Source organism: Diospyros lotus, chromosome 9 (genome assembly GCF_014633365.1).
Source record: "Diospyros lotus cultivar Yz01 chromosome 9, ASM1463336v1, whole genome shotgun sequence".
NCBI lineage: Eukaryota > Viridiplantae > Streptophyta > Magnoliopsida > Ericales > Ebenaceae > Diospyros > Diospyros lotus.
In genome coordinates, this window is record NC_068346.1 from 31,124,934 (window position 1) to 31,269,112 (window position 144,179).

Below are 144,179 nucleotides of genomic sequence, written 5' to 3' on the forward strand. Positions count from 1 at the left end.
AAAATATCACCCTGGTAAGGAATCAACACTTCGGGTCACGTTGCCTCAATTGCATAATTTTCTACACCAGGAACAACCCAATTTCCATGTAAAGGGTTGTCCTCAAATTGAGAACCTGAAAATCTTACTTCTGGATAATCCGGACTGGCTCCTCCTTCACCACCACCTCCACTGTCATCACCACTGTTATCATCACCATTATCATCTGTTTCATTATCACCATCATCATCTGTGTGTGAAGCATCATCTGAAAAACCAACCGTACCATATATACCAAAATCATCGTTCCGCAGTGGACTACGTGCTGATGTAAGTGGAACGTCAACACCTGAATCCTGATTACCACCACTATTTGAAGGAAATTGGTATTGCGGCTCACTATGTATGTTACAAACTCCAGCATCTCTACGAATCATATCAACATAGATCACCTTATATTTACTTCCTTCGTACATAACAAACTCAACACCATAATCGTCCTTGATAGGGAGCTTAGTGGCTGGAAGACTGCATGATGGTTCCATTAAAAAATGAATGTTGATGTCGTACCTTGTTTTATCAATTCCCGTTACTATGTAAACAATATCAGTTAATTGAGTAAAAGTCGCATTCTTATTGGCCATCATACACGTTTTATTACCCCCGGTGTACTTATCATCGTTCCATTCTCCGTTCCACATAATTACCAACGGCACTTTATCCATTGCTACAAGATTCAAAGTAAGAAGTTAGACTATTTAATGGGACGAATTCATAAAGAGAATTTATACAACATAAATACATGATTTTTTTTACTTACAAAATAAAATTTTTATTATTACTATAATCTTCTCTAATTATAACTAAAATAAAGTTTATGAAAATTTTTTAAAAAAATTATAAAAATATTGGAGGATTTTAACATAATTTTTAAAAAATTATTTTATCACATTTTTGCACACATGAGAGTTCTGTCTGAGGGCTTCTTATCAGGTTTCATTGGCCAATTAAGCCTGATAAAAAGTCCTATCGGGCTTTATTGCCAACCCATCAAGTCTCGTGGGGCAGAGGCCAATAGGAAGCCTATCGGGCTTAGTTGGTCCTATCGGGCTTCATCTCCTGACAAAGCCCGATGGGGTCCCATCGGGCTTTGTATGCTATGAAGCCCGATGGGATATACGGACTATCGGGCTTCATTGCTCTACGAAAGCCCGATGGGACTTGTCCCATCGGGCTTCGTCGGCGATGAAGCCCGATGGTAATCGGGCTTTGGGTCAAAGCCCGATGAATACGAAGCCCGATGGGGATCTCATCGGGCTTTGTGCCCCCAACTAAGCCCGATGACTGTGTCTCATTTCTGAAAATTTCGATGGCTGTGTGCCTTTTTTGAAATTCTTTTTTTTCACATAGATCTAGAATGAATATCTACCAAAAATATTTTATTCACAACCACAACTATTCTACACAACTTAAATAAGCAATATCAACACAAAAAGTACTTTTGAAAAACAAAACAAATATAAATCAAAATCAATACCTTGAATGCTTCTTGGAAAGGAAAACTTCTCGTGAATGTGGCTTCAATGAGGTCTTTGCGATGATTGATGAAGAAGTTAAATGACCCAACAAGCAAAAGATTGAATGTAGGAAGAATGGTTAAGTTTGATGGTTTCGCCAATGGAGAAGAAAGTCGACAAAATGAAAAGAATGTAGGAGCGTGAATATTGGAAGAGAGGAGAAAGGTAAGTGAAAGAGACAAGGGTATTTTGGTAAATGGGGCTAAGGGTAATGTGGCCTTTCCATTTTAAAATCTCATTAAGGATATTTTAGGTATTGTACATAAAAGTGGCTAGATAGTGCAATTAGTTTGTTTAAGACTTCAGAAACGTTTTTTTCCTGTGAAGTGACTAAAAACAAATCTGTTATATTCATTTATATTAATTATGAATTCGTCCCTTATTTTATCAAGGTGACAATGAAATTAAACCTACCCTAAACTACTAATTAGTAATTTCACAAATAATATATTGTATCATGGTGACAATGAAATAATAGAGGCTTCAGGCCGAGAGGCGAAGTGGGTGGGCGCTATTTATCATGGTGACAATGAAAATGACATGATTTCTAGCCAAACCAATACTCTCGAAAAAAAACGATTGCATGCTTAAGGATCTAGATGATAAAGATATCTTTATTAAACTTTTTTTAAATTTAAAATATTTTGTTAATTGGTAATATGGGTGAAAATAAAGTGAATTTATTATCAACCAATAAAAATGTTTTGATAGTGAAAATAAATTTTAATAAATATAGTTTATCCAAAGATAATTGTGCATTTGACAATTCATATTATACTTTGACAATCCATATTTTATATGGACCCTAACATCTCAAGCCCCTAATATTATTTAACATTATATATATATATATATATAATGAGATGGGCTCATGCCTACAAGGCCACCTGGGCCCATGACAACAAGGCCAGGACCGGCCTTGGTTGCCTACCCTCAGGGCCAGCCCTGATAGGAAAGCGTTTCTCAGGACCTCTGGAGTTTGGACTTAAAATGTGCAGGAGTCAACTCGACTCGGGACCGACGCTCCTGAGTCGCAGTATAAAATGATAGGTGGAGGTGGGGAAACTGGAGCAAGCCCTAGCAACCACCTTCGCCCGTTCTTCTTTCCTTCTCGTCTGCATCTCCGTCTTTTCTTTTTCTCGAATCAGTAGTTGTCGTCCGCCAGCTCGCACTCTTTTTTCTTGTCTAGAAGTCCCTTCTCTATTCTCCAGCCAACTGACTGTCATCCTAGACATCGACAACTGGAGTTCTCATATTTAAAGTAAGTATTTAAAGTTGTTTAGCAAAAAAATGATTTTCAGATCTAGTGAGATTCAACCGTCGGAACGTTTTTGTTTTTGGTTATGTGGGTCACAAGATCAAGGTGATTCCAATCGTCAGTTCCAACATGGCCGGCGACTAGAGACAGAAACGACCAGCTTTTTTTCTCGAACTTAATATGTCAACTGAAAATCCATCTCCAGTCTAGAAAAATGACATTACTCTACATTATTAGGGTTGGGTAGCATTACTCTACATCAAAAATTCTCTATAGGCGAAATGGGTGGACTCTATTTTTTTAAGATTAAAATTATTATAGCAACACGGAAACGAACACGACACTAACACAGACGTAGCAAAAATCCAAAAATGAGGACGTGAAAATACAGCAATATATATATATACGTTACATATTTATCTATATATTAGAATTATCCTATATCTTATCCTATAATCCTATCTTAATCTCAATCTTAATCTTAATATGTTAATATATATATATATAAAAGAAGGATAGCCATCAGGGAAAAGTCAATAACTTTTTTCTCTAAAAACGTCATCTACATATACACATTAGGCATTTATTACGGCAATTTAATTCCCTAACTCTAGCTGATGAAAAGTCATATTTCCATTGAATAAAAATGTAGCGAAAAAGGGTAATGAGTAATCAAAATTTCAATAAAAATTAATGTACCGTCTGGATGTGTTTTCCCATGTTTCTTTTTTCTATGTTTCTCGAGAAAAAGAATAATTTTAAGAATTAACAATTCCCAAAAAAAAAATACACACTTTCCAGAATAAAATGAATCCATTTCAAATCCATTTCCTACATCCTTTATAAATTAAGATGTCGTATAAATTGCCTCATTTGTTCTCTGGCTTTTCCTGCACTGAAAAAAAAATATGCATCCAGCTTATTGTAAATCAATTATGTACTCGAAAATGGCCAAACCATGTAATTTCCTCAGTGAAGTAGACTCTACAAAGACCTAATGGAGGTTGAAGGTTCGGGTTGTAAGGATTTGGGAGGTTCCTTGCTTCAAGAATAAGGTAGAAACATACAGAATTAAGATAGTCTTCGCAGATGCAGAGGTTTTATTGTTTACGCACTACTTTATTTTAAATGTTGTATATATTTATTTATTTTTCATCCGTTCTATAGAATAGTCAAATTTCAAATGTGTTAACATGCACTACATGATTCTTCATGTTGTATTTTTTTTTTTTTTAAGATTCGTAATGCAGAACATGCACTTTTCTGAGCCTTTATATAAATTTTAGGATATGTTGTTATCTGTTCTTTTTTAAAAAAAAAATACAATGATTGAAAAAAAAAAAAAAGAACACTTAATAATATCAAAAATATAATTTGTACAATAAAAGCTATTGGTTAGGGCAAAAAAACACATACATATCAACACGCAAAAACAAGATGAAAAAAACAAGGGATTCACAGCTATATGATAAGTACAATAAAAAGTGTTTTATTTAACTATAGATATACTTTTAAGACAATAAAAAATGAGAAAACAACGTAAAGACAATTGGAAAAAAAATTGACGGTTAGGATTACTAATAATCCCATTCATATCGTGATTTAACGAAAGATAAAAATATATTTATTTCTTCATTATATATATCCGTTCTTTTCTGGCCAAAGAATGTGATCAGAGGTGGGCCTACAATGGCAAGGGACGGACTTCGACGATCGATCCATTAGGGGATGGGACGGCTAGCACCTTGCAAGCACTCTAAATCTCAAGTGAGTAAGAGAGTAAAAATGACAGAGTATCAGTGGATCAAAGAAAAGAATATACCTTGGCTCTGAAAATAGTTGATTTATATAGAAGGAGAAGAGATTCTCTTGCATGCATGTGTTGTGTGTTTGTAAGGTGATGGAACTAAGTATCCAGCATTGGTGAAGGCTCCCAAATGATAGCATGGCGTCGGTAGAACCTTCATTAATGTGGACAGGATCTGCCATTAATGAGGATGGGATCTACCATAAATGAGGATGGGATCTTGAGCGGGCGTGTGAGTATCCAATATACGGCTGCACTGATGTTGTTGTAGGCTAGGATCGAGTTAGGGGCCAAGATTGAGTCGAGGGCCATGGGCCGATGATAAGGCCAAAGACCGAGATTGGGTCGTAGGCCAAAAGTCGAGATTGGGCTAGTACGGTCTAATATTAAATTAATAGAAATAGGTAAATATATTATTAGGGCACACAAGAAAAATGAAGTATACAGACCTCCGGAAAACAGATTAATGATTCAATGGAAGAACTAATCAAAATATTTAATTTGGGTGGAAATTATTCAATTGACATAATAATAATCCCAATTTTACCGTGATTTCATTAAGGATAAAAAAACATTTAATTCTTCATGAAATATATAAAATTGACAAAAAAAAGATAAATATATTATTAAGGTACACAAAAAAAAAAGGATGGAGGCAGAGCTCAAGAAAACAGATTTATGATTCAATGAAGGAATTTACAAAAACATTTAATTTGGGAAAAAATTATTGAATAGATAGAATAATAATCCCATTCATACTGTGAATTAATGAATGATAAAAAAACATTTAATTATGGAGTTTTATTTTTAAATAAATAGACAAAAAAGGTAAATATATTTATAAAAAAACAGATTTATCATTCAATGACAAAATTAAAAAAAAAACATTTAATTTGGTTTTCAATCCTTAAATTGATAGAATAATAATTCCAAAAATTTAGTGAGACTTGGATGGAAAGGAGAAAATATATAATCAACAGAATAATAATCCCAACAATTTCTTGAGATTTGGATGGAAAGGAGAAAATATATAATCTAGAAAATGATAGATTTTCAAGTGTTATTCAATAAAGTCTTACCTTAAAAATAATAGGGTGGTAGAATTCATGCAACAATCAAACGTTCAGATGTTCAAAATATTGATATGTGAGGGTAAGCTATACATTGCGTGCAACTTCATAGTCAAATATAACAACATGAAGTTCAAGACTACAAGACACAAGTACAAATTAGATTTTATGCCAAAGACGACTGTTATGGAAGCTATTGACAAAAATTTTCCATCAAGCAATTATGTGTCCAGGCATTTGGTGAAATTTTGGGTGCAGCAAAACGAATTATTTGGTATGCATAATATTTTAATATTATGATTTTTTTAATTTAATTATAATTAACATCTTGACCCAATTTAATGCAAACATTTTTGGGGAGGTTGTTGGCAAAGATAATACTAAATTTCAAGAATCGTGTGGAAGAACAAATATATACCCTTAAATTTTATTGAGCACCTTGAGTATGTATATACCCTTAAATTTTACTATTAAATAACAAATATATTTAGTTTTATCTATATAAACTTATGTAAAACATCGTGATTTGTTTTCAGAAAAAATAAATATTCATGCACTCTGTGATGAGACTATGTTAACAAGGTTAATAGTGTAACAACCCGTTAGTAGGTGTAGAGTATTTATTAAAATTTTATTTCGTATGTCACATTTTGGGGCATCATTGGAATTAATTATTTTTATATGAGGATATTAATCATGGAATTTAATATTTGAAATATTAGAATTAAGAGGCCATTAGCGAAAAAGTTACATTAGTGGAAATATTATTTTTGGAATCAATGTATGGTGAATAATTAAAGAATGATTGTGTGGATAATGGGTTTGGTCCAAGGGTTAAAAGGCCCAATAGAATTGAAGAGTTAAAATTCATTTATAAATTGGGTTGAGGCCATTGGGCTTAAAATGAATTAAATATATCTGTGTGTGTTATTTTATTTGGGGCCTAAGATAGAAGTGGGTCATTTTATTTAATTGGGCTTTGATTTGGGCTTGGGCCAATGTGAATAAAAGGTGGCATTATAATTAAATGAAAATGAAAAATGTGGCAAATGACCAAAAGGGGCATGCTTTATGAAAAATGTAAGAGCAAAAAGGATAATTTCATAATTGGTTTGATAAAATAAATTAGAAATAAATAAGAATATTGTGAAATGTCCAAGAGGGGTATTGATAGAGCGCATATTTTCATATTATTTAACCCTCATATTTAGTCTTTTTGCACGTTAGTTGTGTCATTTTATTCATCTTGATTTTTTTTTTTTTATAGGAATTGGGCTTCACACTATTTTATCTTATTTTGGACAGATTAGGGCTTCCTGGGTCATGAGGAATTTTGATGGCAAGAAGGGAATCAAGGAGATTGGAGACAAAGAAGCAAAAGTGTGTTGACAGATTTGACCTTCTATGCTTCTTTCAAGTTTTTGGCCAAGTTACAATCCCAGAATGTGAATGATGTCTTCAGAGATATTGTAGAATACTTCTTGGGATTTCTGGAATGGTATGGTTTTTCCAAATCCAAGTTCGTTTGGACCTCTAAACTGCGCTTCAAAGTCGGGACCAGAAAGTTGGGTCAAATTAGGAAAGCTGCACAGATGCTGAATCTTTAAAAGGCCATAACTTGGGCGTCCGATATCCAAATCAAGTGATTTAAAAGTCAAAATTCATCTAATCTTCCTGATATACAATTTTGATGAAGGCGCCTAAGCCCAAAACGTACGTTATCCTATTCGAAATTGGCTGTGAAATTGCGGTAACTTAGGATTTCCTCCCTAAGCTCTATTTAAGCACATTAAGTGGCCGATTTTGGGAGGATTATCACGATTTCAACCAAGAAGATGGAAGGCTAATTTGCTTGTGATTCGCTACATTCTCGTACCCCTTGCCCGGTTTGAGTCTCGGTCATATTGTTGAATTCGGTTTAGAACTCGATTTTCATGTTTTTATGGATGATTTTGTTTCTTTTCCTTCTCTAAGTTTATGTATGTTTCTTTTATGTGATTGTGTGAATGCATGCATGATCTTTGGATGGGTTTAATTGATGTACTCGGTTGAGGCTTTGATTAGAAAGAAACGAAACGGTATATTTGTATGAGCGATTGCTCGATTTGATTTAATCTTTTACGGTTGTAGAAGAGTTTTTCAAATCAAAAGAAAATCAAACCAAACAGATTGTTTTTATAAGTGAGATAAGGATTACCGTGGTAAGAAGGTAGGGTTTGTAGCGGGTTACGTTTTAGTTCATCTTTGTTTCATTCTTGAACGTTTTTAATTCCGGTTTTCATCACAACCCCCCCTCGTTTAATCTTGTTTTGACAGATCCGTTTGAGGTTCGTTGGGAGACGACTTTGGGTTGCACCCTTATTGCAAATCCGAATCATTATTCATCTAATCTATCGGTGTTCGACAGCACTGATCAGATTTTGGCGCCGTTGCCGGGGAACCGTCAAACAGTTCTGCCATAACAAGATTTGTTTTCTGTTTTTCTTTTTCTTTTTAGTTCTCTTTCATTCTTTGTTGATTTCTTTTATCGCTTCTTCGTATCTTGCTCTTTGGTTTCTCTTTTATTTTATTTCCTTGTTGATTCTTTGTGTTTTCTTTGTTCATTCTTTGTGTTTTTCTTTTCGGTTTGCTTGTTTTCTGTTTTTTTTTTTTTTGTCATAAACAGCACTGTTCACTGTCGACGACTATCTCAGAATGCCCTGATTTTTGGTGTCCAAAGGAATGGGGGTGTGGGGAGAAATAGTCACTCCTATGCAGTACGGAGGGCGTATTTTGGCCAAAATCCAACGTTTAGACCATTTTTTGGGCCATTTTGTGTTTTCTTGGTGTGTTTATGTGATTTTTCCTTGTGTGTTTTGTTTTGTTTTTGTTCTTGTTGATACTTAATGCATGACTTGAGGAATTGAGGTTAGAGGCATATGAGAACTCCAGGATCTACAAGGAAAAGACCAAAGCTGCACACGACAAATTGATTGCCAAGAAGGAGTTCAACGTTGGCAATAAAGTCCTCCTCTACAATTAACACATAAAGCTGATGCCTGGTAAGTTGCGTTCTAGATGGGTTGGTCCTTTTGTGGTTACTCATGTTTTTCTCTATGGTGCAGTTGAGATCATGGACGGGTCGACTACGAAGAAATTCACAGTTAATGGGCAGAGGCTTAAACATTTCTACGAGGGCTTTACAGAACACACAGTGGAGGAGCTATCTCTCTTGGACCTTCCTCCGACTTGATACCACCAGGCTGTTTCTCTCTCTTTACTTTTCTTACTCGTCCTATACCTGATTCTTGTTGCATGCTTACATTGAGGACAATGTAATGTTTGAGTGTGGGGGGGGGAGTTTTAGAATAGAAGTTTATTTTCAAAAAAAAAAAAAGATTTTTGGCAAAATGAGGCAAATTGAGTTTGAAAGAATTTGGCATGATTAGAAAGTTGATCTTATCTTTTTGGGCTCTCAAGTAAATTGGCAATGAGTTTGGCTTAGTGGGTTGATTAAGGTAGTATTTGTGAGGATATTTGTGCTTGTTCTTTCTTATGATATGCGTGCATTCACTAATTATGGGTATTACTCCATAGCTTGTTTTGAATCTTTATTAAAGCTATCAGTGCTCGTGCATGTGAAAAGATGATTAAGGCACTCTTTCATTTTACAAAATAAAACAAAAAAACAAAAAAAAAAAATCTTTCCCCTTCTTTAGGTTGAAGAACATTCATTGCATCCTTTGATTATGGCAACATATTAAGTAAGTCCTTCGGAATCAAAAAGAAAAATAGATAGAAAGGCCAAAGGCCAAGGTGAGATGGAGCGTAAAACGCACTCGTCAAGGTGAGATGGAGGGTAAAACGCACTCACAAAGGTTGGGATGGAGCGTAAAACGCACCCACCTTTAAAAAAAAAAAAAAATGTGTCTATTTTCTGCTTGCTTAATAGTTCTTCATTGATCTTGGATTGTCTTGAATGTTTTCTTCCTAAGGTTTACTTTACTTTTCATTGTTTTCTTCCTATCCTTTTCAGAGCCATGAATAAAAGTCCTTTTGATTTGCATGCAAAAAGCATTGAGAGTGGAGATTTAGAAGATGAGCATATCTGGTAGTGGAATTGTGATTGAGTGGAGTGAGGCATAGCATTTGAGGAACTTGAGAGCATATTCTTATTCTATGAGGGTCTGCTTATTTTGACTTGTCTTGCCAAGTAAAATTGCCATGCTACTTGTTTGTCTGGGAAGTGTAAGAAAGATGATCTTTGAGTGTTGAATTCCTATAAAACTTGCTGTGTCTCTCATTTTGCATTTTTTACATCCATTTTGTTATTGAATGTTAGTGTCTAGTGTTTTTCCCAGGAGTGCAAAAGTCTAAGTGTGGGGGAATTTGATAGAGCGCATATTTTCATATTATTTAGCCCTCATATTTAGTCTTTTTGCACGTTAGTTGTGTCATTTTATTCATCTTGATTTTGTTTTATTTTATTTTATAGGAATTGGGCTTCACGCTATTTTATCTTATTTTGGACAGATTAGGGCTTCCTGGGTCATGAGGAATTTTGATGGCAAGAAAGGAATCAAGGAGATTGGAGACAAAGAAGCAAAAGTGTGTTGACAGATTTGACTTTCTATGCTTCTTTCAAGTTTTTGGCCAAGTTACAATCCCAGAACGTGAATGATGTCTTCAGAGATATTATAGAGGACTTCTTGGGCTTTCTGGAATGGTATGGTTTGTCCAAATCCAAGTTCGTTTGGGCCTCTAAAAAGCGCTTCAAAGTTGGGACCAGAAAGTTGGGTCAAATTAGGAAAGCTGCACAGATGCTGAATCTTTAAAAGGCCATAACTTGGGCGTCCGATATCCAAATCAAGTGATTTAAAAGCCAAAATTCATCTAATCTTCCTGATATACAATTTTTATGAAGGCGCTGAATCCCAAAATGCACGTTATCCTATTCGAAATCGGCTGTGAAATTGCGGTAACTTAGGATTTCCTCCCTAAGCTCTATTTAAGCACATTAAGTGGCCGATTTTGGGGGTGGCCGATTTTGGGAGGATTCTCACGATTTCAACCAAGAAGATGGAAGGCTAATTTGCTTGTGATTCGCTACATTCTCATACCCCTTGCCCGATTTGAGTCTCGGTCATATTGTTGAATCCGGTTTAGAACTCGATTTTCATGTTTTTATGGATGATTTTGTTTCTTTTCCTTCTCTAAGTTTCTGTATGTTTCTTTTATGCGATTGTGTGAATGCATGCATGATCTTTGGATGGGTTTAATTGATGTACTCGGTTGAGGCTTTGATTAGAAAGAAACGAAACGGTATATTTGTATGAGCGATTGCTCGATTTGATTTAATCTTTTACGGTTGTAGAAGAGTTTTTCAAATCAAAAGAAAATCAAACCAAACAAATTGTTTTTATAAGTAAGACAAGGATTACCGTGGTAAGAAGGTAGGGTTTGTAGCGGGTTAAGTTTTAGTTCATCTTTGTTTCATTCTTGAACGTTTTTAATTCCGGTTTTCATCACAACCCCCCCTCGTTTAATCTTGTTTTGACAGATCCGTTTGAGGTTCGTTGGGAGACGACTTTGGGTTGCACCCTTATTGCAAATCCGAATCATTATTCATCTAATCTATCGGTGTTCGATAGCACCGATCAGGTATCATTTAAATAATTGTGTGTTTTATGTGGAAGGACAAAATGGTAAATTTTCAAGAGGGTGGTTATCTCTTTGTTCTCTATTTCTTCCCTTCTCTCCCATTGGTTTCTTCTCCCTGCTCCTTCTTCTTTTTCCATCTTCTTCTTCTTTTTATTCTTCTTTTTCTTCTTTCATTATTCTTGGTTGAATTAAAGCTTCAAAGGTGTGGGGATTTGTAGCTTTGAAGAGGATTCTTCTTCTTCCCTTCAGTTCAAGCTTCAAAGACAAGTTCCTCTTGCACCTTTTTTTATATTATAGAAGTTTCTCCTTCTTTTGGATGGAATGTCAAAATGTCTTTGTTCTTCATATCCTTGTAGTTAAAACTATTTTTGCATTGGTTGTGTGACTATCTTCATTTTTTCTTTAAATCTTGTGGCTTGTTTAAATCTTTTGTTGGGACTTGTTTTGGTCTCTATGGGGCTTGGTTTTGGCATTATTTATTCAAGAAATGGCAACTTGGGGGTTAGGGTTGTGTTCATGGGTGTTTTGGGAGTTTTTCGTTCATGGATTTTTGGTTTCATATGCGTTTAGTCGACTTTTCGAGCTGAAGATTTCGAAACCTACCTCCTATATTTCCAAACTTGATCAAGCAAAAACTTTGATTTTGAAACGTAATCTTTGTATTTTGAAACATGCCCAAATAGAAACTTATATTTCAAAACATGCACTCTATATTTCAAAACTTAGTCAAACAAAAACTTAGGTTGCGTTCTCTTTGCTGTTTTTAAGTCATTTTTAGTTTTCAGTTTTCTAAAATAATGAAAACGCGTTCTCTTTGCTGTTTTTAAAAATACATTTTTGAAAACAAAAAAAAAAATTGTAAAGAAAACTCAAAACAACAAAATGTTGTTTTGAGTGTTTTCATCCAAAACAAACTCTAAACTCAAAATACATCTATTTATTTATTTTTTCATATTTTATTATTGTAATGGAAAAAAATATTACAAAATTCATTAACTTTAAAATGTATATATTTTTTTAATAATATATTAATATTAAATATTTATAATTTACTTAATAATCAAATTTATTGAATAAAATATCATTAAAAAAATATTTTCAAAATTTCAAAGAGAACGCGTTTTCTAATTTTCTGTTTTGAAAAATAGTTTTTCAAAATGACAAAGAGAACGCGTTTTCAATTTTCTAAAAATATATTATCAAAACAGAAAACTGAAAATGAATTCAAAACTCAAAACTGAAAATTGAAAAGTAAAGAGAACGCAGCCTTATATTTCGAAACATGCCCTCTATGTTTCGAAATTTGCCCAAACAGAAACTTACACTACACATCTTATACTCTTTAGAGCATAACTTTTTGTCCTGATATCGGAATTGAGATCCATTTTTTTTTGTTGCGACCCTAAATCGATAATATTCAATTTGGTATAGGATTTGAACTATTTGGGCAACTATTGGTCCTATGGGTTCCCTTGAAATATATGATTGATTCGTAGCTTTCTCCTTCCTTAAAATTTGTTCAATTTGAAATTCTGGAAACAAATGCTTCCTCATTGATCTGGTTATCAATATTATCAAATAATTGTAATTAATTGATGTGGTGGAACCTATTTAAATGTTGAATTATGTGAAATAGTCAAGAATCTTAATGGATAAAAATTGAGGATGTGTGAAGGTCACTTGTTATAACATTGCTTGTGACTGTGTGCATTGCATTGTGTTACTATATTACTTCACATTATGATATTGGGTCATGGGTTGCATTCATTGGAGGGTCATTCTTTGTAGGTGTTGGGAGCGTGAACATTGGCATAACACAGGTAGCTTGTGAGTGCTAACTTGTGTATGTTAGGCGAGCATATGCATTAAAGCATTCGTGTGTGTGAATTCCTACGTGGGCCTAGCATAGCCTGATGTTTGGCTTATGGGGGCCTTGCCATCATATTAATGTTGCAAGAGCCATTGAATTCTTAATATGTTGCATTGCATGGTAGTAATGGTAATGGAAATCAGCTTATGATTGTGATGCGTAAGACTGTTGGTGGAGGCCCACAATAGTTAGATCATGTGATGCATAAGACTATGGGTAGAGGCCCACAGCAGTTAGATCTTGCGATGCGTAAACCTGAGGGTTTTGATACCCACAATAACTTGTGACTTTGATGAGATTGTCAGTGTTGTGGCATATGACGGCGACAGTGATGGATATGATATCTATGGATGTGGTATGGGAGTCTTGGGCTCATGTGGTTGATTTGGTAGCTTGTCCTTGGCTGCTGACAGGTTTGTATATCGGTTCTTGGGTGCCAGTGTCTGCATTTTATGTGGGCCCCAATGACCTTGTGTGTCCATCTATGCATTTATGTTATGGTTGGATATCGTGTTATATAACCACATAGCATGGATTGTGTGTCATTTATGTATATGAGATTGGCATGTATTTCTATATACAGCATGATATGCATGATATTTAGGGAAAGTCCAATCGTATCCATTTCCCGTTATTTCTATACATTTGTCAAGCCTTATGGCTCACCTTGAAAAATGTGTTTTGATAAAATATAAAAAAATTATATTTCTTTAAGATGTTGTTGTCAAGTGTAGAAGGCATGAATCCAATTGATATCTAGATGTCGGGTAATGATTTTGCTTTGTCTCTGAGTTGTTCATGCTTTCATATATCGTTCTATTGATGTTTCCCTTTATTATATACTTGCTGAGACTTGTAGCTCACACTTGCTTCTTTTGTCATTCTAGGAAAGGAAAAGATAGTTATTTGGGTCGAGTCTCAGTTAAATGTGTACAGAGATGTCCTGGTCTCAAGATCCATGGGTGTAATTTTAAGAGCATGAGTAAAGGGTTTCATTTTGTATTTAAAGTCATAGTTCATTTTTATTTTGAAAATGTATGGGTGGTAAGCCTAAGATGATGATATAAAAAATATTGTAATATTTATTTTGGGTCCTATTGATAGTAAGCAAATAGAGAAATGAAAAGAATTTTTTGATAATTTTGAGTGATTTTTGTATCTATATCCATTTTGAATGGATCTTCTCTCGAACTTCCTATACTAGCGAAAAAATTCGAGGACGGGCCTAACAAGAATACCTTTAAGTGATATCACAAATGGTATGTTCACTTTTTTTATTGTCGTGTGTAGTGGGAATTTATAATTCCATATTTATTCGTAAATAAGTTTTTAATAGATGTTAATATGAATTCTAAATTTTTTGTCAGTTTCACGAAGGCTAGGAACAAGTTCTTCAACTGTCATTAATTCTGATATTTCTTACAACATACATACACAATATTCGGGCAATAAACCATATAGAGCAATGAATATTTTGGGTTCTGGGAGGCATAGATTGGATAATGGATTCATAACAAGAAGTTCCAGTCTAACTTCCAATGATGTTTTTGATGACCATTCATCAAGAGATTTGAAGGAACAAAACGACACTTTAAACAACAGTAAGTATCCGATATCACATGTAAGATCTGATTTACATTTTTTTAATAAGATGTGTCCAATTTCTGTTTGTTGAATATATGATCGACTCAAGTTATTTTTAAGTCTTTTATGATTTATATAATATGATGAAAAGAAAACAGATTTCAACTGGAATAATTTTGCTAAAATAGATTAACTTTTTGCAACTTTCATTTTATCAATATTGTTGTTGAGATAATATAAATAAACGTTTATAATCTATTTGTCAAAATAATTGGACACATATTTCCAAATTTAGAAAAAAATAGAGATCATTCATCATACATGTATGGATTAATATTTTTTTTCTCTGTTTTTCTTTTGTTGATTGTGCTTTTTTTTTAATTCCTTTATGATTTATAGAATATGATGTAAAGAAAACAGATTAAAGTCAAATGCAAAAATTTTGCTAGAATAGATTAACTTTTTGCAATTTTTATTTAATCATTGTTGTTGAGATAATATAAAGAATCATGCTAGATGTACATTATTTTTGTACATTTTTTGCTACATAAAGGGATATTATGACAAAAATATCCCTCGTCTCTATGCGTTTCACGCACTTCTACGAGCCTCATGAGAGATATTTTTGTCATTGACACACCTTTGTGTAGCTCAAGATGTATACAAAGGTGTATCAATAGCATTATTCTAATATAAATAAACGTTTATAATCTATTTGTCAAGATAATTTGCCACATGTTTCCAAATTTAGAAAAAATTACTGATCAAGTGTATCATATTTATTCACAACAGAATAAGTGCAACAGATTTCATCTTCTTAGTAATCACAAACTAAAGATCCCTATAGACTCCCTTCGTAGTATTCTAAAGGAACCAAAGGCCACCTCAATAGGGCTCTAGACAAAGGATAAGCTTAAATCAAGAATAAACCACATAGGGAGAGATATACCTCAAGTCTACTAAAAAAAATTAACTTATGAAGAAATACATAATGCTGGTCGAACAACTATAATACCCCAAGAACCAAAAAAATGGTAGTATATATCGAGAATAAGTAAGGAATAAAATAATACCACCTGAATATTTTTTGGGTTAAATGTAGGCAAAGAACTATCGGGTTAAACGTGTTTGAGCTGGAAAAGCCTAAGGATAGGTGATTTCCTGGGAAATTCACGTAGGCCCATCAGGATAAGTTGTTCTGATCTTTTATATCGTTCGATACGGAATGTTACAAACTAATAACTCAAATATTCATTAAGCAATCAGGGTAAACGAAGCTCATGGCAACCAGATTATATGAACTAATAAGACACGCTTGAATAGAATTCAGGAGCCCATCAAAGAAATGTCCAAATTAACTATAACTGTAAAATTAAGTAAAAACTGAATTCTTGCAAATATCAATCACCTTGAACTATAAGCGAAAATATTTGAAATCAAGAAATGTTTGAACATAAGTAAAAACAAAAACAGAAATTTCAAATATTGTGCGGGTTCATCTTGTGATTTGAAAAAATATTATAAATTTAAAACAAATAAAAAAAGCATTTTTTTTCCTTCAAATATAATCTTAAGTTCAAGGTAGAAATTTTTAAGATTATATTCTCAAAGTATTCAGAAAATAAATTGAAAAAAAAAAAACATAAAGCATTTATTATGTACACAATGTTTTTTTTCTTCGAATACAATCTTAAGATTAATTATACTAAATAAATATAAATGAAATAACACAATTAAAAAACTAAGGTTGCGTTCTCTTTATTTTTTAATTTTTAATTTTGAATTTTAAACTCATTTTTAGTTTTTTGTTTTTAGAAAATTAAAAACGCGTTCTCTTTGTTATTTTAAAAAACTATTTCTCAAAACAAAAAATTAAAAAACGCGTTCTCTTTGAAATTTGAAAAATCATTTCTTAATAATATTTTATTCAATAAATTTGATTATTCAATAAATTAGAAATATTTAATGTTAATATATTATTAAAAAAATATATACATTTTAAAATTAATAAATTTTGTAATATTTTTCCATTACAATAATAAAATATGAATAAATAAATATATATATATATATTGAGTTTAGAGTTTGTTTTGAATGAAAATACTTGAAACAACTTTTTGTTCTTTTGAGTTTTTTTTACAATTTTTTTTATTTTAAAAGATGTATTTTTTAAAACAATAAAGAAAACGTGTTTTCATTATTTTAAAAAATTAAAAATTAAAAATAATTTGAAAATAACAAAGAAAACGTAACCTAAATAGTTAAATTAACTCCACGATAGAAATTTTTAAGATTATATTAACAAAGTTTTCAGAAAATAAACTGAAAAAATAAACATAAAGCATTTATTACGTACACATAGTATCACATCAAAATTCGTGAGTAAAAAAAATATTCTCAAAAGTAGAAAACTCATCTGGTTAAAAAAAAAATTAAAAAAAAAAAAACTGTATTATAACATATTACAGATGTAAATTCGGGAAAACATAAAAATCATATATGGATTTTATTTCTATAATTTTTCAGAAATATACCCAAAGTATTTTTGTCCTTCTCCGGCAGATCTGAATGCACAGCCAATGGATCTGGTCAAACCATTGCAATTTTTGGAATTTTTTGTAAATCCAAATATATTTTGGGTTTATTAACTTTGTTTCCATCATATTTGGAAAAGGGTTACGGATAAACACCAACGTAGAAGATCTATTATTTTCAAACTGAAAAAACAGAAAGAGTGTGGAAGGATTACGTCTCAAAACTTATAATTTCTAGGGTTTTTTAGAGAATAACATATGTTGTTCAGGAAATCACATGGAATAGAGATGTTTTCCATTGATTTCATCAGAACATCTATGTGATTCTAGGGTTTTATGAGCCAAAAAATTAGAGGGAGTTTGACACGGCGGCGGGTTTAGGGTAGAAAGGGAATGAGAAAAATTTTAGGTTAAGTGTAACTTTTTATATAAAACCCTAGCCTGACCCGCCTTAAATGGATCCCCAACCCATTATTTTTGTACCCTGCAATCCAGCCCAATAGAAAACCCGGTATAGGAACAAATTAGCCCAATCTGTAAATTTCCCATTAAAATTTTGTGCCTTGAATAATAATAAAAAAATTTTTGTCATTTTTCTTCCAATAATTTATTGAAAATAAATTTCCATCTTTACAAAATTTTTACAAAAAAAGTTGTATCCAAATTAATAAAAAAATATTTCTTTTTTTTTACAATATTGTGCTATACAAATGTTGTCAACTAAACAAAAAAAATTGTAATATTTTGAAGTTATTTATCCAATAATTTAATGTGTTTAAATATTTTTTTTCTTCACAATTTTTTTACAAAATATGTTGCTCTCTACATAATATAAAATATTTTTTATTTAAGGTATTGTGTTATGAAAACGTTATTGATAATAATACAGATACTCAAAATTTTCAAAAAAAATATTTCCATTTCCATATTTGTTCGCTATCAATAGACCAAAATAAATATTACAACATTCTTTACACCATCATCTTGGGCTTACCACCCATTCATTTTCGAAATAAAAGGCACTAAGATTTTAGATACATAATGAAGTACTCTACTCTTGCCTCAAAACTATACTTATAGATCTTGAAGTTGGGACATCTCTGTACACATCTAACCGGGACTTGCCCCAAATAACTATCTTCCTCTTTCTTGGAATGACAAAAGAAACAAATGTGAGCCACAAGGCTTAGCAAATATATAGCAAAGGCAGGCATCAATAGATTGATATATGAAAGCATGAATAAATTAGAGTCAAGAAAAAATCACTACCCGATATCTAGACATCAATTGGATTCATGTTTTCTACACTTGACAACAACATCCTCAAAGAAATACAATTTCTTACATTTTATCAAAATACATTTTCAATCCCATAAGGTAACCATTTACATTTTATTGATTTGGACAGGTTATCAAATTAATAACATGAGTTTAAAGCTCTCATATCACATCCATCAGTATCATATCCACCTCCATCATCATTATGTGCCAAAACACTCACAATCATATCAAGGTCACAAGCTGTTGTGGAACTCAAACCCCAGTCTTACGCATCACAAGATACAACTGTTGTAACGCCCCGTTTTTCGAGCGCGTTATAAATTAGGATAATTCTGAAATAATAAATTTTTTCTTTCAAACTAATGTTAAACCATATCATTCCTCATATCTATCCCAAAATTTTCAAATATTTTCTCGAAAGAGAATTATTATACACATCAAATGCGGAAATAAGGATCGAATCTGACATCTTAACATTAACCATAAATCAGTTCTTATATCCTCATTAACCATAAGGTTATACATCATTATTCCTTAAAACTTTCAAATTTCAAAGTAGTAGAATTTAAATACATGGGCTACATAACATACATTTCATTCATCATGCACTCTGCAAAATGCCATTTCATGCCTCATTCATCTTCGTATATGCTACAATCTCCATCTGAAAATTTTGAATATTCTAGGGGTAAAGCCCAAATTAGATGATGAATCATCTAAGTAAGGGAACAATAAACATATTTCATGCATGAATGCAAAATATAAAATGTCATTTCTATATCATTTCGATTTGAGTCGACCGCACCCAATTGCTGCTCTCCATTTTTACAGCCTCCTTATCAGGCCGAGGTGTATGGGTGCACCCTTAGCAGAGCAGCGGTGCCAGTCCATAATCCAAAACTTTATGCGATGCATGATCAATAATATCATCGTGAACATATGCACATTTCATCATTAATACATGTAAATGCAATCTATATAATATATTCACATTAAAACATGACAACATGATAAAATCATTTACTTAAAATTGGGTTTTGGGTTGAACCACTTACAAACCAAGCATTTTTCATAAAACTAAATCTAGTTGGGAGGTACCACTTACCTTCTCAATCTTATTGAGCTACCTTGATATTCGTGCTTTGTCTCGAAACACGCATATCATCTCGATTTGCATGACAATTTCAAAATTTGCACAAGTCACTTCAACTTTAAGCCTCAAAGCATCCTAATCACCATATTTGATTAAATAAGTATTAAAACCTATTTTTTCATAATTTCTTGCATTTTCTTTATTTTTCTCTCTATTTCTTCCTATTTTTTCTCAATAAATCCAAACTAAATATTTATTAAATATTTTCTCAAATATTTCACTATGAAAATTCATAAAATAATATTCCAAAATTTTTAAAATTTTATAGAGAATTTTACTTACCTTAACTTAGCCTCTCAGACTTCATCGGTATGCGTGTCATATCCTCGAAAGGTGTGCCTGAACCATTTTCTCGTCCAAAATCTCTGAAATATTAATAAATATCCATTTCTTATTTTTTTCAGGAATTTTCTAGGATTTTTCGACATTTTTCTCCATTTTCTTTTCTTTTCTTTTCTTTTTTTTTTCTTTTTTTTTCCTTTCTTCCTCCTCCTTCTTCTTCCTCCCGCCTGCAACTCACTCATGCGCCTTGCACACCAGCCATCGCACACCACCCATCGCCGTGGCTGCCCCAACGGCCACTTTCGACTGCCCAGCTCCGCTGCGACTTGCTACTCGCAGCTCCCACTCCACTGCCTCTATTCATTGGCCATGGCAACCATGATTGTGCGGCCAACTTCGGCCTCCCCTTGCCAGCCTCCTCCGCGTCACTCGCCTCGTGGGCTATCGCACGACCATCGCCAGCCACCGCAACTGGCCTCCCCACTATTGCCCTGCTCGCTGCACACTGGCCTTGGCTACCAAACAACAGCTATGCTGCTGCTACCATGGCCAATTTTGTCCATTCTAGGCCCCTTCCTCTCTCTCTCTCTCGATCTAACGAGCTTTCTCTGCCTCTCTCTCGACCATAGCTTGCTGTCGTGGCTGCCTTCTTCCTTTGCTTCCATTTCATTGCCATTTCCTTCTTGCTTCCATTTACTCACAACCTATCCCCTTTTATAGCTATTTCCAACCCTATTGCCCATCCCTCTTAACATCTAAAATACTCCACTTGCTGCCATACCTCTCTGCAACTTGGCCACCACTCTTTTACTCGGCCATGAAGCTTTCAGAAGCTTCGCAAAGCCAGCCACACACAAGCGTGTACATATATATATATAGCTATATATATATATATATATATTACACTATAATCTAAAGAAAATTGCACAATAAACCCCAATTTCCATCTTAATATCACTTGGGCAATTTCTTTATTGCAACCATGCTCTCAAACCTCAAATTAATTTACATTTTAATACAAAAAATGCAAAATTAATAATTTTAAAATTACTCGATAATAACGATTCTACCCCAGTGTCCTCACCGGGCTATTGTTTCATCCTAAAACCATTGAAGGGTTGCTCATTACGAAAAATTGAAGCCCCCTCAACCTTTCGTTGACTCCCCAAAAGTCCCCTACGATAATTCGATTTTGTAGCCTAAATCGCAACTGCATTTTAGTTGTACCAAAAACCCCCTCAATTCTAATTTCTTTTATTACCATAAATCTTATCTCGGAACGCTCATCTAGACCATATTATTTTTCTTAGACAATTTCACTCCGAGGCATTCTTTGCAATCGATTCGGTACTTATAACTACTATCAAGCCAATTTTTCAGTATTCTAAACTTCTTTAAATTACGTGGCAATCTCACAAAAATATGGGTTCTTACAACTATTGTGGGACTCAAACCCCCATCTTACACATCATAATCACAAGCCAATTTCCACCACACTGCCACTATGGGGTATAATTATGCGGACACACCGCCATGCAATGCATCACATAAGGAATGCAATGGCTCTTGTAGCATTAACGTGATGACAAAGCCCCCATAAGCCAAGCATCAGGCCATGCTATGCCCACGTAAGAATTCACACAAATGTATGCTCTAATGCATATGCTCGCTTAACATATACATGTCAGCACTCAACAGGCCAACTGTGTCATGACAATGCTCACACTCCTAACACACACAAAGCATGACCCCTTGATAAATACAACCCATGGCCCAACATCATAATGCGTAACATTATAGTAATATAATGCAATGCAACGCAGCCACAAGCAAAGTTATAACAATTAACATTCCACACAATTCAACATTTAAAAAGATTCCACCACATCAATTAAGTGCAATTATTTGATAATATTAATAACCAAGTCAAGGTGGAAGTATTCGTTTCCAGAATTTAACATTGAATTTTAAGAAAAGAGAAGCTACGAATCAAGTATATATTTCAAAGGAATCCCACAGACTTAATAGTTGTCCAAATAGTTCAAATCCTATATCAAATTAAAGCTTATCGAGTCAGAGTCGCAACAAAAAAAAAAAAAAAAATCTTAATTCCAATATCGAAACAAAAATTTATGGTCTAAAGAGTATGAGATGGGCAATTTGAATTGGAAAGTCGACTTTTGAAATTTGAAAGTCGATTTTTGGAAGGAAAAGTCGACTTCTACATTAACGTAGTCAACCCAACTGAGAGCTTAACATACAAAATAAACTTTTACACAAAATAGTCGACTCTTACCCTCACAAAGTCGACTTACTTTGAAGAACCCAGAAACGAGAAATACAAGCAACAACACACAAAATACCCTATGGATGACTTCCTAACCCTCAAGTTTCTATTCCTTGAAGAAAATATGGAATGAACAACCCCAACGAGACCAACAACAAGACCCGACAAGGGATTTATGATAGAAAATAAGTACTAAGGCACACACCAAGGGGGGTCAATTGGTAATTTTAAGAATTAATGTTGTTCTTCAATATTATTTTTTTGCAATACAAATGAGTGTTTTAAGAAATAAGTGAGGAATGGAGGAAATCTAAAAAGAAATTAAATCAAACAAATACACAAGAATATAAGGATATATAGTGGTTCGGCTTATTCAAGCCTAGTCTACTACCTTAGCTCTTCACTAATGATTTTTTAACTCAATCCACTAACACCCCCTACTTAAACAAAGTAGGTCCTCTAGTCTAAAGACTAGGAAATAATATAGCCTTATATCACCTAGATAAGCCCTCAAAATCTACAAGCTTAGAACAAATGAATACAACAGTAAAATGAGAGTTCTAAGAGCTTGACCTCTTAGTTACAAGTTCTCTCAATGAAAATACAAGGCTAGACAATAGATAGATACAAGAAAAGCACTACCTTCACACTGAATACGAGAAAACACAAGAATATTAAACCTCTATCTCTTCTTGGACACTTGGTAGTTGAGTATTGATTTTTCTAAAGGCTTTGAATGATGTTTCAACCATCTATTTATAATTGATGGAGAGATGAGACAAGAATTAGACCGTTGGTGGTAGTCGGGAGCATTAAACGCGTTCACAAAATCAGCCGTTATGAGAACCTGTGAAACAAACTGTCAACAAAATAAGAAGATTAGCCGACATTTACAACATAAAAGAAAAGACTTAGTCGACAGATGTCTTTGCAAGTATTCTGTCTGTCGACAATTTCTTGCCAAACTGTCGACAATTTCACAAAAAAGACATAACATGCTCTCTGTCTGTCGGTGCCGACAGTTCCCTAGAGGACTGTCGACAGTCTCAAGCCATTTTCTTTAAAACTGTCGACTAATATCCTAAAACACTTCTCAAAATAATTTCTATAAACAACAAATGATTATTTCTTGTAAATTCAATGTCCAAAATCAATAGTCTCAACTAACCACATTTACTTTGGAATTTATCTAGATATTAATAAACTAAGAGATTTAATCCCAAAAGCATTTGTTAGATTTGTACCTATACATATATACTTTGATAAATGATTTTGATACTTTTAGAATAGCTTGCTTGGAATGTTTTCATCATCAAAACCATAATCAATCACAAGAGTAAAAATATTAATCTATCAATTTAGACAAACCACAAGATTTGAGGGGAAAATGAAAATAATCACACAACCAATACAAAAATAGTTTTAACAACAAGGATATGAAGAACAAAGACATATTTTGACATTCTAACAAAAAGAAAGGGAAACTTGCACAATATAAAAGAAGTGCAAGAGGAACTTGCCTTTAATGATTCTTGGAAGAAGAAGAAGAAGGAACTTTCCCTTCCCAAAATTTGGAAATCCTCCCTCTTGAAGCCTTAATTTAAGAAGATGAAGAAAAGAAAAGAAGAAAGAGAAGAAGAAGAATAAGAGGGAACTGTTGGGGAAACCAAAAAGAGAAGAAGAATATGAATGAAGAAGAGACAAGAGAGCATGGAGAGGAAAATAGGGAGGAATGGGCTGCCAACCACCCCATTGGGAATTTACCATTTTGCCTTTCCACATAAAACACACACAATTATTTAAATGATACCTCTCTTGGACATTTCACATTTTCTTATTCTTTCTCATTTTCTTTATTAAATCAATTATGAAATTCCCTTTTTTGACCTCACATTTTTCATAAAGCGTGCCCCTTTTTGTCATTTGCCACATTTCTCATTTTCATTTAATTATAATGCCACCTTTTATGTACATGGGCCCAAGCCCAAATCAATGGCCCAATGGGTTAGCTTTACAACTTTCACTTAATTAAATACGCAAAATTTACACTTGGGCTTAACCCAATTTTAGTAGCCCAATCCATTACATATGGGCTTATTTTAGCTTCCCATTATCCATTACATTAGATCTTTCAACTCTTAACCCAAATCTAATTTAGCCCACTAAGTTGGACTTTTCAACCATTTTCCATTTCCTTTCTTCATTTCCTTTATTCCATTTCTTTTCAAAAAAATATGATAGTAACATTTATAATTTATCCACATAATTTACTTACATAATTTTTTCCACATTAAAAATATTTTCCAACATTAATTTAATTAGGGAAAAATTTCCAGTAACTAAAAATAAAATATTAATGAACGCCTAGACCCACTAACGGGTCGTTACAATTTCTCCCCCCCTTAAAAGAATTTGATCCTCCAAATTCGGATCTAGTCATATGCACAACTAGGAAGGAGATGTCTCATATCAACCTTGAATTCCCAGGTAGCCTCGCCCGAATGGGGACGCTGCCACCAAGCTAATACATACGGAATCAACCGACTCCTCAAAACCTTCCCTTTATAATGCTCAATGGCATTTCCTCATATGACACACCATTCCCGACCTCTATAGTCTAATAGTTGAACATATGCTAAGGGCCCAGCACATACTTCCTTAATGTTAATACATGCAACACTTCATGCACACCTTCCAAACAAGGCTAACTCATATGTCAAATATCCAATTCACTCTAAAATCTCAAAGAATCAATGTAGCGGGGACTAAACTTCCCCTAAATCACAATTCGACATGCACGATATTGCCCTTTATCGTGCCTTTAATGACAACTTTGAGTCACGTCATCTCATATTTGTGTATTTCCTTTGCCTATCTTGGGCCTTCTTTATATGGGCTCTAATGGTTCAAATCTTCTCCAATGTTTTCTCAATAGCTTCGGGTCCTACCAATGCCCGATATCCGACTTCCTCTCAACACACTGGTGACCTACAAGGCTTGCTATAAAAACAAATGCTTCATAAGGTGGCTTATCCAATGTTGGAGTGATAATTATTATTGTAGGCAACTTCCACCAATTGCAATCGATCATCCCAACTGCCATGAAACTTCCTTACGCACAATCCCAGGGAATGTAGGTGATTTTTCCTTCTTCATTCACTAATGGAGCTTGATACATGATCCAAAACTATCAAGATGCAATGGCGATATGTAAGTGGGTCGGATATCTTGACCTTTTCATTACATTTACCTGTAATCCGAAATGACCAAAGAGGTTGTGCATTTTGTTGAGAAAAGAGGTTTAAAACCCGAAGATCGACCAGACATTCTTTGTAGGGTATTCAAGATCAAGCTAGATCATTTGATAAAAGATCTTAGACAAAATAAGATATTTGGCCGAGTAAAGACAAGTAACATTTTCATATGTTATATGTTTTTTTTAAAGTGACTTAAGTTTATTTAACATGTATAATAGCTTATAATTCTAATCCTAATGTTTATTGTTACAGTTATGTATACTATTGAGTTTTAAAAGCGTGGGTTGTCACATGTCCAGAGGATAAGTATCCTACAGGTGAAGATATTGACAAAATCATTTCAGCTGAAATTGCTGATGACGCGAGTGATCCAAATTTTTACAATGCTATCAAAAATTTGATGATCCATGGCCTATGCGGCAGTTTAAGAAAAAATTCTCCATGTATGTTGGATGGAAGATGTACAAAATATTTTCTCAAAAAGTACACAGATTGCACTACGATCGATGAAGATGGATATCCGATTTATAGAAGAAGGGATGATGGAAGAATAATTAAAAAAATGGGATTGAGTTGGATAACAGATATGTAGTTCCACACAATCGTTACTTGCTCATATAAATGTACACAGATTGCACATATAAATGTTGAGTGGTGCAATCAATCTAGGTCAATTAAGTATCTTTTCAAATATATCAATAAGGGTCATGATCGCGTCACTGCGAGCTTTTATCGAAGTACTAATGATGATGATTCTCATAGCCATGTGGATGAAATAAATATGTACTATGATTGCAGATATATTTCACCATGTGAGGCAGCTTGGAAGATATTTGGTTTTGATATTCATTATAGAGACCGTCTATTGAGCGATTGAATTTTCATCTCTTCAATGAGAAAAATATCATATTTTCATATAATAATCCAATTGATGTTGTCGTGAGTTGACCTTCCATGAACCAGTCAATGTTTTCAGCATGGATTGAAGCTAATTAGAAATATCCCGAAGCAACAGATCTAACTTATGTAGAGTTTCCTACATGATTTGTTTGGAAGCAATCAATAAGATAGTGGCAATCAAGAAAACGTGGGTTTTTAATTGGATGAATGTTTTTCGTCCCTCCGGGATGTGGAGAAAAGTATTATTTGAGAATGCTTCTTAACATAGTCCGAGGACTAAGAAGCTATGAAGAAATAAAGACTATAAATGGCGTTCAATATAATTCATTTAGGGATGCTTGCTATGCACTTGGTTTGTTGGATGAGGATAAAGAATATGTCGATGGGATAATTGAAGCAAGTCATTGGGGATCTGGTAGTTGTTTGAGAAATCTATTTGCAACATTGCTATTGTCAGACTCTCTATCGAGACTTGAATTTGTTTGGGAAGAATGTTGGTGGTATCGAACAAATGACATACTTTATAGACAACGCAACATGTTGCGTTATGAAGGTATTACATTTTATTCAATGTTTTTATTACATAATAATTATTATTATTACTTTGTCTTTTAAATTAATTATAATTGTTTGTTTGTTTCGATTTACATATTTAGAATTGAGTGTCGAAGAAATAAAAAATTATACTATTGCAGAGATTGAAAAATATATTACAGAGTAGTGGAAAGAGTCTTCGTGACTTTCAAACAATGCCCTTCCCTAAGATTGTAGATGTTTCAATTCACAATAATAGATTTATACAGGATTAATTGCATTATGATAAAAACGCTTTGGCTGAAGACCACAAAAAAATTGTTTCTAATCTCACAATAGAGCAAAAGAATGCTTATGAAACAATAATGCATGCAGTTGAAGGTGATTGAGGTGAGGTATTTTTCTTTATGGGTACAGAGGTACAAGGAAGACTTTTGTGTGGAAAATTTTGTTAGTAGCTTTGAGATCAAAGGGGGAAATTGTTTTGACTGTAGCGTTAAGTGGTATAACATCTCTACTTCTTCCAGGAAGTAGAACAGCTCATTCTAGATATGCCATTATTATTACCCCGAACGAAGATTCTACCTGCAATATTAAATAAGGGAGTCCACTTACTGAGTTAATTGTAAAAACTAAGCTTATCATTTGGGATAAGGTACCTATGATGAACAGATATTGCTTTAAAGCTTTGGACAAGACTATGAGAGATATTATGAGGTTCAGCAATCTATTGAGTTTGAAACAACATTTTGGCGGTAAAACAATTGTTTTTGGAGGAGATTTTAAACAAATTTTACATGTTATTCTGAAAGGAAGTAGGCAAGATATTATGCTTGCAACAATCAACTCCTCATATTTGTGGAGACACTGTAAATTTTGAAGTTGACAAAAAACATAAGGCTTCAGGGTCTTGGATAAGATATATATTCATTCCATTGAATTAAAGGCTTTTTCATATTGGATATCTAGCATTGGAGATGGAACAATTGGCAGTCCAAATGATGGTCATCTAACCATTGAAATACCCGATGATCTTTTGGTAAAAGATTCAGAAGATTCAATTGCGACAATTATAAATAACACATATCCTTCTTTTTCAGATAATGTTAGTGACCCATTATATTTGTAAGGAAGGGCCATTCTTGCCCCAACTCTTGATGTTGTTGAATTAGTCAATGAATACATGATCTCTCTTAATCAAACTGAGGGAAAGACGTACTTAAGTTCTGATGCAACTTATAGATCAGATTCCAATATTGATCTATTATCAGATATTCATACTCTAGAATTTTTGAATAGTATCAGATGTTCTGGGGTGTCTAATCATCAGCTAAAGTTGAAAGTTGGTATTTCTGTTATCTTATGTCACAATGCAAGAAATAAAGTTTTCATTACAAGAATGACTTTAACTTCGTCAGATCCAAGATAGCCTTTGAAGTTCCAACGAACACAATATCTGTTAATTGTCTCATACACTATGACTATCAATAAGAGTCAGGGTCAATCTCTCTCCCACATGGGATTATATCTGAAAAAACCAATTTTTAGTCATGGACAACTTTATGTTGCAGTGTCTAGAATTACAAATCGTATGGGATTGAAGAAGATGATTTGTGATAGGGATGGAGTGCCAACCAATTCGATTAGAAACATGGTCTTCAAAAAAGTGTTTCAAAATTTGGATTAGCTATGTTATTTTTTTTTTTCAATATCAAAGAGTAATAAAATTTTATTTATATAATACTTTTTTATTTGAATATTATAAATAATATACTCTTAAAACAATTTCAAATCACTGTCATGGAAAAAAATTGATGTGTGTCGCACGGGTAATATACTAGTTAATATATTAAAATAGGATAGTCTGTCAAAATATTTTTCCATGTGGCAATCAATGGTGATATGTTTTTCCTCCAAAACTTGCATTAAATTAAATATAGTGATTAATTAATTATTAAAGTAATATTATTTATTATATTATATTTATTTATAAATATATTAGGATTGGAAAACTCATGCATTAGTTTTGAAAATATATAAACAAATTGTGCCAAAGCATCCACAACCAAAGGCCAAGGCATACCTCGAATCAAGAGAAAACAGTCAGATAAAAACACAAGCACTTGAATACAAATGCCCTCTGATTTAGCCCAACCTAAAATATATACAAAATAAAACACCAACCAAAATTCATTCGAAGGCAACAAAACGACATTAGAAACAACAAGACACAAAGAAAACTACTAAGAGAATAACACCAGCTCCAGGAGCTGAAAAAACAGAGCAAAGAAACGAAAGGATCAATGAAAAATAGAGGACTAGTAAATTAGGAGCCGTAAAAAATGACGCAGAGCACTACTCTAAAGAGACGTCTGGAATCAAATAGTGGCCAGTCATACAACACACTAGATCTGATGCTCCAATTATGACGCAGACCTCTCTTGATCACTGCAGGATCTGTTGTTGCGCTCTCTCCAAATGAAGTACACCAATACATGAAGAGTTAGCCAGTTAGCCACTTGCCAATGACCCTTCCCTCTCCATCTGGTCGCCACCCAAGACACCCTAATCTCCCAGTGACGCCAGGGCCATTTGAATTTCTTTGATCTACGAAAGCGCTACAACACCTTATGGGAAAAAGGGCAATTGAAAAATAAGTGCCTGAGATTCTTTGCCTTCGCCTTACAAAGGAAACATCTATTCGAAAAAGACAAGTACATGTTAATACAATCAAGATTAGATAACTTTTCCCGAACCGTTAACCAAAAAATGAGCATATGGGCTAGAATACCATAATGGGACCAGACTAGAAAATGCCATGGAATGCGGGGACGTTGCACCAGAACAGCTTGATAAGCAAAACAAATAGAGAAAACCCCATTCAAGGTAAGCAGCCAACAAAGCTCATCGCGTCGCCTGATCCTAAACAGGGTAGGCATCTTGTCTCGAATAAGGTCTAAAGGGGGGGAGTGACCCATCTCAAGGCAGACCCCATGAACCATCTGAGATTATATCTGAAACTCTAGCCAAACTAAAAATCCCTAATTAACGAGCAATTGGCAAGAGAAACAATATGTGAGCACTCCAAGAGAATGCCACTGATCATGCCATAGGAATACACTTTGACCATTCCAAATCCGCTATCCAAAACAGGATCTAACCAAACACCGAAGAGAAAGCAACTTTCTCTTGTACCAAGGGCACGTATACAGTATTGGAAGCAACCAAAAAATGTAATATATCTTAATTAGCATTGATGAGCCTACCAGAAACCCATACATTGCATGGTAGTAATCCTGTGGGAAAACTTGCATAGTTAAATGAATTAGTAACTATGCATAATTTTCTTTCATAATCTTTCCATTTTCAAGACTAATGCATGAGTTTTCCAATGCTAATTAAAATTTAAGATATCACATTTTTAAGACTAATGCATGCATTTTTCAATACTAATTAAGATTTAAAAAATCACATTTTCAAGAATATGGAAGAAAATTAATGCATAGTGAAAGAAAAATAAGTCAAAATTCATATTTTAAAATTTTGCTATCATTGCATAAATTAAATTTCAAGATCAGAAATTAAAAATTTCAATAGAATTTTTAGTTAGCATTGAAAAACCCATGCTTCCACACGTTTAGGAGTTTTAATTTATATTTATATTTATAATTCAAAATTTATAATTTTAAAGTTTTGTTATTATTGTAGAAATTTAATTTCAATATCAAAAATTAAAAATTTCAAGAGAGGTTTTAATTAGTATTGGAAAACTCATGCTTCCCCACATTTATGAGTTTTAATTTATATTATATTTATAATTTTTAATTAAATATATAATATAATAAATAGTTTAGTTTGATAATTAATTAATCACTACCTCTAATTTAATGCAAGGCTAATGCATAGATTTTTCAATACTAATTAAGATTTAAGATATCACATTTTCAAGACTAATGCATGAATTTTTCGATACTAATTAGGATTCAAGATATCACATTTTCAAAATCATGGAAGAAAAGTAATGTAGAGTGAAAGAAAAATAAGTCAAAATTCATATTTTTAAAATTTTGTTATCATTACAAAGAGCAAATTTAAAGATCAGAAACTAAAAATTTCCAAAGAATTTTTAATTAGTATTAGAAAGCCCATGCTTTCCTGCATTTATGAGTTTTAATTTATATTTATATTTATAATTTATAAATAAATATATAATATAATACATGATCTTACTTTAATAATTAATTAATCACTACCTTTAATTTAATGCAAAACTAATGTATAAGTTTTTCAATACTAATTAAGATTTAAGATATCACATTTTCAAGACTAATGCATGGGTTTTTCAATGCTAATTAAGATTTAATATATCATATTTCAAAACCATGGAAGAAAATTAATGTAATGTGAAAGAAAAATAAGTCAAAATCCATATTTTCAATGTTTTGTTATCATTGCATAAATTAACTTTCAAGAGCCAAAATAAAAATTTCAAGAAAATTTTTAATTAGCATTGGAAAAACTCATGTTTCCTTGTTTAGGAGTTTTAATTTATATTTATAATTTATAAATAAATATATAATATAATAAATAATTTTATTTTAATAATTATTTAATCATTACCTTTAATTTAATGTAAATATTTAATGATTTATTGTTCCAATGTAATAACTTTTGTATATAAATAAAAAGTTCATGTCAAGATTTTTCATTTTATATAACGTTGTACAATTTAATAAAAGTCTTTTTAAAACAACTTTTCAAAATATAGATGAAATAGTTGATTTTATTAATTAAATCAAACACTAGCAAAATGCAATGGATGTTGAAAGTTCGAGTCATGAGACTTTGGGAGATTCCATGTAACGTCTCGCTTTTCCCAAGTGTTAAATAACTTAGGAATTTTGGGAATATATATTTTTGTTAACATAAACTCAATATAAATCATTTCCAGACAATTCTATTCTACTTTCTTAGCATACCAAAATAAGAATCAATAAGCTAAGACAAGTAATCATCACAAATGCAGAAGTTAAAATTGAAACCTGATATGGTATATAACTGAATTCACTTAATCATAACATAAGAATATGTACCATTATATCATCAAATACTTAAATACATTGATGTTGCACCTTTTTTCATATCAGTTTTGATGATGAAAAATATCTATTGGTTTAATCCCTAAGTCATGAGTTAAGGCTGTGGTTTTCAACATATATCAATTTCAATATCAAATATTACTTTGTGAAAATGAAAACCAAATGAATTCCAAGTATCGAGATTTGCAAAACCTTATTTTTTTCTAAATTTGGAAGGTTAGCACCTTATAAGGAGATATATAAGAAAATGTTTTCTTTTTAGAAAACTATTTTTCTGTATTTCGATAGCTGATATCTATTGGTGTTAAAACGATTTTTAATTAATTTTTCAAAAAATAGAAAGTATGTATTTTGGAAGTGGTAATATTGCCAAATCCTAAATTTGTACTAAAACTCAAATTCTACTTTTTTATTGTTATGGATTTTGATTTTTTAAATATTTTTATTGAATTTAAATAGCTTCTTATTTACATTTATGTATTAAAGTAAATGGTTATAAAATATAAATAAAAGAAAATGTGGATAATTACATGCTATGGATTGTGTGCTATGGATTATGCTATGGAGGGTAAAACCTAAATAAAGAATATGTTGTAATATATATATGCTATGGATTATGCTTTCAAGCAAATGCTTCTGAAAATCTATCATGTTTCTATGCATGTTTCGAAACCCCTTCTAAAAAGATTTTCAATAATTTTCTATGTATGCTATTTCGAAACATTTATGTAATGCATATTTTTCAAATCAAGTTTTGAACTATGTTTCGAAACCCTGTATATCATATTTAGAAACCTCTAAAGTATATTTTGAAACCTTCATTTTATGTAATACCCTTAGATATCGTAAATAATAAATCGAAATTTTAGTGTTTTAAGACCCTAAAGAAATTATTAAAATTTTAAGTGGTTATCAGTGGGGTAAGTATAAATTTATTTGTATAAATCATAGTATATAGTTTAAATCATAGTATAAAGTATATAATATACTTATGTACCAGAAAATTTTAAATAGTATGTATTAGGATTCTTTTACTGTTATATGTATATTATAAATAGGTATGTATAAGTACATGTATAAGTATGTAAATAGGTATAAGTGTATATGCATATATATGTATATGTAAAAAAAAAAAATCGCTGAAAATCCAGAATAGACGCGCGGCCATGCTCTAGCCGCACCTGCAATCGGCAATCAGAGGTAAAGGGGGGCATTAACGCCCCAATGGTGATCGAAATGGCCTCCAGGACGCGTGGCCGTCCATGATAGGGCAAGTCACGTCAAGTTTGGGCTATAAATAGCCATGTTCGAGTGAGGCTATTCATCAAAAATCTTTATTTCAAAGATCGGGTATTTGGGTAGCGTTTGAAAGTTTTCGTGAGTAGGGTTTTAATCCTCGATGTGTGGGTAAGCTTTTTGGTGATTTTGGTGGCCAACGGAGCAGAGGAGGTGGTGAAACGAAGCTTCGCCGGAAAACACGCAAGTCGCTAGAGCCGCGCCTTCGATCGACAAATCAAGGTACTTCGTATTGTTTTTTCAAAAATCTAAGCCTATATTCGGGTTTGGGAGGTCGGAAATGGGGGGAGAAGAAGCTTCTTTTGAAGCTTAGAGGGTCAGCATCGTCGCAGGCGGCGAGAGGGCCACCAGAGAAGACGAACCAGGCAGGCGCATAGCCGCACACGCCCGCGAGTGGGAAGAAGGCGCGTGCCTTCCACGCTCCCGCAAGAAAAGAAGAAATAAAAAGAAAAGAAAAGAAAAGAAAATAAAGAAAAAATAAAATAAAATAAATAAAAATTTGCAATTTTTTTTATTAAATTTGGAATTTTGTTTATGTCTTGTTTTGTGAAAAATATTCTGGAAAATGCTAAATTAGTCATTTATTTGAATAGTTTTATTATTATGGAAATAAGGAAAAAATAGGAATTTAATTTAGAAAATTCCAAAAAAATTCCAGAAGGCTAGAAATATTATTTAAGGAATATTAGTAAAGAGAAATTGGATTATATGAAAGTTTAGATAATTATTATGTAATTTTGAAGAAATAAGGCTTAGAAATAAAGAGAAATTGTAGAAATTATGAAAAAAAAATAGTAAAGTAATATTCTGAAAATAAATTTAATGTTCTAGGGACCCTTGAGGCAAGAGGATTGGGAAATAGCCCGCTCGACACAATTTTCGAGGTTGATATGTTTTTCGAGGTAACTTAGAAGTAAGTGTACTGTTTCAAGATTAGTACGGTTATAAATGTTTATTTTCGATAATGTTTTCATTATATTAACATACTCTGACATGTATCCATCACGTAGACTGCATACATGACATGATTATGAAATGCATAAATACACGTTAATATCATTGATCACTCGCATTGAGGCCGTAGGGAGTACGAACTGGCACCGCTGCTTTACCAAGGGTGCACCCATACACCCCAACTTCGAAAGAGGTGGCCGCAAAAATGGTAGGTAGTATGAGGGGTGTAGTTGACACCTACGAGGAAAGACATTGCATACACACATGATATAACATTATGTACATTTACTTAGATGTTTCATCATCTAACTTGGGTTCGCCCCTGGAACATTCGACGTTCCAGTCGGGATTTGCAATGATGATACAGAGGTTGAAGATGTGTAGTGACGCGAGACGTCAAGAAATGAGTAAATGTACCATGTTATGTTGTAATATGAATAGTTCAAGAATTATGTACGTTTTAATTTATTTTCAGAAGCTTATCAACTTCGTAATAAATGTCATGTTCAGTTATTTATGTAATGAGTAGGTTCGATTCAGATTCCGCTTTATAAGATTGTATTTACCTCTAGTGTATAAATTAAGCACTATATAGGTCTTAGGGAATTTCGGGAATAATGTAATTTAGAAAAAAAAAAATAAGACCAAATTTCCTAAGGCATAACACGCCCAGGGTAAGTGGGGTGTTATATTTTATGTTTCGAAACCTCTGACATTTCTGTCAACAGATCATTTAAAAAATCGAGATGCATGTGTGCTATAATTTTGTATTTATCAATCGTTTGATTAATGCATTCTCCATGCTATGAGATTCAAATTTGAATTTGAATATGAGTGCTTCTAAAATATTCAAAGTGGGAATAGATTGTGTCTCCCACTCATTGTTGTCTCTACGTGCAAATCTAGCTGGAAAGGCTATATGTTTTGAAACATAAACAGTATATTTCGAAACCTTAGTGTAAAATTGTGATGTTTCGAAATCTACTTTTCTGTCTTGTCTCTAATGGCTATAAAACGGCTAGATTTCTATCTCTTGATATAAATAGCACGTGTTTGAAGACAAGAACAAGAGAGCACCCACTAGAGACATATACACAAGCACAAGTGGTGATCAAATCATTTATTCAAGCTATCATAAAAGATCCTCTACAAATCCTATTCTTGTGCATTGTGAGTGAAAAGGATAAACAAGCTGAAACCCGAAGTCTCATCTTTCTAGCTTTCCTCACCTCAAACCAAGAGATTTGTACAGCCATTTGGTAAGACATTCTATTGCATTACATTTATTAGGCTGTAAAGATAAAATTCTACTTATCTTGTTAATGTTGTAAGGTTTGAGTTGAGCCCGTAAAAACTCATTATACAAGGTTTTGGGGTGAACAGTGGTAAAACTCTTGTTGTGGTTGATCGCTAGTAAAAGTGATTGAGATTGAAAAATCCTTCAAGTGAGTAAGCTTGAAGGTAGTGGACTAGGCGGGGTGCCGAACCACTATATATCTTGTGTGCAGTTACTCTTTCATTTTTGCTTATCCATTATTGCTTGAGATTTCAAAAGAATTGTTTTCAAAGACTAAAACATATTTTCCTTGAGCATAAGCCTATACTCACATATAAATATAAATACCTATCTTTAATCTCAAACACTTTTGGTATACTCTTATTTATGTAAATCATATTTACCTAAGATCATTATTTTGAAATATAAGCTAAAAGATTTCGAATCAAACAAAACATAAAAGTATATTTCAAAACATACAATCTATATTTTGAAACTAGCAAAATAGTGAGGTATATTTCAAAACATATACCCTATATTTTGAAACATAGTATTCTGTCATCAATCATTGTTTTAATTATCGAAAAATTTATACGAATCCTAATTCACCCCTCATCTTGGGATATATTTACCATCATTAGGACTAACAATGGAGACTTATCATCAAGAGATAACAACTGAGCACCTCAGATACAATTTGACGATTCCTAAAAAATACATTAAATCATAACAATTATACATGATCATCAGTATAATAAAAACTTATAAAAATGACTAAAAACATTTCTTGAATCCTCATGAAGAAACCAAATACCAGAAACAATTCATCAAACCCATCGGCCACGTCATCACGTGCCGTTACACCTCAATCATCCTCTTGGCATAGTTGCAAATCCTAACTGGAATGTTTGAATATTCCAGGGGTATAACCCAATTAGAAGATGAATCTTCTAGTGATGGTTTAATAATATAATACATGAATGCATGATGCAATAACATGAACAATCATGTGCCTTAGTGTAACTTTCCTGACCCACAAGTCTGGCACAAAACCCTAGGTAGAATCCCAACCTACTTTCAGAATAATCCTAATGTTGTTCCATCAATTGCCTTTGGGGAATTACGATTACACTATCAGTGAGACATCCCAATCCCATGCACAAGTATCAATATGCCAATAATATCGTGCCAAACAAAAATCATAATCCATCGATATAACAATACATGTATAAATATGACAGGATACTTATATAATACACATAACTTAGCCACTTTCGTGACTATCATGCTCAACATAGGCAAAATATAACATCTATAAGCTTTTGGAGAAAACCACTCACCTTTAGCACGGAGTTTGAAATATTTTAAAAAATGTGCGTCACCTCGATTCGTGTGCACGACCTCGATTTTCGTGCCAAACCTTAAAAATTGTATAAATCATTTATCCTCAAGCACAACAATCCTATAAATCATATCTATTCACAAAATATATCAATACTTCAACTTCTTCACATTTTCCTTCATTTTTCTCCTATTTTCTTTTCTAAAATTCCAAATAAATACTTTCTTAACTATTTTCTCAAATCTGTTTCCACAACAATTTATAATATTCTAAGGGCTTTAAAAGAAAATTTCAGAATTTATCCCGAACCTTCGTTTGCACACAAAATTAGGCTAGTCATTGCAGAAATCAAGAAACAAGAAAGGCCAACACCAAAACTTTTTGCACAAACCTCGAGATATCAATTTTCTAGATTTTTTTTGCATTTTTCCCCAAAATTTTCCAAGTTTGCATGCGCCTTCACACGCTAGAAAGTGGTCTGTGCGTGATGACCAGCGCGTACAGGCCACGCACCGGTTATCTTCTCCGACACCAGTACATCGGCAAAGCTGAATCTCCATGCCACCTTATTCTCCTTTTCCAGTTGATCAGCATGGTGCATCTTGATGCTCAAAAGGATGACTGGAAGGCCTCTGATTTGTCAGCCAAAGTGTCGGCCAGACCGCCCGCCTCTTTTCTCCAGCTAGCTTCGAAACCCCCTCTAACCTTTACGAAAACACCTCAAAATCTCCAGATTTGATCTACCACTTATAGGTAACAAAAGCCCCTTAATTTGGTGCCTTAATTTATTAAAAAACGGGGTCAATTTGAAGTTCGCATTTTTCAAAACTCTCGGCCAAACTATTGCTATTTATAGCCAAAATTGGTCCACAAAACAACCAATCTCGCTTCATCTAAAGCCACTAAGGCCTTCTCGTGCCTTAGATCTGTCCAAACCCACTGAAAAATTGGCCCAAAAATTGATTTAAACAGCCAATTTTTCGGCCACTTTCGACCATGCAAAGGCCGATTGTCGGCTAAGATCGGTCCTAGGGCCTTGCCCCGAGGTACCTTACCACTTTGTCGAGCATCCCATGGCCGAATTCGGTGATAGGATGGAGCTTAGTCTGCCATGGCTTCCAAGCTCTTTTGAAAATTACACTATCACCTCATTTCATTTTTGAATTGCATTCTTGGCCCTTTTCACAAGGCCCCTAGGTTTTCCAACATTACAATTGAGACCCTTACGTTCTAAATTTCTTGTTTGACTCCCGAGATTCTAGGAAATACGTCATTTCGACCTTTCTCGTGTAATTTCAAAAATTACACTTTGGACTGGATTTATATTTTGCTTGCAAAACCTCATTGCTTCACCCTAAAACCACTTAAGGGTTGTTTATCAAGCCCAATTTGACTCTTTTAAGGGTTTCGTTAACTTTTTGGAAGTCTTTTAGGATAATTAGATTTTTCAGCCTGATCCAAACCTGTATTTTAGCTGTACCAAAAATCATTTCTGATCTGATTTTTTTTGATGTTATAAATCATACCTCGGGATGCTTGTCAATACTGTACCATTTTTCTTTGATATCTCGACTCCAGGGCACTCCCTGTAGTTGATTCAATCAATTTTTTTTGGCTATTTAGATACCAATTTTTCTCGAAATTTCATTTTTCTAATAAATACTTATTCTCAAATAATCTAAATTTCTTGGGTATTACATTTCATGCTTTGAAAATAAGTCAAAAACTTATAATATTGCTATTGAGATGATTTTCATGGATGAACATGTTTTTTTTTCTGTAATAAATTTATTGTTAATTATTTTTTTAGATTTTTTCATTAAATTTATAGAGTGGAAGGATTCATGCAACAATCAAATGTTAGTTGGTTTCGTCTTTTAAAATATTGATTTATGAATGACAAATGTATTTTATGCCCAATTTTATACTTAAATACAATAATATGAAATATAAAACTACAAGTCACATGTACAAGTTAAACTTAATGTCAAAGACTACTGTTATAGATGCTATGGATGAAAGTTTTTCAATATAAAATTTTATCTTTAGATCATTTGCTAATATTTTGAGAGTAGTGGAACTTGACAAAAAGGAATTATTTGATAAGTATAAAGTTGATTATGTAATTATTTATGCCCTTATAACAGATATTTTTTTTCAATTTTATTAAAGATATAATTAGAGAGATTGTTGGTAAAGACAAAGTGCCAAAAATCTTATAGAATGACAAGCGAAAAAATATGACAACTTACTTAATGTGTTAATTATTCTTTACCACATTGAATAATAGTACATGAATTAAGGGTGTTTTCTTGTAACGGCCCATCTCTCGAAGCCCCTACTAGTATACAGGATTTGTGAGAAGGTCGCTAATAGTATGATATAAAAGCCATAAAAACCCAAACCATCATAAAAAAAAAAAAAAATCAAGCATATACAAGTAACCGGGTCAAAAGATGCATCCTCTGAATATGATACAACAAGTCATAGCTACAAACATAATACATCCTTATGACCCTTCTTCTGGTGAGCTCTGTATACATTTATAGACATAAAATTAGCCCCTGTTAGACTCGTTCTTAACCCTATCTTTGCCTTTATCTGGAATGATGCAAAGCAAATGAATGAGTCACAAGGCTCAATAAGTGTAACAATGAGTAAAGAAAGCATGATTCAAGAACAAAGAAATATCAATAACTCATCAATAGCAACCCAAATCAGAACAAGAGTATAAGCTAATGAATCATGCAATGCCATGCACACCAAACAACCCATGAGTTTGTATATAACCCAAGTAGTATAATGACATCTCATCCTACATCCACAACCACCACTGACGCTTGGGGAAAGCTCACTCCTTGAGATGGGCTCTGTCACCACATAACCCTTGAGGACATTCAGCTTCTACCCAAGGTCATAACCACAACACAAACCACAAGGTCATTGGGGCCAGAAAAGCTCACTCGTAGGGTGATGCTCATGAGTACATACACCCTTGAGGACATTACGCTCTCACCCGATGCCTTTGTCCACCCTTATAGCATGCACGTTAACTACATATGTATAAGTAAAACATACTCATGTAGTGTTTTCTAACTCTTTTCAATGCACACAAATGAGTTCAATGCCATGCCAATGAATGCATAACCACTCAAAACATGCAAGTTAAACACAAACACGTACACTAGCTACATCCTAACAAGGAACACATCATTCCTAAAGGTTTATAGGTTGAAACGAACCTTATTTCAAAATTCAAAGATGACCAGCAAGATTAAACAAGAGACTAGGGAAATTTATAATCATTTTGACATAGGCATCAACCAAATCCAAGCTTTTGGAAAATCTGATTTTTAGACTCATATTTCCAATACCTCAAAGTCCAAATGTTTAGGGGGAGAATGAGAGAAGAAGAACTTGCACGAAGAAAATGACTTACAAATATGATTAGAGACTTACCTCAAAAATAAAGTAAAAAGGAAAGAGAACTTGCCTTTATAAAGAATAACCAAATGGAAAAGTTTGCCCAAATATTGAAAAATCTACCCTAACTTGCAACTCCAATCCAAATAGAAGAAAAGAACTCGTGGAGAATATGGAAGAAAGAAGAATATAAATATATATAGCCATGAGATTTGAAATTCAAAACTAAATTGGAATAAAATTTAAAATCCAAAATTATATTAAAATAAGATTTGAAATCCAGAACTATCTAAAACTATATTGAAGTGGGAAGTGAGATTTGAAATTCAAAACTATCCAAAATTATATTGAAGTGAGATTTGAAATCTAAAACTATATTGAAGTGAGATTTGAAATTTAAAACTATATTGAAATGAGATTTGAAATCCAAAATTATCTAAAACTATATTGAAGTGAGATTTGAAATCCCTCCAAAAACTAAATTGAAATGAAGACTCACATTCACAACCTTTAAATCCCACATTTGCCATTTTTTCAACTTACATTTAAATTCAATAAATTCTCCTAACTCTCAATTATTCATTTCATCCACAAAGATAAAAATTTTAATATTTTTTAATTAATTCCTTCAGGCCACGGATTATCTTAAATACATATATTATTTACTATATTATTTTCTCAAAAATTCAGATTATTATATTTTCTATTAACACATTGAATGAAAAATAATTAATTAAACTTAAATTTTAATAAAAGTCTGAATATTAAAAAAAAACTGTGATTATCGATCTCGCTACTTATTTAAAACAACGAATTTAATTTTTTTCTTAAAATTTATAAATCTATTTTAATTACATATCTTCCGTGCATCGCACGGTTTAACACTAATATTTGTATGTATATATATATATATATATATACATAGATATCTATATGAAAGGGTTTAACAGCACCTCTGGAGTCTGGGCTTAAAATGTCCAGGACATCGGGTCAACCCGACCTGGTACCGACCCTCCCGGGTCGGGGTATAAAATGACAGGTGGAGGCGGGGAAACCGGAGCAAACCCTAGCAGCCGCCTTCGCCCGTTCTTCTCTCCCTCTCGTCTGCGTCTCCGTCTCCTCTTTTTTTCCGGCCAGCAGCTGCTGTCCGCCGGCTTGCGCTCTCTTTCTCTCGTCTGGAAGTCCCTTCTCTGTTCTCCGGCCTACTGACTACCGTCTCAGACGCCGGCGACCGGAGTTCTCCGAATTAAAGTAAGCACTTAAAGTTTTTTAGCAAAAAATTAATTTTCAGATCTAGTGAGATCCAACCGTCGGAACGTTTTTGTTTTTGGTTATGTGGGTCACAAGACCAACGCGATTCCGATCGTCGGTTTCGACGTGGCCGGCGACTGGCGACAGAAACGGCCAGCCTTTTTGCCTAGAACTTAATTTTCAGATCTGGTAAGATCCAGCCGTCGGATCGTGTTGATTTTGGGTAGGTAGGTCACAAGACCAAGACCAAGGCGATTCCGATGGTCTGTTCCGGTCGAGTACTAGTTTAATGAAAAATTGTTGTACTGAATTTTTGGTTACATAAGAATTTTATTACATTAACTTTTTAAATTTCAGCCCCCCCAACCTAAATTCCTGGATCCGCCCCTGTATATAAAGATATATATGGGATGCGTATCTGTTTGTATTTTTGATATTTTGAAATCTTTTTAACTAAAATGCAGTGTGGGCCGTCACTGCACGGACAATGCATTCGGCTCCTTGCCGACGTGTCCGTGCTTCCTTGCTAGTTGGTTGCCCTATAGTAGTTTGTCAAATGTAACACATTTGCATCAGTCAACTTTGCAACACAATGATTACTATTGCAAACTTAATAGGAAACCAGCCTTCCAGTGGTTATCAATTTCAATTAGACAAATAAATAACAATCATCACATTTTTAGAGCATGTTGAAAATCCTATTGTTTGGTTTATAAAGGTGAATTTAATTTTGGACTAAGACCATTCATTAAAAAATTCTAGCAACAACTGCATGTTTCTTTCTCAATATCTAAAATAAGTTTCACGAGCTGTTGGATACCAAAATCAATTGACGAAACTAAAGAAGCAAAACTACTTTAATGGTCAGTGGCTCTGAAATTTTTTTACTCAGAGCCATAATTCTCTCCAAAAATGAAACGCAAAACAATTTGACAGCAAGTAATCTATGTTCAATTCTTCTGCAATCATAAAATTTATTAAAAAAACCAAAGAGATAAGAGGGAAACAACTATGCTTTATTCAAAAACCTAAAATCTACCCATAGAATTTCTGTAATCATAAAATTGTTTCTTCTTAGTCCATAAGTAACACTTACGAAAAAGCGATGGCCTGTATCATATATACAGCACCATAAAACATTCCCTTCCGATATAGACAAAATCAAGTAACCAAACATGAATTACAGAGAGATTGAAGTTGCTCCAATACGTACCTGAAAATCTTTCAAGAATTGGGAAGTTGCCAAGAGGGAGATGAGTGAGGCTTGGATCCAATAGCCCTAAGATGAACTGAACTTGTAATTGAAAGCTGCTTGAGATTCTCTCACTCGCTGTTCTCTTATGTGTTTGTCACTAGATGTGCTTAATAGTCTTTCATTTATTTTCCCTGTTAACAGGTAAGTACTTGCTATCACCACTAGGAAAGATGGATCACCCAGAGGATGATTGTCGTGTTGAAGGTGAACATCATGGTAAACAAGACGATGAGGTGAGCATTGGGTATTTAACACGAGAGCTTATGATAATTTCCTGAAAGCTCCAAAAAATTTTTGATTTTTGCAGCTCATTTTGATCTGTCTTTCTAATTTCTTAAAGTTCACTTATGAGAGACTTCAAGGGGCAGTTAGATTCCTTATCAAGTTGGCCTAATGAATTGATTGGAAATCTAGATTGAACTCTAAGAAGCATGGATGCTTCTATTACAGTGTTGAATCATGTGAGACATTCATGTCAGACATCAGCACTCATTAGCCACTTGCAAATGTGTGTTTGACACTCATCCATACGTGTATTATTGTTTTTGAAATATATATATATATATATATGTTTGATTTTTACTCCAAATACTTTATGGACACTTGTGTCCATTGGATCTTCTTATGCATCCTTTGGTTAAAATTCATTTCTAAAATAAATATGATATATAATTACTCTTGTTGGTCCTCTGTGCCTAAGACATCTTACATTTCAAAATTATTCGTGATAAGAGTTGTCAAGGGGGTATATATTAGGAGGATCTAGTTGCACTTGTGACTTGTTTGCAAGGTTGTTAAAATCGTGATTTTAAGTGGGATCGACAAAGGGTCCATAAAATCGGATCGTAAAATCGAATTGTAAAATCGTAAGATTTTAGAGATAATTAAAAATACCCTTTAATTTTTGTAAATATATGTTTATAATAATATAATTTTGTAGAAAATGAATTAATATTATTTAATAACTTGATTATTCCTTATTATAATTCAAAAAATGATACTTCCCAAATATAGCTAAAAAACTAGCAGGTTGGTATAGGCAATTTAGAGGCAAAATATAGGTAATTTAGAGGTAAAATATAGTTTAAAATTCTTTAGAGGATGCTTCCAATGTCTTCCATTAGATTTAGATTGCAATTTTTTTTTTATTTAACATTGATTAAATCAAGTAATATCCCAATTTGGGGTTGGGTGGTCCATTAATTAATTACTTGTTTGTCTTGATTTACTTATGCAATCAATGTTAAATCAAGTAAAAATTATAATTTAAATCAAGTAAATTGGAACTTATGCAATTAATGTTTGATGCTATGTGACATTGGAATTTATGTAATCAATGTTAAATCAAATTCCAATTTAGAGGCAAAATATAACAATTCATTGCATAAGTTCCAATGTCAGATGCTATGTGACATTGAGACGTTGGAAGCATCCTCTAAATTACAACTTAAATCAATAGAGGTCTTTGAATCGTAAAATCGTTTGGGGATCTCTGAAGCGTAAAATCGTACATGTAAAATCGAGATTTTATAGGATTTTATCCCAAATTGGATTTTATATGGGATTTGAATCGTTTGGGGGTCTTCAAATCGTAAAATCGTAAAATCGTACGCGTAAAATCCGGATTTTAACAACAATGCTTGTTTGTAAAATAAATATGATATATAATTACTCTTGTTGGTCCTCTATGACTAAGATGTCTTAAATTTCAAAATTATTCACAGTAAGAGTTGTCAAGGGTATATATTAGGAGGATCTAATTTCACTTTTGACTTGTTTCTTATTATCAATATACATGGTTAGTATACATATATATACATATAAAGTAATGATTTTGTTATCTGGCATGTTCTTTCTATGTTACATCCTAATTTTTTTTTTAAATTGCCTTGTTTGTGTGTGTGCAACCATTCTTCTTAGTTTGCATTTGTTGAGAGGCAATGATGGCTAGACTTTTGGGTTTTATGGTTTAGTGATACCATATATTCAGTCTGATAATGCATAATGATAAAATCTTGAACATGTTACATTGACTCTGACCTTTTTGAAAAAATGAAACAGATATCAGCATTATGCAGTTCTATGCTCTAAATTTTAATGTTTCTGCTTGCAAGATGCATAAGTATGTTAATTGTGGATTCCAGGAGGCTGTTGCACGTCATGAGGAACTTAAAAAGTCAGTGGAGGCTAAAATGGCTCTTCGTCAGAGTAACCTGAACCCCGAAAGACCTGGTTAGTAATTGTTTCAAATTTTTGTGCTGGATTTAAATGTTGAATGTCAGTCCATATATCCAAATAAGCTGTTTATACCTTTGCTAATGATCTTCAGTGATTCTTATAGCTGTGTGGATTAGCAAGAGAGTAGGATGTAGAAGGCTTTGTATGCCTGATTTCTTGAGCTAATTTATTTTTGAGCTTCCCTATTTCATACCATGGATCAGGATTTGTGAGATTTTGGTATTACTGCCTTCTGTTTGATTGGACACTACTGAAATTTCTTCACTAGAAAAAGATGATATTATGTTCTGTTAAAAATTGAATAGGTGCTACTCTATGAATTCTGAGATAACTTTTATGACCCAAGGATTTAAGAGGACGAAAAGCTGAGATGCAGCCAGTTGATTCCGATTTCAGTACATTAGATATGCATAGAGACAGAACTAATTGACCTGAGGTGCCAAATGATCCTCTTGAAATTGAATAAACATATCCAAAACAATGTTTTTTTTTCTTTTTTGTGTGTGTAGAATTAATGCCAGATTGAGAAAAATATGAAAGAACTTTACATGTTCTGCACAACAACCTCCCATATGTCTGCACGGGTATGCAGCCTAACCAAAAAAAAAAAAAAAAAAAAAAGTCTTAACAGGGTCATGCGATTTGAGATCCTTAGGCCATTGGTTTTCTATGGAATGCAGGAATTTCTTTTGATTGTGTTTGAACCCAAGGAATTTCATGTTTATTTAAATAGATAGATGCAATAGGATAAGACAATGCAAGATAAGAAGAATTTGGTTTATAGCTTGAGAAAGGACGTAATTGGTCTGCATTTTGTTTAAGGATCTCATTGGACTAGGCTTACCAAAGACTACTGAAGCCATATAGTTGATCCCAAGTAGTTAAGTATTCAAGGGCGTTGAGCTGAACAGTAGATTAGAAGCAAAGAGTTGCTCATGGTATAGTAATAATTGGTTCATCTCGCTGTTTGTCTTCACACTAGGAGATGAAAAACAAGAGGAATCAATTGCTATCATGAATGTGTTATATGAGAATGGAACTCCTTTTTGGTGCTTGTCAATATAATTTTGTCAGAAAAGAAAATCAAATGCAAATTTATTGGCAAATTTTTTTCTGTAGAACTTTTGCCCAGAGTCATACAGGCTTTCACTTCTGTGTCATCTCAAGTATCATCCTGCCATTTTATTTTTCATTGCTGTGTCCCTTGTATTATAACACTGTCCTTGTTAACATATGAAGGGAACTGATATTAGGAAGTTGAATTTCATAAAGCAGATATGGCTTGATTTCAGCAGGGTCTATAAGCTTCAGAATTTTTTCATCACTTACCTTTTCTGTAATTTTGTTTGGTTGGGAAAGGGGTTGGGCTTAGTCTTGGCCCTGTCGTGGTGGTGCTCTTTGACATGAAGCAATTATTGTTCTAAGCTTGTGTGTGCGTGTATGTGTGAATGTGCACCTATGCCTACATGGGACCTGAACGACATCTTTGCATCCTCTGAGGGACAAGATATACAATTCAAGCAAATACTGAGTTTCTTTCTGTTTTCCTTTTCATGTTATAATTTTTGAGCTATGCCTTTGCCTCGGTTTTCTAACTTTTGTTTCATCCCCTTTAAAGAGATTTAGACTTACAAGTTAAGAAGTAAATTACTTTTACTAATTACATTACCCTTGCTAATGCTAGTGTTCTACATGTACTTAAAGATGTGGCTTAGTGTCTATTTGGCTGCCTAGGGGACCAATGTTTTCGAAAGTGCTGAGCGCACTTAAGGGTATAAACTTTTATAAGCATAAAAAATATGAACTATTAAAACGCAATCATTAAAAAAGAAAAGATGTTAGGTCTAAACTCTTCATCTTCCATCAGAATTCTGTGCATTTCTAGGGATCTAGAGTGGTACAGAACCATGAACAAAAAACCCAAGAATAAACGCAAACTCAATTAGAAAATTTGCAATCAATTCAATAATCAATATCAATAATCAAGATTACTTCAACTACATCCTAACGAACTATATAACACTAAAGGTTTAGCATGTGCCATGCACATGTAAGTAAAAAAATTGCATTTTGATAGTTGACATTTAGCTTTTTATTTTTTAAGACAAAATTTAAGTTAAGATGGGTTTGGGTGTAGTGGTAACATTGCTGAATTAATTCTATGTTTGATGCTAGAGATTATGAGTTCAAAAGTTGTTGACATAATTTTTGTTTTTTGAAGTAAAATATGCAAAGGATATTTTGGGAAATCACTTTCTTTGAACTCAAGCCACCACCACCTTCTCTAGAATTCATGATGCAACAACAAGAACAAGAACAAAAACAAAACAAGAATGATGACAACAACAATCAGATTACTGCATTACTACCTTAGTCAATTGTTGCTTGTCTCCAGTTGTGGGTCAACTGTTGCTTGCCTCCTATTGATGATCCAGACATTCAGTCAAGGATGGCCGACTGTCACACGTCCAGAGTCATTGTTATAGCATCCACCAACACATCAGTTGATTCTTGTTATAGCATCCACCAACACATCCGTTGATTCCCACAGCCTCTGCCTCCCATAGTTGACTCAATAGTTGACTATCGCTTGCAATCAATCCAACAACCCCTCAAACACCAACATTGTCTTTACTCAACTCTTTCAATTGACCTAATAGTTGGCTTGGCCTTGACCGCCAATCATCCAGGCTCTTTGAGCAACATTGTTGACCTTGTAGTTGATTGATCTGGTCAACTATCCAACTCTGCCATTGTTCTGGTATTGTCCCTTAGTTGGTGCTTACCTCTCATGATTTCTTTTTGTCCTTATTTACACATTGAGGTTAATTTATTGTCCTTAGGCTTATTAGTGCTCATTTCTAGATGGTTTCTTAGTTCATTTTTGTCAGAATCTGATTCTGACAAGGGGGAATTTCTAGATGGTTTCTTAGTTCATTTTTGTCAGAATCTGATTCTGACAAGGGGGAATTCTCCCTTATCAATGGATAATTGAGAATTATTGAAGAGAAGAGCAGAAATAAAGAGGGAAGAATTGAGAGAGAGAGAGAGAGAGAGAGGCGGGAATGATTCAATGGTATTCATTGATGCCTCAATTAGTTGAGGGGTTCGGCTTATATACCGATCTTGAAAGGATTGGCGCCCAAAATTCATATCATACACCTTCTACACACTACTACTAACTGTCTCTTTTTCCCTTATTACAATAGGCCCTCCTGATTCAATCCATATTACCCCTTCCCGCCTTTTATCTGGTGACATGACAATTCCCCCCCGCTTGAAACCTTGCTTGTCTCCAAGAAGGTTAGAGTAAGCCTGTTGCCTTAGGAAACTGTTTTAGGAGATTAGGTAAGTATTCCCATGTATTATTTTTCGGGTGTAGATTAGACCAACGGAGCACTTGTGTGATTGGTGCTCCCTCTTTGTATATGACTCGTGTGCCCATAATGGCTATAGGCTCAGCTTCTTGTTGAACTCCTTGGGATGCTAGGGGTAGAGTAGAGCTCATCGGGTTGTTTCCGGTACAGTGCTTGAGTAGGGATCCATGAAACACTGGATGGATATTGAATCCTTCTAGAAGTTGTAGTCTGTAGGCAACCTTCCCTACTTGAGCTGTCACTTCATAGGGACCATAGAATTTGGGGCTGAGCTTAGTAACTTGTGTTGGGGATAGAGTCTTCAATTGAGCTTGCCTTAACTTTAGATACACCCTGTCTCCCACTGAGAATGCCCTTTCACTTCTCTTTTTTTCTGTAAATTGTTTCATCCAGTTCTGTGCGTTGGCTAACTTCTTCTTTAAAGTAAGCATCATCTATTGCCTCCGATGCAAGTAGGTATCCACGATAGCCACAGATGTTGTTTCCCTTCCTATTGGTAATAATGGGGGCTTGTACCCATATAGGGCCTTAAATGGGGTCATCTTTAGGGTAGTATGGTGGTTGGAATTGCACCACCATTGGGCCAAGGGTAGCCATTTGTGCCACCCGGTTGGATGCACAAGACACAAACACCTCAAATACGTTTCCAAGCATTGATTCACTCACTTAGTCTGCCCATCTATCTCCAGATGGTAGGTTGAGGACATGTGCAAGTGTGTTCCCAGGGACTTCATTAACTCCTTCCACAATAAACCCGTAAAAATTTTGTCCCTGTCTGAGACAATCATCTGGGGCATCCGATGTAACTTTCCCACTTAGTCTAAAAATACTCTAGCCACCTCTTGGGCTGTGAAAGTGTGGGTTAAGCTAAGAAAATGGGCATACTTTGTCAGTCTATCAACCGCCGCTAGGATATAGTCCCTTCCCTCGGAGGTAGGGGGTTTACGTGCTAAAATGAGCAGTTTATGTGATGAAGTTGGGAATCAAATTTGGGAGCAAATATAGAATTTCATGGTCATGTTTGCGGGGCAGAATTGTGTCAGGATATCACCGGACTTTCCTCCTAGGGAAAGGTCCGATCCAATCCTTCCTACCTTCGGACCACCCCCTAGAGCAACAGAGTCTCTGGATTTTGAGGTAAAGCCTACTGCCAATGGAGAGATCATTGAGGAGCGAGCTACGAGAAGAAGACCAAGGATACATGCTACGTCAACTCAGCCTCAATTCCTTATGCCTAAGCTCGATCTTCTGATGTTCGAAGGCTAGAATCCCTAGTGGTGGATAAGGCATTGTGAGAGGCTGTTTTCATTGTATCATGTACCAGAGCAGCAAAAGGTGGTGCTAGCTTCGGCATATTTGAACGATGTAGCAGTCTTGGTTTCAAGGCTGGGGTAGATTACAAACAGACAACAATTGGACGGATTTTGTGGAAGGATTTTGTGTTAGATTTGGTGACTGAAATTTGGTCGATGTAGTGGAGGAATTTAATAAGTTGAGACAAGAGGGCATTGTTCAGTAATATCAAGTAAAATTTGAGGAACTCAAGTCCTTAATGATCAATATAAATCTGGGATTAAGTGAGGCTTACTTTGTTTCAAGCTTCATCAGCGGCTTGAATGAAGAATTATGACCAACCATCAAAATGTTACATCCAAGATCGGTCCAACAGGCTGCAGAAAGTGTGAGGTTGCAGGAGATGACTCTGGTTGCTATTATGAGGAAACAAAAATTTCCCATGAGGGGCAGCAGCCGGGGATGAATAGAGGAGTTGGGAAGGAAATGGTGAAGATGGGCCAAAACTATAGAGTACCTACCGTCCATGGTAAACTCGAACCAGCCCATAGGAGGAAAATCTGGAATTATGGAGCAGAGGAGACAGGTGGGCCAAAGTTTCAAGTGCAGAGAGAAGTATGCACTGGGACATCAGTGCCAAGCAGTTGTTAATGTTGGAAGGGGATGAAGAAACAAAGGAAATAGAAGAAACTCAAGAAGAAGAGGTGGATGGGTTGGGTAATGGTGTGATTTCGTTGCATGCCTTGCGAGGCTTGGTTAACAATAAGACCATAAAAGTGGAAGGGAAGGTCCGAAGTCATAGACTTATGGTGTTAATTGACAGTGGAAGCACCCACAGTTTTTTAGATGAGAAGCTGGCCAAAAGGTTGGGGGTGCAAGGTGATCAGCACACAGCCATTGACTGTGACTGTTGCAAATGGGGAGAAGATGATTAGCAGGTCTGCTTGTGAAAATTTTTGGTGGGAGATGCAGGGAGAAATGTTTGTGACTGATTTGAGATTGCTTAAGTTGGGAGGATGTGATGTTGTGTTGGGAGTTGATTGGATGCAAACTATTAGTCCAATCAGCTTCGATTTCAACAAGCTAGAGGTTACCATTACCAAGGATGGGAAGTCAATAATGCTGGTTGGAAGCCTAGAAGCAGGCTCTTGCAAGATGATTATGGGAGAAAGGCTGCAGAGGTTGCTGAAAACTAAACTGGAGCAAGCGGCACATCTTTTCTTGATGCAGGCCACTGATGACAGGGGAGATATGCAGCAGTTTTTGGAGAAGATGATAGTGACTGAAGGCAGCCAAGATCTACCTATTTGGCAGGTCACGAGATTGACTCTTTGCATAACCCACATCTCTACCTCCCCAACGATTATATGACCATGCCATACCATTAAAACCCAATTCAGATCCAGTCAACCTTTGATCTTATAGATATCCACCTAAACTAAGGAATTAAATTGAAACCTTAGTGAAGGACATGCTGCAACAATCAATCATACGACCTAGCCATAGTCCCTTCGCATCTCCAGTCAGTCTTGTCAAAAAAAAAATAAAAAAAAGATGGGTCATGGCGATCTTGTGTTGACTATCGTCAACTAAATGTCATAATTGTCAAGGACAAGTTTCCCATTCCCGTAATTGAAAACCTACTTGACGAACTTAAGTATGCTACCATTTTTTCTAAACTAGACCTAAGAGTCGGTAACCATCAGATTCGAATGAAACTAGAGGATACTCACAAAACAGCCTTCCGGACGCATCAAGGGCATTATGAATTTAAGGTCATGCCCTTTGGCCTCACAAATGCCCCAGCCACCTTCCAATTCTTGATGAACCACATCTTTGAACCTTACCTAAGGAAATTTTTCCTTGTTTTCTTTGATGACATCCTTATTTACAATCCTACCTTTGTTGAACACCTCAATTATTTAGATTCTGCATTTGAGATTGACGCAGCGTGTAGCGCGTGTGTGAAGAAAACACACCAAAATATACCTTTGGAAGAACAAACTTCAATGGCCGAAGCTTGGATTTCAAGAAGACGCAAAACAAGATTGTTTTGCTAAGGAAACCCAAATAGATTGCTGAAATTTGATTGAGAAAAATTTAATTACAAACTCTAGATTCTAGGCATATTTATAGTGTTTGGCTAATCCAAATTCATTTAATATTTGTAAACAAAATCCAACTAAAATCCTAATAGAAATAAATCCCAAGTAAAAGTCAACTAGAATTCTAATAAAAATAAAACCCTAATCAAACATGAAGTAGAATCCTAAATCAAGTAGAAACATGAAGTAGAATCCTAAATCAAATAGAAACATAAATTAGAATCCTAAATCAAGTAAAATCCTAAAACATATGAAGTATTAAAATACTATTATGGCGCTACTATTTTGGTGATATTGTTTCGGTTTAATTGGGTAGGCCTTGGGTCAGGTCTTGATTGGTGACCGCATCATTTACCTCCACTTGAGAAAAAACTCGACCTCGAATTTTGATTCGAGTAGGACAAATCCATGTTTGGCAAATACAAAGAGAGATTAACCACATTGAATGTTTAGAAATACCCATATAATTAGTCAAATCCACAACATACGCATTATCAGTGGTCTTCTTTGGAATCTTGTAAGGACCATACTTCTTTAGCTTGAACTTGTTCTGCTTTCCTGCTAGAATCTGTTCCTTCTTTAAGAATATCATAACTTTATCTCCAACCTCAAATACCTTGTGCTTTTTATGCTTGTCAGCTATTGCCTTGTATTTCTTATTTGTGCAACTTTTGCTTGAGATCTTTTTGAACCGCTTGAACTTTTATGCTAAGGGAACATGAGCAAAGACATTCCTCCCCTTCTTAGCCATATCTGCGTAAGCATGGGTCCAGCCATTGCCATGTTTGTTGCCCTCTACCTCCACTATATTATTACTGTTAGATTGAGGATGTTGAACATTCCATCTTGAGCGCTTCTTTAATTTGGTAGATCTTATCACAGGTCCTTCTCATCTCATTAGCTTTCTTGATTTTGACTCATCAGTTTCTGAATTCATTCGTAGATTTTTCTTGCCTGACGAAGCATTCTTTTGCAACTGTTTTGAATAAAGGCTTATTCCATGACTACTAGCAGTCTCTTCATCACTTAAAATATTGATGCTTGAATTCTCCTCTGGTCTAAGCACTTGATTATCTATAGTAGCAGCTGTTACAACATTCTTAGTTTCGGAATCTAATTTTAGATTAATATCAAAAGTAGTTGCACTACTCGAGTTAACTAGCTCGGGAGATCCAACACCCCCATCCACAAAGAGACCCATGTGACTATCTTGCTTTTGCAATTGCGAAGATGAATATGTTCCCATTGCCTTCGATTCAACCATGCCAAAGCTTGAATAAACTGTAGAAGGATTTGCTACCATGACCTCCATCTCCTTTACAGTCGCAAGCCGATTAGAAAAAATGCCACCATCATTGGGTTGCGAAGTAATGCCTGAGTCCTCGGGACTAGAAAAAACTCCAATATAAGTCAACAACCTTGGATTTTCTGTCATGTTAGCAGCATAAACTAGATTTGAGTTTGCAAACGTTGAGATTGTTGGGACAACATAATGTTCGAGATCAAGCTCCAAACTCAACGAAAAATCATTCTTTAGTTTATACTCATCGTTTCCCCAATGGTTGTGTTGCTGCGCATTCCTCCTAACCCCTTTACCGCTAGGGTTGGCTATCATACGACCAAGATCATCCTCATCGTCGCTATCATCCATCATTGGTCTTCTAGGATTAATGAGGACATGATTAATGACTGGTCTTCTCGATTTAACATAGCCAGCTTGATTCACGCCATTAGTTCGATTCCGATTATCCTTAACTCGTTGTAAAACGCCTAATTGGTTGTGGATTCGCTCCAATTGTTGCTCCATTATACGAGTTATTTCCCGTTGTTTTTTGATTGCTCTTTAAACCGCGGGTAGTCCCTGATCACTGTCACGAGGCTGGTTGCTACCGTTACCTTCAAGATTGACCATCTAATTGGTTGATGAACCGCTTTGATACCACTTGACACAGCGTGTAGTACGTGTGTGAAGAAAACACACCAAAATAAACCCTTGAAAGAACAAACTTCAATGGCCGAAGCTTGGCTTTCAAGAAGATGCAAAACAAGACTGTTTTGCTAAGGAAACCCAAATAGGTTGTTGAAATTTGATTGAGAAAAATTTAATTACAAACTCTAGATCCTAGGCATATTTATAGTGTTTGGCTAATCCAAATTCATCTAATATTTATAAACAAAATCCAACTAAAATCCTAATAGAAATAAATCCCAAGTAAAAGTCAACTAGAATTCTAATAAAAATAAAACCTTAATCAAACATGAAGTAGAATCTTAAATCAAGTAGAAACATGAAGTAGAATCCTAAATCAAATAGAAACATAAAGTAGAATCCTAAATCATTTAAAATCCTAAAACATATGAAGTATTAAAATACTATTATGGCGCTACTATTTTGGTGATATTGTTCCGGTTTGGTTGGGTCGGCCTTGGCCCGGGTCTTGTTTGGTGACCGCATCAGAGATCCTTAAGCTCAATCACTTGTATGTGAATAAATCGAAATGTACTCTTGCTCAAAGACAGGTTGAGTACTTAGGGCACATTATTTCAGCCGAGGGAGTTAGTATTGATCCAAAAAAAGTGATTGCTATGCTGGGATGGCCAAGGTCTGGTAATGTGAAGGCTGTGAGGGGATTTTTAGGGCTGATTGGGTATTATCGAAGGCTTATACGGGGATGTGGAGTCATTAGTAAGCCCTTGACAGAGCTGTTGAAGAAAGACAGCTTTCAATGGGACCCACGGGCAGAGGAAGCCTTTGTAAACTTAAAGAAGGCAATGAGCAAGGCACCTGTCCTGGCCTTGCCAGACTTTAATCAACCCTTTTATCTTAGACACAGATGCGAGTAATGTTGGGGTGGGAGCTGTCCTCATGAAGGGGGGCTGCCCAATAGCCTTCCTTAGCTCCCAAACATGTGGGACTAAGTGTATATGATAAGGAGTTATTGGCAGTGCTGATAGCCGTTGCTAAATGGAGGCATTACTTGGAAGGTGGTTCCTTTGTTTTCTGCACTGACCATGAGAGTTGAAGTTCTTATTACAACAAAAGTTGTAGACACAATTACAAAGAAAGGGGATGAGTAAACTGATGGGTATGGACTATACTATTCAGTATAGAAAAGGGTAAGAGAATGTGGTTGCAGATGCTCTCTCTGGGTGTTTTGAAGAAGGAATGGTGGCAGCTATCACTTCAGTCATACCTGATTGGTTACAAGAGGTGACAACTAGTTATACACTAGCTGAATGGTCTAAAGAGTTGCTGGGGCAACTACTCATTGACCCTTTAAGTAGATCAGGATACACAATGACTAATGGGTTGATCCAGTTTCATGGCAGGATAGTAATAGGGGATTGTGAACATCTGAAGTCCAAAATTATGCAAGCTTTGCATGAGTCACCAGTGGGTGGGCACTCAGGCATACAAAATACCTATCAAAAGGTAAAGCAATTGTTTTATTGGCCAAACTTAAAAGAGGAGTGTGATGGAGTATGTGCTGTCCTTTGAGGTGTGCCAGTGCTGTAAACATGAAACAGTGGCAACACTAGGGTTATTATAGCCTTTGGAAAGACTGGCATAGGCCTGGGTATGCCTATCCATGGATTTCATAGAAGGACTACCAAAATCAGAAGGCAAGAACTGTATCCTTGTGGTGGTAGACCAATTCACCAAGTTTGCCCATTTTATAGGCCTATCTCACCCTTTTCAGCACAGGAGGTGGCAAGAGTATTTTTGGATTCGGTGATTAGTTTGCATGGGGTGCCTCAGACCATAGTCTCTAATAGAGACAAGGTCTTCACCAGTTTGCTATGGCAAGAATTGATCCTTGGGTGTCAAACGCCATGTGTCTACCGCGTATCATCTGGAAACTGACGGCCAAGCAGAATGGGTAAATCAGTGTCTAGAAATGTACATATGATGCTTTTGTTTTATACAGCCTCAGGCATGGCACAAGTAGTTATCCTTTGCACAATGGTGGTATAATTCATGTTACCACAACTCCATCAAAATGTCCCCCTTTCTGGCCTCGTATGGTTATAATTTATAAACCACCACTGCTGCCAGCCACCTTAGAATCCACATCTGTAGCTTCTGTAGATGACTATTTACAGCAACAACAGGAGGTTTTACAGGTGTTTTGCAGGGAGTTGGCCACGGCTCAAAACCGGATGGAACAATTTGCTGGTTGCAGGCGAAGTGAAAGGGAGTTCTCAGTGGGTGATCAAGTTTATTTGAAGTTAAGACATCCCCACCAAAGGGCTATTACTCACAGACTGGTTTCTAAACTACGTCCTAAGTTTTTTGGTCCCTTTCCCATTGTGGCCAAATTCGGGACTGCAGCTTATAAGCTCCAACTGCCTGCCAATTCTCACATACATCCTGTATTTCATGTCTCCTTGCTCAAGAAATCATTGGGTACCCAACCAGTTGATCCTACTTTACCTGCCTATGTATTCGATGCTTCTGCACCAGTGGAACCAGCCCTCATCCTGGATAAGTGGGTAATTCACAAACAAGGGGCCCCTATCACTCAAGTGTTGGTCCAATGGGCTCACCTCCATCCGGACAACACCACCTGGGAATGCCTCCCTGATTTGCTCCAGCAATTTCCTCAAGCAGTTCAGCTCCTTTCCATTTCTTGAGGATGAGAAATTTAGGGGGGGGGGGGGGGGGGGGTAATTGTCAGGACCCTAGGGTTATGATCAGGGTAATTCTGTCTTTTGCTTATACAATGTAAGGTTGTTATGCTAGTGCCTTGGCGGTTATTTTGTGCCAAGGAGTACCTATAAAAGCTATCCTAACATAATGAGAATGGTACAGAAAAAGCATATTCTCTGAAACAGAATTCTCTCTCTTTATCTCAAATTCTCTCTCTCAATCCTTCTCTTTCTCCTGAATCCCTCTGTTCTTCTCTCCCTCTTTGCATCCTTTTCTCCCAAAGTTCCTAAAATCTACTCAAAATTACCTGTCAAGCCCAGAGGGCCTGAGACACACTTAGGCACATTAAACCCAAACTAAATCTGCCAGGCAGCTTCATTTTCTATTAATTAATTTGATTACTAAATCCATCAAAATAAGCACCAATCATCATTATACACCCTCCATGACGTGGCCAACAACATTCAAAATTGGGTGCCTGATTCCATTCATTAATAATATCAAATAGACCTCCAAATTCTGTTTCAGGACTATTTCTGAAAATCTGCCTCCTAGCTATAACAGTTGAGTTGACCTGATAGTCGGTTCTTGATCAGTTGCTCCCATTCTAGCCCTACAGAGCCTCCACAGTTGATTTGACTGCCAGTTATGCCTAGTCTTAGTCAACCCTATAGGCAACTTTCAATCAGCTGTTCACTCTCACAGCCTTATTTAGCTTAATTTCATTCATTCATACATAATCATGCCATGTCAAGATGCTAATAATTATTGCCACATGTTGACATGTATAATTTGGGGAAAATAATATTGGTTGTTAAATGGAGTTTTCCTTGCAATTGAGCAATCAATAAAAATTTGAATTTTGGCCCTTCTCCCATGCCAAGAAGTCATGTTTCTGTTCTTATCTCATCCAATGCAAGATGTCACAAATTCAAGTCCTATAGTCAATGCCTAGCCATTTGTTTTATTTTTCTAAGTAGATATTTACTTTCTCTGCCTCCTCTTCGTTCTCTTTATAAGTCTTGCACTATTTTTCTTTTTTAAGATTGTTTCTCATAAAATCAAGGGAAGGTGATAAAGGTATAGAAGTGCATCCAGTATTTTTGTGATAGTAGCATCTCGTTAAAGTTAAAAGGAAGTTTACTGAATGGCTATAAAGCCATTTTGTTGTATGGCTCAAAGATTTGGTAGTTAAGTATCCAACATGGGCAAAATATAAGTGAAGCTGAGATGAGGATGTTATAGTGGATGTACTAACAGACAAGGAAGGACAGAACTAAAATGAGATTATACATGATAAGGTTGGATTGACACTTATTAAAGATACGATGTGTAAGATGCAATTAAAGATGGTTTGACATCTGAATAAAACAGATGCACTGGAGAGTGGATGTAGTGGAAGAAATCTTTAGACATAGCACAGGGTATAATGGCCTTGGAAATGATGTAGCTTGGTGGTTGGACACCTAGAATTTATGTAGGGGAAGAAGTAGGGAGGGAGAGGGAGATCCGAGATCCAAAAGAGAATTTTACAGAGAGACAATCAATCAAATTTGTATCCCAAAATCAATTAACTGTTCTGTCGACTTTCCTATATTTATTTGAGCTGTAAAATCTCCACTGGCAAAATTGATCTCTTGAAGTCCTGTTTATCATAAACAAACATGTAGTTTGCTGAATGAAGATGCCATAAACAGGGTCTGCCCCCCTACTCTTGTATTTAATAGGACTTGTTATATTTTAAAGAACAGCTGATTGCATAGCACTTAAATAGTTGTACAAATTTCCATATAATTTTTCATATAATAATTCAAGATCAAGAAATACACTACTCAAACTAACCTATATATTGATGCTATGATATTTGGGGCATGGGCCCCATTGCATGTATATTGATACTATGTTTATTGGCACCAGACTCTGGTTTCCTCAGGACATTAGATTCCAGCATTAAGCGCAACACTGCAGTTATTAAAAAACTTAAGCAGATTAATGAAGAGCAGCGGGAAAGTTTGATGGATGAGTTGCGAGGTGTCAACTTAAGCAAATTTGTTAGTGAAGCAGTGACAGCTATTTGTGATGCCAAGCTTAGATCTTCAGACATACAAGCTGCTGTTCAGGTACTGTAGATTTCAATGGATGTATTTTTGAAACTATGTTGTACGAGTCCCTGTTAGTTACTACATGTATAATGCACTTATGGTTCTCCTTTTTACTAAATCTATTCATAAATTTATATTGTTCACTTTTTGCTCCACTAGGCTTTAACTTGAGTTATTTCCTGTTAAGTTTTTTTTTTTTTTAAATTAGAAATCATTCCTTGAAGTTTCATTCAAGCACTTAACCACCAAACTTTGGTTTATTTTGAAAAGACAGGAAGAAGAAATTTCCAGAAATTGGTCCGTATATGTTTGAGTTCTGTAGTCATACTGAAATGGGTTTTAGAAACGTGGCGACTCCCAGTTAATCAAACATTATTTCCTCCTATGTGCCATTATTTTTCTCCCTATCTTTGGAAATCCAACTTTATGGTGTTTATGTTTAATGCATTTGATGTTTGCATTAAACAGTAACATTTTCCAGAACCATCCATTACAATTTGAATGCATACACTGTGACGGAGAGAAGGATGATTTGTAAAATCAGAAGATATATGTTAAATTTTAAAATGAGTAACCCTTTTGGGACTGTAAGATGGGATTGGCAAGTGAAACTTTTTCTAAGAAGTATGTTATGCGAACCAAGATTCCAGGATTTCCAATTCTGTGGTTGGTTTTTGCTTTGTCTGGAAGGTAGATCCTTCATTTCTGTCAAATGTTGTAAATGACTGCACAACTCATTCTTTTGATCTTACATATGATGCCCCTGCTACAAGAAATCATTTAGAATTTTGTTTTTAAATGTGTAAACTCATTTTGCTTACACATATAAAATCATTCTATTGCAGCAATGCCCAATCGTTGTGTAACCATTCTAAGATGAATGACCCAAGCTGTATGCGCTCAAGATTGTAAGAGTAATGCATTAGAATTACATTGATACAAATTTATTTTCCAAAAAAAAAAAAAAAAAAAAAACTTGATATAAAAACAAACATATAATTTTCTTTGTCCACATTTTCAAAAATAAGATTCCAAAGTTACCTGTAAATTGTTGTCATGTTTCAATTTAGCACACCTGTAACAATCTACTATGCCTATGCATTTATTGTCATTGGGTTGCTGTTTAGTATGCCCATTTGGACATAAATGTATACTTTCTTTAAATATTATGTTATATTATCTGTGTGTATGTACATATGATATTGTTCTTTTGCTAGCACTTACAAATTTGCCATTTTGGCATAGTTTAAATCCTCAGATGTCGAAACTAACAATAATTTGCCATTTTTACAAGATATTCAGGCATCTAATTTTTATCTTGTAATACAATATTTAATCTTTTTTCCATGTTTGTGAGTTTCATTAATGGGCTGCAATGTTTAAAAACTTGATTGACTCATTCAGAGTTGATCGGATTAACTTGGCTCTACAGAAAATTACTTGATGGGAAACGTGCATATTTTTAGTTCCTGTGTGCCTTGCCTAGCCTTATTTCACCATCCAAAAATTTGTTCATGTCTGGTTGCTGGGAAAGTAGAGGATTCAATATATTTTTGAGGCTCAAAACTGGCAATGTTCTCATCTTCTATACAATATTCGTTTAGCATAATTTTAAGCTATTCATGAAACTAGAAGGAAAACTCTTACTGAATTTTGATATTTAAAACTGCCAAATTTATTTGGGTCTTCGAGTTTACTGAACTCAATGATATTAGTGGAGATGGAGTTTCAGGTTTTCAAATTATTAACTGCTATTGAATGCATATGATTACCTTGAGCCATAATTGATTAATGTTACCTAATGCTTCATCATTACAAGGTGTTTGTTGCTTGTATAAACAAATCTAGATGCCTTTATCAATTTTGAAAGATGTATGGAACCTATGGTAAGTGCTATGATAGAGTAGATGGTATAGGAAAATGGTGCATAATCCATATGAGAATTTGACAGCTGAGTGTCAAGGCCCTAGGGTTATAACAGTAATTGCAGCTTGTTGCAATTACTGTATTGTACTTTGTGTGCTGCTGCTAAAATTGTACCTTTCAGTTAACATTTACAACTGACTGAAAGCAACTTGTATCTTTCAGTTAGTTGTTACAACTGAAAGCTAGAAGGCCTATAAATAGGCTGCTACTTGGAGAATGGGGGACTATGATGTGAAATAACAGAATTCATACTCTCTAATTCTGTCTGTATTCTCTCTCTCACTCTCTGTTCTTTCTGATCTCTCTCTCTCTCTTTCTCGATTCTCTCTCCCGATTTCTTCCTAAAACCTTAAGAAACCCTAGGTCAGGTCCAGGAACCTGACATTTGGTATCGGAGCAGCTGATCCTCAATTGCTGAGTTCAGATCCAGGCAATTCTTGGGGACTGTTTTAGATGCAAAATTTTTGAAGAATTGAAGTATTGAACTGTGGAGATGGTAGAAGGAACTCGCATGAAGTAGTTGGAGGCGAGATTGGATACAGTGGAATTAGGCTTAAGGCAGACTCAGGAGGAGGTGATTTGCTGCTGAGAAGAAAATGCTTCAACAAGAGAAATTGTGTGGATGTTAGAGAGAGGAGTTAAGGAAGAATTTTCTAGTTTCAGCCAAAGGTTGGATAGCTTCCTGAAAATGAAAATGCCTCAGGCCAGCCTACCAGTGGATTTCCTCCAATATCCACTGCAGAACGTATTCTTACAGGAGCTAGAAGCCTTCCTCATACTTCTACCTTACAGGAAGAGGAGGAATGACCTAAATCAGATTAGGTAGTTCAGGTAAGAGGATCCTATCAAACTCACCAAAACAGACTTATGCCAAGGCTAGAAATTCCTATTTTTGAAGGTGTTAAACCGAGGTGGTGGATTAGGAGGTGTGAAAGATTTTTCCAGTTTTATAATGTGATTGAGTGCCAGAAAGTTAACCTAGCAGCAGCCTATCTTAATGATATAGCTGATTCTTGGTATCAAGGATGGAGCAAAATGAGAGTTGAGACAAACTGGACTGAATTTGTGGAGGATTTGTGTGTTTGGTTTGGTGAAAGGTCTATGGCCAATGTAATTGAGGAGTTTAATAAATTGAAACAGGATGGATGGGTGATGGAATATCAGATCTGATTTGAAGAATTGAGGTCCTTATTGCTTAATTCACATCCTACTTTAACTGAACCTTGCTTTGTATCAAGTTTTATCGGTGGCCTAAATAAAGAATTGAGGCCAACTTCTTTAGGCCAACGGTGAAGATAATGCAGCCTGCAACTGTCAAGCAGGCTGCCGAGAAGGCTAAATTGCAGGAGTTGGCGTTGGAAGTGCTCTTTAGGAAACATACAGTTCAATCTGAAAACTATCCTTTGATCGGCCAACAGCCTGGGGGAAATTTAAACTTGACTGCAAATCTGGTTAAGCTGCTCGCTATGGAGCAAAGATGGCAGCTAGGACTGATATTCCAGGCCATCAGTGCAATAGACAATTATTGCAAATGGAAGGACTGGATGAAGAAATAGTAGAAGAGGAGGACATTGCAGGGATTAGATGAAGAAATAATGGCTCAGTTACTTTGATTTCTTGGGGACAAGAAATCTTTTAAGGAGGTGGGATTGTTGAGGCCCTAGGGTTATAACAGTAATTGCAGCTTGTTGCAATTACTGTATTGTACTTTGTGTGCTGCAGCTAAAATTGTACCTTTCAGTTAACAGTTACAACTGACTGAAAGCAACTTGTATCTTTCAGTTAGTTTTTACAACTGAAAGCTAGAAGGCCTATAAATAGGCTACTACTTGGAGAATGGGGGGTTATGATGTGAAATAACAGAATTCATTCTCTCTGTTCTTTCTGATCTCTCTCTCTTTCTCAATTCTCTCTCTCCTGATTTCTTCTAAAAACTTAAGAAACCCTAGGTCAGGTCCAAGAACCTGACACTGAGTTGTTGGTATTTGCCCAAAAATTACAGGCCAAGCCAGCTGTGGCACGCTGGGCCTATTTTTATAAGGTTTGGCTTGGTGCTTGAATGTTAGTTATTCAGTTTTGATTTTTAGCAAGAAACTCTGAACTTAGCACTGATTTGTCTTAGCTCAGTTACCAACTTTTGCAGATTATGCTGCTTGAATGAGCAAGAGATCATTGGCAGACCTTGTTTAGTTGTATAGTAAACTCATATTGGAGTGTTAATGCATGCCTAAAATTTTTGCCCTTAAAAAACATAATAGGTGTTTAGTCAAGCCAATATTATAGGACTACTGCGTTTTTAAGAATCATAAGTTAGCAGTTGTGGTTAAATTGTTGTCCTCACACATGCCATGCCCATAGTCAGCTTCCATGTTGAACAGGTTGGTTTCACAATATCAAGTATGTGATGGAACATGGCTATATCAAGTATCTTCATTCATTGTGATTTCATGAAACTTTCTTTTTTTTTTTTTTTTATCAAAGGGTAAATATGTATAAATGATCAAAGGAATGTTCAAGTACTCTCGGCATACCCAGGGGACATGGAACCAAACAATTACAAAAGACCCATTGCTAGAGACTCATATTGGAGTAAAACATTAGGATACAAAGTAAACATTGCCTTGTATACAAAGGTTTTAATCCTCATGATGCACTCTATCGTGGGCTTTGAATCCTCAAAAATCGATCTGTTACGGGCCTCCCATAAGAAATATACCGTTATTTCATTAAACTTTTCCATTTGAAGATGGTGTTGGAACTTTGTCTCATCATTCCCTCGCTAGAGTGTTGTGTCAGGACCATCCTGTGTAAAATTTTGCCAGATTTTTATTTTGCATAGATTTGTACTGTTGACTTTTAGAAGTCAATTGGCATAATGCCATCAACTGACCTAACTTGGTTGGGATAAGTTGTAGTTGATAATGACACATGCCATGCCTCTTCTAGAAAGAAAAATGTGTTTTTGCATGGCTGCTGTCCCTACCGTTCCATTTTGTTTTCTTTCTTTCTAATGGTTGTACATATGCTTCTGCTACCATGACATAATAGAATTTTATAGTCTTAAAGTTAATATTTGTTTCTTCCAGATAGTTTCCAACTTCCTTGATGTCTAGAACACTCACATACATGGTCTTTACATACTTACCCTTTGTGACTGTAGGAAGTGGAAAGATACATATTTTCTTATCATTGTTATACTGCATTTGTTTATATTTCTTCTTATGCTCTATCTAACATGTTTTCTTTTTTGCTCTTTCCATGGCAGATCTGTTCTTTGCTTCATCAAAGGTACAAAGACTTCTCACCAAGTTTGATTCAAGGCCTCTTAAAAGTCTTTTTCCCTGGGAAGTCTGGGGATGACTTGGAGATAGACCGAAATTTACGAGCCATGAAAAAGCGCAGCACTTTAAAGCTCCTTTTGGAAATTTACTTTGTCGGAGTTGTTGAAGACAGTAGTATTTTTGTTAATATCATTAAGGATCTTACTAGCATGGAGCACTTAAAGGATCGAGAAGCAACTCAGACAAACCTGTCTTTGCTTGCCAGTTTTGCACGGCAAGGAAGGACTTTCATCGGACTTCCACAATCTGGAGAAGAAATCCTTGAAGAGGTGCATTATTTAATTATAATTATGAACCAGCATCTAGAATTAGTTAGTTGTCCCCTACCCCTACCAAAAAAATAAAATAAATATATAAAAATAAAAAAACCAAACAAAAATTTCAGGAACAATGAAGCTAATTGACATTATCAACTATGTGATAGAACTTGACCATGTCAGTTATCTTCATTCATTGACATCTCATTTTACTTTTTACGTATGAAGATGGTGTTGGAACTAGTGTTAAAATTTTGCCTCATTATTTTTTCTCATGGATTTATATTGTTACTAGAAATCAACTAACATTGTGAATGCTATGCCATCAACCCTAACTCAATTAGGATAAGGTGCAATTGATGATAGACAATCCCCTTTTAGGCATCATGTTTGCTAAACTAGAACTGTATGGACTGTTAACAATAAAACATATATAATCCACTGTACTTTTGTAAGTCAATTATGGTATCTGTTGGAACTGTATCTCTGAACTTTAATAATTTCGAATGCTATGTTTTATGTTAAATAAGATGAGAAGTATTAGTGTAATTAACTTAAAATACTCATGTATATATTCTCTTGTATTATACATTTTGGTTTATGCACATTATTTTATTCACATGGTGTTAGAGCCCTAACCCTAATCCTAGAAGTTGTCATTTGTCTGCTGTCGTCGTCGGTCTTCTTACGTGTCTATTGGTCTTCTTGCGTATTCGTCGGTCATTCGTGGTTGTTCGTCTTCTGTTGGCCACGCCTTCTTCCGCCAGCATTGCGATCATCGTCTTCGCTCATGCTTTCGTTGAGTGCTGCTTTTGACGTCATCAGCCTTCCACGACTGTTGCTATGTAGTTGCCGTTGACGCCACCGATGGATCGCCTCTTGGTCAACCATCTTAGATTGGTTGATTAGATTTGCTTCTAGCCATCTTCCTCTTCGTTTGGGTCTTCCGTCATCCGCCTTTGTTCTTTGGATGACTGCAATCATCGACCCACCAGATCCGGTTAGCTGAAACAATGGGCTGTTCTTTCCATATCATGTCTTCACCCACAAGCCTCTCCACCAAGTCCACGTCCACAACTGTAACCATTCCCCATTTTTCGAACGCACCAGCTTGTGTCCTTTTAATTTACTTTTTGTTAGTCAATTCACTCGTAGTCTTAATTGCTCTATAACCTTTTTGTCCAATTCTGTTCTTGTTTAGGATCAAAGGATAGGACAGACGATTGGCACGGGGCTTGAGTCACAAGGACTTTATTATTTGTCTCACCCTGCTTCATTTGTGGCGTGCATGACGACTACTTCCCCACTACAGGTCCATTGTCAGTTAGGGCACTCGTCTCTACCCAATCTTAAGAAGATGGTTCCCAGTCTCTCTAGTCTTTCTTTCTTAGAGTGCAAGTCTTGTCAATTTGGGAAACATAGTTGTAGTTCTTTCCGAGTTAATAAACGTGTTTGTTTTCCTTTTTTTTGCGGTCCATTTTGATGTATGGGGTCCTAGTCGTGTCAGTTCAAAACAAGGTTTTCGTTATTTTGTAACCTTTATTGATGATTTTTCTCGAACTACATAACTATATTTAATGAAAACTTGTTCAAAATTGTTTTCTGTCTTCACTAAATTTTGTGCTAAAATTAGAACTCAGTTTAATGTATCTATTTGTGTTCTCTGTAGTGATAATGCCCTTGAATATTTTTCCTCACCATTTAAATCCTATATGGCATCCAATGAGATTCTTCACTAAACTTCGTGTCCTGGAACCATACTTTTATTTGAAACCATACTTTTTGTTCTTCACAACCAATGTAAGTAAAATATTAGATTTTACTATTTACAACCACATTTATTATTTTCTACAACCATTTCTATTCCAAACATACCCTCCAAACACCATCCCCCAAAAAAGACACCCCACGCGCATCAAATGCTCTTCTTCTTCTTCTTCTTGTTAGAATTATTTGTTGTTATTTGTTGTATTATTATAATTATAACTTTTCAACGTACATTAAGTTATTTGTAATAATATTTTATTTTAGTATTTGCTGTTAGATTTTATTTAATTTATGACAAAATATCATAAATTTAAAGAAATAAAAATAAACATAATTTTATTACGATTTGCATTTAACTCAAAAAAATTAAAATTAAAGCAATATTAATTCAAGAAAAAATAAATATAATATTAATCCAAAGATTCGCGACACGAAGTTTCGGAATAATTTATATACATTTGAAATAATTTATATATAAAATCATTATATATATGTATATAGTTATAATATATATGTATATAATATATTATATACTATTATATGTATATTATACTATTATATCATATAATAGTATAATATACATATAATAGTATATAATATATTATATACATTTTGGGAAAATGCAATTCTCCCAAACCCTGAGGTTCGGGGGAATGGATAGTATAACATTATATTAATTATATAATATGTTAACATTATATTAATTATATAATATGTTATATAATTGAATTCGGGAGAATTGCTTTCTCCCGAATTCATAGTTTCGGGAAAAATGGTTTTTCCCGAACTCATGACTTCGGGAGAATTGATTTTTCCTAAATCCATGGATTCGGGGTGCTTATCGAACCCTGAGATTCAGGGTTCCCCGAACATCTAGAACCCCGGGGTTCGGGGCATCCCCTAGCCCCCGAATCTCGGGGTTCGGGGGCATTCCCCAGCCCCGAACCCTGAGGTTCGGGGGCATCTCCCAGCCCCGGGGTTCGGGGTTTCAAGGCATATTTTTTATTTTTTAATTAATCTTATTTTTTTAATTCATCCCTCGTGTATGTATATGTAAATTATGTGATCGAACTAGTGATAAATGTTGTAAATTGTGTTGTTTCTCGCTGGAATACTCGTTATCTTCTTCGTCAAACTCTACGTAAATAATAGTGGATAATAATCTTCCATCGCTGATAGTAATTGCTGATAGTAACTAGTAATTGGTTATGGTGAGGAGAACTGGCCTGAGCAATGTTTGGTGTTGAATAATAGTGGTTGTGTAATGCTCGGTGTTGAATAATAGTGATTGTGCCATGTTCAGTTATAGTTGTGGGTGAGTAATGGCTGTGGCAATCGTGATCAAGAAAGTAAGTGAACGCGCTTGAAGAGTAATGATGGATGGTTGAGCGTCTAAGATTTAAATGAAGGGCAAATACGAGTTTTCATCTTAGGGTATTTTAGAAATATTAAAAGTGGGTTACGCAGAGCAAAAAGTATGGTTGTAAATAGAATTTCCCCTCAGTTTAATATATCTATTTGTGTTCTCTGTAGTGATAATGCCCTTGAATATTTTTCCTCACCATTTAAATCCTATATGGCATCGAATGAGATTCTTCACTAAACTTCGTGTCCTGGAACCCCAAAACAAAATAGGGTGGCTGAACGAAAGAATCGTTATTTAATTGAGACCGCTCGCATGCTTCTTCTTCATATGCATGTTTCGCTTCAATACTAAGATGACACTGTCTTAACTACACAATGTTCTAAAAGGTGCTAGGCGCTAGTCGGACGCCAGACTGGGGCCTAGCACCTAGGGGGCCTAGGAAAACTGTTGTTTTCAACACATAAACCTACATTATTTTGTAACATTTGTTGCTTCCTTGCATTATTTTGTGTTTTCATCTAATAGTAAATCACACACAAATTAAATTATATATTAACAATAATTTAACCCATGAAATGTACTTTTTTTGACTTTTTTTCCCACAAATTTCTCCCAAATTTCCTAGCCCCATTCAACATGTGCTTTTTGACCACTGCTTTGGTTTACTTTGGTGTTTGGTCTCTCTCTCTCTCCCCGCCCCTTCCTAAATCTCTAGTCTCCCAAACGAGTTCCATTCTACTTTGCTCCCTCTGTTCAATAACTACTACTACTACAAGAGGTAAAGAGCCCGCCTTCTCCTCTTCCGCTTCTCGAAGCAACGCCAGTTATGGCGTTTTCTTGAGCTTTAGAGGCAAGGACACTTCGTCTACCTTCGTTCACCATCTCTACACAAGTCTTACAAATCGCAGCGGCTAGGCCGCGTGCGACCTAGGTAGGTAGGCACCTTTGTCTCCCATCTCTACACGACTCTTACAAATCGCAGCGGCCAGGTCGCGCGCGACCCAGGTAGGTAGGCACCTTCGTCCACCATCTCTACATGGCTCTTACAAATCGCAACGGCCAGACCGTGCGTGACCTAGGTAGGTAGGCACCTTTGTCCACCATCTTTACACGGCTCTTACAAATCATAGTGGCCAGGTCGTGCCCGACCTAGGCAGCTAGGTGCTGCCTGGGCCACCTAGGCGCCGATCGGGCCAGATTAATTGGCCCGCCGCCTAGGGTGCTGGTTAGGGCTTAATTGCGACGACCGCCTTGACCGCGTTTAGAACAATGTAACTGCATGTTACTTAATTAACTGAATGCTATCCTCTTAATGATCTGATTCCTCTTTATGTTCTTTTTCTTTGGTTTGACTTATATTCTCTTCCTCGTATCTTTGGGAGTACCTGGTTTGTTCACCATCTTGCCCTAGGTCATGATAAGCTATCCACTCGTTCTGTCAAATGTGTTTTTCTTGGTTATTCACGTCTTCAGAAGGGGTATCGTTGCTACTCTCCTCAATTAGATCTCTATTTTGGATGTTACCTTCTTGGAGTCATCTCCTTATGTTAGAATGTTGTCTCGAGTAATTTGATGATTGACAGTAAGAATGAATTGGAATTTAGAGGGTATAGATAGGCGGTTACCAACTTGTATTTATAATTAAGTTGGGGGGTCAAAATTGGTAATGTCTATACCGGTTATAAGGTTCATAGAAATTAACGTCCTATTTTCTATAAATAGGACAGTGGTCTAGGCATAGACGATGTATCATTCTCATGAGAAAGTGAAAGAGAAAAGATTGTGTAATAGAATAGTTCTTTGTAATCTTGAAGGCTTGTAATCGTGAGGGATTGTACTGATCGCATTCTGGTAATCAAAGGAAGGCTGCTCTCGGGAGGTTTTAGAGGCTGGATGTAGGGTTGTCCTAAGGGGCAATTTGAACCAGGATAAAGGCTTTGTGTTCTTCTGTGGTTTGATTTAATTTCTGTCAATTTTCATTTTGTTTTTCTTTCATATCGATTTAATCTTTGTAATCGTTCAAATTGTGAGTTGTGTGCACTTGTGAGGCAGTGAATTCTGTCTAAATAATCTAATTCTAAGTGTTCCCAAGATAACACCTTATTTTCTCCCTTCGTTTGAGTTCTCCGAGTCCATGTCTATTGGCTTATCTTTACCTGTTCCTTTTTGTGACCTTTCCTCTTCTCCTTCTCCACCGCCCTTTGCATCTCGCCTTGATTGCCTTGATCTTTAGGTCTATCAGCGACATCCTTAGCCTGTGGCCCCACCAGCAGCCTGTCGTCACTAGGTCAATGGAGCCGTCCGTTAACTCATCCTCTGTGCCAATTGGTTCTTCTTCCTCTAGTTCATCTCCCTTGGTTTCTGATCTTGACTTATCTATTGCTTTTCGTAAAGGTACTTGTTATTGCACTACTCTCCATCCCATTTCATATTTTGTTAGTTATAATTCTTTGTCCCCTGGATATTCTGCTTTTGTTTCTTATTTATCTTCTGCTTCTCTTCCTCAATCTGTTCTAGAAGCTCTTTCTCATCCAGGGTGGCGAGATGTTATGTTTGAAGAAATATCTGTCTTACAATCCACTGGGACTTGGTACCTCTTCCCAAGGGTAAGTCTCCTGGTGGTTGTCGCTAGCATAGTTATTAAAGGTGCGCCTAGGCGCTAGTTTGGCGCCTCGCATGGGCCGAGGCGAGGCGATTTCAGTTAGGCCCTCGCCTTGCATGGTGAGGCGCCGAGGCGAGGGGTGCGCCTCATGAAACCTAGGTTTTAATTAAAACTTGGGTAGTCCAATTCGCTCCTCACTCCATCTTCCTCCCGACTCTAGCCGTGCCTGCATCCTGTCTTCCTCTCCTCTCCAGCCTCCCATCTTCCCAGTTCCAGCATGTATACATTACAACATATTTACATTTCTTTAGTTTAAGTAAATGTCCATTTACTTTAATACATAAATGTAAATAAGAAATTACCCCCATTTGGATTCAATAAAAATATCTAAAAATCAAAATACATAACAATGAAAAAATAGAATTTTGGTTTTAGTACAAACTCGTGATTTAATGATTTTACCACCCCCAAAATACATACCTACTATTTCTTGAAAAATTCATTAAAAATCATTTTAACAACAATGAATATTAACTATTAAAATACCAGGAGATAGTTTTTCAAAATGAAACATTTTCTTATATGTCTTCTTATAACGTGCTATTCTTCCAGACTTAGAAAAATAGTATTTTTCAAAATGAAAACATTTTCTTGATTGTGGACTTGTAGTGTTTATTGATTGTCGAGAGTACTAAAATTTGTCCAAAATGTCCTCCATCAGTAAAATAAGAGATTGGAGAGTACATGCAAAAGAAGAAGAATAACAGGGATGAGCGAAATATGGCATCGTTAGATGATGATTTTCAATTTGGTGAAGGATATGATGATGATGATGAGGAGTTGCCTTAAAGTAGAAAAAGACCCAAATCTACCCAATGTATTAAACAAACTCGATCACAATCGGGTTTAACTTCGGCTTCGACTTCAAAGCGGCGAGTAACTTAGATGATTGAAGAGGAGAAGGAAAGTGAGACAAAGATCGAAGATGATGAAGACTTGGAAGAGGGAGAAGATTTGGGACAAGAAGAAGAAGATGAATGGATGATTGAAGGGGATGATGAAGATATTAACCTTGATGTTGATTATCTCCTTGATGATGATTGATTAAAACTTCTTTATTGATTGTGGACTTGTAGTGTTTATATATTTGTTTAGAACTTTGCGTGATGATTGGTACTTGTTTGACTTTGAGACTTTAAGTTTGAACTTTGATGATGTTTCTAATTTAGAATTTGCATGATGAATGAATCAACTTTGATGTTGTTAGTTTAGAATTTGAAAATAATGAATCATTAATGATATGCATGTGTTATCATTGATAATTTGATAGTTTTTTATGATTTTACAAGATTTTTAGTTTTTTTTCTAAAAGGTGCGCCTCGCTTCACAAAGGTGCGCCTCAGGCTTTAGGACCCTTTGCGCCTTTTAGAACTATGGTCGCTGGGTTTACACTGTTAAAGTTGGTCTTAATGGCCGGATTGATCGCTTTATGTCTTGCCTTGTTGCCAAAGGATACACTCAAGTTTTTGGCTTGGATTATGGCGAAACTTTTTTTCCTGTTGCTAAGATCTCATATGTTTGCCTTTTCTTGTCCTTTGTTACTATGTTTCACTGGCCTCTTTATTAGTTGGATATCAAGAATGCCTTCCTTTATGGCGATTTATAGGAAGAGGTGTATATAGAGCAACCTCTTGGCTTTGTTTCTTAGGGGGAGTATGGGCTGGTGTGCTGTCTTCGAAAATTCTTATATGGCCTAAAACAGTCTGCTTGAGTTTGGTTTGGTCGATTTAGTTTAGCTGTTCTTGAGTTTGGGTTAACTCATAGTGGAGCTGATCATTTTATTTTTTATCGCTCTTAGTTTAGTCGTCACATTTTTCTAGTGGTATATGTTGATGATATAGTTCTTATAGGGGATGCTAATGTTGGCATCACTGAATTAAAGGCACATCTTCCAATAGTTTCAGACTAAAGAATTGTGTCCCTTGAAATATTTTTTGGGTATTGAGGTTGCTCGGTCAAAGCAAGGCATCTATATTTCTCAAAGAAAGTATGCCTTAGATATGCTAGAGGAGACATGGTTGCTTGGATGTAAGCCAACAGATACTGCTATGGATTCGAATATTGGATTGTTATCGGGATAGGGGGAGCCTCTTTTTGACCTTGGGCGTTATTGTCGACTAGTTGGAAAGCTTAATTACCTCACATTCACACGTTTTGATATTTCATTTGCTGTTAGTGTGGTAAGTTAGTTTTTGGATTTACCTTATGACAGTTACTGAGATGCAGTGATTCATATTCTTCGGTATATTAAAGTTGCCCCCGATCAATGTGTATTGTATCAGAATCATAGACACAATCATATTGTGGGATATACGGATGCTGATTGGGTAGGATTGCCTAGTGAATGGTGATTCTCTTCTGGATATTGTGTATTTGATGGTGGAAACCTAGTCTCTTGGAAAAGTAAGAAATAAACTGTTATCAGTAAGTCTAGTGCAAAAGTTGAATATAGGGCAATGGCCATAACAACATGTGAGCTAATATAGTTGAAACAATTAATTGAGGAGTTAGGAGTTACTCAGGTCAAGTCTATGCAATTGATTTGTGACAATCAGGCTACAATGCATGTTGCTTTTAATCCTATTTTTCATGAGAGAACCAAACACATTGAAATTGATTGCCACTTTGTTAGAGAAAAAGTTTTATTTGGGGATGTAGTTACAACATATATGGGTTCCAATGATCAGTTGACTGATTTACTCACCAAGACACTTAGAGGTTATCGTGTGAATTACATTTGTACCAAGCTGGGCATGTTCAATATATATGTTTCAGGTTGAGGGGGGAGTGTTAAATAAAATAAGTAAGAGGTATTAGTGTAATTAACTTAAAATACTTGTATATATATATATTCTCTTGTATTATATATTTTGGTATATTCACATTATTTTATTCACATTTTACTTTTAATATCCATGTACATAATGCCAAAGAGGGAGATTGAATCAGTATAACATGGCTTTCAAATAACAAACCTTTTTGACTCCCTTTCTATTTCAATCTCAACATGAGTGAATATGCATGCAATTCTATGCATTATATCTACCAAATGCTTCTTGGACACAATGAAATAAATTTATAGTTCTACCATTTGCCTGTATCATTATAATTTTACTATTTTTTGCATTGGGTTCATGTTATAAAAGACCAGTTTTTTTTCGCAGTTTGGATGTGGGCTGCCATATTTGCACACTGCTTGATCCTCTAATATTTCCTTGTCCCACTCCTCATACCCATCTACCTTTCCTTAAAGCTGAAATTGTCATGTGACAATATTTATTCCCCCCCCCCCCCCCCCCCCCCCCCCCCCCAAAACCACACACACATGTGCCAGCCCGCCTCCTGCTCTGGAAACTTTTGTGGAAAAAAAGACTTGTGAAAATGTAAAACAATTTGTTCAATGGAAAGCCATGGCTACCTTTTGTTCTATTCTATGATCTTTCGACTTTGGCATTATTGTGCCTGGTGTTTTCTCTTTTGTGCAATATTCCTGACATATTTTTGCAGTTTTTTAAGGGTCTTAATATTCAAGCGGATCAGAAGAAATTTTTCCGGAAGGCAATGCATTCCTATTATGATGCAGTTGCAGAACTACTTTTATCAGAGCACAATGTAAGACCTTGATTCTGTTTTGGAACTCAGTAGTGTAGTCTTGGTGCTGATAAGTTCAACTTATGTTGTTCTCTCTCTCTCTTCTTTTTGTTTTTATTTTTTTTTTAATTTTTTATACCTTGTGCATTTCACTCTTATTGGCATGGAGAATCGTTTCTCTCTGTATGCATGTTTATTCAAGTGGTAGTAGCTGATGGAATTTTTCCTTTCCTTTCCTTTCATGCATGGCAACTGCAGTCACTTCGCCAAATGGAGCATGAAAATGCAAAGATCCTTAATGCAAAAGGTGAGCTGAGTGATGAAAATGCCTCTTCGTATGAAAAGCTGCGAAAATCTTATGACCATCTGTATCGCGGTGTTTCAGCGTAAGTTGGTTCCCATTTTGTTGATTTAAATAATATCATTCTTCCTTTTCCTTATTAGCAGGCTATATTTATTCTTCTAGTTGCCATTTTTCACTGGTTGCAGTTCCTGCTTTTTGGTGGAGTTGAGGGGTGAGTCTATAGTTCTTTCATAGTCACTTACTTGAACATGGACTGATCAATTCTAAATGAGTTGGAACCAACCACCTTGACTAGTATTTTGTGCATTATTGCTTTCATGAAAATAGTTATTCTTGTTTGCATGGGTATTCAACATTTTGCCTTTGAAGTTCTCCTAATGTTTTCATGAGGTGTTTGGCATTTTAGATGCATTAGATTATGGGTTGTTTGATAAAACTTTCTGTTTTCTGCTTTCAGTTCTCATTTTGGTTTTTATTCTTATTTCTTTTGGTTTGTTTTCCATTTTCTGTAAAGAAAAAATGAAAATTCAACATGAGATGATTAACAAACCTGCTCTCTTCAATGCTGTTTTCTGTTTTCTGCTTTTTTTTGGCCTACTCTCTTCAATTGTGGTGGGAGTTGCTGGACTCCGATGACTTCCACAGAACAGAGGCGAATGTACCTGGTGTGTAGGGGAGGGTAGGGCAGGGGAAGAAAATGAAACAAAAATTGTGGAACACGAAAATGCCCATAGATCAAGTTTATTAACAAGCTAGAATCCATGTAGGCCCACTTGATGGGATAAGGCTTGATATATTGTTGTTGTTGAACTAAGATGGCATTTTATTTATTCTTTTTAAGTTTTCAAAAATTTTCAAGATTTTTGAAACAAATAAAATTCTAACCAAATGCCATTTCCTATTCTCATTTTCAAATTTTTGAAAATGAAAACTAAAAATTCAAATGGAAGCGCAACCAAATAGGCTCATAATAGTTGTCTCTCAATGTTTCTTGGTTTTATACAACATTTCATCCAGAGAAATTCTTGATGACCATAGTAATTGGTTTTATACATTTTATCTGTGTAAATTTTCCACTCTTCTATCTTCCTTTTATTATCATCTTCTTCTCCTTCTTCTTCTTCTCTTCTCCATATTTTTTATGTTGTGTAAGAGAACCAAGAGCCTATGCATAAGGTATGCATGACAGCATGGAGGTTCTTTATGTGTTATGTAATTTAAATTTATCCAGTGTTTAATTTTTATATTCTGTTATTATCAGTGTTTTGGTTTAATTGTTTTGTATATATAACTGAGTAGTGTGATTATAAATAATTTCAACATTGCTAGATTTGTATCATTTGAGCTGTATATTTTGTTGGATTATTTCTTTGATGTGTACACTTGAACCCCATGACATTTCGATGACAAAGAAAGTTGTATTGCTGGACCTAAGTACTAGAAGTGTCAAGACCTCGGGTGCATTGGGCTTACAGGAGAGCTGATTGTAGCAGATTAATTGAGTAGTTAGCAGTTGTTCTTTCTGCTATTAGCAGCTGTTATTTCTGTTATTTAAGTTTATTAGTTGCTGGACAGTTGTTCATTTTCAGTTACAACATGTAACTGAAAATGAATATAGAGTAGCTATATAAAGCTCCTCAAGACTGTATTGAAGAGTTGAGAAATAAGAAATCTGAAATTCTTCTCTCTCTCTCTCTTCAATTCTTTCTCTATTCTCTATGTTTCTCCCTAATTTGTCTCTGTTTTCTCCCTCTTCTTTCTCTTTCCCTCTCTCGTTCTACATTCTGTTCTTCATCAACCCTGTGTCAATCCTGACAGGAAGTTGTAATTTTGGATTATATAAGTTTGTGAATGCTATTTACAATTAATTGGAAGTTGTAATAAAATACTTATTGAAAACCATATTTTTAGCATTGATATAGTTAATATATTTTTTATTATAACATTTTTAATAATAAAAATGATATAATTATTTACGTGATGGCAACGTAATCTTATTTTTGGTATTTAATCTCTTAATTAATTTTTTTCTATAATACAAGAGTATTTAACTCACTGTTATTGATATAGTGGAGAAAAATTAAAAATTAAAAATTAAAATCAATTATTTAATGTTATATATTAACTTTTTATGTTGATTTAGTTGTTAAGGGTAAATGGTCAAACTATCCATTTAATTTCATGTCCGTGTTGGTTCTAAACATAAGAATTGGAATTCAATTCTAAATTATTTGCATTTTATTCCAAAAAAAAATAATTAGAATTCCAGTTCTTTCAAATCATTAAAACTATGGAATTAGAATTCTGATTCCGTTTGGAATTGATTTCAATTTCCAAATGGGTTATAATTCTTATGTTTGGAATAAAAAAAATCTAGGAATGGGAATCCTATAAACATTCAAACTTTGGAATTAGAATTCCAATGAAAGTAGGTTGGATTGTTAATTAAAAGAATTAGGATCTCAGGCCACACTTATTCCTTTATTTTATTTCCATAAATTCCCTCCAATATTTTATTTATATTCCTAAGGTTTTCACAGTGCCCCTTCTCCATCTTACTGATACTAATTTTCTCATCAAAAGATAATGAAAAGCTGTATCTAAGGTAAGCTTGAGGACAATAATATTTTCCATCTGTCATGCTATTTAAGTCTGTCTAGTGTTTGATTTTTATACTCTATTTTTGTTATTGTTTTGGCTTTGATTAGTTCATATAACTAAGTAATGTAGTTTGTTAGGCTATCAATAACTTTAGCTATTATCGATTTGTATTGTTGGGCCTTTGTGGTTTGTTAGATTATTCATCTTCATTAATAAGGGCGATTGGCCAGCCACAGCCACCATTACATGCAAGAGCAGTGAATATTTAATAGATAATGTATGGGATAATGAGTGAAACTAGGTCTCATCAAAATTTCCTCGTGGCTACCCCTGCAATTTATTGTTGTTGAATTGTTAACCCCATTTGATGTAAAAGCTGAGGCTGCTAGATAATGTCGGATATCATTGCATAATTGGTCCAAACACCTGTAACGATTTAAATATTGGGTCAATAGTGAGGTTTGAACTCAGGGATTTTACTTATTTTGATACCATGTTGAATTATTAACCATCATCTAATTTAAAAGCTTAAGATGGTTAATAGAGCGTTAACTTTATTTTTTGTATTATTATTTTTGCTCTCAACAATTGTCTTTGTGAAATTTTTCGAGGAATTGGTCTTTCTAGAGACAATCAATATTGCTGTCAAGTTGTTAAGGGTAATATGGTCAAGCATTAATTGCATTTTCTTCTTGGTTCCTAAGATAAGAATTAGAATTTAATTTTAATTTTTAATGTTTTCTTCCTAACAGAAATAATCATAATTCTAATTTTATTGGAATCATTAACCCTATGGAATTAGAATTCTAAGTCCGTAATAATCGGTTCAAACAAGCATTTTGGGAAAGCTAAGAAAATTCTAAACACTTCCTACTACTTGCTTCTTGGTGAGTAGAAAATGGCTTAAAAAAATGGTCCTAGGAACTGTCACGTTCCTAGGGCAGTAATTGTAATTTTCTTTTCCTTTTTGTTATAGATATTTGTCCTTAGCTATAGGTCGTTGTGGTTACCGTACTGCACATGGGGTGTATGTGGGAGGTTGTTAGGCTATATATTAGCCACAACTAGAGGATGGGAAGGCATGTTGTTGAATGAATTGAATTCTAATTTTCCCTCTCAAATTCTCTCTAATTTCCCTTCCAATTCTCTGTTCCCTCTCTCGATCTCCTCTGTTCTCCTTCTATTCTTGTTGTCTCCCTCCATTTCTATCTAATTCTTCCCCATAATTTACTCGATTTTCCGTCCAAATCTTAAGAAAACCATAGGTCGTGGCATTTGATATTAGAGTGAGGCCATCCTCGGAAGCTGATTGCAAGCGAATTTAACAGAGGCAAACAATTTTATAATTTGGTTGTGATTGTGGTTACTTCTCAACTGATACCATAGCAGTCCTAGCGAAGCAACATTCAACCAATTCTCAAGAAGTTGCAACTGAGAAAGCGGATTCATAACATCTGCTCGTCGGCAATTGCAGTGGACTTAGGCAGGAGAGTTTAACAGGAAGCGGAGCTTGACATGATTCTATCAATTCTGATTGGACAGAGTCACAAAGCAAATCCAGGCAAATTTTGACTATTGTTCTCTAGCAGCTGGATCTAAGTCGCTGCATGTGATAAAGGCGAGTCAGCGAAACTGAGAATAGGTGATTCATAGGAGTTGCAACGAGAGCCAATCAAACTCTCGAGATGCTGATACTTCCATCGCGGTGAATTCTGAAATCAACAATGAGCCAGCTAATTTCAGCGAACTTCGGCATTGAGTTGTGAAGCAGATCCCATCGAATTTCAGTGATGATTTCTGATGCTCCTCGACTATTAATTTCCAACAGTACTCAGTCGTTGCTTCCCGACACTTTTGGGCGGTTAATTTCTAATTGCTCCTTGGCTGTGAGTCATGCGATCTGCAGGTGACCTTCAGGCTTAGGACAGATTCAGGTGGAGTTGAGTTACTATTGAGAAGAATGGGCCACAATCAGAAAAGGACTCGAGGAAGAATGCGCTACAACAAGAAAAGAAATCCAGGAAGGACGCAATCAACTCGTTGACCTCAAATACAAGATGGATGACTTACTGATTCTGTTTTCATAGAAGTTCCAAGTTAGTATTCCAGCTGAATGTTTTTCCAAGGAACATTTTGAGTCCTTAAAAAGAAAAGTTTCAAAGGCAGTTTGTCTGTTCAGAATTCTTCTACTACAGTTGAGGAAAGACCTGAATTGGAGTAGACAATCCAAGATGAGAAAGAAGGAATGGCAGCTACCAGAGACGTTATCTGGGCTCCACTGGGAAAGAAATTTGTTGAAGTGAATTTGGTTACAGTAGTCAATAGACCTGAAGAAGGGCGGATAAAGCAAGATGTGCCTATTGACAAATTGTTCTGCTATCAACCTGTTAATGAGGAATTATTCAATGGACCGACAGAGGAAGCAAAGTCCATTGAACTACCCCTGGTGCCTAGTCCAATATCTGAAGAATCGGCTATAGTACAAGAATGGAACCTTGAGAGGCCTGTTCTTGAGAACGAAGATCCTAGGCAGATTGCTCACTTGCTCTTTGCTTTGGTTAAATCAAACGTCAAGATGATGATGAAAATTCCAGTAGGAAATTTTCTCTTGGCTGTTATGAATATGTTTAATTCATAGCAATATGACAGTCTTTGCTGTCATTTCGGCTGAAGCAGATGACCTGTCTTTGGTGCTGGTCCTAGCAGAGGAAGAGCAAGAGAACAGGAACATAAAACAAAAGAGGAAAAAACCTAAAAGGAGAAAGAAAGAAAGAAAGAAGAATAAAACAGATAGAGAAAGCTGGGATTGAATGCATAACAGTGGCTCAATGGTAATAAGTTTCTTGGGGACAAGAAACATTTCCCCGGGGGGGGGGGGGGGGGGGGGGATTTGTCACTTTCCTGGGGCAGTAATTGTAATTTTCTTTTCTTTTTTGTTATAGATATTTGCCCTTAGCTATGGGCAGTTATGCTTACTGTTTGTACTGCACATGGGTGCATGTGGGAAGCTGTTAGGCTATATATAAGCCACAGCTAGAGGATGGGAAGGCTTGTCGTTGAATGAATTGAATTCTAATTTTCCCTCTCAAATTCTCTCTAATTTTCCTCCCAATTCTGTTCCCCCTTTTGATCTCCTTTGTTCTCCTTCTATTCTTGCAGTCTCCCTCCATTTCTGTCTAATTCTTCCCCATACTCTTCTCAATTTTCCATCCAAACCCTAGGAAAACCCTAGGTCGTGACAGCAACTTGACCTTCAGAGTAGATTTTATTATTACTTCCCAATAATTCCAGTTTCTTTGACTCCACTAATTTTTATTATTGTATTGTGCAGTTTAGCTGAGGCTCTTGACATGCAGCCTCCAGTGATGCCAGAGGATGGTCACACAACTAGGGTCACAACAGGGGAGGACACATCATCTCCTGGTTCTGGGAAAGATTCTTCTGTTCTTGAAGCAATATGGGATGATGAAGATACTAGAGCTTTTTATGAATGCTTACCAGATCTAAGGTTTGTCTTGGTTGTTTAAGTAATATCAATGGTAAATTGCACGTTAAACAGAATGAACTGTGTCCTGTTGGACAGTGATTGTCTCCTAGATGGTGGTTCTTAAAGTGAGGTTCTCCAACTAGAGGGTTATTGAGACACATTATGTACTTGTTCTTTCCAGAGCATTTGTTCCTGCAGTATTATTGGGTGAAGCAGAGCCCAAGGCAGATCAGGCTTCAAAGACACAGGAGCAACCATCTGTAAGGAACTAGTGTCTGCTTCATTTACTAGCCTAAATGTTCCTATTCTTTCCTGACAGTGTTCAAGAACAAAGTCTGTGTTGAAATAATGTCAATAATTTGGATTTATCCATTAGGACACATTTTTAAACGAATTTATTTACTATTTCTAACAATTTCTTGTAGTTTATGCATTGCTCCCAATTAGTTGGGAACTATATTTTTGCTTTATTTTTCTCCCTATTTGCTTTCTGTAATTTTTCTGTCTTCAGCATGCCATTTGATCCTCTGGTAGTTACCTTTTTGTCGCCGCATATGAGCAGGTCAATGTCTGGGAGAATCATGTTGGCTATGTTAGATTCTCTACTGTAAAGACTTTCCCACCTGAGCCTTTCAACATGACTCTTGTAAGGCATGACATCATATAGATGGTATTTGTAGTCTGCCTTCAGTTACTGTCATTTCCCAGGAGTATGCCCAAATGCCTTCTTATAGGGCACTGGTGGAGCAGTTGAAGTTTTATTTTCCTGGGATGTCTGAAACATAAGAGTTTTGTTCTCTAATTTCTATCGCTAAACAATCTGTTTCTCTCATTGGAGTTGTATTCTCATTAAATTTGTTTTGCCTCCCTATCTCTTTTCGCTTGTTTCATTCGTGTGAAGATTTTTCCACTTTTATCCAATTTTGTTGATTAACATCATTTTCAAACTTTATTGCTGCTGTGCATTTCAGCTGTTACTGCCATATTTGTTTTCTAACTTCTATTGCTGATGTACAATAGTTGATATCTTATATCCTGACATGTTCACTTAGCATGGAATCTTTTGTGCAAAGGACTTGGCACCTGATTCAGACCAAGGTCAGATGGCTAGCTCAGATTATGTGGAGATTTCTTTGGATTCTGGAACTTTGCAGGAGGGCAAAAATGAGAAAGGGAAAGATAAAGATGAAAAAGACAAAGAAAAGACAAAAGATCCTGACAAAGAGAAAGGAAAAGACAAGGATTCTGAGAAAAAAGGAGAAATTGAGAAGGAAAAAATTAAAGGTCTTGAGGGAACAAATTTGGATGGTCTACTGCAGAGGCTTCCTGGTTGTGTGAGCCGTGACCTGATTGATCAGTTATCTGTAATGCCTCATGCTTGCTTAAAATTTTTGAGTTGATGTACTTTTGCTGCATCTATTTCAGAAACTTATGTGTTTATTTATTGTACAATAAGCTCTTATTGTTAGATAACATTCTCTGTTTTCTTTTTCTTTATCAGGTGGAATTTTGTTATTTAAATTCGAAATCACACCGAAAAAAGCTTGTCAGGGCTTTGTTTAATGTGCCCCGGACATCTCTGGAATTGCTGCCATACTACTCACGCATGGTTGCTACGCTGTCAACTTGTATGAAGGATGTCTCTTCCATGCTCTTGCAGTTATTGGAGGAGGAGTTTAACTTTTTGATAAATAAGAAGGTCTATCATTGTTTGAATACATTTTTTTTTTTGGATAGAAGTGGCTGTTTTTTAATTGTTTCACATATATATTTATTGCGGTTTGGATACTGAGTTTTTTGGTGAACTGCAATTTCCTTTTTAGGATCAAATGAACATTGAAACAAAGATCAGGAATATTCGGTTCATTGGAGAACTTTGCAAGTTCAGGATTGCTCCAGCTGGCCTTCTTTTTAGTTGTTTGAAGGTAGGACTACAGTTCATAATTGATTATTGGTTGTCTCCTCTATCTTCCCTCCCCAACACACACACACACCACCAAGCAGTAAGATCCACCAATTATTGGATCTGTATCCACCCTTTTGTTATTATTTTTCTTTTATTTGTTTTTGTTTCTTTCTTTTTGAGAGGGAGCTGTTGAGCAATTAAATGCATTTTTTTCTGTTAAAACCACTACTGCATGTTAGTTTTCTCCGAATTTTTATTACTTCAATTGTGATTACGTGTGTTTTTTATTTATGCTTACCTTGTGATGGACTGAATCTAGTTGGAAAGCAAACATGAAGTTTATGCTGTCAATTGGTACTTTAATAATACATTTACATCAGTTTGAAACAACTTATTATTGTCGCATCATACTTACAGAAGGCTACTTTCTCTTTCACCAGGCTTGTTTAGATGATTTTACTCATCATAATATTGATGTTGCTTGCAATCTTCTTGAGACATGTGGTCGGTTTCTTTACCGGTCTCCTGAAACTACTGTACGGATGGCTAACATGTTGGAGATATTGATGCGTTTAAAAAATGTCAAAAATTTGGATCCTCGTCACAGCACACTAGTGGAAAATGCTTATTACCTTTGTAAACCACCAGAACGATCTGCACGGGTCTCTAAAGTCCGTCCAGCATTGCATCAGGTATCAAAATCCTATTTTTTTCTTTTTTAAGATTTGTGTCTTTTATTGTAGGATATCCCTGGTTGCTGACTTCTTTCTGTGGCGAACCTTGTAGTACATCCGAAAACTACTTTTCTCAGATCTCGACAAGTCTTCAATTGAGCATGTTCTGAGACAACTCCGCAAATTACCTTGGAGTGAATGTGAATTATACCTTCTTAAATGCTTTATGAAGGTTCACAAAGGAAAGTATGGTCAGATTCACTTGATTGCATCACTTACTGCTGGCTTGAGTCGGTATCATGATGAATTTGCAGTTTCTGTTGTCGACGAGGTTGGTTTTTTCAGTATGGAAATCTAATTTATTGAATAATTGGTCCATTTCTCCTCATAAACATTTTAATTTTTGCACAATTAAGTGATGTTTCCTTGATCCCTTTGCACATCTCTTATTTTGGACTAAGAAGGTGATTCTCCTTGAATGTATGAAATTCAAAAAATGCATCAGACTTTTCAAAGAAGGGGTTGATCAGCTTTGCTGAGAAAATGAACTTCTGTTGGGTTCTTTGGATGAAGGTCAACACATTCATGAAATGAAAATAATAGAGAAATATATTGTGAAGAAAAGGTTCTCAAAATAAGAGAAAATTTGAGCATTTACTTATAAGTAAATTAAGTTGTAAAAACATAGATAATATGATATGTGATCTCACATTTACTGTCTGTACAAAGGATGAGCTTTAGGGATATAAGAATAATATGCTCAGATGGGGGGACAACGGGTACAAAACTAATTAGGGTTATCAAAAAAGGAGAATTTCTCTAGATATGTGAAGTCCCAAGGTCTCAAAATTAGAGATAGGTTACTTTTCTGAGGGATGTCTGGTTACATGCCTAACCATATAGGGAAAGTATACCTTCTGAGTTATTTTGTTCAAGATCAGGTATATATCATGAGAATATAGTTCAATAATGTATAAGACCTATGAACAAGAGATGATTATTATGCACAAAGTGGAATAAGATGGATGAGACATTTTAAGTTTCTTGACAAGTTCAATTGACTTAGCTCATAGCTTAGGTCGATTGAAGTTAATGATCAACTGATCTAGATCTTTCTAGATGGCTTCAATTGATTGAAATCTCAACTTTCATGGACTGAAGAGGTCCAGCGAGCAGACCTAATATTTTGTCTCACTTAGGTGGACCGAAATGGTATCTTAGGTTGACCGAACTTGGTTAGAAGACAACCTGAGCATTCTGTTTTAACTTAGGTCAACCAAAGTTCCTTAAGATGTTTCAAAGTATTTTAGGCTTTGGTAGAAATGCCCAATTTTTTTTTAAAAATATTTATGTAAAAATAAGTTTTAATAATTTTTGTTATCATCAAAATATATCTATTGTACCCTTGAGTTTTAAGAATCATAATCAAAGGTTTTTCCAAGTTGCATATCGTGATTTCTATTATAAATGAAATATCTAATGAATTATGTAGCCTAAAGAAAAAATCTAGCAAATTAGTAAACTTAACCTGCTTACATAAATGTAACATGCAATATTTCGTGTGTCATTGCTATGTTCTGAGATTTCAAATTGAGTTGGTTTTTTGAGGGTGTGCACATTGCAATTGACACGTCCCACACCTGGGAAGCTCCATGTGACACCATACTTTTCTCCATGTTATTGAAATTTTCATATGGCACATTAAGCCCCCTATTACTCTTCCAAGTATCTTGAGTTGGACTATCAGGTGATTCATAAGATACTTACTCTCCTTGCCTGGAGCATCTGTTTGGGAAGAGGACACACAGTGCATTAACTTTAGCTAGAGGCTGGAAACAAGGGCTTTTCCGAAGGCTTTTAGTTTGTTCCTACTGCAAATGAGAAGTTGGGGATTCATGCCTGAACCTTGAGAGAGAGGCACTAAAGACAAAATAGACTTTCCCTCTAGAAGTTGCTCCCTGGGATAAACACCTATCCTGCCAGCAATTACAAATTTACAAAAGGAAAACTTGTCAAACACTACATAATAGCAGAACATAGCCTTAGTTCTGCCCCATGTTAATTTTCCTGTTCCAACTAGTTAGCAAAGGCACTCTACAACAACAACAACTACTTCAGCCTTTATCCCATTATGTAGGGTCGGCTATATGAATTCTAGACTTCCATGTATTCAGCCTTTATTTAGGCCCATACACTTCATATTAAACTTTAATGTCTCTCTCAAAGTTTTCTTGAGTCTGCCTCTATCTTTTTTTATTTTTTATTTTTATTAATTGTTTCATTTCATTAACTCTCCTCACATGAGCGTCTGTTGGTCTCCTTTTCACATGACCAAACCATCTTAGTCTAGTTTCTCTCATCTTCTCCTCGATTAACACTACTCTTACCTTATTATAAATAACCTCATTTATAATTTTATCTTTTCTTGTATGGCCGCACACCTATCTTAGCATCCTCATCTCCGCTACGCTTGTCTTTTGCTTACGTTGGTATTTGACTGCCTAACATTTTGAGCCATACAACAAGACTGGTCTTATAGCTATTCTATAGAATTTTCCTTTCAGTTTTAATGGGATTTTACTATCACATAACACCCCCGATGCATTTCTCCATTTTAGCCAACTTGCCTTAATTCTATGCGTGATATCCTCGTGAATTTCTCCATCTTTTTGAATCATTGATCCCAAATATCGAAAATGGTCTTTTCTTTGTAGGATTTGATCTTCCAATTTTATTATAACATCCTCCACTTTTGCATTCTTACTAAATTTACATTCCATATATTCTATTTTCCTTTTACTTAATTTAAATCCCTTAGATTCTAAATTGTTTCTCCACAGCTTAAGCTTAGTGTTCACTCCCTCTTTTGTTTCATCCACCAACACTATGTCATCTACAAATAGCATACACAATGGAATCTCTGTCTGAATGTGTTTAGTGAGTTCATCCATTACTAAAGCAAATAAGTATGAACTTAGTGCAGAACCTTGATGCAGTCCCATTGTAATTTTAAACGGTTCAGTATCCTCTCCGCATGTTTTGACCCTTGTCACCGTGATATATGTCCTTAAGAGCTTGTATATAGGCTATTCAGACTCCTTTCTTCTCTAAAACTCTCCATAATACTTCTCTAGAGACTCTTTCATAGGCATTTTCTAGATTTATAAACACCATATGCGGGTCCTTCTGCTGATCCCGATACCTTTCCATCAGGTGCTTCAGTAGGTATATAGCTTTCATTGTTGACCTACCAGACATGAAACCAAACTGATTTTCCGAGATATCTGTTTTTTTTCTGAGCCTTTGCTCTATTACTCTCTTCTAGAGTTTCATGGTATGACTTATTAACTTAATTCCTCTGTAATTTTCACAATTTTGAACATCTCCTTTGTTCTTGTATATATGAACCAAAGTACTCTTCCTTTACTCATCTGACATATTTTTTAATTTAAGGATCGCATTAAATAATTTCGTTAGCCAGGAGATGCCCTCTTCTCCCATGCATTTCCATGTTTCTATTGGTATATTATCCGGTCCCACCGCCTTATGATTTTTCATTTTGTTTAATGCTTGCCTTATTTCATTTGAACTTATATATCGATAAAATGTATAGCTCACGTTTCCTTCGGAGTTACTAAGATGTCCCAACCTAACTCTTGTGTCTCCACCATCATTGAATAATTTTGTGAAATACTCATTCCATCTCTCCTTAATCACTCCTTCATTCACTAATATAGTTTGGTTTTCATCTTTTATGCATTTCACTTGGTTTAGATCCCTTGTTTTAGCTAATTTATATATATCCCTTTCTCCATCTTTTATATCAAGTCGTTTATATAGATTCTCATATGCTTTTGGCCTTGCTTCATTGACAGCTCTTTTTGCTGCCTTTTTTGCTTTTTTATAATTTTTTAGGTTTTTTTCATTGTTGCACTGATATACAGTCTTATGGTAAGTTTTTTTATTTCTAATTTTCAATTGTACCTCTTCATTTCACCACCAAGATTCCTTAAGATTTGGGGCTCTACCGTTTGTCTCTCTAAGGACTACCTTTGCCGTGCTTCTCAGGGCAGTAGCCATTTCCCTCCACATTTGGTTTGTTTGTCATTCTCCATTCCATTCCCTTCTACCCCTTAATTTTTCTTTGAAGATTAGTTGTTTCTCCCCTAAATCCCACTACCTAATTCTTGGATTTTGTTTTATGTGATTTTTTCTCTTCCAATTTTTTACTTGGACGTCAAGTACCAAATGTTTATGTTGAGTAGTTAAACACTCCCTCGGTATCACCTTACAATCCCTACAATATAACCGATCCTCTTGTCTCGTGAGAAAGTAATCTATTTGGGTGCTTGATGTGACATTTTTATATGTGATTAAGTGTTCGTCCTGTTTTTTGAACCTAGTATTGGTTATGATGAGCCCATATGCCATAGTAAAATCTAGAATAAACTTACCCTCATTATTAACTTCCCCGAATCCATACTCTCCATGTACCTCTCTATAGCCGTTGTTGTCTCTATCCACGTGACCATTTAAGTCACCTCCTATAATCATTTTCTCTCCTCTTGATATCATTTGTGTGAATCCCTCTAGGTCCTCCTAGAATTTTGCTTTTATCTCTCCACCTAAATCTGCTTATGGTGCATATGCACTAAAAATATTCATAGTCATTCTTCCTAGACCAACCTTTACCATAATAATCCTATCCTTTATTCTCTTTACATCCACTACCTCATCTACTAAGCTTTTATTCATAATAATCCCCACTTCATTTTTCACTCTATCATTTCCTGTGTATTATATTTTATATCCAATTTTTGATAAAGTTTTTGCTTTTTTGCCTACCTATCTCGCCTCTTGAAGGCACATAATATTAATCTTTCTCTTAATCATCACATCTACCACTACCATAGCTTTGTCTGTTAATGTTCCTATGTTCCATGACCCAATTCTTAATCTATGATTTTGGTTTTGGCCTTGACTTTGAATTTGATTTTGTTTTTGGTTTTGATTTTGAACTAACTTCTTTACCCACATCCGTCCAAACAAATGCAGGGACCCTTGCTCATTTGTCACTACATCTGGGCGCCGATGCAGCGGCCTTAGCTAACTTGACACTACACGTGAGTAGTGTAGCGCGTCGCTATGAAGCAGTGTTCTAAAAGGCAGCCTAGGCCGCCCCTGGCTGCCGCGAGTTCCTCCAAATCGGCCCCTTAGGCACCGGCCCAATTAATCGGGCTCGGGCGGCTCCTAGGCGGCCAAGGTGGCGAGGCGTCGCCTTGGCCGCCCAAACGTGGTTTGGGCTCGAGACCTCTCGCTCGACTCCATCAGTGATGATCGTCGCAGCCGTTGCCTTCGCATCGGCTTGGGTCGCCCGACTTCGTTGTTGCGGTCGTTGCCGTCATTGCTGGACAGGGACTGGAACAGCCTTCGGACTTACCTGTGGTAACACAACGACGGTCCGATTGGCATTGGCGGGGGGCAACGATGTGATCGAAGGAGGCAGACGGTCCGATTGGCAATGGCGGGGGGCAACGATGTGATCGAAGGAGGCAGATGGTCCGATTGGCAATGGCGGGGGCAGCGGTGTGCTCGGAGGAGGCAGGTTTGAGAGAGAGAGAGCGCTGTGAAATTTTTAGGGGGGGGGGGGAGGAGTGAGAACACGCTGAAATTTGAGGGGGTGGGGGAAAGAAAGAATATATTATGAAAAAAAATTAAAAATATTAAATTTTCTAGGCGGTGTCTGGGCCTCGCCTAGGCGTTAGGCTGAAGCTTGCAGCCCAACTAGCGCCTAGCGCCTTTTAGAACACTGATATGAAGGGTTACGCTCTAAGGATTTTTCATCGGTTGTCTAGATTTCATGTTTTTGGATCCGACTAGGTTTTACGTTGGCTGTCAACTACCTGACACAACCCTCGTCCTTTATCCAGGCTTGGGACCGGTAGTAGATAACATCCCCAGGCGGAGTTTAGCAAAGGCACTCTCGATATAAATTTCAATCATTAGTGAAAACTGATCTTTTGCCTTGTGAGAAAGAAGCATATCACTAAAGGGGCAAGAAAATGATATTTTGTCTAGAATCCATGATAATAAGATTTGTTGACTTCACATTGGTTGTGTTGTATGTTTGCATTGAGTGTAGCCTAGAAGAAATCAGTGGAGTCCAATTATATTCAAGTGGCAGAATTAGTTAGGTTAGGTTGTGTCTAACGGTAGTATTTGTATGAGGGGTATAATAGGTATTGTGTTGTCTTTTATATTCCTTGTATTGTCTGCCCAAAATGTCTATAAATAGAAGGAAAGCCTAGACTTCATTCATTCTATTGTAATGAGTGCTGTGATTGAGAGGAAAGCCTAGACTTCAAGATAGTCTTTGTAATCTCATAAGCGACTATACTCGTGTGACGGATTCTTGTATTGATTTTTCAAAGTTCTTAGTGGATTGCTCTCGGGATCAAGAGGCTGGATGTAGGATTATCATTTGATAATCTGAACCAGGATAAATGACTGTCTTCTCGTGGTTTGCGTATCTCTTTCATTGTCATTTGATTTATGTTTATGTTCTTATTTTCTGTTTCTGTATTTTGGGATTCAAATCGTGTGTGTGACTGGAATTGGCCAAGATTGAGTTCATTGCTGTGCTCCCAATTCAATAGGTTGTTAACCAACACACAAATCTCCTTTTTTTGAACTTGGGACTAGTTGTGATAAGTAGTAATACTAAGGCCAGAAGTGTTAAAAGGGGATTACTCAACCCATTAGTATAACTTTTTGATATCTTAAATCAGTTGTTCAAAAAGAGAAAAAATATTGAGGATGCAACTCACAAAAGTCAAAGTAGGATAGTTAAAATGGAGAAGCATACCCAACATTTTACATGATCATAAAAACTTGTTAATGCTAAAAGAGAAGTTTTATCAGACAGGTACCAATATGTGAAAAATCAGTAATTGAGATGATAATGTTATGTTGGATGCATGGCCTTACAAGAAGTGACAAAATTAGAAATGGAATTATCATAATATGGTTATGGTGGCGTTTGTTGAAGATAAGATATATTTTGATGCAATCAAGATAGTTTAGATAATTAAATGACCAATAGACACTTTTGAGGTGTGGATGAAATGGAAGAAATTTGTAGTAAAAGAGTTAGAGAAATACCAAAGAAAATAAGGTGGGAAACCCTTACATATGATATTTGAAATAATAGCCTTACAAAAGACATGGCCATGAATATAGATTATTGGGGAGTTAAAAATTCGTATACCCCATCTAGTGGAATTGAGGTTAGTGATGATTATGTGGATGATATATCCCCCATTGTTTTGTTGTTTCTTCTATTTCTAATGCATTTTTCTTTATTGTAGATTCTCACCAATTTGTTTTTGTATATAAGTTCCAGGTTTAGTGGGATTAAGGCTTGATATGTTGTTAATGTAAATTAGGTTCTATGATTTGTATGGGATTTTATTTAAGACCAGTTTTGCATGTGCACATGTTGTGTTTGGGCTGAGTGGCTTTCATCAATTATTGTCACTATTAATGTTTTTTTATCTTCAGGTCTTGGAGGAAGTAAGACTGGGATTGGAGGTGAATGACTATGGGATGCAGCAACGCCGCCTTGCTCACATGCGGCTTTTAGGGGAACTATATAACTATGAGCAGTTGGAATCATCTGTCATTTTTGATACACTTTACTTGATTCTCGTGTTTGGCCATGGAACTCCAGAGGTAAGGAGTTATTAGTTGGTTGCAATAGAAAAATTTAGTTAGTGGATATGAGGTTTGTCTCTTGTTATAGGCTCAAATTTTCATATTTAACCTTTTAATATACAGTTTTGGAAGCAACCTCTTTGCAAATCAAGGGTAAGGTTGTGTAAAAAAATGACCTTCCTCCCATACTTGTGAAGCTGGGAGCTCTTGCATTGTGGACAGCCTTTAAACCTTTTAATCCACATAACACTCCACTTATTTATTAATCCAACAAACTAGTAAGTAGAAAGGCAGTACCTCTGGACTGTAGAGTACTTGAATGATTAATATTTAATGAATAATGAATGTAATATACAAATAGAGAAGTCATGATACTATAAATAAATAATATAGTAGAGAATAAGGAAAATGTTGACACAGGTAGTTTGTAATAACCAGGTGTTCCTTGCTAACTGCATCAGAATATTTTTATCTGAGGGTCATGTCTCATGTTACTATTTTATTCAATTGGAAAGTTAGTCTGGTGAACGAGATCTATTAGATTACATCCAATTAAGAAATAAAGAAAAAAAAAAAACTTAGGTTGTATTACAAACGCTTAAGCAGTGGAAGATGCTGTGTTTTTCATGTGGTTACTTGAATTTTTTTCTCCCTTCATTTATCTATTTATCTTTATCTCATCATTTCCTCGCAAGAGGGTTCAATCAAGACGGGCATCCAGTGTAAAATTTTGCCACATTTTTCTTTTGCATGGATTTGTATTGCCAAAGTGACTGTTAGAACCCAATTGACAGTATGAATATCTTGCCACCAACCCTAACATGGTTAGGATTAGGTGCAATTATGATGATGATAATGATGGTTGGGATCTTAGATGTGTTTTAGAACTTCTGCGAGGGAAAGAGATAGATTGGTGAGAATGGTGCCTTTCTTTGATTTTGCTAAGAGAACACAAGGGAGAATGAAAAGAAAATAACTTTGCTTGTGTTGAATCCTTATAGAAAGAAGAACAAAATAATAAGAGGTATGTACTATATCGAGAATATGGAAGAACAAAAAGGAAACTGAGGAAATTGTTTTTATTCTCTTCCTTGGGATTTTATTCTTTTATCTCCACCCACAACCAGATAGGAAAGAGAAGAAAAGTTTTTGTATTCATTACCTTCCCTAGATCTGGAACTCTCTCTCTCTCTCTCTTGTGCACACGTGCGCGTAGTCCATTTGAACTATTCATGTAGGAAGATGTTGTAGATCACCAGCGCATGGGGTAAAATAAAGAAGAAAATATACCATCACATAAACAAATAAGGACTCTGAAAGGGCAATGATGGTTCTTAGTGGAATCAACAGTGACCAGCTTCTTGGATAACAGATCACATGCTTGGCACTGCCTGACCTATAAATCTTAAGAACATGCCTTATCCAAAAGCAATGTGATATGAAGTGATCCTATGACATCAACAACTAACTTTCCTCATTTACATAAAGCTGTAAAACCCACAGATTCCCAGCCCAGAACTGGCTTACTTGTAAGAGTCTACCAGATGCAAACTCAAGTTTTCTGCTTCTGTAGCATGGCCTTTACAGAGTGCCTTGCAATATTTAAAATTATTATTTTACTGTGTTCTTAGGAACAGGCCAACATTTCCTATTTTTCTGCTGCTCCCAGGAGAACAACCTTCAAAATTAACCCCAATGCATGATCCTTAATTGGAAAAAGAGAAGACAGGGGAGGGGGGAAACGGAGAAAAAATAAATTAAAAGAGGAACATAGGACCAAAGAAACCTCACAAAACTTTTGTACTTGACATGGGATATAGTAGTCTTATAGAAGATCTGATCATGGGTAGATATGAGTGGTGAGGTAGAATGCATATAGCCAATCCCACCTAATGGGATTAAGGATTACAGCTTGGTGCTGTTATCATCGTCATCTTGACCTAATCAATCTCAAATTTGCTCTTCTTTTTTTCTTTTATAATATTGGTTAAACCTTTTATCTCCAGATACTGATTTTGATATGCTATACATGAGACTACAGTCCTTGCATGCATTTAAATTACCGGAGGAAGCTGAAATCTAAGTTGGGATTTTGCTTTCACTACTTCCATATCTTGAACTTAATCTATTCTTCAAGAATTGTTTATTGTTGAATATGTTATGCATGCATCACATTTGTAATAAAATATACCAGTGCTCTTGATCTGATATTTTGTTTGATTAAAGAAAGCAGTAGAAATATCATACAAATAAAATCACGTGTTTCTTATTTACGGAAGTTCTGAGTTTTCAATCTTGTAGCATTTATGTGAAGTCGAATATCTTTAATCTTTCAGTATGAGCTGCTTTTATTTTTGCTTTGTTTTTCTTTTTCCTGCAAAGTCTAATATCATACTTTATTTGGCTTTTAATTTTGCTAGCAAGATGTGTTGGACCCACCAGAAGACTGTTTTCGTGTGAGAATGGTTATTACACTTCTTGAAACCTGTGGGCATTATTTTGGTCGAGGTTCTTCAAAGAGGAAACTTGATCGGTTTTTAATTCATTTCCAGAGATATATTCTTGGAAAAGGTGTATTACCTCTGGATATTGAATTTGATTTACAGGTCAGTCTTACCTGTCTTTTGCTCTGATTTATCTTTGTGTCACATATTCTGCCCATGAAACATAGTTGCTGGAGAACTTGCTTTCATGGTGAAACCTATTCTGTTGGGAACTTTGTTGATGAAGCTGGAAGAAGTTATAGAAAGTTGTAGCAAAGTCACTTAGAAGACATTTAATAGTGCTCAGTAAATGGGTAGCCAAAAAGTGGTGGAATAGTGTGGATACCATACAGAAAACATATTCTTAAAATTTGCTCACTTATAATCACACTTGAAGCCCTCTTTTTGAATATAATGCATCTACTTTTTGTTGGTTACTTGAATTAACCATAAATCTATGATTCACATTGGTTTTGTCATAAGTTTCTAGATTACCTTCTGATTGGACTCGAAGTCAATTCTATCCATTGTGGTTTCCCTTGATGTTTTGATATTTTGTACCATGATTCTATGTATGTGCTCCGCATCTGCTGCCTTTTCTACTTCTGTTGCTATGCATTGAATGGAGGGATTGGGTTTTCAAGGCCTGCTGTATTGCATAACCTCATTGATTAAATTGTGAGATAATAGATCGTGAAATGTTTTCTTCTTGTAAAAGTGATATTAATAGCCGTTATTATATTCCCTGTTCTCAAGTTTGCACAAGGATTATGTGGTTGAACATTAGAATAACAATGGTCAAGTGGTTCCCAATCGATTCCCATATAATTTTGGAGGTTCCAAGTTCTTAATTTCTCTGAGCCGTTGGGTTCTGCCGGGCTCCCAATGATCTCCTAGTTCAGCTATTCCAACCATGTTTGATCTGGAAGAAGCACAAAATAGGCCATATTTACAGCAGGGTGTGTACAGGCAGCTTATTGTGCCGGGAGACCACTTCAGAGCATCCCTCCCTTCCTTTTTCAGCAACATGGGAAAAACTATATAATAATTATTAACTCATAAATGGATTTCTTCTGCTATCAATGAAGGACTTCCCACATTGTCAGCCAAAAAAAAAACAAAATCATAAATAAGAATTCGTTTTACAGTTGTTGAGGACCCCCTTCCACTGATGCTCAAGATACTTGGATTTGATCTCATGCGGAGAATGATACACTGACAGAGAAAGAAAGTTTTAGATTTAAATTTGAGCTAAAGTGATATCCAATTTCAAATCCATCATGATTAAATGTCTTAGGATCTCCAAGTTAATGCATAAAAGTACTTGGGGTTTGATATTTTATATGGTATAATACACCAACCAAGAAAGGAAGGTGATGGAATTGGAGTTTGACGCTTAGTCAGAGCGCAAGGATTTCAGGGTTTGTTTCCTTATACCATGAAAAGTAATGAAAATTGTGAGCTATCAAATATGGCAATAGGATTTAAAAAAAAAAAAAGGAACAGTAACTTTTTATAGTGTGATCCCATCCAATAATTATATGAACTAGTATTGAAACAAATGCTCATAAGCAACTAGAATTCAGTCTTTATCTCTACTATTCAATGGAAAAGGAAGAAAAACTAGCTGCTATCTGCTACTATTGCTTGTACTTTGAATTCAGAGAGTCAGCTCCTTCTCTGTAATTGGATTTAGCTCATCATTGAAGCTTTGCAGGACTTATTTGCGGATTTACGTCCAAACATGACCCGTTATGCATCCATTGAAGAAGTTGATACAGCTCTAATTGAACTTGAGGAGCATGAACATATTGTTTCTACTGATAAGGCCAACAGTGAGAAGCACTCAGACACGGAAAAACCTTCAAGCAGGAGTGCAGCTGGTAGCGTCTCAGTGAATGGACGTAGCCTTGCAAATGGTGTTGAGGAAAATGAAGTACATGAGGTGATGGCAGACAGTGAGACTGATTCAGGGAGTGGCACCGTTGACCCGGAGGGACATGATGAGGATGAAGATTTGGATGAAGAGAATAATGGTGATGTAGACAGTGAAGATGATTATGACGATACAGGTGGTCCTGCCTCTGAGGAGGATGAAGAAGTCCATGTTAGGCAGAAGGTGACAGAGGTGGACCCGCAGGAGGAAGCAGAGTTTGACAGAGAACTTAAGGCTTTGATGCAGGTAAGGAACAGGGACTTGTTAGCAGAAAACTTCTGTTAGGTTGTCATAGTATTTATTTTTTCCAGCCAAAGAAGGAAAGTAAATTCTAAAACAAACTTTTGAGGTATCTGTGGCGATGTTTCAATTGCCCTTCGTGAAACTTAATCTAATTGGAACATATTGATCAGCTAAGCAACCTTCCCTTTACTCAGTTCTGTAGGCATTATGCATTTCTGATTTAAGTTAGAGTTCAGCATCAAAGTTAACATCCATTGTGTGAACTGTTAATGCAGGAGAGCTTGGATTCGCGAAAGCTAGAATTGCGGGCCCGGCCAACATTGAACATGATGGTACCTATGAACGTGTTTGAGGGACCCACTAATAAAGATCATCATGGAAGGGGATTTGAGGGGGAAAGCGGCGATGAGACACTAGATGAGGAGTCAGGAGGACACAAGGAGGTCAGGGTGAAAGTTCTTATGAAGCGTGGGAACAAGCAACAAACAAAGCAGATGTCCATTCCCCGGGATTGCTCACTGGTTCAGAGCACAAAACAGAAAGAAGCAGCCGAGCTCGAGGAGAAGCAAGACATCAAGAGGTTGGTCTTGGAATACAATGATAGAGAAGAGGAGGAGCTCAATGGATTGGGTGCCCAACCCATTGGATGGACACAAAGTGGGGGAAGCAGATTTTCCAATCGGGGCCATGCATGGGAAGCACACAGTGGGAGGACTCCCGGGTCGCGCCAGCGCTATCAGCATCATCCAGGCGGTGGTTCCTACTATAGCCGAAGAAAGTGAGAGGCCATTTAAGCTGCAGAACTTTGAGTGGTGCTTCAATTTGCTGGGTTCGCTTGCCATTTGAAACAGGTTCGTCGGTCCTGTCGGTACATGTTAAATACTGCTAATTCATCAACAATCTGACGAAGATGTGTATCCGCAGGTGGGTCCTATTCTGAGTCTCCTACTGCAAGTAAGGGTGGTTATATACAATATTCACTGTTGCTAAATGTTTCTCTCTATACCAACTGGAACTTTTGGAACTAATGTATATATTGTAAATAGATTTGAGGACAGGGTTGGTACTTGGATCGAGGCTGCAAACATCCAACATTTGTGTATTACCTTCTTTTTGTTTTTGGAATGAAAAAAGATAGCATGAAACAAGATGTCACTGTTGCATCACTAGTTTGATAGAATCACGGCTTCAGCATCTAAATAGAAGAGTTATTTACTAATCTAGCATTGAATGGCATCCAAGTTTTGTATCGGTCAAGAAGGGTTGGTTGAACTAGTGGGTTTAGGTCAAAGAGAGACCCCAATGGTATGTTTGTTGGTCGTAAAGATTGGATCACTTTTGATGGTAGATTAGTACATGACATTATTCCAATATTAGTCATAACTAAGAAAAAAGTCTCATACTCGTGCATATGGTCATATCTTTTCTACAGCTACCGATGTAAGATAAGATATCTAGTGCCTCTTTATATTCCTGAGTGGTAGTTAAGTAAGAGGTAGAAAATTAAGGGGACATGGTGCCCAAACAGGTTTTACTACATTAATGCGTAAAATAAGAAAATGTATTGATGTTAACTAACTATTCTCCAAAGCTAATTGCTGTTTATTGTGATGGTTGTAACTCAAAAGATTGAAATTCTTAATTGTAGTGTGATTAAAATTTTGAATTTGATTATATGATTAGAATATCAAATTTAATTGTAATTGAGATTTATTTTATGATTAAAATATATTTTTTTTGTATATATTACAAATGAGTAGTATTCAATGTCTTGAAATTATTGTAGTGGTATCACTTTTGTAGTATTAATATTGTTTGAGTGATATTTTGTTATTTTTGATTGGGATTTTTTTTTTATTTAAATTTTTCATGTTGATAATTTGGTCGTGATTTATTTTCAATATAAAATGATAGCATTTACAAACAGAAGATTGAAGGACTTTCTTGACGAGCTCTTAGACATCAAAGAAGATAACGTATTTCTTCTTCAATTATTTTTTAATGATTTTTTCTGCTGCTTTGCTTATCTCAATTCTTTAATATGTAAAAAGAAGTATATTTCCTTTCGTTCCCTTCTCTTCAATTCTTTAATATGTTCAAAGTTATATTAATAGCCTTTTTCGATGTTAGCTTATTTTTTTAAGTTAGCTTTCAAATTTGTGAATTATCCCATTTATATCCTCATGTTTGCTTTTATTTTGACTTTATATTTTAAAATTACACTTTGGCTTTTTGGGTAGTTCAGTATGATACATGAAGATCACTAAACATTTTTTTTGGTGTGCACGTTTGTTAAAATGGATAAAATATGATTGTATTAATATAAAGTTATAATGTTTTTTGAACAAAAATATGAAATAGACAAGATAAGTTTAGAAAATATTCTAAGATTTTTATTTATTTTTTATATTTTTTAAAATGTATTAGAGAATATATGTGCTATTTTTTTTTATCTGTAAAATTTAAAATATATTTATCTAGAGGAGGAGAAAGATAAGCATAATTAAAAAATATTAAATAAGAAATCACGTGACTTATTTTTTAAGTGTAGTTAAATAAATTTAACAAATACATTAAAAAGAACAAAAGTTTAGAATATTTTTCATATTTTATTTTTTTTGATTTATATCTTATAAACACTATCTTAAAAAAGAAGATATTGCAGTTGTTATGTAGGGAAGAAAATATTTTTTTGTTATATATTTACTTATTAAACAATAAAAAAGTAATAGTGGAAATTGCAAAAATATTACTAGCATATCATTCTAGTATTATTTTATATAAATAATTTACAAAAATATTAGGTTGCGTTCTCTTTCCTGTTTTCAAGTTATTTTTAGTTTTTAATTTTCTAAAATAATGAAAACGCGTTCTTTTTACTATTTTTAAAAATATATTTTTGAAAACAAAAAAAAAATTATAAAGAAAACTCAAAACAACAAAAAGTTGTTTTTAGTGTTTTCATTCAAAATAAACTCAAAACACATTTATTTATTTATTTAGATTTTATTATTATAATAAAAAAATATTACAAAATTCATTAACTTTAAAATGTAGATATTTTTTTAATAATTTATAAACATTAAATATTTTTAATTTACTGAATAATTAAATTTATTGAATAAAATATTATTAAAAAATTATTTTCAAAATTTCAAAGAGAAGGCGTTTTCTAATTTTCTGTTTTGAGAAATAATTTTTCAAAATGACAAAGAAAACGCGTTTTCAATTTTCTAAAACCAGACTATCAAAACAGAAAACTGAAAATAAATTCAAAACTCAAAATTGAAAATTGAAAAGCAAAGAAAACGCAACCTTATATTTTTTCAAATAATTCTATGATACCATAATAAGTGAGTTTTCTTATTATAATACCAAAATGAAGGTGTGAACAAAGATTTGGGAATTGTCCACCATTTTAATGATTCAAATTTTCACTTCAATTTTTATTTACAATAGTGGAAGTAAATTGATTAAAAATATACATTACATGAGCTCTTACATACACGTCACATCAACTAAACAAATCTAACAAAACACCTCATTTGAGCCCCTGCCCACACTTAACTCCAAGGATCTTTTCGGTTGGGAGATCCCTATACACATAAAAACCTACATAATAGAATAACAATCATCATAGCATCCATCCCCGAGCACAATTATTCTCAAACCTGAAATGATGATAAAGCAAAGTGAGCTATAAGATTCAGCAAGCATATTTGAAATAAAGAGGCAACATAGAAAATTATATCTCGAAAGAGCCACACAACTAGCCATAACAAGAATTCCCACATTCATTCCCATGCCATGTCTTAAATTATTGCATATATTCATTATGCTTTACATTGTATTCCCATGTCAGATTCCACAGGCACGTATTGGTAATTATGCAAATGGCTATTCGGGCCGAGCTCATATTGTATACCATGCATCGTTATGCACGTTCATGTTCATATTACTTTTTACATCATGTATTCCCATGAAAGGTTTCATATCATAATGTTATACATGCACATGCTTAATTAAATATAAATAACCCTTAGGTTCACACATATTAATATGCTCAACAATATCATATATAACATCAAAACCCATAATACTCATCAACCATACATCACCTTCTTTGGCATGACAGCACATGCCTAACCTGCCCGGACGTCACTAGCACAGTAATAGCAGTGCTCTCGCTCAAAAGCCGAGGGGACAATTACCCATCATAAACCTCATATCCCATAATACTCGTTAACCATACATCACCATTTTTGGCATGGCAACACACGCCTAACATGCCCGGACTTCACCGGCACAACGATAGCAGCGCCCTCGCTTAGAGGCCAATGGGACAAATACCTATCATAAACCTTACTGAATAATCACATATATACAATGTCATGCATGATCATATGCAACTCACACCACTATGTATGTGTAAGGGTCTTTACACAATTGTTATGGGAATATTTATTCGAGTAGTTCAAGAGTAAAATCCGACGTGTTCCACATTATGTAAATCACATCATTGATCCCCTATTGGTACGTTCTTGAATGCATTTATGGCATAGGCTTTAGCCCAATATTCACTAGTCAATATATTGATATTTGACATGATTTTATCATACAGTTATGAATCTCCCGTATGGGTAAATATTGGTACCACCTCACCTTCAAGATTAGGGATATCTCCCGTTGTTACTCACGTTATTGGCAGGTCCCCCATATTTGACAATATTGAAGATTAGACGGAGACTGGTCAGTTGACAACCACAATCACATTGAGTCTCCCCGACTCTCTAAGAACCTAACCCACATCGGTTTGACATCATTCCCAAAGAAGTAGGGGCGATACAAAGCCCCATGGCGGTTATAAATAAATATCTCCATGAGTCACATATTTAATTTTAACCCACCGTCTACAGATTGAACAACAACTCTCATATTATAAAATGGTTACCACGCGTATTTGCATTATTAATGCGTGGAATCGAATCATGGTAAGGGAGGTAGTAAAATATGAAAGACAACGGAGACTCATGAAGGAACTTAAGAATGTAGGGAGAGGGTTATGAGCTTACCTTAATGAGGCTTTCTTCACTTTTCTGCCATTCTCCTTGCTGCTGGGCCTCTTCTTCGGATTCCCAAGCTTCACCTCCAATCACCCTTGTATGGCTGAGCCTCCCTCTTTCATTTATAGGCATCTTCATGCCTTGGAAGCCAAGTTTCCCCATTCTCCAAGGCCATACCCTCATAATTTTTAATTACCCAAGACCATACCTAATCATACCAACTCACCTTATCATACCTTATCATACTAACTCACCATACCTCACATCACATCACATCACCTCACCTCATCATACTAGCTCACCATACCTCACATCACCTCACCATACTTCACATCATCTCACCATACCTCACCTTACCTTTAATTAATTAATTTTACCAACTCAACACATATGACTCCATGCTTAATTTGGATTGAGGAAAGCCTTAGATGACTCAAACCATAACCAAAGTATGCAATATTTTATATCAAATCGAATCCCTCAAAGTCTAGTTTATAATGATTCAAACGAATCTCAATTCGGACTTCTACATCAAAAGTTATGAGCAAAACAGTACAAAGTGCGCAGTGATTCTATTGTAAAAGTTTTGAAATATAGGGTGTATGTTTCAAAATAAAAGTTTCTATTTTGCATATTTTGAAATATAAAAAGCATGTTTCGAAATATAAGGCCATGTTTCAAACTATAGAGAGAATGTTTCGAACTATAGGTTTCTGATTGACTATTTTAAAATTTTTAGCTCGAAGACTCGACTAAACTTACACGAAACCGAAAACCTACAAACGACAACCTCCCAAAACACCCACGACATTCCTTTAAACCCCAAAACATGAAACAAACAACCATTCGCAATCGGCCAACTGTTCCTTACCGTTGTTCAACAACCCATTGTGCCTCCTTACCATTGCTTTCCCTTTTAACCTTAGTTCAATTCTTGAACCATTAATAGATATCTTGAAACTCTCTTGTATTCAAATCCATTGAGATAATGTTACTCTCATATTTTATCACGTATCACTTGGAAACTAAGCTAGCAAGCATCCACTATTCATATCCAAGCTCTTATATCATTTCACATGCATAATTCACATACATTTCACTTACTGTTCACCAACCACATATATTACGCATATCCCACTCCTCATTTCTCTTTATTACACTTACTCCCTGAACATCCAAAAAAAAAAAAAAATCCACCAATTTAATTTCTTTATTATTTCTATAAATACTCTCAAATAAAGTAATTAATTGCCTTAATTTCCCATTTTCTCAAAACAAAATAAATAAAAATTTTCTCTTAAATCCCCAAATATTCAATAATAACCTTAAATACCCGAATTAATAATTATTATTTGTCTTTAAAATTTTGGAATGTTACAATCATATTCATAGATTGACAATTATCCCATATTTTAGGCCATTTTTGAGAAATTTGAAACTGCATAGAATTTGAAATTCAAAAGATCAAACTTATTGCTTGGGACCAAAGGTGAAATCCCTTACCCTAAGGGCCGCGCAGCTCAGCCCCAAGATTTCTACAGGGGGTTAAATAACGGCACTGGGATTCGATCACGGAACCTGCACCGGCTATATAGCGGCTAAATCCAAGGCTCTTTGGGACTAACGCATGTACGGTCCCAACCGCTAGATTATGTCTGTGGGTGATATCAAACTTATTGTTAATTGGAGTAAAAGGTGATAACTGCAACATTCATAATCTTTTTTTTTTTTTTTTTTTTGCGCGGGGGGGGGGGGGGATGGGTAAGTGACATTCTTACACTCACAATGTATATCAATAAATAAATTATTTTTTCTTGTATTACAGTATTTTAACTGTTTGTATTCTTTGTGTGTATAATTTTCTTGAGCAAATAAAGTTATTCAAAGAAAATTTAAGAAAATATTATTCAAACATTCTATTTGAATAATATATAAATAATGAATAATATATATATATATATATATATATAAGGTTGTGTATGGATGAGGTCATTTGACCCATCATTTGGGATTTGAGACTTGAAATCTCAACAGTCATGTTTAGATACAATATAATGAAAGAGATTTGGATTTGAATTAGGTGTTGTATGAAATTTTTATTTATTAATAATAAATACTTGTAAATGAACTTTTTAAAATATTTACATATACATATAGGTGTATGTACATGTGTACATATATATGTGTAAATATATTGTTGTCTACATGCACATTTACTTATACCTGCATTTGCAGATATATATATATATAGACATATATTTACCCTATTAATGTGCAAATACCAAATTTAGTGTGTCAAGTCAGGTCAAATTTTTCCTATTCCTAAAATACCCTATAATATTTTTTATTTAAAAGCTATTTTTATTAACAAGATTTGCACTAAATTAAAATTTATATTTATTTATTAATTCTATTAATATGCAAAGACCATCTGGTATGTAAGGGCTTATCAAACTTTATTTACCCTATAATATTTTTTTTTAAGAACAAAAACTAACTCTATTAATAAAATCTAAACTCATCACCTCCGAGTTAAAATGAACTAACTTTAGAACTACACTGAATCTTATATTTATTTAAATTTTGTTGTATACATACATATGGACACATATATTTACATATATATGTATGTGATGATAAGGACCACTCGACACTATACTTATTTATGAATCAACCCCTAATACCTCTTTTAAGGAAGGGCAAAACATTGTGGCATGTGTCACAACAGTTATAGCATGCCACATATCTTGTCTACCAAAATGTGACATGATCTACTTGCTCTTGTAGAACCTTAGGACCCAAGCGCTTACCACTCGAGTTAGAAGCTATAGATATTAACCGAGATAACCACTTAATCCTATAAGTGCTATGGGCGGCGCCATCATTAGCGCACGAGCCTCGTGGAGCAACTCTAAGTCAATTTTTGAGTAGCCAAACTAGACCAGGGCCATCTCTCAAGGACTACCAATACTAAACCCAACAATCATCTTTTCCCCAAAATTGCATCCGCGCAGACTCGAACCTGTGACCTGCTCTGATACCAGTAGAACCTCAAGACCAAAGCGCTAACCACTCGAGCTAAAAATTATAGCTATTAACCGAGGTAGCTACTTAATCCTATAAGCACTGTGGGCAGCGACATTACCAGCCCACGAACCCTATAGACCAACTCTGGGTCAATTTTCGAGTAGCCAAACCAAGCCATGGCCATCTCCCAAGGAACGCAAATATTAAACCCAACAGCTCCTTTACTACCCAAAGAAGCAATTCATGCTTGAGATATACTACTCCAAAGTTTGGGAATTTCAAGGGATGATCTTGCCAAGAATCCCCCTTAACTGTTACGAGTTCAACATATATAAAGGGTAATGTCTTAGTAGGTAAATGTCTTTGACATCTGTCTTCAACAACTCACCAGTATTCTCTTTAACTCATTTCTGAGTACTAACTTGATCATTAGAAGCTATACAAAAGCAGAAAAGCTCTACCCTTGCAAAGTTTGGACGCTTGGTGTACTTGGTGATCATCCCCAACATCACCAATTAACACCAACCATAGGGTCAATCACTTGGTAGTGTGCGTAATCAAACTACTAAAAATCCCATATCACGTCTCCTTGCTATGCATTCTCAACTTTGAGTCAACATAGTGGGCAAGCCCAAGCTCATTCGAATGTTTATGGAACTCTTCTTCTTGAGTAAGTTATTATCAAATGCATTAATAATCTCGAGTTTCAAGTTCAACTATTGACATAGATGCTCGGTGGGTTCATTCAAGACTAGGAAAAGTAGTAACACCATAACCCTTCAACTCACAACTCTCAGGAGAAAGAGCATGAGCATGAGCAAGACTAATCTGCACACCGAGAATCTATGAGGAACTCCAAGGATGAAAGACCCTTTAAGAACAAGAAAAAAAACGAACAAGCCTAAGACCTTTACCTTCCTAGTCCACAACTATCCATAAGACGAGTAGGTTGAATAAGAGCGGTGTGAAAATACCTCGCAAAATCCACAAACCCACAAGTTAGATCAAAGAAAAATGCACTAAAACAATGAGTTAAATCAAAACAAAAAACTGAAAACAAAGCAAAAGAACTCCTTGTTGTGCTTTGATGAATCGTCAGTGATGGAAGAGATGAATGTGGGGCTTCAAGGCTCAGATCAATTGGTCCAAAACCCACTAAGGTAAAGCCAAGAATTGTTCCCAAGGAAAAACCCAAAACCAGCCCTAAGATTGAACCCAAAATCTGCCCAACTCGAAAGAAAATACCCCAACTTGAGAATGAATACCAACAACCTCTCGTTTTCTCCTCTTCGGCTATCTTTCTCACTCTCTCTCTCTTTTCTCACCCATTCCAAAAAACCACCCCCATAAACACAATATATATGTAGATTACCATCAAAGCATCTCACAAAGATGAGGCTCCCTAGGTATCTAGAAGAGATGAGATAAGGGTGAGGAAAAAATGGGAAGAAACAAACTTGGATTTGAATGGCAACAACCAAGTCTCCAGCAACTTTAAAAAGCTGGATCGAATAAATAATGGGCTTACAGAGATGAGTGATGGGTTAGTAGGCTAGACATATATAAGGAGAATAATGTGTTTCTAATGGGTTTCAGATAGGACAATTAGCAAAATCGGTTGGGTTTGGTTCTTGTTTTGAGCAATTGGGCCAAGCCCGTTTTCCTCAAAAAATAAGATAAACTTACTCGAGCCATCTTCTTATCAGGCTTCCTATAAGTGGGTTTGGTTCTTTAATCTATCAATCCCGGACCGAAGCCTATGATAGTTTTATACTTACCCGATCTTACCATCATCATCTTGGACTTGTTGGGTATCACATCCCAACAAATTTCCACCTTAATACCTAACAAGGCCTATACGCAAGCAAACAATACATTAGTTAACGAAAGTACCACACAAATTGGAATGTTCACTTACCTTTACCAATGTTTAGAAGTGTAAGATAATGTCTAAACTTGGTCAACGTGAGAACCTTAGTTCCCATATCTGAAGGGTTATACTCAGACAATACCTTTTCAAGCCTAACAACATTTTGAGATACAATGTCGCGAATAAAATAAAGTCTGACATCTATGTGCTTAGTACATTCGTGAAACACTAGATTTTTACATAGATGAATAGTAGATTGACTATCATAATATACGATCACATTATTACTTAAAACACTTAGTTCTTTAAGTAAGCCCTTAAACCACAATACTTCTTTAATAGCTTTAGTGGCAGCTATATATTTTGATTCGGTGGTAAAGAGTGCAACAATGTGTTGGATTTGTGACTTCCAACTAAAGCAAAAATTACACAAAGTAAACACATAGGAAGATGTAGATTTCCTATTATCACTATCACCTACATAATCAAAATCGGTAAAACCCTTTAGTTTCATTTCTTCAGTTGTGTGTTTATACACCAAACTAATATCATAAGAACCCTTCAGATATCTTAATAACCATTTCAGTGTCTCCTAGTGTTTAGGACTAGGATCAAACATAAACCTGCTAAGTGTACTAATTGCGTGAGCTAAGTCAGGTCTAGTACACAACATTAAAAACATTACCGATCCAGTGACATTAGTGTACTATATTTTACTCATGTATTTTTTTTCTTCTTCTTTAGCAAGGGACTGTTCCTTAAATAATATGAAATGGTTAGCTAGAGGTAAGGTGATAGGTTTATAGTCATGCATGTCAAAAATTTTCAATATTTTCAGGACATAAGAAGATTTATGTAAAAATAAACACGAATTTGATATATCCCTTTCAATTTCAATGCTTAGAATTTTTCTAGCATTCCCTAGATCTTTCATATCAAATTCTTTATTTAGAGTTATTTTTATCTCATTTATCATCTTTAAATCTGGACCAATTAAGAGCATATTGTCAACATATAATAATAAGAACACACAGTTATTATCATGTTGCTGAAAATATAGGCAGTGATCAAATTCACTCATTTTAAACACATTGGAATGCACAAAAGAGTCAAAGCGTTGGTACCATTGCCTAGGGGACTGCTTCAAACCAGATAATGATTTTTTAAGATAACACACATGATTAAGTTTATCTTTATCTTTAAAACCCCTGGGTTGAGATATATAAATCTTTTCTTCAAGATGACCATGCAAGAATGTAGTTTTAACGTCAAGGTGTTTAAGTTCCCAGTTAAAATGTGCAACTAAGGCTATCATGACATGTATAGTGGTATACTTGACAATTGGAGAAAAGATCTCATTATAGTCTACCCCCTCCTTTTGGGTGAACCCCTTAGTTACCAACCTAGCTTTAAATCTTATTGGTTCATCCCCATTAATACCTTCTTTAACTTTAGAAATCCACTTACAACCCACTAAGGATTTGTCCTTTGGCTTGGGTACTAATTCCCAAGTTTAATTTTTATAGAGGAATCTCATCTCCTCTTTCATTGCTTTGATCCATTCTTTAGAGTTTTCACTTTTAATTGCCTCATCATATGTATTTGGCTCTTTATCAACTAATTTTTTATAACTGGCATATCCAAGACTATTATCGATTCCCAATCTTTTGGGAGTTCTATGTGGTCTTTTCTCTCTATCTCTAACCAATTGATAATTGGTTAGAGGGTCATGGTCATCAGGATGATCTTCTATTATATCCTCACTACTCTCTTCCTTAATAATAGGTTGATTTTTTGTGTCATTCTCCACCTTACTCGGGGCAACGAGAATGTGGGTACTCCCTTTCTCCACCTCAACCTCAAACTCTTCACTATCTTGTTGTTTCTCACTCACCAAATCAGACTCATCCTTAAGACATGGCATATCTAATTCATTAAATGTGACATCCCAACTAATAATGATTTTGACACCCTTTTGGCTTCTATCTCATAACTTGTATCCCTTAACACCTTCAAGATAATCTAAGAAGACACACTTCCTAGCTCTAGGATCTAGCTTTCCCTCATTCTGATGAGAGAAAGCGGCACAACTAAAGGTTCTCAACACAGAATAGTTAGCACATTTATCATACCAACATTCATAAGGAGTATCACCATTCAAAACGACGGAGGGAGTTAAATTGGTCAAATAGCAAGTAGTCATAATCTGTAATACCTCAAGAGCCTAGAGAAGAGTAGTATATATCGAGGATAAGTAAGGAAGGAAAGAACACCAGCTGGATATCTTTTGGGCTGAATGTTGGCAAAGAACTCCAAGTTAAGTGTGCTTGACCTGGGGTAATCCAAGGATGGGTGACCCCCTTGGGAAGTTCGCGTAGGCCCATCAGGGTAAGTTGTTCTGGTCCTTCTTATCGCTCGATACGGGATGTTACATAATCACTTCACCCTAGAATGACTTAGGCATACTAGAACTCAACATCATACATCTAACTTTATCAAGTAAAGTTATATTCATCCTTTTAGCAACTCCATTCTATTGTGGAGTATAAGGTACAGTTTTATGTCTAGTGATGCCATTCTCAATGCACATATTATCAAAATCAGCATTACAGAACTCAAGATCATTATCTTCCTCAAGAATTTTTTTTTTTTATTGCCAATTTGATTTTCAAATTGTATTTTCCAATTTTTAAATTTTTGGAAAGTATCAAATTTTTCTTTAAGTAGATAGACCCAGACTAATCATCGATGATGGATAAAAAATATTTATTGCCTCTAAAAGTGGGATTGCTTCAGAGACCCCACAAATCTGTATGAATGTATTCTAAGACTCTAGATGTCTTATGATTGCTAGATGAGAAAGAAAACCTATGGTGTTTTCCAAGCACGTAGTGGTCACAAAATGGAAAATCTGACACCTGATCCTTACTAAACAACACCTTATCCTTAATGAATTTAAGTCTCTTAATACTTACATGGGCTAACCTATTATGCCTCTTTTGTGTGTGATCAGTGTCAATGGATGCAATAGTGGAAGTAATGCCACTAATTACTTCAACATAAGTGATATAAATACCATTTTTCCTAACAGCCTTAAAGGCTCTAAGTGCGCCTTTGAATATTTTAATCATGCCACTGCTAACCCCACCCGTAAAACTTATATTCTCCAATTCCCCTACAGAAATTAGATTTCTACCCATTTGTGGAATGTACCTAACTCCATTTAGTGTATGCACAAAGCCATTTTCAAATTTAACAGTTATGTCACCAACACCAGCCACTTTATAAGCAACATTATCACACGTAATGATATGCCCATGATCAGACTCATGTAAGTTTTCAAACCAGTGTTTATGAGACGTGACATGAAAAGATGCATCGGAGTCTAGAATCCACTCATGCATATGGGAGTTCAAAGATAGGTTAATCTTAGAGGATTCAGGTTCGATTAACATATATACCTCCCATGTCCCACATTGAGAAGATATAACATTGGTCTCATTTTTTTCTTTCGCCTTTTGTTTGCCACTCTTATTTTGTCCCTCACCACCCCTAATTTGAGACCTTCTCCTCACAAGATGTATTTCTTCACCTTTTCTCTCGTTTCTTTCAACTTTAATTTCTCTCTCCTTACACTTTAGAGATTCAATTACAATATATAGGGCAAGAGTCTCTCTCCCATATTTGATAGCATTCTTGAATGGACAGATGTCCAACATTAGAAGATGAATCTTTTAAGAAAGGGTTAACATAATATGAATGGATGATGCATGGACTTACATAAACAGATACCCTAATGTAACTTCCCTGGAAAACCAACCCGACATGAAACCCTAGGCAGTAGTCCCATCTTGCACACAAGGAAACGGATTACTCCTATACGTTGTTCCAGTAATACTCTCGGAGAATTACGACTACACTATTAGGGCGACATCCCATCCTATGCACAATTATCAATATGCTAATAATTTCATGTTATGTAAAAAAGTCACGTTTATCGATACAACAATATATGTACAAATATGACAATATGTTTGCAAATTACATAATACTTAGCAATTTTCGGGAATAGCATGCATAGTAAAGGAAATATCATCATATATAATCCTTTGGGACCACTCACCTTGAACAAAAATACAGATTTTTCTCAAAAAGCGTATACTGCCTCGGTTTTCATGCCAAGCTTAAAAAATCTCACAATCACTCAATCTTGAACCCCAAAGCACCATATCCATCATATTTATTAAATTAAACATTAATACCCATTTTTCATAATTTCTTCCCATTTTCTTTATTTTCTTCCTATTTTTCTCTGTAATATTCCAAAATAAATACATTCTTAAATATTTCTCAAATATTTTTTCACAAAAATTCATAAAATATTTTTACAAGAATTTTAATTTTTTTTTTTTGAAAAATACCTATTGGCCATGCGCCCTCACGCAGCGTGTACTGCGTGTGAAGACTAGTGTGTGCACCTCACGCGCCGATTGTCTTCTCCAATTCTGATACACCGACGATGTTGGTTTTTGCTCTTGGTTTGCTCTACACTCTGATTTGATCATGATGGTGTTATTGGATGCTTGAAACAAACACCGGAGATGGCCCAACCAGCTGTTTAAACTCTTGGCCAATACTACCACCTCATTTTCCAATAACCCTTCGAAACCTACTCAAACCATTACAAAACCCTCCAAATTTTCCAGAAATGATCCTCCCAAACTCAAGAACAAAAGCCCCTTATCCCTAGCTTTCGATTCAACCCAAAATGAGAGCAATTTGAGCTTGAATCTCTAAAAATCCTCGGCTTCTTTGACTTCTATTTATAGCCAAAATCAAGCCCCCAAACAACCAATCATGCCTAATTTAAGGTCTATAACGCTTTTTCTTGCCCTAGGTTAACCCATTTCCCTCTTTTAAGCCCCCAAAACTAGCCCTTAAAACCCTCAATTTTTCGGCCAAGATATGGCCAAAAATTTCCACTCAATCGGTCGTCAACATAGCCGATTCTCAGCCAAGGAGCAACCTTGGTGTCCTAGGCCTAGCCTTGAGGGCCCTCATCCCACTCCCTCAAGTCTCTCACGATTGAAATCTACGATAAGATGTGTGGTCGGTAGCTTGGTCGGCTATGGCTATACCCAAGTTTGAAAAATTACACTACAACCCCCTCAACTTTTAAAATTTCATTTGGCACCCCCTGAGCAACCCCTTGAGTTTTCAAAAATTTCATAATGACCCATAAGTTCTAAACTTTTCATTTGACCACCCTTAAAAATTCAGAAAAACATCTTTTTGACCTCTCTTGGGCAATTTTAAAATTACAATTAGGCCCGAACGTACGTTTTGACCATATACCCCTTTCGTTTCATACCGAAACCACTTAAGGGTTGTTTCTAATGCACAATTTGACTCCTATAAAAGTTTCATTGACTTCTCAGAAGTCCCTTACAACAATATGATTTTTTAGCCTAAATCGAACCTATACCAAAAATTGTCTCTGATTCGATTTCTTTCGATAATAAAAATCATTCCTTGAGATGTTCGTAAACTCCATATCCTTTTTCATAGATATCTAAGTCCCAGGGCATACCCTGCAATTGATTTGGTAAATTTTTTCGGTTACTTAGATACTAATTTTCCACGAAACTCGTATTTTTCTCAAATTAACTATTCCCGAAGCAACCCAAACTTTCTTGGTGTTACACTAGGGATGAATGAGATTTGGAGCTAAGAATGGGGGGAACTCAGGACAATTCTAAGCACCATCACCGATGATGTCCGAGACTCTGGCTAAAGTTGAAATGCCTAATTGCCTTGGTAGTTGATGAGAAAAACAATCAATAAGCACGCCCATAGGATGTGATTGATCATGCCAGCGAAAAATACTACAACCATCCCCAACCCTTCAATCAAATCGGGACCTCAAAACTCCCCTAAGAGAAAACAACTTCTTCCAATACTAAGGGCATTCATGAGGTACAGTAAGCAAACCAGAAACACGAGTCCTTAATACGGTAGGAGTGAACCTACTTAACCTAAAGAGATTCCCCATCACTCGAGAGCAAACACCTAATTAGCTTTGCCACCAGGGCTTGGTTCCCTAGAGATAAAGGCTTAAGGCCCAAACCCCCTTTCTCTTTAAGGCAACACACCTCAAGCCAAGCAACTTTGGCTTTATGGGATTCAATCTCATTGCTGCTCCACAGGAAATTATGCACTAATTGCTCAATCCCACGAACCACCCTCATAGGCAAAATGAAGACTGAGGCCTAGTACACATAGATAGTGGAAAGAATAGAGTGAGCTAACTGGAGACACCCCCCAAAGGAGATCATCCTATTACACCAAGAGCAAACTCTATTTTTCACCTTATCTATAATGGGATGACAATCACCATAAAATAACTTGGTGGAAAGAAGAGGCACCCCCAAGTATCTCATCTATAGAGAACCTCTTAGGAAGCTCGAGGCCCTATAAATATCCTCTCTCAAAGTTTTGTCTCGACACGAGAAAAAATAGTCATTTTTCTATGAATTGGCATAAAGGCTAGACATGGCCGAGAATTTCTCCAAGCACAATTTCAAAATTCTAACAGATGAAAGATCCCCATGGGAGAAAAGCAAAATATCATTTGCAAACATAAGCATCACCATACGAGACTACTCACATTTCTAGTGAAACTGAAACTCTAAGGACCTAATATGATGACTCACAATACCATGCAGAATCTGCATAGCAAAGACAAAGGGATAAGGAGACAATGGATTCCCCTATCTAAGGCCCCTACCTCCCCACAAAATAACCCATGAATTTGCCCATTAACCTTAATGGAGTAACATGGGGTTGTGATGTACTGTTGGACCCAACTGCAAAAATGCAAGGGAAAGTTCATTAACCTGAGGACCATGATTAGAAAATCCCACTCAACTGAATCATAAGTCTTCATAAGATCCACTTTCATCACACAATTGAAAGCCTATTTGTTGAGATGATATTGAAAGATCATCTCTTGGACCAACAAAATATTGTGCCCTATTGTTACGAGTATTTTCCACACTACTTCTTATAGGCTGGGCCCAACCCAGCAGGTTGGCCCAATCGCTTAAAGCCCAGTAAGCTCCAAGCTGAGTTCGCTAGAGCAAACTCACACATCACTAGAGCCCAAGCTCAGATTGCAGGACCAAGCGGCCTTTAAACGAGCGAGCTCCCAGTGATACTTCAAGCAAGCTCCCAGTGATACTTCGAGTGAGCTCTCAGCAATACTTCTGGAGAGCTCCCAGCGACACTTCTGGCTAGCTCCTAGCGACGCTTCTAACTCGCTGGCCTAACTGATCAGCTCGCGTAACAAGAAGGCCGCAGAGTAACCAGAGAACAGTTGTGGGCTAGAGATTCTTCTAGTTGGGCAGCCCAGGCCCAACCTGGCCCACCTTCTCAGCCCATCATCCTGGCCTTATACCTGCCTGCAATAACATCATTGTAGCCACTTCTGGATTTTCGCACGCCTACCTTACATCCCATTCTCATTAATGACAGATCTCATCCACATTAATGAGGGTTCCGTCGAGATCATGCTGCTGCCTGGGGGCCTTTGCTGGTGTCGGATATTCTATCCCATCACTTGCAGACATACGACACATGCATAAGGACATCTTCTCCTCCTATCTATCAGTCAGCTCTCCCCAAAGCCATGGTATGCTCCTTCTTTACCAGTTTGCTGATACTCTGCATCTTCTTTCTTGCTTACTTACTTGAGCGTCAGAGTATTTTGCAGGGGCCGACCGGCCGTCCAATCAACAAACAAAATCATACCACACATCATTCTCTCTTTCGAATTCATTACATTAATGCGGGCCGACGAATCACGGTCGACCAATTCCAAACGTCAACACCTATCGATCTCTCAGGCATAAACACAGCTTGAGAATTATCCACTAGACGAATGCGGCTACAATTTTGTATTATCATTTATTATATGTAATGAATATCTAGTTTAAGTTTAAAATATATTTTATGTTAATTTTAAATAGGTAAATAAGATTTAGTTTGATAAATATTTTTATCTCTTTATGACTATAAATTTTTCATAATTATTTTAACTTTAAATGAATAAATGGGACCCATTTCGGGCAAAGATCTATTGCCCACGTCAGACCCGACACGGGCATGTAGGGGGTAGGGGTAGAGGTGCGGTGGGGGTCCACGCCCAAGCCCACACCCCTCTTGATTTTGTTCGATGCAAGCAACATAACAATCTGCCTCATTTACTAATCACTAACATCTCTGAGTGTGGCGCAGCCATTGTGTTTGATGGTCAAAGATGATGCCATGGGAAGGACAAGGATAATAGTTTAGTTTGTGTAATTAATCACAATGTTTATTATAGCATTAGATATGAATAATAATACCTTCCATGAACACTTATATCTATATATAGGAGATTGGCCTATGAAACCACACCAATTCCTCATCTATTTTGGTCTAGTGTTGGTGGAACATAGAGAAAAAAGGGGCGGGCTAGGGAAGCAAGCTACACTTGTTTAGAGTTGAATTGGGCTGTTCACCCTAATCCTTCTTCAATTACCTTAGTTCACTATAAAATCAGTCGATTTTTGGGACTCCGATTTAATCATTGCCCTATGCTCTGAGTGCAATTTTGTGCACCTCCATTTAACGAAGAGGTTTATCTTCTCAAAAAAATTCACCCCATTTCTTTTTCTTTCTTTCCCTAGCTTTGGTTGTCGCCTTGTCGCTATTGTCTTGCCTCGCATCCTCACCGCCTTGCTGTTGCATCCTCCTTCTCTGCAACGATTGATGAGGCAACGAGGATGCATTGACAATCAGTGCATGAGAGGCAACAATGAGAGGGTTGCTAAAAAAAAAAGAGAAAAAAAAAAGAAAGGAAAAAGACAAGTACCCCACAAAATTGATAGAAATTACGCATATCTCGCACTCCTTTGCCCTCTCTCCCGTCTCGAGTGGAGTGGCCACCCAGCTGGCCCCATTTCTGAACATTGCATAAGTGCCCTATATATATATATATATATATATATATAAAACGTTTTTGTTTCTTCCTTTCTTTCTCTTTTCTAAGAAGAGAACACGTTTTTCATTCTTTATAAGACTATAATATTTCAGTCACTGTAAGCGTGTTCATCTCTGATTTTCTTTTTCTTTTTTTATATCATTTAACATGGACAGTACAGATTAAGGTCACTTTACAAGCATCGTTGTAATTGACAACACTACTTTACTCATTCTCCGTGAATCCTAAGATCTCGAGGATTGAACCCATAAGTTTATGCTTAACAATTTCATTTATTCGAAGAAGTGGTAGAAAATAGAAACGAGATTGAAGCAATTTTGTCCTTGATTAAAGACAGGATATGGGCGACGGAAGGCCTAAGGGCAGGCGAATTGGCAAGGCATGACGCTGCGATAGACGCCATTACCCTGGCTTCTTCCACTTCAAACTCCCCATTAAGACGCGCATCCACCATCTCCGCCACCTCCGCCGCATCATCCCCTGGCGGCTGCAGCCGCCTTCCTCCACCAAATGCTTCTATCCCGGTGATGAGTTCCAGAACCAACGCTCCGAAGCTGTACACGTCGTTCTTCTTCGAGGCGATCCCAGTGCTGAGGTAGTGAGGATCCACGTAGCCCGGCGAGCCCAACATCAGTAATTTGGCGGAGCAAGAGCTCCCTGGCGCCACGCTCGACGAGAACTCCATTTTGGCCGATCCGAAATCGCAGAGCTTGCAGTTGAGTTGGGGGTCCAGCAGGACGTTTGAAGGCTTGATGTCGCCGTGGATGATGTGAAGGCTGCATTGCTCGTGGAGATATTCGATTGCCTGGGCGAGCTGGAACGCTATGGCCATCCGATTTCTCCACGGCAGGATCGAGCTCGAGTTGTGGAGCTTCTCTCGCAAGTTTCCATTGGGAACAAACTCAAGAACCAAGACACCTTCCTCTAAAGAAAATAGAATTATAGAATCATGAAAATAAGTACAATTACAGTTAGAAAGAGAAAATAGGGCAAGTTTTGGATTACAAAACTTGTAATTTAATCCCACATTATTGGCGTAATTATCCCAATAGTCACTAGAAATAATTATGGGCAAGATGACAATTTTATTCTTGCTTGTTTTACACTATTTAAAATGATTTTCTATAATTAAGGGGAAGAAAAAGGGAATTTGGTAGGCACCTGAGCGATCATCGCAGTGGCCAAGCAGCTTGATGATGTTATCATGGCGGAGGCGGCGCAAGATTTTAAGCTCCTCGCCGTAAGCTCGGCGGAGACGCTCGCTGCTGCAGTTCTGGATCTTGACAGCGCCGACGGTGGAATCCGGGAGCTGGGCGAGGTAGACGGTGCTAAAGCCCCCGGATCCGATCGGCCGGGTGAGATCCGATATCTCGCCCCAAGAAAATCGTCTCATCTTCTTCTGATCAATCTCGACGTCGTGAGGGAGGTCATCGTTGGGTTTGGTTGCGGCGCCGTCGGGGGTGGTGGTGGCTGTGGCGGTGGCGGTGGCGTTTTCATTGGGGTGGCAGCGTCTCCTCCGCCGCCTCATCTTCAACTTGAGCGAGCTGAGGAATGCCATGAGAACGTTGAACTAGCGTGATTAACAACAGTAGACGGCGAATTAACTGGTTTGGCCGATTAATCAGTCTTGGTATGATCATATATATATATATATATATATATATAGTATTAAAGGAGTGGTGGTGGGGGCGGGCTGGGAAGAGACGAGGAAGATGGATCGGCGCCCGCCATGCAAGAGAGTAAAATAATAATGTGAAAGATATATATAATAACAGAAGGAAAATGAAAGGAAGGGTCTTGGTCTAAGAGGAAGAAGGCACCGACATCACCACCCACAGACAATGAGATCGGTCGTAGGTAGCGTCGCGAGAGAGATGATTTAGTCTTTTGATCTACTCCACTCGTGCGGGGCGCTGAATCCGACATGCTTTCGCCGGAAATCTACGGTCCGCGACAGGGAATCGCCACGTGTGACTGTGTTATTTCCACTGTTCCAAAATCACAAACAAACAAACCAAACTGTGGGTGTCAAATTAAACTAGAGTCTAATTGATGACTAAATTTTAATGAATGTAAATAAAGTGTATTGTTTTTTGTTTTAAAATAATTTTATTAGTTGATGAAATATTACAAGTTATGTTGTATTTATCATCAATAAATAAAATTATTTTAAAATTAAAACAAAAAAAATACTATTAGTACACCTTTATATACATCTTAGACTAAATAAAGGTGTACCAATGACAAAAAAGTCCTTCATGAGGTGCATAGAGACGAATGAGACACATAGAGACAATAAGTATTTTAGTCATAATACCACTTTATATAATCCAAAATATACAAAAATGATATACAAGTAGCATGATTTTTAAAATAATGTCTCTTCTTTGAAAATAGTGTACATTTATTGTAACTTTAATGACAATCGATAATTCACTTATACGCTATTTCCAAACTTTAGTTATTTCACTTGGATATTCATTGAATTTTAAGATTAATTCAATTAAATTTTTATTTTTTAAAAATTAGCCATAACACTGTTAAATAAGTTGATCGTATACCCCTAAACTTTAAGTTTTTATCCGGAGCACTCCCTAAACTTTAGATTTTTGACTTAAAACACTTCTTGAACTTTTATTTTTTTTATCAAATCAATTTTAGCCTTTTCAAAAAAGTTCAAGGACTGATTTGGTAAAAAATAAAATTTTAAAAAGGTACTTGGACCAAAGATTCAAAGTTTGGGAATGTACAATCAATTTACTTAATATCATTAATAATGAAAATGGTGTTGTGGCTAATTTTTGAAAAGTTTAGGGATTAATTGAGTGACTTTTAAAGTTTAAGGGGGTGTCTAGGCCAAATAGTCAAAGTTCAAGAGTTGTGTGGTCAATTTATCCTAATGATAATAAGGGTAAATATTTTCATATATAAACCAGCCCCAAGGTTTGATAAAATTACACTTGAAAATGAATGAACATGGGAGTTTGATTTTGAGAATAATAAACCCAAATTTGGTTCGATTTGGGTTTGATATTTCTAATTCAAACCAAATTTTGGGTTTGATGCTTTCAAAAATGACAAATCTAGATTGAACTAGAATATATTGTTGTGATATAATCGATCAACAATCTCTTGGACACAGATACTCAAGACATCCAATGGGGAGAACATCCCGAGAAGTTGTCCCAATGATACGATCCCAAAATTAACTAGGAAATTATCCTGGGATAGTCTGGGACACTGTCTCAGAACCTCTAATTGTAATACCCCAAGAGCTCGAGGAATGGTAGTATATATCGAGAATAAGTAAGGAAGGAAACAACACTAGCTGGATACCCTTTGAGCTAAATGCAGGCAAAGAACTCCAGGGTTAAGCGTGCTTGACTTGAGGAAATCCAAGGATGGGTGACCCCCTGGAAAATTCGCGTAGGCCCATCAAGGGTAAAGTTGTTCTGATCCTTCCTATCACTCGATGCGGGATGTTACAGATGGTATCAGAGCTGACCCTTAGTGAATGCGGTCCAATGAGGGCAGGGAGTGGCGCCGGGGCTCGAGGGCCTGTTCAATGAGCAGATTCTGGCAGGCTTCTAGGATGGCAGCCCCCAAAGGGGAGAAAATTTGGGACCAGTTGTAAGGTCGCATGACAAGAACGTCATATGCTCAAGAGGGAGAATGTAATACCCCAAGAGCTTAGAGAAGGATAGTATATATCGAGGATAAGTAAGGAAGGAAATAACACTAGCTGGATACCTTTTGGGCTGAATGTAGGCAAATAACTCCAGGGTTAAGCGTGCTTGACTTGCGAAAATCCAAAGATGGGTGACCCATCTGGGAAGTTCACGTAGGCCCATCAGGGTAAAGTTGTTCCGGTCCTTTCTATCATTCGATGCGGGATGTTACACCAATCTCATGTGCGGGCATTGTCTCGCATGACTATATTACGAGACTTGCCTTGCACAAGCCCATGCTAATTTACCTATTACATGCAACTTTCTCAAGTTCGACATTACATATGCCTTGACAGGCAATTTGGCCTATTCCATGCTTAACTTATTGGACTAACTTATTCTTCGTGGATGGTCAAAGAAATTGTGGCGCACATCCAATCATTTGTCCTTGTCCCTTCACTCCAAGGTATAAATAGGGGTTAATTCCCTTTATTTAAGGGATGCAAAATTTGATCGAATTCAAAAAATCCAAAAAGAGTACACATTTTTACTCATTTTAAGGTAGCGTTTGTTAAAATGAGTAAGATAAAAGAGTATCAAGATAAGGTCAGAATACTTTCCGGACCAAAATATGGAATAATCAAAATAAGGTTGGGAAGTATTCCAAGATTTTTATCAAGCTGTTTGTTAAATTTTTTAAAATGTACTAGAGGATACAATCATCATTTTTTTCTTATCTATAAAGACCAAGATATCTTATCTTGAGGAGGGGGAGAGAGATAAGCATATCTTGAACAATCAAGATAAGAGCTCATTAATAATGTTTCCAATAATTGTTAGACAAATTTAACAAACATGTTGGAAATGATAGAAGTCCGGGATGCATCTCATATCTTGGCTTTTTCATCCTATATCTTGATTAACAAACGCTCCCTAAGCATATTTATAGCTTAACCTGCTTGTTAACTATTGACCTAATTCTTCAACATGTTAACTGATTTAAGCATAGGAAAGCCCGCGTAGGACATTTCCCCATATGCCTTCTAACTATGTTTCACTCTTATAAAAGTACCACATCCTTCACAAAGACCTCTTCTTGGACAAAGATCATCATATCTTCTCAAGGAAGAAACTCCCCCCTCACAAGTATTGGAGGTGTCTCTCACAACGACGTCTACTTCTTCTAGCCTATGGAGTTGCTTATTTAACTTCTTAAGGACTTCTCAACTTGTTAAGGCAAAACTCCCCAAGGACCATCTTCACAACTCCTCTGGGACAACCTTCACAATTCTTCCGAGATAACCTTCACAATTCTTTTGGGACTACCCTTACCACTCTTTGAGGATTCTTCTCACAACTCACTGGGGACTTCTTTCATAGTATTGATCTTTTTGTGCTTCAACCGTGCTCTACCTTTACAATGTCTAATTTCTTAGAATTATAAATTTTAATTATTGTATTTCAATAACAACAGGTTCATCATTTTTTGAAGCATCGACCTAGGTAAAACGACAAACACATATTTGGCTTGATTGGGCCTTGATGTTCTTGAGCACAAAGAACACAAACCCAAACAAGAGAGAGAGAGAGAGATGGGCCATCGTTGCTAGTTAACTCTACCTGTAAATAAGATTAAAAAGAGAAAAAATTGTCAGCAACTTTTTCAATCGGTGAGTGAGACGAGAGAGGGAGAGAGAGGCTAGAAAGAAAGAGAGATAATATACAAATACAAAGGTATTTTGAATATCTAAAAAAATTAAGAGTAGTTTTCAAACAATTAAGGATGCGAGATAATGAAAGTCAAAGAGTGGTTAGTGTTATTTTTAAAAACAAAAGAGTACGTAATACTTAGGACTGATCTATGAAATTTGACTTAATAATTAATTACAAACTAAATTGCATTAGACCATTTACAGTTTAGACAATTAATAAGGATACTTTCAAAATGTTTTTAATGATTTTTATGATTTTGTTTGTATAGATAATTTTTTTATTAAGTTAATATATAGTTTAATTAGGTTGTTTTTCCTGAGTAAATTAAAATAGCTAATCCTTGCGTTTGTCTTAATAACCTCTCATATTTTGAAAATAAGAACGACATTCCCGACTTTCTCTCTTTTTAATTACAAAAAAATATTTTTTTTAATTATCAAAATATTTTCTAAAAGCATAAAAATATAGAAAATATTATTAATACATCATGGCTTATACCTTAAACTACATAATGTAGGTAAAATGTCTAAAATATCCCTCACTCAAGGCGGTGAGGTGCATGACTAAAATATCCCTCACCAAAGGTGATGAGACGGTGAGGAGAAAGGAATATTTTTATCATTTATAATGTATTGTGTAGCTCAAAAAGTACCAATAACATGTTCCTAAAAATAAAAAAAGAATACCAATCCGTATATGGGTAAGGAGAGACTGAGAGATTATGTCGGCAAATAATCTAGCAAAAGATTATGTTGCCAAATCAAGCTTAAATTAAATGAGCCAAATCAAGCTTGTTTACTAGTATATATAGGGCGGAGTCAAGATTTTGATTTAGTGAGAGCGAACTTAAATATAAAAAATATAAATTTAAAAATAAAATAATAATAACAATATTAAAATATAAAATTTTTTTATAATTATTTCTTACGACTTTTCATATTATAAATTATAATTGTTCAAGAAAGTTATCTTGATTATTTGAATCTTCAGACTCGTTATGACAGCGAAAGGCTAGTTATTGCTATAAAAAAATTAAACACGATTAATTGATGCATTCAAATGAATTTAATAATCACACCGATTTTTGTTCTAACTATCTGAAAAAAATTGTTTTAATATTTTGCTCTTGATTCATTAAGACTTCATAGTTGTCTTGATCTTGATTATGTGTGCACTATTGACATCTCCAACATGAACTTGAAGTCTATCTTTCTTCTTAAAATTATTGAACCCTTCTTTAACAAAAGAATCATCATCTCCTTGTTCCTTATTATTTGTTTTAAAAAGTTAACAGTATAAACAAAATGCGACATCTTTGCTTATACTATATTCCAATCAATCACCAAATTTATTGAATCAAACTAGAATGAATCGTCTTAATTTTGAAACTAACACAAATCTCTTTGCAAGTAAACTCTTCTAATTTGATCTCGAAAATTAAAATTATAATCCATTATTGGAGTTCTTATTCTAGGATCCATAAGAAATTGTGCAACATCAATTTGCTCATTACTTTCTTCAATATAAATTTATTTCATACTTGTTTTCTTTACTTCACAATTTTCTTCAATACTTTGCTTTATTTTCATCATCATTGTAAAAAAATAAAATTATGAGAAAATTATAAAAAATGTTGTGATAGTTACTATTGGGCCATTATATACTTGCTTTATTCAAAACTTATTTTTTTTTATTTCTAGTAATAAATTATAATATAATTTTCTTTATTTTTAATAGTAAATCATTGTAAAAAAATAAAATAAAATAAAACTCTGGCCTAGTGGGGCCAACTAGTGCTAAAATAAAACTGCCCCTACTGGGCCTTACGTGGCTCTACCCATGCACTCGGTTACACTTCTTGGTGAGAGAAAATTATAAGGGATTTTGGTAAAAAATTATAACAACCAAAAATTAATTAGTAGTAAAAGGAAAGTAAAGTGAGTTAGAAAAATTAATTAGTAGTAAATGGAAAGTAAAGTGAGTTAGAAAATGTCAAGGAGAAGTAGCTATCATTTCTAAAGTCACAAAGGTATTTTTTGTCTCCTAATCTCAAGGATATCGAATGAGATTTTCTAAAAATAAAATCTCAAGGGCGACATGTTTGCAATCACAAGGGATTAAAAATGACCCAAATCACGAGTTTGAGTGTAATTTATCTAAAATTATGTAAATTAAAATTTTCTATTAATTTTCAATTTAATTAAAAAGTTCTAATTAAAAATATCGTTGGATCATATATAAAATCATTGTCTATGTAATAAATGGCAAGTCTCTTGCATCAATCTCTCACTAAAGTCTATTAGTCACTTGAGGGCCGTGGACATATAACAAAGGCCAACAAATAAATGGCCCAAAGGGTTGCACTCTCACGGTGAGCATCAAATGTTCTTTTCAACCTAAATGGTTGTTGAATAGGGAGATTCTAGACGCATTAGAGTTGGTTTCAGTAATCAGAGTAGATGACACCTGCAAAACACTCAGATAGTGAAGTGAGTAAAAAATTTAGTTGACAAAATGTCGATAAGTTGAAAAGAACATACCTTGACTGTGAGCATGCTGATTTATATAGAGAAAAGAAAGGGTTCCCTAATATGCAAGCAAGCCAGACTGAGATGAGACGGTATCTAGCACTGACGAGGCTCTCTGATGAAAGTATCGTGTCGACGAAATCTTCATTAAATGCTGCATTAAATGTCGATGGAATCTGTAGTGGGCATAAGAATGTTACAAGTACAAAGACGATGATGATCATTGCTAGTACGTGTGGAGCCGAGATTGGGCCAAAAGACCGATAAAGGTTTTGGGCCTCTATCAAGCCAGGCTCAATTGGGCTAGTTAAATTTAATTTAAATTTGAAACTATAAACCCTAAACCTTAAATCTTAAAGTTGAAATCGATTTCTATTAGTTACCCTAATATATAATAATTAATTAAAGGAGCAGAAAAAAAAATAAAAGAAAAAAAAAATCCCGATCTTTAAACTCACCGACGATGACGATGACCCTACTTGAAGCACACCAACCATACCACCAGCAGCTTTGAAAGTATTGGAATCCCTTTATTGTATTCATTTATAATTTATATCTTATTTTTGTGCGTTCAATGAATAGAAGGAACATTAGATGAATGGGACCTCGGACATGCACCTATGCGATGGACATTCGTGCGCGTAAGATACTATGAATAAACTCACGAAACAGTGCCATTCAACAGAACCCTCCGCCACAGGGACGGCAACGGGACAGCTAGCCTGTGTGGGTAGAGGATTTTTTTTATTATTTGTCTTTATATTTGTATTTATATTTTTGTTGTTTACTTGTATTTGTATCCTTATATAGCTGATGATGCGGAGCCGATCACCTTCTTCTGTCTTAGACCAAGTACCTGCAAAAAGGGTGGGGACTTGCTCCCCGTGATCCCTCCGACGCTTAAGTCAGTTCATAGGGTTTTTTAGAAATATAATAACAGTAATGAAAGATAATCAAAGAGTCCTTTCGGAGTCAGCTCCCTATACCTGTAGAGGTTGCCCTCTATTTATAGATGTCCTGTGGCCTTTCCCTTAGGAGATAAGATATATTTCAAAAGGAAAGGTTGATCCCCTTTCCATGGAGAGAAAAGATAATCTTCCCTAATAGAGATAATTCTTGGGATATTTAAAGATATCATTGGTTGACTTAATCTTCTTCTTTATCTCTTTCCAGTTCAAAATCATAATAAAGATTATAAAGATAAGCGGAGCTCCTAAGTCTTGACACGTGGCGATCGCATATTGGTCTTTACTGGCACAAATGGCTCCGAGTTAATGGTAACCTCCCGGGGGTAGTATAGTAAAATTGCCCCCCTGTAAATATTCCCTCATCACTTGCCCCCCACTCCTTGAGCTGATCGAGTAAGGAGGTTGGGCAGCTGAAGGAGTAGTTGTCACTGTTTTTCTGAGCCTCTGTAAAAAAATTCTGTTAAAAATTTGGGTTAGCAGTCTCGAATGCTGAATTCGCTTCTTAAGTCTCCCGGTGCCTTTTCAGTCTTCCCATGCAAAGGGTGATTAGGTCGCTCGAGGTGATAGTGACGTTCGAGAATTTTCCTTATCTTCGAGGCCGCTGGCCGAGGCTGTGTGCCTTGTCTTCGGGGGCCACTGGCCGAGGCTATGGTAGCCAAGGCCGCATGCCTGATCTTTGGGGGCCGCTGGCCGAGGCTGCGTGCCTCGTCTTCGGAGGCCGTTGGCTGAGGCTGTGGGGGCCGAGGCCGCTTGCCTTATCTTCGGGGCCGTTTGGCCGAAGCTGTGTTGGTCGAGGTTGTGGTCCCCTTTGGTCTTCATTTGGCGGAGGTTCGTAGCCTCCGACCTGATGCCTTTTGGTCTTCATTTGGCGGAGGTTCGTAACCTTCGAACTAGTGCCTTAATTAGTAGGGGTGGTCCCCTTTGGTCTTCATTTGGTGGAGGTTCGTAGCCTCCGAACTGGTGCCTTAATTAGTAGGGGTGGTCCCCTTTGGTCTTCATTTGGCGGAGGTTCGTAGCCTCCGAACTGGTACCTTAATTAGTAGGGGTGGTCCCCTTTAGTCTTTGTTTGGCGGAGGTTCGTAGCCTCCGAACTGATACCTTAATTAGTAGGGGTGGTCCCCTTTGAACCTTCGATTTTGAGTTGTCAAGAGTTCGAGGATCATAAGTGATCATTTGTTTTTGAGTGTTCAGGGGTTCGGGGCCCCCCGAGGATCATATATGATCCTTTGTTTTTGAGTGTTCGGGGGTTCAAGGCCCCTCGAGGATCATATCTGATCCTTTGTTTTTGAGTGTTCGGGGGTTCGAGGCCCCCCGAGGATCATATCTGATCCTTTACTCTTGCGTTGTCGAGGCATTTCAGACCCTCGGTCTCCATGTGCACATACTGGCTTAAATTGTAGTTGATGACGGGATTTTAAAAAATATCCATATTTTATTTTCGGCGAAATGCCTACTTCCACAATCCGAAATAACATCCATATTTTGTTTTCACGATTCGGCTTGATGCCTACGTCCGCAATCAGAGATAATGTTCATATTTTGCCTTCGCGGTTCGGTCTTGATGCCTACGTCCGTATTCCGAAATAATGCTCGTATTTTGTCTTCGCGGTTCAGCGAAATGTCTACGTCCGCAATCCAAAATAATATTCATATTTTATTTTCGCGGTTCGGTCTTGATGCCTACGTCCGCGATAGCCATCTCTACCGTTTTGTCATGCAAAGATGCATCCTACTAACCATTGGCCATCTCTTTGAGGGTTCGGAGCTAGCCCAATTTGGCCCTTGCTGCCGTCATGGAATAAAACCCCCATGGGTAGAAAAAGATGCTATGCTTATTGGAAAAGCCCTTTATTGACGTTGTAACCCAAAAGATAGGCTAGAAAAATATAATGTATACAGCATGAACAAAATCAAGCTTCATCATCTTGAGGTTTTTGACCTCAACAAGTGCAATTAATAAGCAACAATGATAAACAAATACATAGACTCAATGGATTAGAAAAATTAGCAGTACCTTGCTGCCGTGAAACTTCATCCATTGATTCTGCTTGTCTTTTTTCCCAGCCTCTAAAAGGTTTTATTTTAACATAAAGCCGCATAGGATGGCAAAATCAAGCCTCATAAGATCTATAAAATAAGATGAACCTCTTCTTTCTCCTGGATTACCGCTCCCAATTTCTTCCCCCATTTTTTCGGAAGCCGTTAAGGAGGTCACATAAGAGCCAAACTTATGGGAAAACAGCGAAAATTGACACATACAAAAATTGATCTTTACACACATAAATTAATAGTTGATACGCATAGTGCCTCCAGTTATTTTTTTTTCTTTTTATGTAACAGTGATCGATGTATAAATATTAAACCAGGGAGCATACCGTTAATGAGGCCACATACGTGAAACCTTTTCTTTCCCACTCAATCTGATTGTGCTTCGAGTGGCTTGAGATTATACTTGGCAGACAAAAAGAAAAACGAGGGCCCCACGGTGGGCGCCAATTGATGATGCGAAGCCGATCACCTTCTTCTGTCTTAGACCAAGTACCTGCAAAAAGGGTGGGGACTTGCTCCCCGTGATCCCTCCGACGCTTAAGTCAGTTCGTAGGGTTTTTTAGGAGTATAATAACAGTAATGAAAGATAATCAAAGAGTCCTTTCGGAGTCAGCTCCCCATACCTGTAGAGGTTGCCCTCTATTTATAGATGTCCTGTGGCCTTTCCCTTAGGAGATAAGATATATTTCAAAATGAGAGGTTGATCCCCTTTCTATGGGGAGAAAAGATAATCTTCCCTAATAGAGATAATTCTTGGGATATTTAAAGATATCATTGGTTGACTTAATCTTCTTCTTTATCTCTTTCCAGTTCAAAATCATAATAAAGATTATAAAGATAAGCGGAGCTCCTAAGTCTTGACACGTGGCGATCGCATATTGGTCTTTAATGGCACAAATGGCTCCGAGTTAATGGTAACCTCCCGGGGGTAGTACAGTAAAATTGCCCCCCTGTAAATATTCCCTCATCAATAGCGTTTATTAAAATAAATAAGATAAAATTATATCTAAATAATGTTAGAATGATTTTCGAATCAATATATGAAATGATCAAGATAAAGTTGAAAAGCATCTCATGATTTTTATCAAACTGTTTGTTAAATTTTTTATAATACACCAGAGAACACAAATATCATTTTTTCTTATATGTAAGAATCAAAATATATTTATCTTGAAGGGGAATAAAAGATAAGCATATCTGAAAAAATTCAAATAAAAAGTCACGTGATTTTTTTTAAGTGTCATTAGATAAATTTAACAAACACATTAAAAATGACAAAAGTTTTATATCTTATATTTTTTCGATCTATACTTTAATTAACAAACACTACCTTAAAATATTTCGTTTACTCCTACTCTCATACTTATATGTAATAGGTACCCAATTCCTATAATTTATATATCTTAATAAACCCTAATAATCCATTAAAGGGTGGGATGGTAAACTTAAAAGAGCGCCCGCCTCCTCTTCAGACGTGTCCCCAACGACCTGGCAGAGTACCGCTTAAAATAGTTTCTAATGACTCTTCTTATTATGGTAGCATTTGTTATAAATGACATGGCTACCTATGGTTATTATAACAATTTGTGACATTTTTAATGGCATTTACAATTGTCATTAGTGCTTTATAACTAAAGTTTCTTCAAGTTCCAAATGCCATTAGAAAGGACCATTGTGACACGTCCAAATGCCACGAATAAAAATTTAGAATTTGAAAATAACACAAATGACAGAAGAATATCTAAATTGTGACATTTCAAGAGAGAAATTCATGACAGTTGGCTAGTACATTAAAATTAAGAAAATATACATTGAAGTAAACCACTCGAATAGGAAGAAAGAAAATAAGTAGAAGCTATATGTCGCTACTGTTTGAGTTACAAGAAGAAATTAAGATATCTCCAGGCATTCAATCGCGTTTCTTTTGAGAATGTTGATCAGCCACTTATTAGCAATGTTTTAAAAATCGGACTTGACAATGAATCGGTCTATTAATTGGGTCACAGGTCAGTTAGTCCGACCGATTAGACTAGAGTGGTCTGATCGGATGATGTCATATATATATATTTTATAATTAAATAATATATATTAAATATATATTTTAATATATATTTGAAATACTAATATTCTATATATTATTATGAGAAATGTTATTATGAATTAATATACAACTAATATTTTATATATAATTGTTATATATGTTATTAAAGAATTAATTAATAATTAAAAATTTAAAAGTGAGTGATGGAGTGAAAAAAATTGGGGTTAACCCGGTTTCTGGTTCATCGATCCGACTGCATTTTGATAGGGTTAAAAGATATTTATTTTTTTAAATCAAATCTAATTCGATAGGCCACCAATTTTCGATTAAATCGGTCCGATCGGGGAGTCCGATCTGATTTTTAAAACAGTGCTTATCAGATATAAGAAGACTGAACAATCTGACAAGAAAATGAATCTATGTCCAGTGACTAAATATGCACTAGCTTTGGGAATAGATTCATATTTACTGTTTAGGAATCTGTTGGGGAAAGGGATAAGGAACACTCAGAATGGCAAAATTACTAAGTTCTTGGAGGAGTAATGAATTTCGGTCTGTATGTCTTTCTATTGTCAAATAATAAGGTAACGACTTCTGTTCGGTTTAAATTTAAAAAATAAGTCAATGAATTCAGCTCTAAGATCTCAATTTAGGATGATTCAAAATAAATTTGGCAAAATTGTCACTATCTCAATCTGATCTAGCAAATCACCTATCATCCCGAACTACCGAGCTCGGAAATCTTGAAAATAATATCGAATATCCCATCTCACTCAACCTATATAAGAACAATGACCCCATAGTTAAATCCATCTGATTCATTTTGCTCACTATGTTTTTCTACTAATACTTCATAGTGAGAGACTAAATTAGAGAATACAATCCCATCTCTTATTGCAGGTGCTCGCATCAAAATAAGTCGTGGTGATCAGTTCCAATCTTATGTGTGAAGCTTTGCAGATAGCAGGGGGTCTCTGTAATACTCCAAAAGTCCAGAGAATGATAATATATATCGAAAATAAATAAGAAAGGAAATAACACCAGTTGGATAACTTTTGGACTGAATGTAGACAAAGAACCCTGAATTAAGCGTGTTTGAGTTGGGAAAGTTCAAGGATGGATGATCCTTAAGAAGTTCGCGTAAATTCATCAGGGTAAGTTGTTCTGATTTTTCTTATCGTTCGATGCGTGATATTACAATCTTTATGGAGCTCCATTAGAGAAGCGTAACAAAGCAATTGTCAATTAACTGAACAAAAATTTGAAACTAGAAAGGTAAATATATAGAGCTGCAAAAACAGCAATATATTTTGGGATGATTTTATTGGAAATGACTTGGTGAAGGCAAAACAAAGATGGTGTCTCGTCCATTAAACACTGTGATTCTGTGAAGTTACCTTATTTCAATTTTGATAATCATTCTCTTTTGGGGCGTTTCCATGGCTTATGGGAGGGTATATTTATAATCTTCTCAAGTTCTCAATTTTATAAAAGTTGCTTTTTTGAAAAAAAAAAAAAAAATTAAGAATCCCCGTATTCAATGTGACATCCATTCCAAACAACTCTATAGCTTGGACATTTTCAAGATTACGTAAGTATAATAGATTGTTTAGCCATACTCTTCTTGTAACGTTTCGATTGATGATGTCGTGGATTCGATTACCATCAAATCCATTCGAGTGTTGTACTCTTGGCTATTTTTCTTTAACTCCGAGATGTTTCTAGTTGTGCTTGACCTCAAGTTTGTCCAAGACTTGCTTAGCCTACAAAAGGAGGGCGACGCAATATCCCTTGATATGGCCAACGATCAAGTTATTCACGAGAGTTAGAGATAGAGTGATGCAATAATGATGTAATTAATCAAGTTTTTGACTCTTGAAAATTCTTGCCTTTGTATAGGTGCATTGTGCATTCCAAGAATCGGGTACTTAATGCAAGCTTAATAGAATTATACTCAAGTTTAGTTCATTTATTTTAATGAACGAATTTAAACGAGTTTTTGTTGAGGTGAACACAAGGCCGGCCCAAGGCCCAGTGGGGCCCAAGGCGAAAATAATTTTTTTTGGAGAGGGTGGGGCGCTGTATTTTTTGGAGGCCCCCAATTTATTTTTTTTTTTTTAGGGGGAGGTGGTTTGTTCTCTCAAGTAGCTATTGTATTTTACTGTGTGTGTGTGGGGGGGGGGGGGAGGGGGGGTTGTATTTTTTGAGGGCCTAAATTTTGGCTACTGTATTTTACTTTGGGGAGGGGGGTATATTTTTTTGGGACCCCAAATTTTGATTACTGTATTTTACCATTGGGGGGGGGGGGGGATGCTGTATTTTTTGGAAGCCCCAAATTTGACTGTTGTATTTTGCTTGGGGGGGCGGTGGCTGTTTGGGGCCCCAAATTTTTTGGGGGCCCTAGGCATAGGCCCTAGTGACCTATGCCTTGGGCCGGCCCTGGATGAACACCAAACCGCTTACAAACGACTTAGCTTATTTGTGACTCTATTTCTTATTAAAGTTCAGTCTCTTTTTTAGTATTTTGTCAAATTCTATTAACAAATAGTGATGTTGTATACATTAACAAGAACAGTAAAATCACCTAATATTACAATTAATTTAAATTCCATAATCAAGTAATTTTGATATATATATATATCACTTCAGTTTTTGTTAATAAAATATGACCCAAAAAAATTAAAAAATACAAAATTTTAATAAAAATCAAAATTTAGAAGTTGTAGTGACAAAAATTAAAATACAATAATCGATTTATCACAAAATATATAAAATTCAATAACTAACAATGTAACATCTCCCCAAAAGATGTCTCTCCATCCTTGTAAAGCCCAAAAATGGCCTAATATACTGCCACTTATGCCACTTCTAACTGATATTGGGTTCTTGTTGGCCTTATTACCTAAGTAAGTCATCTCAAATTTCTACACCAAAAGCCCATCAAAATGGAGCTAATGGGATGGAACCTTAAGGGCTCGGCCGAGGAGTTATTTTGGACTGGTTTTAAGCCTCTACTTTTGGGGCGAAAATCCCCAAAAATGGGCTTAAATCAAGGACAAGTGGGCTATAGAGTTGTCCAAAATATTGGATTTTGTTTTTTCTTACTCAAAAGTGTAGATAAAATATTAACTAAATCAACTAAGCCCTGAGTTAGGGACCCAAAAAAGGTGTCCTCACAATAAAATATTTTCTAGCGTCTTCCACTATACTTTTTAAATTTAACAAATGAATATATAAATGAAGTTATTAGCAAGGCCTAACAAAATATTAGCTTATAAATAACTTAAGTGTTATCGAATTTGTAAATTCTACAATATAATTATCAACTTATGTGGTGTTGTCTATATACAATAATAAATTTATTTGACTAAAAATATCTTCATCAAAGTGCTTGAATCCACAAAAAAGAAATAATCAGAGGGCGTGGGAGTTTCCCGCGTAAATATTTCGATACTTAAATCAGATATTAAAAATAATAAATGTTATATTGAAATCAGTATTAGATACTTACATTTTTAGGAATGAGTGCTTATTTATTTATAGAGGAATACGAAGTAACCTTAATTAATTTGGGATTATAATTTTTTGTAAATAACCCTTATCTTGATTTTTTCTAATTTTGTTAGAATTAAAATTGTTACAAATAACGTTTACCTTAATTCTGGCTAATCCGATTGAGATTAGGATTCTTATAGATAATATTTATGCTAATATTCTGAATTTTTTTTAGAATTAAATTTTTTATGAATAATTACTTGCTCTTTTCTTGAAATATTTGAAAATATTTTTGATTTTCAAAATTATCTAGTTTGCACATTTGTGTGGTGCGCACTCGCATACAAAAAATTTACACATTTTAGTCCAAAAAAATATTTTAAGTCTTTTTTAATTTTATAATAAGCTTTTACCAATGATATAACACTACGATGGACGCATCTTGTTTAACCTCGTAACTACGAACAAAAACAAAACAAAGAACACCGCCCAATCGGAATGGGCAAACTAATGATTTTAATTTTAACTAAGACGAATCCATGCCAATGTTTCTGGAGGCACAAAAGCTGGTGGAATAAATGAACGGCTGAAGAGATTTAAAGGCAGGAATGGGCAACATATAAACTTCGAAGAGAACTGCACGAGACACCGTCCAATCGGATAATTTAATTTAATCATACAAAAATTCCAAAATATGCTTACTAAAGTTGTATTTTAATTGAAAGTTTAACTCATGGTTATGCCGTTTCATGTCATATCATTTATAAATTTAAAATTTAACAACGGTACTAATAGAATTATGGTACAATATAATATTCGTCCAAAGAAGGTGACGTACCTAATTCTTCGTTTAGTTTTAATTTTTATTTTTTAATTATAAAAAACTCCAAAAGTCCTCAATTAATATATATAATCTTCGATAATATGATAATAATTAAGCAAAGGTGACACAATGGCATGGGGAAGACTTTTGATAGGAAGGGAGAAGAAGCCGCCACGTCATCCTAATCCAGGTGAGTCAGCAAGCCCACCACACGTTTATTTATTTAGATTATTTTTGTTTCTACTTTTGGCATATTTATTTATGGATATGTCTATGTAAATATAATAATAATAATAATTAATTATGAATCCACTTGCATTGGCCATTGGCCATTGCATGCTGTTTCTTATTATATTTGGAAAATTCTAAGTTACGGTCGGAACTGGAAGCCGACCCTCAATTATCTTGTCGGTATCGATACCGTCTCGTCTTCCCCATCATTATGCAAAAAACAAAGGGCCGGCCGGCGGTATTATTATATTATAATTTATTTTAAAAAGTACAAATATTATTCTTTCAAGAGTGAATTTCACATAATATTTTTGAAATTTGTTTAAATTTTATCAATTATTCTTGTATTATCAAAGATTAAAACAATCTCTCTTGGGATTATTGTTCTTGCACGATCTCCCATCGCTCGTACCCTCAATTTTGACAGATGAAATAAATTCTAGGTAGATGCTTTATCTCACTGTGTAAGGTAAAAAATTTAACCTATGACCTACTAGTGCAAATTCTAATTTATCCTTGATTTTAGCATAAAAAGTAAATCTCAAGCGGAGACTTTATTTCACTGCACAAGACAATAAATGGAATTCATGACTTAGTAGTGCGAATTTCAGTTTATCATAGTCTAACCACTTGACCTATGTAATCTCTCTTGAGATATATGGACGTGGATCACTTCACTTATCCTTTTACTATTAATAAATTCCCATTATTTTTTTTATAAATTTTCAAAATATTTTAGAATTTTTGAATTTCGACTAGAACCAGCAAAGAACGAATAAGAGTTTTTTGGGTTTGATTGAAGTTAGATTTAAAAACCTAGGGTTTTTAGGAACAAAGAAGTTTTAAGAAAGAAAAAGAGAAGAAGAAATGGATAGATTTCTAAAGAAACTCTATTACGGGATAAGAATTTCAGTGGAGAGAGAGGGGAAAAAAAAATTAAGTCAATTAGGTTTTACCAATTATCAATCATCGATGACGAGAAATGAGATAAAATGCGATGTTGCCACCAAGGAGGAAAAAAAACAAAAGAAAGTGTACAAGAAAATTTGGGGGGGATGTAGCCATTAAATTGTTAGTTTCAATGCTTTATTAACTATAAAGGAGGTGAGTGTAATTTTTGAAAACACGAGGATGGTTTGTGCAATTTAGAAGATTCTTAGTGGTGGTGTATGAAATTTATTTTTTTATTTTTTTAAATATTTAATATATGAGTCTCACTTTTGAGTGAGTTGATTTCATTACACGAGAAATTTTACATTTCCTTAGAAATTGCTAACAGCTTATTTCAATTTTGTGGTCAATTTTTGTATGATAGAGAAAGAATTTTAAGGCATGTTCAGGCAAATTATTTTTATTTTTTAATTTTAATTTTCTATTAAATAATTGAATCTCTCATTAGAAAATAAATGACATTATTTTTAAAATTTTATGATTTTTTAAAACATAAAATACTAAGACATTTTTTAATTATAAAATTAAAATTAACTACTTTTATAGTTTTGAGACCAAAACTAAATTTACATCTGAAAAAGAAAAGGCTCGTACTTATATACTCAAAATATTATCAAATCTTTCAGTGTTTAGAGCTTAGGCATAAATATTTTTTAAATAGCATATAAAATATATTATTTAAAATATGTTTATTATTGATGTGTCATGAACAAAAGTCTACTAAAAGACAAAAAAGCTCAAAAGCTTAAAAAATAGAAAAGACATCCCAAAACAGTAGCCTCATAATAAACGGATTTAGAAGACTAGGTTCATTCCGAAAACAAGAAACATCTTAGAGAGTTATTTTTTGGAAGACGTGTCTCCCAAAGACCTTAGTTGTTTGCAGGGGCAAATCTAAAAATGTGGGCCGAGCAAAATTAGGGTTAGCTGAACTAAATTTAAGCTGAGCTACTATTAAAAAATTAAAAAAAATTACATTACAAATATAAATTTTGTTATGGACTACCTTTGGCAGCTCGCTACTAAATTCGCCCTTGATTGTTTGAGAGAGATTACAATTTAACAAAGACTATAATCAATTTTGGGAAATAGGGTTCTCCAATAGCTTGTTCAATAATAAATCCCTTTTTGAGGGAGATTCTGAATAAAGTACGAATATGATACTTTTGATATCCAAAAGTCGTTCAAGAATTTCGCAAAAGAATAGATATGATCTATAATAATCGTAATTTTAGTTGATTTTATAATACGAGGGATACTTATCACGAATTCTCATACTCTTCTATAAATAGATAAGTTCTTATTTTAAATATTCTTTTATAAATAAATGAGTTCTCATTCTAAAAAAAAAAAAATATCTTTAATACTGTATCAAAGTCTTTAACAAATTTAAATATCTGATTTAAATATCGGAGTATTCGCGAGAAAATTGCTCTATGCCCTATAATCATTATTTTTCTTACAAAATTTAAACGAATTGACAATGACATTTTCAATAAAAAAAAAATTATTGTGATTGATTTTTAAAATCTCCAAAACATTATTAGCTATCTTAAAGACGTCAAGTATTATATATATATATATATGTATATTTCTTCACCAACCTTAATAACTATGCCCTTTGATGCGTATCTCTTAAGTATTTATTTGGTATCAATGTGAATTTTTTTATTTTGAGAATTATTTTTATCAAAAATATTTTTATAAAAAATTTGTTATTTTCTACTTCTATTATGAGCTTATCATAAAAAATATCGTACTATAGTACTAGGTACATATCCTACTAAGTACTAATTTTGATTTAGTATTAGTAATACAACGTACTAGGTACACATTGTACTATCTTTTGACTTGATAAAAGTGAATAAAGTAACCCAAAAGATATGTGATAACTTTAAACAATATTTTAAAGCATGTCAAATTTTGTCATTTAGAATGATATTATTTAATCATATTATTTAGAATAGTGTAGATGGTCCACTATATATGTTCGAAAACTTGAGTTATTGCAAAGTTGAGAGTTCGAGTCTCTCTCTATGTATGTGTCATTAATTTGTGTCTATTCGAGATATCAAACACTGAGTTTCAACCTGCAATTGATTTTTTCATCCACTTAGGTCGAGAATATGACAAATTATGAGTTTTAAAAAGAAAGACGGTTCTGGTCAAAAGTTGTGTTGCTCAAGAATCTTTCAAATTTTCTATGTTAAAAAAAATGATATTATTTGAAATTTAATCCTAAATCCTAAATTTTAAATTCAATCATTTTAATATATATAAATAAATATAAATACATTTTTAATACATAATAATTATAATTATAATACATATATATTTACAGAAAAAATTATAATACATATATATAAGTGCATATGTAATATGTTTATATTTAAATATATATACACACACATATAATATATATACATATGTATGAATAACACTCATACACATACGCACATACATTTATAAATATCTGTACATAATCAAATATAAGTATATACCTCTACATACCTAAATTAATTATTGTAGTGGTTCAATACATATTGACATAAATGTCTTTGCCTATTGTAAGAAATAAAATAAATTATGTTACTATTCTCAAACATATTAAACATGATTTTCTTAATTGCATAAAAAACTAATAATCTCTCAGCCAAGCGTGAGCTATTTAGCTAGGCAGTGTTTGTTAATCAAAATATAAACCGAAAAAAGTAGGATATAAAAAGTATTCTAAATAAAAATATTTTTCATTATATTTATTAAATTTATCTAGAAAGAAGTCATGTGACTTCTTATCTAAAACTTCATTTGGAAAAAAAAATGAAGTGCCTTTCATCTAGAGAAATATTCATTCACAGATTATCTTTTTATGAAAATTTGTATTTGAATGATATATATATATAAATATATGTGTACTTTTTAAAATTTTATATTGAAAAAAAAATATTCAAGATCAATTAAAACCAAACTAAACCAATCTAATCCTAACCCTAACCTATGTTGCACAGAAACACCTCATAAGTGTCATTTCCCTATTTTCGAAACGTTTCGGAAACGTTTCTTATTCCCGTTTCGGATCCTATTTATGTCTATTTTTTTTTAGAAAAATGTCAATTTCCACGTTTTCGTTTCCTATTGAAAATGTTTCCCGTTTCCATGCAACATAGACCCTAACTACACTATAAAAAAATTGTCGCAAAACATGATATTTTGCGACAGTTACCAGAGAATCTGCAATTTGAATTCGATGGGTCAAATTTTCTAGGTTCAGCGTCTAGGTCAAGAAAGGCATTGCACGATGATGTTGTCGATGATTAGGGCTCATCTCTTGGAAGTGATGAAGATATGGTGGCCAATTGGGACTCCATCATAAGGGTTGTAAACCTTGTCTTCGAGGGCCTCGATTTGTTTATGGATAAGGCTGATGCCCATCATGATACTAGGGCCTTTGGGTATGGAGATGTAGTCGTTTCAATGGATACTTGTTGAGAAATAACATCGGATTAGAATAGAGTCGCAGTTAATAATTCGAGAAGAATAATTGAACACACAAATTTTATGTGAAAAATCCCCAAACAAATCAAGGTAAAAATCATGAATAAGGATAGAAGAATTCACTATGAACAATAATAGGAGTTACAACTTTCTCTCTAAATCACAAGGAGATAACAATAGCAATATTTCTTGAAAATAGGAGAAAAACACTTTTAATAATTTTAACTCTCTATTTTTCTCTTTATGAGAATAGGATACCTAGGATGCTCAACAAATGAGTAAGGGAGGCATATAGGCCTCCCTTACTCGTTAAAAACGTGTTGGCGCCGCATGTCTTACCTTTATTAAATTTCGTTGCTTGAGTCCTCAATTTGGATTTGGCTACTGCAAAAGTTAATATTGCGGCTATTGTTTGAAATTAAACATTGCGGTTGCTACTTCCAATTCTTCCTCTTTGTCTTTTTTCAAACTTTTCCAAAGAAATGCTGCACCTTCTCTTTAACTTTCTTCTTTCATTTTTCACACATCTTAGCGCAACAATCTCCTACTTGAAGATTTGATTGAGGATCAATCAATCTTCACACCATTATTTATTCCTTATCATTCCTTGTTGTTTATGTCTCTATTAGGCCACTAGAGGATCGATACCAAACAAACTTGTCAGTATTGACCGCATTTGTCAAGAAATCTGCTAGATTGTCTTTAGTATGAATTTTCTACATATCTACGCTTCTTTCCTCCACTCTCTCACAAATAAAGTGGTATTGAACTTGAATGTGCTTGGTCTTTGAATGAAAAGATGGATTCCTTGCATGCAAGGCATTCTGACTGTCACAGAATAGAGAAATCTTCTCTTGTTCGTGCTTGAGTTCCTCCAATACCATTTTCAACCATACTGCTTCTTTACTAGCTTGTGTAGGTGCTACATATTTTGCTTCTGTTGTTAACATGGCCACAACTAATTGCAGTTTTGAAACCCAACTTATAGCTTTGCTAACAAGTGTAAACACATATCCTGTGGTGGATTTGCTTTTGTCAAGATCACCTGCATAATCTGAGACAACATATCCTTTGACAATAAAGTATGATCCCTCATATCACAATGCAACATTTGTGGTCCCTTTAATGTATCTCAAGACCCTTTTTATAGTATTCCAATGCTCTTTACCAGGATTCACCATATACCGACTAACCATTCACACTGCATGTGTAATGTCTGGTCTTGTATAAATCATAGTGATAAACTTTTCACTATTGATGCATACGGTACTTGAGATATCTCCATCCTCTTTGCTTCATTGCTAGGACTCAAACTAGAGGATAGCTTGAAACTGATAGAAAGTGGGGTAGAAATTGGCTTACAGTCTTGCATGTTGAAGAACCGCAAGACCTTCTTCAAATAATTTTACTAAGAAAGTCATATCTTCCTATTATTTCTATCTCAGTAAATTTGCATCGCTAAAATCTTATTTGTTGGTCTAAAGTCCTTTATTTCAAACTCCCTAGTTAATTGTGCCTTTAATTCTTTAATACGATCTTTGTTAGGGCCTGCTACCAAGATGTCTTCTACATACAAAAGCAAAAAAATGTAATCACTTTCACCAAATCTTTTGAAATATACACAAGGGTTTGCATTAAGGTTGTTGTATCCAAGGCTCGTGATGAATGAATCAAATATCTTATACCAACATCTCGGTACCTGTTTGAGACCGTATAGAGATTTGTTCAACTTGTAAACCAAGTTTTGTTTTTCTTTTTCTTCAAAACCCTCTAATTGGAGCATATATATTTCTTCTTCAAGATCTCCATGAAGAAAAGCAGTCTTCACATCTAATTACTCTAAATGTTGGTCAAATGTAGCACACATTGTCATAACTATTTGAATTGTAGTAATTCGAACAATAGGAGAAAATATCTCATTAAAATCAATCCCTTATTTCTGAGCATATCCTTTTATCACCAATCTTGCACGATACCGTTCCACTCAATAATTGCTATTACGCTTAATCTTATACACGTATTTGTTACCAATAGGATTTCTTCCTCATGGTAACAACACAAGTTCCCAAGTCTTATTCTTATAAAGAGCTTTAATTTCTTCTTGCATTACTGTCATCTACTGAGTTAAATCTGAATTGCTCATTGCTTCTTGAAGAGTTGTTGGCTCTCCATCCTCTGTTAGAAGATAATATGAAACATTGCTTTCCATAACATAATCCAAGTGCCAACCTAGTTGTCTTGTCAAGTGACCTGACCGACAAATTTCTGGTGCCTCGTACACAACTAGTTCTTGTTCCTTATGCTCTGGTGTTGCTTCAGAAAAAACCTTTTGTTTAGATTCATTTTCTATTTGTACCACTATAGTCTTTGGATTTTCTTTCATTGTGCTATAATCAACTTCTTTCCTCTGTAGTTTATCTTCTGCAAATATAACATTCCTGTTGACTATAACCTTGTGGGCATTTGAATCCCACACGCGATACCCCTTAGTCAACATACCCCAAGAATAAGCATTTCCTGAATTTTGGATCCAGCTTTGTAGTTTCTTGGGCATTGTACATCAAGTACACTGGATTTCCAAATATATGGAGGTCTAAATAATCAGCTTTATTCCTAGTTCACATCTCCTTTGGTGTCTTCAACTCAATTGTAGTTGACGGGGCCTGATTTATCACATAACAGGTGGTATTAATTGCTTTTGCCCAAAAAAACTTTTCTAATCCAGTAGCTCCCAACATTGCTCTTGTTCTTTCTAACAATGTTCTATTCATCCGCCCTTTCACTCCATTTTGTTGAGGAGTGTATGCCGTAGTGGACTGTCTTTTGATGCCTTCTTGATTATAGAATTCAGTAAACTCATAGCTGGTATATTCTCCTCAATTATCTAACCTTAGGCACTTGATCCTTTTTCCAGATTCAAGTTCCACCCGCGTTTTGTATACTTTGAGGACTGGAAACACATATACCTTCCTCTTGCTAGGATACACCCAACACCTCTTTAAATAATCATCTATGAAAGACACAAAATACTTTGCTCCTCCTAGGGACAGAATTGGTGCTTGCCATACATCAGAGTGAACCAATTATAAAATTTCTTTGTTTCTAGAATTTGATGTGTTGAACTTCAACTTATGCTACGTACTTGTAACACAATACTCACAAAAGAGTAAGGATACCTTTGTGAAATCTGGAAGTAGATTCTGCTCTACAAGAATTTTCATTCCTTATTCAGACATATGTCCAAGTTTCTGATACCATACTGTTGTAGATCTTTCACTTGGACTACTTGAAGTAATTGATGCTTCTCCTTCCAACAAAGTCTCTCTCTTCAACATGTATAACTTTGCAGTCACCTTTTCTCCTTTCATTAGTGCAAGCGCTTCTCAAGTCACTTTCATGATCCCTTTCTCAACCACAATTTTTCAATCAAGTTCATCCAATTGTCTTAAAGACAACAAGTTCTTCTTTAAGCCTTATATGTGCCGCACTTCTCGAATAGTGCTAATTGTACCATCATGGAACTTCAACTTAATGGTTCCAATACCAACAATCTTTAAGGCATGATCATCATAGCTATACATAGATTTTTCAAAGACTGATTCATAATGATGGAACCATTCTTTTTGAGATGTCATGTGAAATATGGCTCTAGAATTAGTGAACCATACATTAGCAATTTTTTTCTGCCTTCATAAGTTATCGCTGCTTTATAACATAGTGCATCACCTTCACCCAAGGTACTTGCTACATTTTCTTGAGGACTGAAATTTTTCTTGTTCAAATTCTAGCAATCATTCTTCAAGTGTCCTTTCTTGCCACAGTGGTAGCACTTTAGGTTTTTCTTACTTTTTGACTTTGACCTACCATGATTTTGACTCCCATTTGAGTCATGTTCCATTGATCTCCCTCTCACCATCGTTAGTGCCTCTGCTTGTTGTGAATAGACCAATTTATCTTCTTTGTTTTTACACTAATTTTTTTCTTCCAAAATGTTATGGATATTTTCTGGACCACTTCTTATGGGCTGGACTCTACCCAACAGGCCAACCCAATCTCCTGAAGCCCAATAGGTGCAAGATTAAGCTTGTCATAATAAGGTCACACGTCGCTGAGACACGAACTCAGACCGCAGAACCAAGTGAGCTCTTAGCGATACTTCTAGCTCGCTGGCCTAACTATTCAGCTCGCATAAAAACAAGACTGAGGAACAACTGGAGGCAGAGACCCTATAACACCCCCTCTCCTAAGACTGCCCGAGAAGAGGTGCTACGAGGAAAATAGATAAAATAAAATAAAACTCTTTGATAAATTGAAATCTAATACCATAACTGAACATCTCAATCAATTGAAATAAATACCCTAAGTCAATATAAACTGAAAATCACAAACTCGGTCTAAGGGAAATCCCATAACTGAAATATAAAATAATCCTAAATTGACAAGATACTACAAAACTAACAAACTAACAAAACTCCCAGACACCTTTGATTTTGAGCAGCTCCACATACACACACTATTGACTATTGCTGTTAGGCCCCACATTTAGTACTACCCCGCTAGGACCTGGAATGGTGAAGAGTACAAGGTGAGCTACAAAGCTCAGCAAGTAATAAGCTGAAAAGAATAACTGAAGCTGAATCGAAGAATATCAATACTGAAAAATTACTTACTGAACTTGCACTGAGTATAATCCTCTATCTGTTAGCATTTACAAAAATGTAATGCACATAATTGTAAACTAAATGCAGGTATGTAACTTTGGCTCATAGGCCCACATAACTATAACACATACCTGACTGATCTGAATCCTGCAAACATAAAAGATGTAAGCACATACTATGGGCAATGTGCCTCTAGTCCCCTGGTGGCCACCAGGCGGACAACTCATAAACTGAGTTGAAACTAAAACTGGTGGGATTCCCACGGACTAACCGCCTGGCACGCATAATGTAATGCTCATATACATGTTGGCACACGATATATAGTGCTCCATATAAAGTCATGCTCAATACTCATACCAAAATGTATGCACATAATCTCACGAAATAATACTAAACATATCATAACTTCACACAAAAGTATAAAATGCACAAGCTGTTATTACTGTTATTGGAATTCAAATATTACTCATATTTTCCCTTAAAATACCAAATTTATGATATTTATTTATTTAATTATTTATTCAGAGTGTGCAACATGAAAACTTCCCATGGGGGTCACCCATCCTATCACTATTCCCACCTGAGCATGCTTAACTTTAGAGTTTCTTGAATATTGGTTACCAAAGGGGATGCAGTGTATGAAAAATTTGGTGTGAGTAACTTGCACCTTACTACCATCCGAATGTCTCCAAAATTCATTTGAATGAATTTGAAGGAACTAAAGCATTTGAATGTGATTTTGCAAGGCCATTCGAATGCAATAATAACGTCCATTCGAATGAGATGAATAGACTACACAAGGGTCATTCGAATGATAGAAATTTCTTCGAATGTTAGATGATACAAAGCAAAGGCTATTCAAATCTTTCAAGGACTCATTTGAGTGAAAAAAAGACTCATTTGAATGACACACTCAAAACCTTAAGAACACATTCGAATGATACGATAACAATGTGAACCCATTCGGATAACACCCAAAACTCATTCGAATGTTTGAAACATCATAAGAATAAACTTACAGTAACAGAGACTGCATCTTGAATCAAAGCTTAATATTACTACACCATTCCAAAAGAAATCTTGGGAGAACAATCCTAATTGATATAGAATAACATCAAGATGAATCGACAACCATACTGGGAAGGAAACGCTTGCGAGAAAATTATCCAAAGCTTATCAAAACTCACTGTACATTGATATACTGCATGAATATATATATATAAACATTGTCTGATCAATCTGAAAACTCAAATAAAGAGTTACTGAAACTGAGATTAATACTGAATCATGATCCCATAAGAATGGTTTACCGGGATAGATACTTGCTCATGGCTTCACTGTTATACGCATACATATATATATATATAGATATATAAACATATATGTTTACTGATGCAAAACTGAAACTTAACGAAGCCATTGAATAATCCAAAAACGTACTCATAAGAACTTGTAATGAAAGGGATTACAGGGAAGATACTTGCCTTTCAATCTCTCTGATCGACTTCTGCGACTTTGATGGAAATCTCCTGTGCCAATATCACTGTTGAAGCTTCTCCAATTCTTTGTTCTTCACGGCGTGAAGAAAAAACTAAACACTATGAATATATATATAATGGAGAACAACCCTAAAAGCCCATCTCAATCTCCTATTATAACTTGGAGACCTCTTAGACTTCTCCTCACGCGAGGATAAGCCAGCTCATAAATTCTTAAATAACTAACTGCCATTAAGTGTTATTTCTCAATTAAAAATCTCTAAATTGTCACATTAAATAATTAATTGGCAAATTTACTTTTAAATAATTCTAAATAAATTCTAGACCCTCTAACGAGTCATTATAAACCCACCTACTTTATCTTAGGCAAACAAGATCCTTGGTAATATGGAATCCACTCTTAATTTTGTGGAATTGATAAGGACATTTTGTCTCCCGTGACATTATCCTTCCATTTATGGATTTTGTGAAAATTGTAAACACCCCACACTATAAATAAGGGTCAAAACATCATTGTAAGGGGAGAGAATAATGATATACTATTAGTCTACCGGAATAACCAGAGAACAGTTGTGGATTAGGTATCATTTTGGCCGAACCACGTAAAAATTTTCCTATGTGCGATTTATTATTTGTTCCTCCTCTTTGCATTTGTGCTCATTATCTCATTGCAGGCCTACGAATCACGGTCGACCAACTCCGAACATCGACATTTTGGTGCTAGAGGAAGGACCTACTCTGATTACTAGCCATGGCAAGAGAAAGGAACGCATGAAGCTCTGATGTGGTGGCCGATTTGCTAGAGATTCACTGCGATTAACTGTTGGATGTTCCATCAGCCGGAGGACCTGTTGTTTCTGCAACGGGTGCCCCTATCCCACCGCCAATTGGAGTCACTGTCGGCATGCCCCCATGGGTACCTGTCCAACCCGTCGCTCCTACCACTGGGATGGAGACGATCCAGGCCTAGCAGCAACGTCGGGAGGCGTTAAAGAATATAGTTATGCAGCTTGTTAACCTGATCAGGATCTTGACCCAAGCTCAAATGCAGCTATTCAGAGACCACAGGAAATCTCTTCACCCCGGAGGATTCGCCAGCCACGGGAAGAGAGACCTCCACCGGGTGAGGAGGATATCAAAGATAATTATCCGCCCCCAAATCGTCATTCCCCAAAGCGGGAGAGCGGGCGACACAGGCGATCATAGGCCCAACGATTTGCGGATCCGGACTCGACTGTTGAAGAGTTGTTTCAAAGAGTTTGACAGTTGGAGGCGCAACAAGGGGTTCGTTGCCAGAATAATGGTTGTGGAAGTAGATTCCATTCACCAGGGAAGTTGAGCTCGAACCTCTCCCTTATAGATTCAAAGTCCCAAGTATGTTGTAGTACAATGGGGACAGTGATCCCTATGACCACCTAGACACGTTCAATATTCAGATGAATTTACAGACAACCAACTCGTTAGTCAAGTGTCGCGTCTTCCCAGTGACCTTAAGTGATATTCCCAGGGCTTGGTTCAGAAGCCTTCCGCCTCGTAGCATCAGTAGTTGAAAGGAGTGCCAACGAAGGTTTCTCAATCAATACAGGACATTGAGGAGGAAGCTTGCCTCGTCATGCCACCTTGCCATGGGTTCCAAAGGATAAACGAATCCTTGAAGGACTACATTGCTAGGTTCAAGCGTGAGGTGAGCAATATTGAAGATCCCTCCAATGAAAGCATTCTGACTGCAATTTTTGCAGGCCTCTGCAAAGATGGGAAGCTCTATGAAAGCATCTACAGGACTCTTGTTAAAGATTTGGGAGAATTTTGTGAATGAACTGCCAAGGAGATCCGATGGGAAGAGGATTTTGGATTGAAGAAGCCCGCACGGACAGAAAGAAGAAGCTGGGGGCTCTAGCCAGAATAAGAAAATGAATAATGGAAACAATGGAATGGAAGCTCAGGGAGAACGCTTGAACCAGGTCTCCAAGTGAGCTCGCAAGGCGGAGATGGAGGAGTGACCTCCATGGCAAGGTCACTTTGAAAGCTACAGTACCTTGTCAGATCCCCAAGAAATGATCTTCGCCATGGAGAGAAGCAGGGAGGATTTCGGGAGGCTGAATCCGATAAGAACTCCCAATAA

At 35.4% G+C, this 144,179-nt stretch overlaps 3 protein-coding genes across 8 annotated transcripts in view; 1 reads left to right on the forward strand and 2 right to left on the reverse strand.

The window, feature by feature from the left end:
* Positions 1 to 704, reverse strand: part of LOC127809358 (uncharacterized) — a 1,642-nt gene extending 938 nt beyond the window's left edge. The window contains exon 1 of the mRNA XM_052348120.1: positions 40 to 704. Coding sequence (XP_052204080.1) covers positions 40 to 704 — 665 coding nt within the window. The remainder of the gene's footprint in view (positions 1 to 39) is intronic.
* A 40,656-nt stretch (positions 705 to 41,360) lies between these two features.
* On the forward strand, positions 41,361 to 96,080 carry LOC127809163 (regulator of nonsense transcripts UPF2). 6 transcript variants are annotated; one of them, XR_008025086.1, is made up of 19 exons: positions 41,361 to 41,654; positions 43,051 to 43,142; positions 45,024 to 45,141; positions 58,491 to 58,693; positions 63,867 to 64,211; positions 73,502 to 73,606; positions 73,844 to 73,971; positions 79,822 to 79,998; positions 80,159 to 80,237; positions 81,030 to 81,341; positions 81,479 to 81,676; positions 81,801 to 81,902; positions 82,324 to 82,575; positions 82,670 to 82,888; positions 90,118 to 90,288; positions 92,691 to 92,876; positions 94,471 to 94,935; positions 95,208 to 95,783; positions 95,857 to 96,080. XR_008025086.1 is itself a non-coding variant. In XM_052347891.1 (18 exons), exons 2-18 carry the CDS (start codon positions 43,080 to 43,082, stop codon positions 95,712 to 95,714), a joined length of 3,630 nt encoding a protein of 1,209 aa, XP_052203851.1. In that variant the 5' UTR covers positions 41,361 to 41,654; positions 43,051 to 43,079; the 3' UTR covers positions 95,715 to 96,080. The 6 variants fall into 6 exon arrangements, 5 of the variants coding, with proteins under 5 accessions (XP_052203851.1, XP_052203853.1, XP_052203854.1 ...); XM_052347891.1 differs by having other exon boundaries at positions 95,208 to 96,080; XM_052347893.1 differs by having other exon boundaries at positions 41,362 to 41,654; positions 81,051 to 81,341; positions 95,208 to 96,080.
* Positions 96,081 to 114,119: 18,039 nt separating this feature from the next.
* LOC127810271 (salt tolerance receptor-like cytoplasmic kinase 1) lies at positions 114,120 to 115,544 on the reverse strand. The gene is made up of 2 exons (XM_052349650.1): positions 115,097 to 115,544; positions 114,120 to 114,859 (listed from the first exon to the last, which is right to left on the reverse strand). The coding sequence occupies exons 1-2, from the start codon at positions 115,491 to 115,493 to the stop codon at positions 114,204 to 114,206; spliced, it is 1,053 nt and encodes a 350-aa protein (XP_052205610.1). The 5' UTR covers positions 115,494 to 115,544; the 3' UTR covers positions 114,120 to 114,203.
* Positions 115,545 to 144,179: the final 28,635 nt, after the last annotated feature.

Excerpts from the sequence above, each read along its gene's own strand:
- LOC127810271 (XM_052349650.1), bottom strand. The coding sequence starts at position 115,493 with ATGGCATTCCTCAGCTCGCTCAAGTTGAAGATGAGGCGGCGGAGGAGA. Across the intron at positions 114,860-115,096 it reads CCACTGCGATGATCGCTCAG|AGGAAGGTGTCTTGGTTCTT; the intron begins GTGCCTACCAAA and ends TATTTTCTTTAG.
- LOC127809163 (XM_052347891.1), top strand. The coding sequence starts at position 43,080 with ATGGATCACCCAGAGGATGATTGTCGTGTTGAAGGTGAACATCATGGT. Across the intron at positions 64,212-73,501 it reads GAGAAGAAATCCTTGAAGAG|TTTTTTAAGGGTCTTAATAT; the intron begins GTGCATTATTTA and ends ATATTTTTGCAG. Across the intron at positions 73,972-79,821 it reads CTGTATCGCGGTGTTTCAGC|TTTAGCTGAGGCTCTTGACA; the intron begins GTAAGTTGGTTC and ends TGTATTGTGCAG.